At 37.8% G+C, this 144,179-nt stretch overlaps 2 protein-coding genes across 2 annotated transcripts in view; both read right to left on the reverse strand.

Annotated features, from left to right (window-relative positions):
* tmem184c.S (transmembrane protein 184C S homeolog) overlaps positions 1-9,447 on the reverse strand; it is a 15,551-nt gene extending 6,104 nt beyond the window's left edge. Inside the window, exons 1-6 of the mRNA XM_018243274.2 lie at positions 9,175-9,447; positions 4,922-5,052; positions 4,805-4,841; positions 3,472-3,677; positions 2,159-2,233; positions 64-157 (exon numbers count right to left, since the gene is read on the reverse strand). Of these exons, the coding sequence (XP_018098763.1) occupies positions 64-157; positions 2,159-2,233; positions 3,472-3,677; positions 4,805-4,841; positions 4,922-5,052; positions 9,175-9,291 (660 nt within the window). The 5' untranslated portion in view covers positions 9,292-9,447. The remainder of the gene's footprint in view (positions 1-63; positions 158-2,158; positions 2,234-3,471; positions 3,678-4,804; positions 4,842-4,921; positions 5,053-9,174) is intronic.
* A 33,968-nt stretch (positions 9,448-43,415) lies between these two features.
* ednra.S (endothelin receptor type A S homeolog) lies at positions 43,416-101,624 on the reverse strand. Its single transcript, NM_001097688.1, is given in 8 exon segments — positions 43,416-44,405; positions 48,699-48,807; positions 49,807-49,940; positions 50,591-50,743; positions 58,597-58,795; positions 63,379-63,506; positions 97,174-97,627; positions 101,481-101,624. Coding segments are annotated over 7 exon segments (1,248 nt in total). The 5' UTR covers positions 97,561-97,627; positions 101,481-101,624; the 3' UTR covers positions 43,416-44,267.
* Between the last annotated feature and the right edge of the window lie 42,555 nt (positions 101,625-144,179).

Consider the following 144,179-nt stretch of genomic DNA (forward strand, 5'->3'; position numbering starts at 1 on the left):
GTAACACTTCATAACACAGCTTACATAATGTTATAATTCAAAAGAAAGATGGGAAATCCCTACCAATTGTGATACGTTGTTTATTATAACCAAGTAAGTCCAGGCATTTTTTACACTGAAGTCACCTTCTCCGTATACTCCAGTCAGCTGACAAATTCTGAATAAAAATAAATAGACGAAAAAAGGAAATGTACATCTTGTTAACTGGGAAATGGGACTAAACACAGGGTCAGGCTACGTTCTAGATCAGAACCTGTTGGAGCACAGATGAAAACAATGTAAATAACATGAGCTTCTTTAGAATTCCTCCACTATACACAGTAAGGTTCCTATTTATAACACATTAGAATGGTTTAGGAATATACAAGCCTTTATCACCTAATTATAACAGGAATTGCATTAAAGTACATACATAAGTGTTTGTAAAGAGGTAATAAGGCAAAATAAGAGCTAAGACATGCATGGCCAGGGGGGAACATTTGTTGTTTAATAAATATAAAGTTCATGGGAACATTAGAAAACCTAAGAGGAATAAGGGGTTTGGCAATTTCATCAAACCCACCCCCTCCTACCCGAAGTGGTCAGTAGCTTTTAAAGGTATAAAAGCAGATATTTATCAGGCAGGTTTAAGAATTTCATTGGGGAATTGGGATATTGATGTAGTCCTTGAACTTCCCATCAATGTGATGCTCAACTCAATTTGGGAAGATCGGTGAAAGATCCTCTTATTTGGCGACCTTGTCAAATGAGGAGATCTTTAAGGGGCTGATTCACTAAGCTCGAGTGAAGGATTCGAATGAAAAATACTTCGAATTTCGAAGTATTTTTTGGGTACTTCGACCATCGAATTGGTTAAATTCGTTCGAAGTCGAACGAAATCGAACGAATCGAACGAAAAATCGTTCGACTATTCGACCATTCGATAGTCGAAGTACTTGCCCTTTAAAAAAAACTTCGACCCCCTACTTCGGCAGCTAAAAGCTACCGAAGTCAATGTTAGCCTATGGGGAAGGTCCCCATAGGCTTGCCTGTGATTTTTTGATCGAAGGATTTTCCTTCGATCGTTGGATTAAAATCCTTCGAATCGTTCGATTCGAAGGATTTAATCGTTCGATCGAACTGAAAATCCTTCGATCGATCGATCGCAGGATCAGCGCTAAATCCTTCGACTTCGATATTCGAAGTCGAAGGATTTCAATCCGAGGGTCGAATTTCGAAGTATTTTTAACTTCGAAATTCGACCCTTAGTGAATCGGCCTCTAAATGTATGGCTATCTTAAGGTACTGCAGCTAGTCCACCAAGCTTTTATCTTGCATTTAAAATAACTAATTTCACCTTTATCAGATGGGTTACTTATTAGCAGCAACCACAGATGAGTAATTTACAGGCTTAGGAGTAAAAGGACAACAATAAGTTATACATGAATGGAAAACTATATTATCTATTGATCTATTAAAAAACCTTACCAAATTGGTATATACATACTGTATCAATACATACTGCACTTTTACATATTATTTAACATGAGCGATCACCTGACAGGAAATAATGAAATAATTCAGGTGCCAGCTGTAACAAGTGTAGGAGTAAAACACTCCGCTATGTCCATTCACTGGCTGATGTAACCTAGCATGTAGGTATGCCCCTGGTTTGTGAGTGAACGCAGTGAATCCTATGTGCCAGGGGTTGGCCTTTTGTACTTTTCTATTTTAAATTATCTAATGGCACATGCTTCTAGAAAAGTACACATTTATATGAATGTTATATTTAGATTATACAGTGTTTTACATATTGGCTGTTTTATGGGATATATTTTTGTACAGGCTTGCTATGTTCCAAGGTATATTTTCCCTTTAACCAGGGATCTTCATGCACTGCCGCACCCCTTTCCTATCCGCTATGACACCATTGAAAGCAGTGCTCAAGCATACATATTTGAAGCCTATATAGCCCTTTGCCAACCAAGAGCCTGCATTTGTACAATCAGCAAAGTGCAGAGGACTAGAAGTCAGACCAGTCAGTCTTAGTGGCCAGCAACACTGCTGCCCAGCCCTGCATCTAGTATCCATCTAGTAAGTCACTTTACAGTTTAATAATCTGGAATGGAAAGCGATGCCTAGCCCTTTAAATACATTTATAAGGCAATTACATACTTACAAGGCAATTACAGTTGTGACAGGTCGAACTACAGTATACTGAAGCACACCCAGCTTGCATCTGAACAACAGCACACTACAAGAGAATCAGTTATATTATTAGCATATTTCAATTCACAAATGTTTGAAGCAGAAGAGATTTATTTCTAACATATGTATGTAATCATCTAGGTCAGAGCCGGGCCAATCTGGCCAGGCGCCCTAGGCAACCTGGCCGGCCACGGCGCCGGCTTAGTGTGTGCTGAATTGCACATGTGCTGGTGATCTATCTGAAAACAACTAGTTGTTTGAAGGTGAACAACCCCTTATGCTATCTTTTATATTTGGGTAAAGGTCAGAGTTTATTCACAGAAACTCCTCCATACCACAAATATGCTTTTCAAATGACATCACTCCAATTCAGTATTTCAAATTCTTTTAATTCTCATATTTCAGGGCAGCAAAATGGGCAACGTTTTAAGAGGCACAACTTTTTATCAAGCATTAGACTAGATTTAACACCATTGGAAATTATCTAGGTTTTTTTTTTTTAAATTAAACCCAATAGTAAATATTTTTTAAATGGCCATATCTATTTGTTTGAAAAAAATGTTCTAAAGGTGAACATCCCCTTTAACTGAATTAAGAAGCCAGATGGTCTGACTGACCAATCAAACCAGACACATGCCTCTGTGAAACCAAAATGATTTAAATATGATCTGCTTCAGACTTCCCTATCTGCCAGTGCCCAGTCCATTTTCAGAGAAGGGGCATCAGCAGAATTTTCAATTCAGACAAACTGACTGTGAACCAATAAGTTCGCAGAACAGTCTAGTTAAATAAACAGTAACATCAAAAATTAAAATGTTTCAAAGTAATAACAATATAATGTAGTGTTGCCCTCCACTGGTAAAACTGCTTTGTTTGCTTCAGAAAAAAATTGTGTTTATATAAATAAGCTGCTGTGTAGCAACGGGGCAATCATTCAGAGGAGGAGAAAAGGCTCAGGTTAAGCTCTGTAAAACATAATTGTTACCTGTTATCCATTATTTAACCTGTGCCATATAGCTTTTTTTCAATTTCCACCATTGCTACACAGCAGTTTTTTTATATGAACTATAGTAGTGTTTCTGAAGCAAACAGATCAGTTTTACCAGTGCAGGGCAACAGTACATGATATTTTCATTCCTTTAAACTGCTGTCCCTTCCCCCAGGGGTGGCCATACATACCCTCATGGACGTGCAGTAAGGTCAACATTGCCAAAAATCTCTAGGAAATCTATGCTTGTATAATAAGCACAGTTACTCCGGTCTTCTAGTCAGCATAATACTTACTCTCCCATTGCCCAGGGTGGACAGCAGCATAGAGGAGGAAGATGTCTTCGTTGGTCTTTGGCTTCAAGAACTAATGCCAGATTTGGGCAACGATTTGTTAGATAGTTCAAAAGGAAAATCATAAAGTTGTAGATGACATAAGCTTCATAGCATTCTCGGCATGTGTCAACATAAATAGCAATGTCAGGATATTTCAGAGCGATCCACTGTATTATTGATGGCAATCAAATAATAAAACAAAAAAAAAAAAAACACATTTAACATGAGAAAATATGCCACAGACAAAAAAAAAAAAAAAAGACAGTGCGAGACATTTAATAATATTCTTGACATATTTTAAAAATGTTTTATAGTATTTGCTAATCTGCCTTGGTTCTGTGTTTTATAGTATTTGCTACTTTGACATAGTTCTTTAGAGCTGGGTCTTAGTTACAAAACTGATTGCTTTCCTATTGTCACAGCTCATTTCCAGATCCTCCTTTAGCCAATTAACTTTCTTTGGGCACGGGGAGGGGCAATGGTAAGTTTGATGTAAAAGTTTTGAAATATGGAAAGAAAACATGTAGACACTGGATTTAAATGTATATTATAAAATGTATAAATTACAAACAGGAGTTACATCGATTTTCGTGTTCGACTGTGGTGCAAGATACACAGTCTCAGATCAGTAAGGTACCGGTTATTCTTGCGTCTCCACTGATACTTGTCTTAGGGCTCATGCACAGAGTCAAAATATTAGAAGTTCTAGGGTGAGACCAAACAATAATCCCAACAGCAGCAGCACCAATTGGAATTACAAGGGCTTTGAACAAGACGTTGCAATTATGTGTCTGTGTTTCTTCCTACCCTGCTACTGCTGAGTAATGAATCATATCACTGTCATATGATAATGTATATTATAATGATAATATTTGCAACACTAGACATTAAGCCCGTTAAATTAACGGGTGCTAGAACATGTCGCTAGAGACGGTCCGTGGGGCACATGCGCAGTAGCGCCATCCCACGGACACAGGGACTGGACGCAGAGACACTTCAACTTTATTATATAAGATACTACAGTATATGCTTTTTAAAATTATAGAGAAACAAATAGGGTTCCAAATAAATTGCATGATATGCTAGACTGTATTATAAGACTTGTCAAGTGTTTGTAGTCATGTTCACATTAATAAGCACTAACAAGTCTGACGCATTTAGTAATGTTAAATAATACGAGGATCAGAACGAATAATGATTTGTCATTATTTCTAAAAATGTCATCATCGTATATTTAGCTTTCATCAAGAATTTCAGAAGAATATAACAATGCTCCTGCAACAAAAATACTTACACTATCTACACTGTAAATTGGCACCATCCACAGTATCCTGTTAAAAGAAGAAACCATTTAGTAACATGTAGTTTACTTAAGAGCAAACAGTTAGGTGATAAGCAGAGACGGATTTACCTGATTATGGGCTTCTGCAACTCTGGTTGTGTATAATGAACCAAATGCTGCAATATCCCCCACAGAGATATTGGTATGGTCATAAGAACAAATATTCCAGCAATAAACCATGCCTTGGTGTGCACACCAACCTGAAAAAAGCTCAACAATTTTACTTTGTGTATCAGTCAAAAAAAAACCTGTTATTTTCATTTACTATAGGATTTAGCATGCCAAAGGGATCTACTTCCCCTTCATAGTTAAACCTCCAGTTTAAGGAACTCTTCATTATCTGTGATCCGAAGACACAAATAGCAGCAGAACTTACTTTCTGACTGCAGAAGTAGATGATGCAGTAAAAACAACAATCCATTAAAATCCTCAGAATGCTTTTCCACTAGCAATAATATAAATCATATCAATCGTGGCCCCATTTCCAAACCTAATCTTCATATATGGGTATGGGACCTTCGTCCAGGAAACTTGTTATCCAGAAAGCTCTGAATTACGGAAAAGTTGTCTCCCATAGACTCAATTTTATCCAAATAATCCAAAATTTAAAAAATGATTTCCTTTTTCTCTGTAATAATAAAACTGTACCTTGTACTTGATCCAAACTAAGATATAATTAATCCTTATTGGAAGCAAAACCAGCCTATTTGGTTTATTTAATGTTTACATGATTTTCTAGTAGACTTAAGGTATGAAGATCCAAATTAAAGAAAGATTCCCTATCTGTAAAACCCCAGATCCCAAGCATTCTGGATAACAGGTGCCATACCTGTATATACACTAGTGTTCAAACGTTATTGCTAATAGAAAGTGATACTTTTTTATTCACTATGGTAGACTTCAACCGATCAGACATTATAGTCAATATACGGACAATGCCATAAGATTTTTTCATGGGGGGGGGGGGAAGAGAGATTTATTCATTTCATTTTTGTAAAAAAACATTTGTTACATAGGCACACTAGGGCCATCCCAAAGCTGCCGCCCCAGGCATAGGCAATCTTGGGGGCCTGTATATAAATACAGCCCTGCTGTTCTACTTAACAGACAATTCATCAGTCTTCCATTTGCAGAAGTTCTATGCGTTCTTTAGCATCTCCCAGAGGTAAGATGCTAATCTCGCAAAAAGGTCTCCCTGATGCAGTCATATCTTCTATGCAATGTGATGTTAATGCCAACAGTTGCTTCCAAATGTCTAACAGAGTTAAAATTGCAAAACAAACAAAATTTGCAAGATTAAAGGGAAAGTAAACCTTCAGAATTTTTTTCTTTGCTCATCTTTTTCACAATTGCTCCACTGGATCACCAAATCAAGATAAAATTATAGCTCAGCGCTACAGGCTATGAAAAAAAAATATAAAACAGAAACTAGCACAATATTGTTAATATTCAGTGCAGTCACCAGTGTGTTATCACAAATTTGTGTGTGTCTGGAACCATAGACAGTCTATAGAGTAGGTATGATTCAGTCCCCAATTTCTTCGCTTTATTGCTGTAAGATTCAGTAGGTGTCTGTGTTACACCCCATGTGCATAATTCAAGGAAAATATTGAATCAATACAGCTCCAGACAGTAATTTTCAACTGCAATGTGTTTTATTCAGCAGTGTAGGCACACTACATGTTTGGAGCAGAGCCCTTTATCAAGTGTTGATAAAGGGCTCTGCCCGAAACATGTAGTGTGCCTACACTGCTGAATAAAACACATTGCAGTTGAAAATTACTGTCTGGAGCTGTATTGATTCAATATTTTCCTTGAACCATACACAGTCTATAAACAGATTGTTCTTGTTAAACAAAGTGCTTTTAGAGCTTTTTTCAAAAGGTAGAATAAATTAAAGGGGACCCGTCACCCAAAAAAAATATTCAAAATCCTATTTTATCAGATTAGTCAAGGAAAATGAACTTTAATTACGCTATATAAATTATTTGAATCTTGTTTCCTTCAGTCTGGGATTTCAAAATTATAGCAAGCAGGCAGCAGCCATTTTGTGGACACTGTTATTAAGACAAGCCTTGCATCATCTCAGAATTTTGTTTGTGCACCAGAATGGGGGACCTGATGTCCATCTCCATGCCCTGGCCACACAGTTATATGGTGAAGAGAACAGGGGGAATGTGTGGAGAGCAGTGACCTCTAGGAAGTGCTGAATTGAAAGTGAAAGTGATTGTCTACCCCGCCTCTATGCCATGGGCATAGAGGAGGGGCAGACAATATTTGATTGACAGCTGAGATTTTTAAATGAGCTTACAACAGCTATGAATGCTTAAATAGAAAATAGAAATTGGATTTCATGTTTAATTTGAAAAGGACTTTTATAATACAGATTTTTGTGTCTGGGTGACAGGTCCACTTTAAAGCAAGGTGCAATGGTGTTTTCTTCAAACAGTAAAACTTAGTATGTGGCTTCTCCACCCTCTGGTGGAGCAATTTACAAGATTCTTGATTTCAAAACAGCATATCACTCTCAATTCCTGGGTATTTCAAGTCACATTTCTAAGCGCATATCAAACAATCAATTTCTCCAGGATCATGGAGGTGAACCTTTGCAATACAAAGAGATGGATTCTGCTGGAGTCTCCCACTCCCATGTGTTCCACCTGTGAATCCACTCACTGCTGCAACCGGAAATTATGTCACACCTAACGCGTTTCGCTGAGGGCAGCTTCATCAGACCTCTGACCTCCATCACACACAGATTTGTGTTGTAACACACCGGTGACTGCGCTGAATAATTATATTGCGCTTGGTGCTGTTTTTTTCCCCCATTGCCTGTGGCTGGTCTATAATTTTATCTTGAGTTGTAAGATTCTTACTCCCAGGTTTTATATCCCTTAATTCCTGTTTGCATAATTGAGCACTTTAAACTGTAGTTTGCCAAAAACTTTTTAGGGTGAAGAATGAGGTCATTGCCCCTGCTAAGGTCCCTGTGCCATGGCGCAGTTGCATCCCCTGTAGTTTACTCACATCAGAAAAGCTTTTTCAGTGCTTTCTATAATAGTCAAATAACAGAAAAGTAAGCTTTTGCTTTTTACTGGAATATAACTTGATTTTGCATTGGAGGGCCCTCTTTGCCTCTTAAAGGAGAACTAAACGCTAGAAATAAATATTGCTAAAATGCCATATTGTATATGCTGAACTTATTGCACCAGCCTAAAGTTTCAACTTCTCAATAGCGACAATGATCCAGGACTTCAAACTTGTCACAGGGGGTCACCATCTTGGAAAGTGCCTATGACACTCACATGCTCAGTGGGCTCTGAGCAGCTGTTGAGAAGCTAAGATTAGGGGTTGTTGCAAATTTACAATCAGATAATGAGGTTGGCCTGTAATATATAAGCTGATACTGCAAGGCTGATTATGACATGCTGATGCTAGTTGCACTGGTTTCTGTGCTGCCATGTAGTCATTTTATCTATTGATGACTAATCAGCCTTGTATTGTGACGTTTCTATTCTATGTGTACTGTATATTGTGAGTCAGTCGCATCAGCACAGAGCATGTGCAGTGAATCAGCAGAAAAGAAGATGGGGAGCTACTGGGGCATCTTTTGGGACACAGATGTCCCAAAAAAAACGGTGGTTGCCTTAGGCTGGTACAGAAGCCCAAAACATAATGTACACCATTTCTAGCCTACATCTATAGTTAGGTTTTAATTCTACTTTAAATACATGGTAGTGATAATTATAATACAGGTATGGGGCCTGTTATCCAGAACGCTTGGGACCTGGGGTTTTCCAGATAATGGACCTTACTAGAATTTGGATCTTTATACCTTAAGTCTACTTAAGAATAATGTAAACATTAAATAAACCCAATATTCCAATAAGGATTAATTATATCTTAGTTGGGATCAAGTACCAGGTACCGTTTTATTATTACAGAGAAAAAGGATTCAGATTCGAACCGAATCCGGCCGAATCCAAATCCTAATCCTAATTTGCATACGCAAATTAGGGGCGGAGAGCGAAAATGTGTGACTTTTTGTCAGAAAACATATGCAAATTAGGGTTTGGAATCGGTTAGGTATTCGCCGAATCTTTTGTGAAGGATTCGGGGGTTCGGCCGAATCCAAAAAAGTGGATTCGGTGCATCCCTAATTTATTGTATAGCGCTGGCTGGTGCTTAATAGAAAAGGGATAATTGTAACACTAATGATAACCAGGCTAATAATAAAGAGGATTTTGATTGGACGTGAATGACTGCATGTGCACACATAGAAAGCCTATGGCAAACAGTACAGTACATAAACAAGTACACACCTCCATCTTCTGTAGCTTCCAGATGCATATTGGAACCCCTACAATCAACCCCACAATATACAGAAAGACCACCAATGGTCTGATCCACCTCCTCCAGTTCCGGCAGGTGCAAGGCATGCTGGGACACACTCAAGCTCTGATCATGGAGCGGATGTATGGCCACTCACAGCATTACGCCCAACAGACCCGCTTTTTAAAACACTATTTGCAGCAGCGTCAAGGTTCTAGGCTACTGCCGGGCGGCTCATCCTGACAGAATACACTAGCGTCACAAGTCTCATCTCGCGAGAATGTGACATCATTACAAGTACATAAGCTCAGTCACTCGCCAAGTAGACGCAAATTAACAACATAAAGTGATATTAAATCCTTGGAGTTCCTCTGGTTTTGCTGCCAGTACCGCAGCTCCTTAAATTTGACCAAAACGAAAGCCATTATTTTTTTTCTAGTTTATTTTCTGCTTGAGTTACGTGATAAAACGTGTTATTGTCTTGCAGGTTACCAGCAATAGTTCCGACGCAACACTGTGCTCCCCCTATACAACTGCCCATCTGGGTTGCCAGGTCTAATTTTCAAAACCAGACAAAATCAGCCACAAAACTATCCAAGAGTCACTTCAAAAGTAGCACAATATGTGCAGTGGGAAATAAATCTAAAAAAAATAAATAAATATATGTGCAAATATGTCTTTTTCAAATTTTCACTGATTTGCACATTTTTCCATGAAGTAAAATGGGACAGATTCGCCCATCACTAGGGGCGTAACTACAGAGGGGGGGCCCAGGAGGTATAGGGACCCCATGAGGCCCTAATTCATATACAGTTTCAATAAATATTGGTAAAACAGCTCAACCACTAGACATTTTGGTGGCCAGCAGATTTTTGGCCCAAAATTGTCTGAAATTGAGAAAAGTCATTAGAATACCAAGAATGCTTAAGAGGGACGGGAGACTGGGGTACAGAGCCAAAGAGAAATCAGATGGCACTCACCAAGCAAAATGTGCTGAATTTTTATGATTTATTCAGATCTCTGCACAACGTTTCAGGAGGTAGGATTCTATTGAAGTTTGATTTACAGAGCCTAAGATCTGGTAACTCCCGACTTCTACACAAGTCAGTCCCATTGCATGCTGGGTATTGTAGTCTTACATTAAACTAACATTAAATTTGGCAGTCTTATCATGAAGTAAAATGGTACAGATTCGCCCATCACTAGGGGCGTAACTACAGAGGGGAGCCCAGGAGGCAGGTCCGGACTGAGTATTAAAATAGGCCCTGGCATTTCAGGTACACAGAGGCCCAATCAGCCCACACAGAGGCCCAACCAGCCCTACTGACTTTCTGTGGCACCTTATAGCAGCCCCTCGGGCATTTACCAGAACCCACAGATTGCCAGTCCGGGCCTGCCAGGAGGTATAGGGACCCCATGAGGCCCTAATTCATAAACAATTTCAATAAATATTGGTAAAACAGCTCAACCTCTAGACATTTTGGTGTAGCACAATATGTGCAGTGGGAAATAAATCTAAAAAAAATAAATAAATATATGTGCAAATATGTCTTTTTCACTGATTTGCACATTTTTCCATGAAGTAAAATGGGACAGATTCGCCCATCACTAGGGGCGTAACTACAGAGGGGGGCCCAGGAGGTATAGGGACCCCATGAGGCCCTAATTCATAAATAATTTCAATAAATATTGGTAAAACAGCTCAACCTCTAGACATTTTGGTGGCCAGCAGATTTTTGCCCCAAAATTGTCTGAAATTGAGAAAAGTCATCAGAAAACCGAGAATGCTTAAGAGGGACGGGAGACTGGGGTACAGAGCCTAAGATCTGGTAACTCACGACTTCTACACAAGTCAGTCCCATTGCATGCTGGGTATTTTAGTCTTACATTAAACTTACATTAAACTTGGCAGTCTTATCATGAAGTAAAATGGTACAGATTCACCCATCACTAGGGGCGTAACTACAGAGGGGAGCCCAGGAGGCAGGTCCGGACTGAGAATTAAAATAGGCCCTGGTATTTCAGGTATACAGAGGCCCAATCAGCCCACACAGAGGCCCAAACAGCCCATTAAACTTACATTAAACTTGGCAGTCTTATCATGAAGTAAAATGGTACAGATTCGCCCATCACTAGGGGCGTAACTACAGAGGGGAGCCCAGGAGGCAGGTCTACACTGAGAATTAAAATAGGCCCTGGCATTTCAGGTATTTTCAGAGGCTCAATCAGCCCACATAGAGGCCCAAACAGCCCTACTGACTTTCTATGGCACCTTATAGCAGCCCCTCGGGCATTTGCCAGAACCCACAGATTGCCAGTCCGGGCCTGCCAGGAGGTATAGGGACCCCATGAGGCCCTAATTCATAAACAATTTCAATAAATATTGGTAAAACAGCTCACGCTCTAGACATTTTGGTGGCCAGCAGATTTTTGGCCCAAAATTGTCTGAAATTGAGAAAAGTCATCAGAAAACCGAGAATGCTTAAAGGAATTGTTCAGTGTAAAAATAAAAACTGGGTAAATAGATAGGCTGTGCAAAATAAAAAATGTTTCTAATATAGTTAGTTAGCCAAAAATGTAATGTATAAAGGCTGGAGTGATTTGATGTATAACAAGTCAGTCAGAGCTCTACTTCCTGCTTTTCAGCTCTCTTGGTTTACACTGACTGGTTACCCTGGCTACCAGGCAGTAACCAATCAGAGACTTGAGGGGGGGCCACATGGGTCATATCTGTTGCTTTTGAATCTGAGCTGAATGCTGAGGATCAATTACAAACTCACTGAACAGAAATGTACCATGTGGCCCCCCTTCAAGTCGCTGACTAGCTCAGAGTTATAGAGCTGAAAAGCAGGAAGTTGGATTCTGGCTGTTGTAGTAGACATCTGTTCACTCCAGCCTTTTTATATCACATTTTTGGCTAACTAACTATATTAGAAACATTTTTTATTTTGCACAGCCTATTTATTTACACAGTTTTTATTTTCACACTGAACTATTCCTTTAAGAGGGACGGGAGACTGGGGTACAGAGTACAAGATCTGGTAACTCCTAACTTCTACACAAGTCAGTCCCATTGCATGCTGGGTATTGTAGTCTTACATTAAACTGACATTAAACTTGGCAGTCCGCAAATTGTTAAACAAACACTACATTACCCAACATGCATTGGGAGATGCAGGCTTGGCACATTAGGGCAACAAAAAACTTAAGCTGGTTTGGACTTTCAAAATTCGCCTGGGCTTTAAATTAGAAACCTGGCAACCTGGCAACCCTGCTGCCCATCTAAACCAGTGGTTACAAAACAGGCAAGATACCCCAGTGAACATGAGGGGGGGGGTGTTGCACAAAATTATAGCTCAAAATGGTATGGATGCACTCTCATATAAGCATAAGGGAAAGCCTGCACTGACTGCAAAGTAGATTGCAGGATTTGCCCAACTTTTGTAGTCCACCTTTAAATAAACTTTTGGTATGATGCAGACAATGATATTTTGAGGCAACTGTCTGCATATTTTATGATTTTTAAGTTATTTAGCTTTTTCTTCAGCAGATCTCCAATTTGATATTTGGGCAGCTATCTGGTTGCTAGGGTCTTATTTACCCTGTTGACTTTGTTCTGCACACTACCAAAATGATTGAGTCTACTGGAGAAAGATGGCAGGTTCACCGGTTAATGGAAGGTTGCAGCATGAGGTACAGCGACTGACATGTGAAATAAAGAATTGGCATTAGTTTGCTCTTAAAAAAAACCTTGGTGATGTATTATAAAAGACCCTGAAAAGGAATTGACTATTTTTTATTTAAATAGATTAAATCATATCAGCCATTGACAAACAGAAATGAAGGCAATGGCAAATAAAGATTTTGGATGTTTTGTCTACCCATGTTTTTCTCGCCAACAACACAGGATCAATTTGTCCGAAATCCCCCATTGCCCCCCCCAATGAGAATCGTTTGACATTGATACCCTAGTCAATTGTGAAGCTAATCTTTCTGACTATCTTCATGTTTTCACGGCGGAATTATGTGACAATTACCTGCGCTTGCTATTCCACACATTTCTCGTAGGGGCAAGCTTGGTTTCCATGGGTATCTATGAGGATACGTAGGCAGTCTATGTAAAACTCTCCCTAACTGGTCTTCAGACTGGGCCACCCCAGCTATTCTTCCTGGGTCCTTAGAGAAGCTAGCTCAGTTTGGGGAACACTGCTCTGAAGGCTAAAGAGTAGAACGTGAAATTTAAAAAAGGGGGAAATTATCTTGTAAATGATCTGTAAATTGTCTTTTTGCCACTAGAGTACGCTATATGACTATAGTTACAATATTTAGCAATCACAAGCATGTGTTCAGCTTATTCAACAGACTAATGTATCACTTTTTATGAACATCATACCAGCATTGTTAACCCTTTATTTTTAGAGTGTGTACATATTGCACAACGCTTTACAGATAACATATACCATTCATAAAAGTTTTCTATGATTAATATCAGACTTTGGCTCAGTAGCTATTCAATGTGCCTGCAGCTGCATAGGGGAGTCTCCTGTGAAACTCTTTGGATTTTAGCTTTGGGCTGATAGCCAAAGGGATCCAACTTCCTTCCAGCTAAGTACTTTTTATAAGTCCACCACTAGCTGTTTATTGGGTCATGTCAGTGATCTGATGTGGACCCAGTGCTCTTGATCATTTAACTAATATCTAGGGGTGGGGGGAAGACTGAAATATGCAGAGTGTTGTCTTACTGGAGGCATTCCCTGCATATTCAATTAATCCTCAAGCTTTCACCACAAGTTTTTCTGATTGAATTGAATCTGGATTTTATATAAAAGTGGTTACTTACTTAAGGAATGTATGTTTGAGTTGAAACTCGGATAGTGTATAAGCATAGTTTATGCGACATTTGTTTTATCCTCACATACAGCACAGTGTGATAGCAAAACTTATTGTGTAAGTGTTTGAGTTTGTACATACAGTATGAAGGGGATGCCATACTTCTTTATGTGAGATAGAAATACCTAATTACACAAAAAATGAATAAGCCACCACCACATTTAACAAGCTTCCTAGTGATTTTGTCAGTCCATCCAGGTTATAGTTGGATAATTCTGGAATGGTGTGTGTATTTGAACAAGATAGAGCAGACGCACACCCACGGCAATCTCCTGAAGATAACGCCTGGTGCTCAGTAATAGAGGGTACGGCAACCTCCAAATATAGTCTGGAAACAAAGATAACGGCACACAAGGCTTGCTTGCAGGGAAACCCTTGCTTTAATTCAAAAGTGCGGAAGTGCAACATTTCGGGGACACGCCCCTTTCTGCAAGCAAGCCTTGTGTGCCGGTATCTTTGTTTCTATGGTGTGTGTATTTTCCCTTTATTAATAATTCTATAATGTTGCCTAGTTACCTTTTTTTTTTTTTGGATTGATGATATTCATTTTGCTGAGCTTTGTTACACGTGGCAAGGCTATAGGGCAAGGCTATAGGGCAAGTCTATAGGTTCAACATACATTCATTATGCTTGTAAAGAATAATCACAAACAGTCGGTTAATATTCTTTGAACTCTGTCATTCCACATTTTTAATGCAAGCATAAATGTTTCATCTTTAGACTGCCATATAGTAATTTACATTTTTTGTAATTTCTTATAACATTTAATAATGCATGCCCTTATTCTGAATTCAAGAATTTCAGTTTTACCTTTGGAGCTCCACTTAATTTCCAGAGATATCTGCTTTTGGAATTAGCCTTGGATTTCTGCATTTAATAATACATGGACTGAGACCTCTCACATAAGTATAATAACATCAATGAAGAGCTTCATGTGGAAATATGTATATTCCACTATGTGAATTGATGAACAAAATGAAATGATACCCTACTAAATAATAATAATATAATATTATTATAATAACTATAACGTATATAATACTACATTTTTTACACAAAAAGCTGATTTACTGTCAGAGGCCTATTGGCTCCTAGCGGAGAAGTCCAGACCAAGGACGAAGCTTAGGGATTAAAGTCCAAGTTTAGCCCCTAACTTAAAGTCCAAGTTTTGCGGTATCCAAAGTGCGGTATAGTCAAGGCAGGCAACAAGAATAAGAATCAGGGTCTAGCAGAGGGTCAGGAATCCTGGAAACAGCAGTTAGGAAACCCAGGAACACAATTCAGCAATTCCTATAATCTGGCATTGAACCCATGACCTGGAAGTCCTTTTATTTTTGCGCCGGATGCGTGACATCATCGCACTGGCGTCAGCCCGCATGGTTCATGGGTACCGCCATCTTGGATGGGACACCGGAGGTGGGAGCGCCATTGGGCACTCCTGACATTTACCCATAAATAAATTAAAGGACTATAAAGTTCAAAATTAGATAATTTATTACAGCCATTGGATCTCTAATGCAGAGACTATTAAACTATGGCAATGCTGTCCCCACACTGTCTGCAATTTTCTCTATTGCTGGAGAGGATTGAGATTACTTTAATGGTCACACAATACTATGTACAGTATTTTACAGATATCAAAGCTTTCATCAGAGATTGCCTCAAGATTGAAAATAAATCTGTGTAACCCATGTTCCAGCTTTGAATATCTTGCAATTCTGAGAACATTGCTGACACAAAAAGAGGCTACATATAGTTCATAAAATATATTTTATCTACAGGGCTAAAACATGACCCCCAAATTATAAAATGCAATGTAAAATAAAATGCAATGTAAAATACTAGGATACTGAATACAAGCTGCTCTTAAGCTGATGGATGCTTAAAGTGATACAGACACTAAATACTATATTTTAAAATATGAATGAACATTAAAAGTTACCTATAGTTCATGTTGATTTTTTTTGCTTAGAGGTTGTTTTTGTAAGTAATTGTTAGTCAAAGTTCCTAAACCATCACTGTTTTGCCAACCTGACTGTCCCTGTCAGTTAAAGTTTCTAATGCTAACGGACTCCTGCTTCCGAAGTCGCCCAAAGTTTCCTCGTGAGGTAACTTCGGGCGACTTTGGAAAACGAAGCGCAGTGAGTGCCATCCCGCTGGCAATTTTTCATTATAGCCAGCGGGATGGTAGGGGAAGGCAGTTCGGGGAGATTGTCACCCCGAAGAAGAGGCGATTTGTCGCAGGGGAGAGAAATCTCCCCGAATCTGCCCATGTGCCCTAACCCTTATAGTGGTTATGGATGGAAGTATATTAATTAATTGTGTCATTATGCACACTCCATTAGGTCCATAAATTACCACTTATCTATATTGTTTTTGTAGGTATTCACTAAATAGCCAGAGCACCTTTGTTACAGCAAGTGACAGCAACAGGCCAAGTAACTTTAAGCAGGTCTGTGTCAATTGTGGTACTGTGTCTGGGAGAACCCTGGAGGGAAGGTACATATCTCCCAGAATGCGCTATGAGACTCTCTGTAAAGAGAATTACAGATGCTTTGAACAATCTGCAAGTATGCAAAGTGTTGTCATCACCTGGGGAGGGGAGCTTTCTGCCAAGGAACAAGGAAGTGTAAGAGGCTATGGGTATCTGAGGGAAAAGAGCTTTAGATATATGCCTATGCCAAGTCTGTGGGAGCCTAAGGTATGAACTGAACTAAGTGGGACTTAAAAATGCTGTAAAAAAGGGGGCCCAGCTTCCCTTGTAACCAGTGAGTCGTGTTTGACCCCTGTTTCCCCCCACCTTATGCCCATTAGGGGTAGGGAAAGTTAAGGAATAAATTGAGTAATTTAGAAATGTTAGAAGTTCCTTAAAGGAGAAACAACCCCCTTATTAAATAAAACCCTACCCCCCACATAGACCCCCCTCCCTCCTCCTCCCCCCAGCTGAGCTTCTACCCCGGGCAAATGCCCCTAACTTTTTACTTACCCCTCGGTGCAGATTCAGGGATCGGAGTTCATGGCAGCCATCTTCCGGATCTTCGGTAATCTGAGAATGAGACTGGCGAAGTGACGCATGCGCAGTTGGAGTAATTTTCTGGTTCGTGTCAACTGCACATGCACCAAAATTTATGGAAATTGACGAAGTGCCAGTTCCCTGCCGATCCCTGAATCTGCACTGAGGGGTAAGTAAAAAGTTAGGGGCATTTGCCCGGGGTAGCAGCTAGGCTGGGGGGGAGCGAGGGGGGGGGTCTATGTGGGATAGGTTTTGTTTTAATAAGGTTTTTTTTTCTCAATTAAGCGTTTAAGTTCTATATCTGATGAAAATGAGACTGAAGTGAATTGGGCATTTTGCAGTGGTGTGTGTTTGTGTAAGAGAAAGTAGGTGAGTTGATTTAATTTGGCTACCAACCGTCATTTGGACCGTTTTTGTGGAAATTGCATAAATAACGTAAATCTTAGGGGCATATTTATCAAGGGTCGAATTTCGAGTTTAAAAAACTTTGAAATTCGAAAAAGACCAACCGAATTTAAGTCGAAGTTTTTTTTTTGGACGTATTCAGCCGAATTCGAATAGTACGAATCAAATTAATAGCGAATTCGCTTGAATTCAATTTAAAGTTTTTCCCAAAAAAACCTTTGAATTTTCAAAGTCCACCAACTGACTTCAAATGGGTTCTAGGAGGTCTCCCATAGGCTAAAACAGCAATTCAGCAGGTTTTAGATGGCGAATGGTCGAAGTCGAGCATGATAAATTTTGATATTCGAATTTTCGAATTTTCTTCAAATTTGGACTATTTCCTAGTCGAAGTACACAAAAAATAGCTTGAAATTTGATTTTTTTTCATTCGAAAATTCACCTCGACCTTTGATAAATCTGCCCCTTAATGTAACTTTATATGTAGTAGGGATGCCCCGAATCCACTTTTTTGGATTCGGCCGAACCGCCGAATCCTTCACGAAGGATTCGGCCGAATATCGAACCTAATCCGAACCCTAATTTGCATATGCAAATTAGGGGTGAGAAGGGGAAAACATTTTTTACTTCCTTGTTTTCTGACAAAAAGTCACGCAATTTCCCTCCCTGCCCATAATTTGCATATGCAAATTAGGTTTCGGATTCGGTTCGGCGGGCAGAAGGATTCGGCCAAATCCGAATCCTGCTGAAAAAGGCCCGAATCCTGGCCGAATCCCGAACCGAATCCTGGATTCGGTGCATCCCTAATATGTAGCCTACATAATTTACTTATGTAATTTAGGCAGCTGGCCCCCCTTCAGGATCAAGATGTCACCAGGCCCGGGACAATCATTCTATTTTTGTCCCTGTGATGGCAGCCCTGATCATGGTGTTATTGTTTTTCAACCTCTTGTTTCTACACCTACACACACTTGAAAAGTTATGCCACTGCTAACCTTTCTTCCAAGTAACAGATTACAAATCTTCATTTTGTTTACCCTGTGGCGATTCAGTAAGTGCACAGTTATATTTAGAGATTGATTTGTGCATAATTCATTGCATCATTTCATTCCTTTGACTCATTTTTCATTTTTAGATTTATGGGATTTTTTTCTCAATTAACCATTGCAGCAAACCACAGATACAGCCTAGCTTGGAAATGTGCTTGTTATTTACTGCTTGTAACAATAGAAATGCTGCATGTTTCACACCTTATTAAACTCCCCTTGTTACAAGTAAGAGAAACACTTTTGAAGAGTTGTATTTTGAAATTTAAAATGTTTAATAAAAAAAAATATATATATATATATATATATATATATATATATATATATATAAATATTTGTGGTATGATTTTTGTTGGAGAGACTGTTCAAAAAGTAAAATCTCGGATCTCACAACATAAATCAACAATCAAATTGGGAAATATGGGATTGACACTTTCCAAACATTTCAAGGAAAAGGGACACACAGCAGAGCAGTTACGATTCACAGTGCTAAGCTGGCCATAGATGTTGAGATTTTTAAAAGATCAGATCCTGATCGTGAGACCACGATCTTCTCAGAACGATCGTACGATCATACGAATCTACCATCAACTAAAAAGACCAATTTACCAGGAAAACAAAGGGGAGCTGCCTGCTTGGCCCTGCAAACATAGAGAGATTGCACTGGGACCGACAAAGATTTTTTGACCTGGCCGATCAATTTCCCGACAGATGTCGGCCGAAAAATCGTAAGATGTACGATCGTTCGAATACCACTAACCGCACGATAATTTCGAAGGATTGGTCGGGCTTCCCTAAAATCGGTCGTTCGGCAAGAAGAATCGTCGCGTCTATGGGGACCTCTAGAAATGGTACCCCCATTAGAGAGAGGGGGCGATCGGGAATTGAGACTAAAACAGAGGGAGGTATGGTGGATTAATAAATTGAATTCCTTACATCTGCATGGTCTAAACAAAGATTATAATTTATATCTGTTTCTATAAAGTATATGAGTACTAATTACAAACTCTGCTAGTTATATCTTGTTTGATACATATGTTAGGCATGGTTTGAACCCTGTAAAATGTATAAATGAATGCTAGATATGTCACTTCCTAGGATGGACTATAAAAAATCGGATTTTGTCCTAACCATTGTACACACGGCTTGAGAAAGAGCCCAATTTGTTACCGTTGCTATCATGTGCACATCATGGTAATGTCATTTTAATCTTTAATACAACCTTTTGATATAATAACGAGTGCTGTCCAGGACTGACAGTACATGGAGTGATTGATTAAAATAAATGGTATATACATGGCACAATTTATTTGTAGTCTGTAACAATTTGTGTGGTAATGATGTTTCTGTTCTAATTGAAACCAAAGTCCAGACTTCAAGTTTTGATATGTAAACATATTAGTATACAGTTTATTTGACAGTCATTATGATCTAATATATATAAATACAGTCAGCCTGTACATTAGCAATTTTGTCAACTGGTTTATTTTTTCTCATAAGTACAGTAAAGTGGCAGTAAACTTTATTTCTGAGAACGAACAGTCTGAACCAAAGCACATTTTGTGTATTTCTGTTTAGCATACAATGAAAAGTCTGCAATCAACTATGGTTTGGTTTGCATTTGGTGTACACAACGATATGCTTCTTCATTGCGCAGGAGGCTGCATATTTATGTAGATACCATTTGTTATAAGGTACATAGAGAACAGTGACAAAATATTGCATAAATTATTTTGAATAAAATATTTTTGGCTAAAATCACTTGAACAGCGAAACAGTGATCCATTTTATTCCTTTTCACTCAGATTATACAGAGTTTTTGCTCATGTTAAAGTCCATATTTTCTTCTTGTCAGAAGCAAAATGACAACATTCTATTAGGATGACATAGCCCTTACCTTAATGAACGTTCGCTGATTATTTGACAAGAAGGCCGAGGCATTTCTTTGATTGCAGCACCAGTAAAGACAGGCCTTTGAATAACTAAGCAAAACAAGAGGAAAAATGAATAGTGAGGCAATATAAAACAAGTTAGATCATACTGCCTCAGATAATGTAATATGAACTGGCACAGGTATTTAAATAAACAATGTTTAAGCCAGCTATGATTATAAAATGTGATACAATCCAGTAATAATTTCCTTTTAGATTCTTGTCCTCTGGGGTTTGGCCTTGTTCCTGAACCTAATGTTTCCTGAACCTAATGTCTTGAAGAACTACAAATGACATATGTGGGCACTGAGGTTTTAATACTCCAACAATTCAAAAACTTAAATTATAGCACTAATGTACAAAGAACAGTGTACAGATTTGGTGCAAACAGGGGTGATCCTGCCGCACTGAGGCAGCTTTTCTGCTGCTGCCCCTCCAAGCCGCTAGTCTAGAGAGCGATGTTGCAATCGGCTCTTAGGATTTTCTCAACTCGACTTATTGGAGCATTGCCTCTGTTTGCAAATTGTAAAAAACTAGAACAAATCTTTTTTAAAAAATGCACCTTGACCCCTCATCTTGTGCAGCTTTAAATACAGGGGTCTTTGTGATGTGCACTGTGCCTTGCACTAGATGTGCTGATAAAGTAACAACCAGTGCAAAGCTCAGAGTGCACTTTGTTCTGCCCATAGGCACAAATTCCAAGTAAGTGCAGCCCCAAGGATCACAGTCTTGCACTCCAAGCTTGCCAGCTCTTGCACCTATCCAGTAGTAAATGAGCCTTATAATATCAATTTTAGATGTAACTTTAATAGATGCTAAAAGCAGATACAGCATCATTTCTGATAGAATGGCTCACTCAGCGAGGATAAAACATTTGTTGTAGATTTCCTTGTGAAATATAACACTTGGGTATGGTTTCTAAACGTAATTACATGAATAAATACATGCCATGGGGATTTCAGTATTTCAAAACTGTACTTGTCAGGCATAAAAAAGAATGTATTTTGAAGACCAAATCCCCATCTCCTTAAGCCAACAAAAATATTAGTACAGTATTGCTTAATCTGGATCTTTAGTTTAAAGCTCTTTTTTTTTTGGATTCCACTATAATAGGTCAAAATGTACAACATCATATTAATGTCGTCCTTCATTAGAAATATTTTTCTTTTATAACAACTTTGCTTTATTTATTTTTTGTCTCCACTTTAATCACTCTATCCTGCACCAGAAACATAGCCTAGTAATGTAAACGTTGACTAAAAGCATATTGATACCAAAGGGTCTATTGTGGTAGTAAAGCATTGGGGAAATGTGCAGTAGTTTATAGTTGTATGTGGTAGTTTACATTGAATTGTCACTATATGCTACAATAACCTCTGCATGATCTAAAAATACATTTCTCATACACGCAAACTGCTCATTACCTGATGCTTAGCTGTGTTTTTGGTTGCACAGAGAAAAAAAATAAAGATTGAGCTTTACAACACAATGATAATATTATTATTTGGCCCCATAATGCTGTCCATAAAGGTCACTGAAGTCTAAATCTGCCTAAATCTACATGCATATGTATTCAGTCTATTAAGGGGCAACACTAAGGGGCCGATTCACTAACTTCGAGTGAAGGATTCGAAGGTAAAAAACGTTGAATTTCGAAGTTTTTTTTGGGCTACTTTGACCATCGAATGGGCTACTTCGACCTTCGACTACGACTTCGAATCGAAGGATTTGAAGTAAAAATCGTTCGACTATTCGACCATTCAATAGTCGAAGTACTGTCTCTTTAAAAAAAACTAGTTCGGCAGCTAAAAGCTACCAAAGTCAATGTTAGCCTATGGGGAAGGTCCCCATAGGCTTTCCTATATTTTTTCGATTCAAAGGATTTAATCGTTCGATCAAAGGAATAATCCTTCGATCGTACGATCGCAGTATTTGCGCTAAATCCTTCGACTTCGATATTCGAAGTCGAAGGATTTTAATTCCTAGTCGAATATCGATCGACCCTTAGTGAATCGGCCCCTAATATTTTGTACAGCCAACTTTTGCAGCAATAACTAGTGACAAGCGAAACTGTCCTGTTTTGGTTCACTGAAGAATTACTGGTAGGAAAATTTGCAAACCAGCGAAAAGTAGCAAAATACATTGTAATCAATGGGCATATGTTCACTGTAACTTATTTTCACCCAAAACACAGTGTAGTCAATTGTAGTTTTTTTGCTGCAGCTTTCCATTCAAAATACATTAACGTCAGTGGGCATTTTTCATGGTGATCTTAATTTTATATTATGAAAAGTCTTGCGGTAACGCAGATTTTTCCATGAGCGATCAATCTTATCATGTGCCATCACCCTAAGGGTCAACCATATCAAGAGATATTCATTACACTGGCCTATATGGGAGGGTAGTAAAAATAAGCTATTGATAAAGAGCTCTTGGCAAATTTGCACCTGGGCAGTAACCCATAGCAACCAATCTGTGATTAGCGTTTTTTAAACCAGCTGCAGGTTGAGCACTGAAAACAAGCATCTAATCAGTTGCCATGGGCAGGGCTGCTCCTGCCATGAGGAAAGGTGAGAACATTGCCTCACTCGGCAGTGAGCAGCCAATTACAAGGAGCGGCAAAAATCCCAGACATTTGGCTCCGCTAGTGCAGAGAGCAGTATTACGCTCATTGCACTAGCGTTGCGCCCCCTTCGACGCTAAAATTTTAAGTGCAGAATGTGAGGGGGTGCGGCATCGCCCTTGGCCATGGGTTACAGCCCAGGAGCAAATTTACCCACTGTGATTCAAGGTGGATTCTAAAAAAATATAGGTTTTTGAAAGAAGAAATTCTGAATATGAAAAAGCAAATATATACACAAAACTACAAAAGCAGAAGTCTTTGTTAAAATTAGTGACTTTTACAAAGTTTCCAAAAATCTACTCAAAGTCGGCACTTTCCCACATACAGAACTCTAGGGTAGAACCCACACATTCACATAATTAACACATATGTGGTATGTACAGTACATTCAAGGTTCAAAATTTACAATTATCTTAACGCATATTTGTAAATCCTTGACATCACTCTCACTTGCCAGTGGGCAGATATGCGCAGATAAACAGTAAAGATATTTCAGATCCACAGTATAAAGGCTGCTAATAATCAGTAAAGGTATGAGACCTGTTATCCAAAATGCTTGGTACCTGGGGTTTTCAGGATAACTGAACTTTCTGTAATTTAAATCTTCATACCTCAAGTCTACTAGAAAATCATGTAAATATTAAATAAACCAAGTAAGCAGCTTTTGCTTCCAATAATGATTAATTATATCTTAGTTTGGATCAGGCACAAGGTACTGTTTTTATTGTTACAGAGATAACGGAAATTATTATTTATAAATTTTGATTATTTGATTATAACGGAGTCTAATTTATTTTCCGTAATTCTGAACTTTCTGGATAACAGGTTTCCAAAAAATGAATCCCTGTGCAGCAAGTCTAAGTAGTGTATGTTGTCTAGATAGGACAGTATAACAATGCAATCTTACATGCTTCAAACGTTTTCATGATTTGGCTAAAATTGTCCTGCAATTAAATTAAAGTGTAAAACCAGTCCATTTTCATTAAAGAAAAAAGCCTCAAATATTTACAGTTTTCTTCACTTTCAATTAGGTGCAATCTGATACAGGGTGTAAGAAGATTAAGGGGCAGATTTATCAAGGGTCGAATTTAGAAGTAAAAAATACTTAAAAATTCGACCATCGAATTAAAATACTTTGAATTCAATATCGAAGTCGAAGTATTTTTCACCAAATTTGGCCATCGAACGATCAAAGTTATATCGTTTGATCGAACGATTAAATCGTTCGAATCGAACAATCCGAACGGTTTTAGCGTACGATCGAACGATTTTATTTTGATGTGTAAAGACTTAGAAAATGGTTGTAGAAGGTCCCCATAGGCTAACATAGCACTTCGGCAGGTTTAATTTGGCAAAGTATTGAAGTCGAAGTTTTTTTAAAGAGACAGTACTTTGCTTATCGAATGGTCGAATATTCAAACTATTTTACTTCGAATCGAATTCAAAGTAAATTCAAAGTCATGGTATCCTATTCGATGGTAGAAGTGTCCAAAAAATTACTTCGAATTTCGAATTTTTTTTACTTCGAAAATTCCCTTGAATTCACTTCTAACCCTTGATAAATCTGCCCCTAAAACTAGTCATGATTTGAACTTCTACAATATTACATATCCTTCTGGCATAGCAATCTTAATACTCTTTAAAGCTGGTGTGTTGCCAAAAGAAAAGCTTCTTTCCCACAAAATAAAATCTGAAATAATTATGTGTCAGAAAGAAAATATTAAACAAACTGAATACAGCCAGGCAGACCTGCAGCTCTTGGTTTTTAATACACTCATAGGAATACTCATGGCACAGTTGTGTTAAAAGTTCTATCCAAATGGCTTGTTGTTATTGAAATTAGGGATGCACCGAATCCAGGACCAGGATACTGAGAAGTATATTATTTTGCCTCAATGAGGCAACTTTGGGCGACTATTGAAAACGCGACTTTTCATTATAGCCTATGGGAAAACACGCTGAGGCAGTTCGGGGAGATAGTCGCTCAGAAGACTAGGCGATTAGTTGCCAGGCGACAAAATCTCCCCGAATCTCCTCGTGTGGACTAACCCTCATGTGTACTAAGACAGTACCTTAGTGCAGAAGCCGTGGGACTAGAATCTTTGAAAGCTACAATAAATTTCTTATCATCCTATTGCAGCATTCCCTGTGCTTCAGGCATAACAAACTACTTTTGTTACTGTGTTTTAAACAGATACTGATACAGAAAATAAACTTTTTTATCATACCATTGTGTTTGCATGCTATTTATAATTTTGCCATAAAAGTATTTGCCTGATGCTTTTATATTACCTTTCTTACCCCTGTGTTCCTCTATGAGGGGGCTGCCATATTTGTGCAGCAGGAGTCTGTTGGCATTAGAAACTCTAACTGACAAGTTGAGAAGGGACAGTCAGGTTGGCAAAACAGTCAGATTTAGGAACTTCAAGTAACAATTACTTACAAAAGCAGAACTATCAGCGAAAAAATGATCAGCATGACCTATAGGTAAATTTTAATGTAGATAATTTCTAGTGTCAGTATCACTTTAAGTATTGTGCACAGTTTTTTATGTTGTTCTGGCTTAACCTCGGCAGACCTTTATTTCCCTCTTGGTTTTCGAAATTGCTCCAGCAGCTATAAATAAATCTCCATAACTAAATACAACTGTAAGATGCAGAAATGCACGTATATATGAAATATAAACAATCTTACAACTTACTAAAGGTCCTAAATATGTTTGTGAATGTGGATGATAGAACTTTTCCCCATCTAAAAATATTTATTCCTTTTACTGAGAAAGGACATATGTTTACCACAATCAGAAGTTGTTTAGAAACAGTCCATCTTTAAAATGAGTGTCACCCAGAAGCAATTTTTTTTAATTGAAATTCTGGTCTAGTAACTTGTACATGTTTTCCATTGATGTGAAATGCTAAACCATTTCATGTACAACTTGGTTCTGAGTTTTTTTTTTAATTCTTTAAATTTTGTTATGCAGAACAGTATGAAATGTATTTGAACTATTAACCCTGGTATAGAATTTATTATGAAAAGGAAAGACTTACTACTATAAATGGCTACTTAAAAACCATAATTTGCACTATAGAGTAGTTACGTAAGACTGATATGATATATGATCTTGTTTTACAGCTACAGGTATGGGATCTGTTATTCGGAAACCGGTTATCCAGAAAGCTCCGAATTACGGAAATGCTGTCTTCCATAGCCTCCATTTTATTTAAAAATCCATTTTTTTTAAATGATTACCTTTTTCTCTGTAATAATAAAACAGTACCTTGAACTTGATCCAAGCTAAGATATAAGTAATCCTTATTGGAAGCAGAACCAGCCTATCGGGTTTATTTAATGTTTAAATGATCTTCTAGTACATTTAAGCTATGAAGATCCAAATTACAGAAAGATCCGTTATCTAGAAAGCCCCAGGTCCCGAGTATTCTGGATAACAGGTCCCATACCTGTATAAAGAGAAAAGTTGGTAATTACAATGTATTCTCTATGTTATAACAGTTATTGAAATCAGGTTCTGGCAGTGGAATACAAACACATTCTTGGACTTAGTCAAAATGTGCTTCTTTTCCAAATTATTTTGCATATTCCTGAATAACTTACCGAAATCTTTGCATATTTGCAATGAATTCAGTCCAGAGAAAAAATAAAATATTTCTCTTTTGCTGGAAATGGATTCTTTTATAAATACAAATAAGATCTTTGTTCAGGTGCAGGTAACTTCATGAGGAGCTTGAGGCTTGTTTGTTTGGAAATAATAGATGGAGAAAGAATGAAACATAAGGAAGGAATTACAAACAGGCATTTCTTTCTCCCAAAGTTTATTTGTATTTTAGTTTCTTATTACCAAAGCCTAGACTGTTTCAAAATCAAGCAAGTGCTGTCTTATAATGCAGACAGTTGCACAATTTAGTCATACAGTAAATGTCAAAATGGGGACAATATCTTTACCGTTGTAACTTTGCCAAAAGTTAAATAGCTCCAAATTTCTACAGGCCACCACTCTTTGCCTACTGTTTTAAAAAGTGTTAGAACTAGGCCTCGATAGGCTATTGCAATGCCTACTGAGACCTACTTTTAAAAATTTTCAGAGCAGGTTAGTTAACAGGCTAATTGCACCCTTTTATGAAATGTATATGACCCCTGTGGTGTACAATACCTTATAAGTTATACAGTTCTAACTAGCATGTATTTTGAAACTCTTAGCCAGAAGGAAGGAAACAAAACTCTTAAAATATAGATATATTATGATTATTTTGTGCGTTGTGTGCCAGTTGAAATGTACAAACTGCTAAAGGTTTATCATTGGCCTTGGGCTTCATTCTCTGTCCACACCCAACAGGTGCAAAAGCAAGTAGCTCAGACTTGGAGCTGTTTCCCATTGATTTATACAGGATGTGAATGATGAATATGTTTATATAAGTGAATAATTTAGAGCATAAAGCCTTATTGTTAGCTAGTGTAATATCCTTAGGCACTGACTTTTCACATAAAACAAGTATGCTTAAATGTGTGTATTTAATTCATATAGGTCAGCCTCCAATCCCCCAATTGTGAAATTACAAATTTCAGCATCTCACTGAAATGTCAAGAATGGTAGAGCCAAGTAAGGAAATAAACATGTTGGTGATGGGCTACACAAAGAGCACTTTATAGAGAATACAAGATGAAAAAAAAAGAAAAGGCTAGTCATTAGATTTCTTCTCAAAATTCCATAAAAGATTTTTTTACTGATCCCCTAGTGTGTTCTGTTTGGGTTCTCCCTGTCTTAGACTTTCAGTGCTGGTGGTGGGAAGAGGAGTTGATGGATTACAGCTCTAGGTCTTTTTGAAGGCATTAGAAACAGTAAGGAGCATATTTATCAAAGGTCGAAGTTAAAAAAAACTTCGAACTTCGAATTCAAAAAGAATGGTGGTCTTGAGGTCGAATGTGGGCCTACTTCGATTCGAAGTTTTTTTACTGTATCTCCCAAACTCCCCCAATTGGAGGAGGTCCCCCATAGGCTTAAACAGCACTTCGGCAGCTTTTAGGTGGTGAATAGGGATGTAGCGAACTGTTCTGCTGCGAACTAGTTCGCGCGAACTTCGACCGTTCGCGTCCGCCGAATGTTCGCGAACGTTTGGGAACGTTCGCATTTTGAGTTCGCGTTCGATTCGAATACAAGTCGTTCGACCATTCGACCATTCGAATTCCTTCGACCGCTAAAAATCGAACGATTTCCATTCGTTCGAACGATTGTAAGCATTCGATCGAATGAAAAGCATTCGATCGAATGAAAAGCATTCGAATGGCTTCGATCGTTCGATTCGAATGAAAATCCTTCGATCGAATGATTAAAATCCTTCGATCGTTCGAATCGAACGATTTTAGCGGGTGTTCGAAGTTCGCGAACTATCCGCAAACGTTCGCATTTTTTGCCGGTGTTCGCGAACGGCGTTCGCGAACACCAAATCGGCAGTTCGCTACATCCCTAGTGGTGAATGGTCGAAGTCGAAGTTTTAAAGAGACAGTACTTCAAAAAAATTCGACCTTCAAATTTTGAAGTTTTTTCAAATTCGAATCGAAGTTGGACTATTCTTTAGTCGAAGTACACAAAAAATAGATCGAGATTCAAAGTTTTTCACTTCGAAACTTCACCTCCACCTTTGATAAATCTGCCCCTGATTATACGACTTGTAGTTGGCCAGTCTGGTGGTGCAATGGTTAGTACTGCTGCCTTGCAGTGCTTAGGTCCTAGGGTTAAATTTAGTCGGGCAATTGTACAGTTGTGTTCTCCATGTGTTTGTAAAGGTTTGCTCTGGAGGCTCCTTCCACAAACATACAAGCAGATTATTACATTTCTGATAAAACTAACCATAATCCTTATACTGTAAGATAGAACTGGAATAGGAAATGATGTACAGAAAGGGGATTTATATAAAACCAGCACCAGGGGTCTTTACATGAAAATATGTATACTGTTACATAGTATACTGTTACATAGTAAAATGTCGGTTTTACTATGTAACCACATAACACTATTTTCATGTTAAGACCCCTGGTGCTTTTTTTTTTTTTTAATATTTTGTATACATTGGATCTCCGTGCATAGGGGCAACTTCAAGGTAGCTGAATGGAAGGTGGTGCTGTCCAAGAACATTTTATACAGCAGTGAAAATAAGTATTGGAAACTTCAATAAATATATTTCTAATGGGCTACTGATGTACAATTTACACCATGTGTCGATAAAAACCTAATTAATCCACACATACAAAGAAATCAAAACAAATAAATGCATAAATTAAGTTATGTGTAATAAAGGTAAATGACACAGGGAATAAGTATTGAACATATGAAAAAAGGAAGTGCAAAAAGGCATGGAAAGTCAAGAAATCTGCTGAAATCTGTCAGTATTTAGAAAGCAATCCTGACCGCCATCAGTGCAAATTAATAGCAGCTGGTTTAGTCCTAATTGATGGCCAATAAAATGGTTTATCATTGCCAAGGATTCTACAAGAAGCATCTCATGATGGGTAAAAGCAAAGAGCTCTCTCAAGACCTTCACAATCTTATTATTGCAAAACATACTGATGACATTGGTTACAGATGTTTTTATAAGCTTCTGAATGTTCCAGTGAAGAAATCAGGAGAGTTGTCCAACAGCAAAGGATCACTTGTGGAGAGCTTTGGAAAGACCTTGAATTAGCAGGTACAGTTGTTTCAAAGAAAACAATAAGTAATGCAGTCAACTGACATGACCTCTATGCACACTCACCACACAAGACTCCACTGCTGAACAAAAATAATGTTGAAGCTCGTTTAAAGATTCCTGCACAACATTTGGAGTAGCCAATGAAATTCTGGGATAACATAGTCAGATGATACCGAAATTGAACTCTTTGGATGTCATTGCACACACCATATTTGCAGGAGAAATGGCACTGCACAGCACTCCAAAAACACAATAACAGTGAAAATAGGAGGTGGGAACATCATGGTGTGGGGCTGTTTTTCAGCATATGATACTGGCAGACTTCATATAATTGAAGGAAGAATGAACAGAGAGCTGTACTGGACATTCTTGATAAGAATCTGTTGCCATCTACTTGAATGCTAAAGCTGAAAAAAGGGTGGACATTTCAGCAAGACAATGATCCCAAACACACAGCCAAGGAAACTCTCAATTGGTTTCAGAGCAAGATGGCCCACTCAATCACTGACTTGAATCCAATTGAAATTCTATGGAAAGAACTGAAGATCAGAGTTCTTAGAAGAGGTACTCAGAACCTTCAAGATTTGAAGACTGTTTGTGTGGAAGAATGGGCCAAAATCATACCTGATCAATGCATGCGACTAGTTTCTTCATATAGGAGGCTTCTTGAAGCTGTCACTACCAACAAAGGGGCAGATTCACTGAAGGGCGAATTGTTGCCAGCGAATTCTTTGCCACACTTCGCCAGGCGAAAATTTGTTACCACTATGCTAAATCACTAAAATGCAAAGTTGCGTCCTGGGTGTAAAACGATGGCGACTTTTCTCTAGTGTTACTTCAGCAGTCAGAGTGTTTCAAAATAAAATTACGCTATTGATTGCTTCTGCCTAGCGAAACGTTGTTAGTCCTCTTAAGCTTAGGTCAATATGAATAGGGGAGGTACATTAAAGTCATATGGACGTCTTTATTAGAGATGGTGCAAATGCTTGAAGTGGCCACTTTTTATTACAAATGTCCAAGGAACCTCAATAAAGACAAAAGAGATCTTCTAAACTAAAAAAAGTTTAATAGTTAGGACTTTTGCAGGCAATCCCGATTAAAAGTCGCCAGCGTTTTACAACTTTAATATAGGATATGATATACAGTAACTCACATAAGATTGAGGAAGATCTAGCTTCACTTTAGCAGTTCACCTTGTCTGAGGTGGCAGATGGTATTTCTAGCGTTAGCTACTTCGCCCATTAGTGAATCTGCCTCAAAGGCTTTTCTACCAATTATTAAATACATTTCAGAAAGCTTGTTCAATACTTATACCCTGTGTTGTTCCACTTTATTACACATAACTTAAATGATGGACTTGTTTTGAGTCCTTTTTATGTGTGGATTACATGGATTGTTACCAACATCTGGTGTAAATTTCATGTCACTAGCCCCTTTAGAAATATATTTATGAGAAAAACGTTGATATGTTCAATACTTATTTACCCTGCTGTGTGTGTGTGTGTGTGACCAATGATTATACAAGTGCTTGATTTTTTGGAGCAAAATAGCTGTAGCTATGAACAAGCTGCTATGGAAACCCTGGAATTACCATCAGGTCTAGGTTGCTGGTAATGTCAGGGCTTCCTAACATGCTAAATGGGTGCATCAGTGCTCAATGCAAATACCTAGGAGAATATATGGACTCAAGTACTATAACAGGTCTTCTGGACCCCAGCGCCGGATTTCATTGACGGCCACCCCTAGGACGCGCGCTCCGACCAGGCGGCCGCGCGGTCCTAGTGCCCACTTCACCTCCCCTTCCCAGCGCGCCGGCGGAAAAACGCCAGCGCAGTTGCTGTAATTGAATGGGGACACACGTCCCCATAATGCGGCTGGGCGGCATGCCGCCCCTATTTTTTTGCCGCCCTAGGCCCGGGCCTATGCGGCCTTGCCGCAAATCCGGGCCTGCTTGACCCATAAACCATAACATGATATATTTAATATGCAAGAAACTTTGAGGTCAGGGATATGATTTTTAGCAAATCTAATCTGCAATTAACACAAAGATATTGACACAATTTTAAGACATAAGCTCATAACAGTTACTGACACCAACTCGCAGGATTCACCTAGTGTGTCCCACAGTTCATGTGTAGACAAGCCACAGGTAGGCTGGCGTACTGCAGTCTTTGATGTTATTCTTACTTCAGGTTGCAGAGATCCAGTATGACTGACATTCAAACATTTAAATGTGAAATAAAACCAATAAGATGCTGCAGAGAAAATAATTTTAAAAATTGTTTGGTTGTAATGGACATTGTGGAAGATGGCCATCTTTCTGGATACTGGGTTTCTATATAAGAGCTCGAAACACTTGACTGATCAGCTTACCCCCTTTTTTGAGCCAGTGGAAAACCACAAAATCAGTGTTTTAGGGTGCAAACCCTCCCTTCATAGTCTGGGAGTGTTTGATCCTAAAAAATGGAGGGTGTACCCCCAAAAATGTTGATTTTGTGGTTTTCCATTGGTACAATAAATAAATTGGCCTTCTTTGTTTTCATGCAGTCAGTTGGGACACTGACGTATACCCATCGACCTGGAACCACTGCTATATTTTTCTTAGCTAAAGGATAATGTGACTAAAACTTTTGGATCTACAATGAATCTTTTATATGACTTTTTGTAGGGACTAATAATTTCAGTGTGTGGTTATTTGTAGTCTGGACTCAAAAAAATGCTGCAGCTATTAGCTATTTAACATGATACCCTGCTTTTAAAGTTGAAAGTCACATTTAGTTATATAAAGTCTTTATTGAATTTTCAGGAAAAATGTTTAAAACAATATACGGAGGATAGGTTTATACAGCAGGGGAGTGAGAGTGGCAAGGATAACCAGATGTAGGGGTAGGGGAAGTAAACAGTATATGTGTTGGATACATTAGCTCAAATAATACCCATAAAGCTGTTTATTTCTTTGTATAACCAATCTTATCTTTAAGGGTAGAGACACACTGGAAGTCACCTCGGGCCAACTTCGGGCTACTTCGGAAAACAAATCGATCCGAGTGCCATCCAGCCGGTGATTTACATTCTAACCGGCGGGGAGGCAGTTTGGGGAGATTAGTCGCCCAAAGAAGAAACGATTTGTCGCTGAGCGACTTATCTCCCCCAGTAGCTTTGTGTGCCCCTGCCCTTATGTTTACATTGTATTAGCAGATTAATATAAATTTCAATATTTTTTGTGGGTGTATAGCAAGCTACAGTTAGAGACTAATAATTTTCCTCGTGGACAAAATCCTTAACCACATAAGGCACAGTTTATACATCCAGATTCTGATGTTTTATACTGTAGTAAATCTTGTGACCATGACACTTGAATGAGGAATCTAGCCATAGTTGTAGACTTATTTTCAGTCATCTTTTTGGGTCAGTAGGTTAAGCAGCTAAATGTGTTTTACAATACTTGTTATATAGGCATAGACTTACAGATACAGTGTATTCACGTGCATTACTGTCCTCCAATACATGCAGGAGTGTATTGATAATAGGTAAGAGATCTGTAGCTCCAGACAGTTTTGGAGAAATTGGTTCAACACAAAGACCTGAACAGTTAACATAGGACTGTAACAAAATTATTAAATTATTAGTGTACCTGTACCAAGGTGTGCAAATCTGTATATGTGTTTCGGTTCTCTGTAGGTTTCAGCCCCCAGCCTGTGAGGTTAATTGAACATGGCCAACAGTCTCTCTAAATGATGGATTAGGAGTCGGAATGCAGGCAAATGTCAAACTGTATCTAACGTACATGTACAGGTATGGGACCTGTTATCCAGAATGCTCAGGACTTGGGACTTTACGGATAACGGATCTTTCCATAATTTGGATCTTCATACCTTAAGTCTACTAGAAAATCGTGTACACATTAACTAAGCACAATAGACTGGTTTTGCTTCATTATATCTTAGTTGGGATCAAGTACAATGTACTATTATATTATTACAGCAAAAAAAAAGGAAATCATTTTTTAAAATTTGCATAATTTGGATAAAATGGAGACTATGGGAGACCACCTTCCCGGTCTGGATAACGGGTTTTCATATAATGGATCCCATACCTGTACTAAAAATTACCTGCCTTTAATGCTGTCAGTGTTATTGCTATATGGTGTTATTTTATGAATCTCACAATATTAGTGTTAGGCCTATCACTGATGCAAGGATCCAGTGCCATTTTGCTTATAATGGGACAAATTCACTAAAGGGCGAAGTGGCCGTCGTTAGCCAAAATTCGCTAATCTGCAAGGACATTGTCAATTTACAGGCATAGAGGACAATTCGCTAGTGAAGAGTATATACACAAATATACTAAATTCTAATTTTCCATTACGTTACACCTTTCACCAGAGTTTTCTTTGCCAGGTTTTACCTGGTGAACTGATACGATAAAGCTACATCCTCCTCAATCTTATGTCAGTGACATCATATCCTGTATGCCGAAGAGTCATGAAAATAAAAAAATAAAAAAATAAAAAAAGCTGGCGTTTTTTCATATTTTATAGTGGGATTGTGTTTAAAAGTTGCAACTGTTTTTTATTTTATTTTTTTTAACCAATTGAGGGGCATGCCACATTTGTTTTAGGGTGGGCTCATGTCTAGGGTATTAGAGGATCTCTTTTGTCTTTATTTTGCTTCCTTGGACATTTGTAATAATAAGTGGCCACTTCAAGCATTTGCACCAACATCTCTAATAAAAATGTCTATACAACCTTAATGTATCAGCCCTATTCAATTTGACCTAAGCGTAAGTTTCACTAGGCAGAAATTAACATTAGTAAAAGTTTGCTACGAAATGCTAGCGATGACTAAATAAATAACGCTAGCGAAATTTCTATCGATCGGCTGCCGAGACGCAACTTTGCATTTTGATAAATTAGCATATGTACTGCGAATTAACGTCTGACAAAGTGGAGGGAAGTGTGGCAAAGCCTTCCCAGGTGAAAATTTGCCCCTTTAGTGAATTTGCCCCAATTAATAGAAAATAGACATATTTAGTAATTATCAAACAAGAATTAGATATCACCTTTATGTAGCTGTGTCCAATTCTCAATCACACATTGGTGGAGTTCGCCAGAGGAAGGACCCTAGATTGTCTGAAACATGTAGTGCTTATGCATCTTCAATAAAACACTACACTGAATTATGACCAGCTCTCCAGTGGAATTATTGGCTATACTCTGAATATTTAGTAATTATACATATATTGTAAAAAAAAAAATAAAGTTAATTCTTGGGCTTTGATTTTCTGAAAGTTCCATTTGGGGTAAGGTAAGGTGCCCCAAATATTATACCATCATAGTAAACCCGCATGCCTTATCTAATTATTTAACAAAATATACTATATTAAAGGCATTTTATTATCCACATGCTTGCTGTTCATTTACCACACAAGAACTTACATTAAAGGAGAAGGAAAGGTTAAAACTAAGTAAGCCTTATCAGAAAGGTCCATCTAAATATACCAGTAAACCCCCTAAGTGGTGATGCTCTGAGTCCCCTGTCAATAGAAACACAGCATTTCTTTCCTTCTATTGTGTACACATGGGCTTCTGTATCAGACTTCCTGCCTTCAGCTTAAACCTCATTGCCCTGGGCAAGAGCATGCTCAGTTTGCTCCTCTTCCCCCTCCCCCTCCCTTCTCTACTGTAATCTGAGCCCAGAGCAGGGAGAGACTCAGGCAGGAAGTGATGTCACACCATGTTAATACTGCAGCTCCTATCCTAAACAAACAGAGAGTTTCTAGAGCTTTTTACTCAGGTATGGTAAAACATTCTACAGAATAAATATAGCATTCTAGCTTGCACTATTGCAGCCTCTGTAGCTTTCCTTCTCCTTTAAAGTAAGAGTCAACCTATACAAATCAAGGAAATGCCACTGAACATTTTAGTACAATTAAAGATAAACATTTCTTCAAGTAAATTAAGCTTAATGGCTTTTCTGTTGATATTTTTTCTTTTACAGACAGTGCCCTATTAAATAGTGGCAAAGGTTAACTCTTCCTTTACACGTCATGTTAAGCTACCTAAAAGGAATCTAACCTAAACCAAATATTGTTTTCCTGTGCATAAACACTTAAGATTAAACAAATTAAAACCATCAAAATGTTACAGTGATACACCCACGGGGAGGGGAACATTGGGCATAGCTACTTGTAATGTTGGCATCTACTGCAATTAAAGACAAATGTCCTCTTTTAACAGTTCCTGTAGCCCGAATAATTATCTTTAATTACTTGGCTCATGTTCACTTAAAAGCAACTTCCCTGTATTATTGAGTGCTAACTGAAATCATCTGTAAACAGGAATAAATGTTTCCTGGCACTGAACACAGATGAGGCAACTTTTTGAATGCAAATATTGATAACTTTATTTTACTACCATGGATGAAACGTTCCTACAAAGAAGCTGACCATGCAGTATTGAACAGATTAAATATTGTACATGACATAACAATGATCTCACTATTTCTAAAAGCAGAGGAGGTTTTTCTATGCACTGCTATTAGACTTCCAGTATTACGAGGGATGCGGCACACATTAGCTTGGTCACTTCTAGGAGATTCTGCATAAGGCAGGAGGTAAGAAATACGATGCATATTGGCCTCTTATGCATCAAGAAACGTCAGATTTCTCTTGCAATCCAGTCATAATTTATTGGTAGGTAGTGTGCAGTCTAATTGGCAAAGAAGCCACATTATTTATAAAGTATTTATAAATCATACTGGAAGCAATTGGAGACCAGTATATTGTCATATTTAAGGTATTGTGACAAGGTGTTTAAAAAAAAAAAACACTTCTCTGGCCTAAAAATGTACAAGAAAGTGTGCATTAAATTTATATTTTATGGGGTGCAAAGTTTTGCCTAATGGAGATATTGTCAGCCAGGTAATTAAAAGAGAACTAAACCCTTCCAACTGCGCATGCTTCAGCAGGTTCCATGACGGCAAAAAAAAGACCATCATAAGTGACAGAGGATGGTGTCTGTGAACTCTGCCTCACTATTCAGGTCAGGTTTTAAATAGAAGCACTATTCTATGTAATAGACTGTGCTGTGAGGGAGAGGTGAGGGGAGGCCTATGGAGGGTATTTGAGGGTTATAGGGGTTTAGTTCTCCTTTAAAGGAGAACTGAACACCCAATAAGAAAAGCCCCATCCACTAACCCCCATAGACCCCTTTCTGCTTCTTCCCTGCATAATGCATAATTGCATAAAGTGTCTCCAAATGTCATTCACACTTCTCCATGCAAAGTAGCGCAGGGGAGCTCCAGTGCGCCATCTTCCGCATCTTGGGGTAGTTTGAGATGGCCTTTTTGTAATTCGAAACTTTCTGGATAATGACTTTACAGATAACGGATCCCATACCTGCAGTTTTTTTTGCCTGACTTATGGCATGGCTTCTACACATATAATTTCTAGTATACAGAGAAAGAATAGCCTATCCTCATGATAAGGTTTGCCTAGTAATTGATGTTGAAGCCAATTCCCAAACCTGGAATTAGCATAGAAATTATTTAATGACAGTTATTTTGCTTACAGTACCTGTAGACAATCAGGGGAGCAGTCAGGGGCATGCACAGTCTCTCTTGGGTTGCTGTCAGTTGAAATCACATAGCAGCCACTGTGAATCTCCACTGGTCCTTTTCTTTAAATGCAAATGGATGTGCCAAGCAGGCCCGAACTGGCAAACTGTGGGTTCTGGCAAATGCCAGAGGGGCTGCTAAGGTGCCATAGAAAGTCAGTATTTAGTTGGCTGGTGTGGGCTGTTTGGGCCTCTATGTGGGCTGATTGGGCCTCTGTGTACCTGAAATGTCAGGACCTATTTTAATTCTCAGTCCGGACCTGGTGCCAAGTAACTCCAAAACTAATGCAGTTTGAATCCACCCCTTGAGCTATACTGCAATAATACTTCATGTATCCCCTGTGCTATCTTGCAAAGCAAAAAATAACTAGATCATTTTAGAGGCTTTCATTTGAAAGGAGCTGGGCTCATATGGCAGGTACAATGGATTGTTGATGCAAAATGGCAAATGCCACTAATTAGTATATAAAAACAATCAATAAGCAGAACATCTTTCCACCATAAGAGCTTTCTGTTGGATTACGGCAAACTGAAATGAGGGAGTCACAATGAATATAATTCCACATCCAAACCTTATAAGGGCTTATAACTTAATCAGTGTATCTGTTAGCACGTGGACATTGTATTTGTTGAACTATGTTTTTAAAGCAGATGTTTTTCGGGTGATTACAATAAATCATGACTTCACTGTATCATAAACAAAACAATAAACTAAAGATCTAAATGTAATCTTTTCAGGGTTCTAACTTTCCATAACAACATTTGAGAGACCTGTTTCTCCACCCCCTAAGGGATTTTATTCTAATTCATTTTTTTTAAACAGGCACAGACTGAAAACAACGAGGGCATAAGGGTTATATATGAACACAACTGCAATTGTGGATGAGCTAAAGTGAATGCAAATGTTGTTGCTTTCTATTAGAAAGTTACTTGGGATATGGTTTTTTTGTTAACTTTATTTACTTCTCTCTTCCTACTACCTGAATGTGTTTTGTTCTTACCAGCTGGGATTGGCATAAACCAAACCAATCCCAAGTCTTTTAAAGAAAAATCTTTGTGCACTTGGGGGTGCAAAATGTTAGGCACCCCCAAGTGATTGTATTGACTTACCTGAAACCCCAGGCTGGTGCTCCTATCAGCAGAAACTGAACCAGCCCGGGGTTATACCAGTGAGCACCACGGATCGATCCTCTTCAGTCTTCCACTTTCTTTGCGAGGCTGCACATGTGCAGTAGAATGAAAAGCCGAACTTTAACTAAAAAGTTGTCTATTTCGTTCAACTGTGCATGCGTCTGCCCTGGGAAATTTGAAGAAAGAATAAGCCGGAAGAGGATGGCTCCGTGGTGCTCACTGGAATAACCCCGGGATGGTGCAGTTTCCTGTTGATAGGAGCACCGGCCCAGGGTTTCAGGTAAGTCAAGATAACTTTCCTTCTCCTTTAAACTTTGCCCTTGCAGCAATTGGTATGAGATGTCATTGGTGGCCAGATGAGTGACTGGTCATGCCACAGATCAAGAAGCAACCATCTAAGGTTTTTTTTACAGTTTGTAGTAAATAGCTGAAACTATGACAATGGAAAATGGAATTGCCCCATGCAAGCAAAGATTTAAAGGAAGCACTCTTAAGTAAGGTAATTCTGCATAGCTAAGTCAGAAAGTAGTTCCTGAATCTCTCGGCCAGACTGGAAGGACTAATTCGCTGCAGTAGGTGATCAACTCTGTGTTAAAAGTGCCATTCTGAAACGCTGCCTGTGATCTCCAGTGCAATTATTCCTCATGTGTGTAAGCCATTTTTGGGTACAGGCAAAAGTATAAGATCTCTACCCATCATGAAAACGAGCAGGTCATGTATTTTCACCAATAAAGTGGGACATTTCTTGATGGGAAGGTTCTTTAGGGTTGCTAGCACTATCTGACTGCAATGAAGCATAACTTAAACTTCAAATATTAGGATGCTACAACTCATGCTTTGCTCATGAACCTCTGGGCTGGTACAGTAAGTTCAGTATATAAAATACAACAATGAATTAATTGTGCCTTTTCTATTCAAACTGAAAGTTGATCAACGGGACTGATATTTAATGACTGTATTAATGGAAGGAAGTTTGAGCTGTATTTGGATGTTATCTAAGTATTTTTAATATACAAGGTAAAATATAAAAGATAAATATAAACATCCATGGCTCAATCTTTATTGAGAAGGAACCCCTTTACCTCCTGTTTTATGGTTGTATTTTTGTATGTAAACTACATGTTTGATGTAAATGCCCTTCTATCGTACAGCACTACAAAATTTGTTGGGAATAATACCACTACAACTACAGGTATGGGACCTGTTATCCAGCATGCTCGGGACCTGGGGCTTTCCGTATAATGGATCTTTCCATAATTTGGATCTTCATACCTTAAGTCTGCTAGAAAATCATGTAAACATTATATAAACCCAAACGGCTGGTTTTGCTTTCAATAAGGATTAATTATATCTTAGTTGGGATCAAGTACAAGGTACATTTTTATTGAATTTTTTATTGAATTTGAATTATATGGACAAAATGGAGTCTATGGGAGACCGCCATTCCTTAATTCGGAGCTGTCTGAATAAAGGGTTTCCAGATAACCGATCCCATACCTGTTCTAATAATAATCTCTGTGTGCTGGAAACCTCTGAGGAGACATAATTATGATCACATAGTGCAAGACGTAAAGCAACCTAAATCACAGAGTGTTTAATCCTGCCTCAAAATAAAGTAACAGTAAAAGGTTTAACAGTCTTTACTAAATCATTTTTTTAAAAACAGTTCTCGTCTTATTTGATGAATAGTCAGTTTGTTCTGGATCCTAGTGGGCTTCTGGACACTGATTATTCATATGGAGTTTTAGTGGTAAATATTTATCTGCACATTAAAGATGCTTCAAAATATCAATATAAAATGCCTATTTTTAGAGGAAGAGGAGAGTGCACAGATGAGGTTTCAAGCAATCACTAACTCTTTGTCAAGCTTCACAGGAACTGATGGTGTTTTAAGATGTTGTTTATAGAGATTATTGGAGTGATGTATATGGTGATTCGACTGACTACGGTCTAGTAGAAAGAGGACTTTTCTGAGTAGGTGGGATCTTAGATTGAAGGCTCTAATGAATACGGCCCTCTCTACCTCTTTTTAGGGATGCACCGAATCCAGGATTCAGTCAGGATTCTACCTTTTTCAGCAGTATTCAGATTCGGCACGGCCGAACCGAATCCTAATTTGCATAAGCAAATTAGGGACGGGGAGGGAAACTTTTGTCACAAAACTAGGAAGTAAAAAATGTTTTTGGATTCAGTTCAGTATTCGGCCGAATCTTTCGCGAAGGATTCAGAGGTTCATCAGAATCCGAAATAGTGGATTCGGTGCATCCCTACCTCTTTTATAGGTCCTTATTTATATTTAATCTGTATTTTCAATACATATATCCCTTAAAGTACATTGCAGCTCAATGCGTTGGAACTTTATATATGTGATTATTTTATATAGTAATAACTGCAATTTTTTCTATTTTTCTAATCATAGCACACAGCTGAAGATTGCTCTGGGGGAGAAGCTGGACTCAAGGAGCTCATTCTCCATCAAGATAAAGGGTTTGTTTAGTGCAAGGTTACCAGATCATATGAAAAACCAAGGACACTTCTAAAAATGCGGCACTGATTGCATTTAATTGAAGCTTGGATTTACCAGAAGTACTCTAGATTTTTCAAATAGCAATATAGTAACCCTAGCTTTTTGTTGCTATCATTGCAATCATTCCAGACCTTTTTTCTTAGCATGAAATAGAACAGTGAAGGCCAGAAGGGCTATTTTCCAATATGTGGCTTAGGTGGGACACATGGATTTAGTAAAATCTGATATGTTAAGGCGTTTTTTTAATAGAACCCAGGAATGCTGCTATATGTGGGAAAACTTATACATCAATTTGTATTTGATACCACCCACTCTGAACAAAATTCTCACCCAAGGAAGAATTTCTTGGAATTGCACACATTACATATTTAAGCAAATCAAACAGTTTCTAAATAACCACCAGACCTTGGCTGCAGTTTGCAGTCAGCCACATTGCTTAACATGTATTATGCTTAAAAAAATAACATACTGTATAGTGAATATTCATGTGTTTTTATTAGAGCCAAATATGCTCCAAAGGAACAAGTGCATGACAACATACACAGCCATATATGAAAACTGTTAATGTAAAAAAGGGACTCTCTCTATCTCTCTCTCTCTCTCTCTCTCTCTCTCTCTCTCTCTCTCTCTCTCTCTCTCTCTCTCTCTCTCTCTCTCTCTCTCTCTCTCTCTCTATATATATATGGATATGATTTTTATAACTTTTCATGCATTTACTGTAGCTAACATTCACTAAACAATTGCCTATGACAAAAAATTTTGCCTGTTTAATAAATTATAATTTTAAGTCATGTCAAAAAGTGTTACAGGTGAGTCACGGGTTGTTGTGCTGGAAGATGATATAGGTATGGGATCCGTTATCCAGAAACCCATTATCCAGAAGGCTCCAAATTACAGGAGGGCCATTTCCCATATACTCTATTTTAATCAAATACTTCAATTTTTTAAAAATGTCTATGTAATAATAAAATAGTACCTTGTTCTTGATCCTAACCAAGATAACATAAATCCTTATAATTTTAAGACTTTCAATAAGTCATGTCAATAAGTGTTATGGATGAGTCATGGGTTGTTAATCTGGAAGATGATATAAGTATGGGATCCGTTATGCAGAAACCCATTATCCAGAAGGCTCCAAATTACAGGAGGGCCATTTTCCCATATACTCTATTTTAATCAAATATTTCAAATTTTTAAAAATTTTCATGTAATAATAAAATAGTAACTTGTACTTGATCCTAACCAAGACAAAATAAATCCTTTTTGAAGGCAGCACAATTCCTGTACCATCATAATTTCATGTTGAAATAACATCACTTAGGAGAAAAAATTCTGTGAAAACTCTTTCTACTTGAACAAGAAGTTAATTAATTAGCAGAAGCATATCTACAGGACCATGGGCTTCCAATGAAGGATTTGTCCATCCTCTTCGTCACCCACAAAAATACATTCTCCTTAATCACCACTAGCTTATTATTTTTATCCATACCCCCGATACATGAATTTTGATATTGTGCACCAACCCTGTTTGATTCTTTATACCAATTTTGCTCCCTCCCCCAGGCCTCGAGTCCTGGTTGTAGTCACAACACTTCTACTCCCTGGAGCACCTGTGTGCTAGTTACTAGGAGTGGTATTCCATGATTGCACAAGCTATAGATTGCTGTACACTTTTTACCTGGGACAGTGTCTCGGAAATAATATAATAAATAGTTATTTGGGGCTTCTTCATATACATACCCATGATTTTAGAGAACTGTCTAAAAGATTACATCTAAGACTGTTATTAATACTTTAAAATATTGTATATACAGAATTTTGCACGTGTTTAAAATGCAGAGAGAGAGCGAGAGTAAATTACAAAATTATATTTTTATATTCTTTATACATCATTAAATAGTCTATTAATTGCTTTTGTACATAACAATAAGCAAGCCCAATATCTTTCTAGAGTAACATTTCCTATTAGAAAATTGTCTTTCAATTCACTACTGTGCCGACTGTGGTGGAATTTTCCAGCCGTTAAGTATTTCTTCATTTCAGATAGAAAAAGGAATGCACTTAAGATTATATTACACTATTGACGTTTTGACTTCTTGAAAGTGGTGGAAGTATGGAACAATCACACTGATTCTCTAATGAGCGTTTTGCATGGTTAAATGTACTAACATTGTAAACATACATCATTCACTGCTGAGCACAGATATTCTATACAAGTAGAGACTGAATAAAACATTTGTTTCCTCTTTGGAGTAAGCGATTGGTGAGCACTGTTTCATGTGACTCCAAAATCCTGATTAAAAAGCTACATACATTTTTCCATATACAAAGAATAGAAAACAATAGTTCATATGGCAGAAAATGCAAACCAGATTTAATAACAACCAAAAAAAAATCTGTAATTGAATTGAAAGTTGAAACTTTTTGTTTACCTGAACATTTTGGGATTTGTACTGTACTATCTCTTTGGTCAGTTAATATCTTGTTTTTTTCCCCCGACATGCGCTTTAAAAACCCACTATCTACATAAGTAAGGCTTCGAATAATGAAGTGCTATAAAACGCATATTTTGTATACAACATTTTACATTTTGGCCAAATGTTAGTCCAATGTTTTTCTTTATACCCAACATTTTACATTTTGGACAACATGTCAGCAAAACACATGCTTGAATGCTTCAACCCACATATATTCCACTATGCTCAAATAAAAATATATTTTCAGAGTGATATGGTATTAAATAGAAATGGCTCTATACAATGTAGTTATAGTATTATATATAATAACTCAATAGAAATACTGCAGTCCGCTTTAACTTTTTTAAACACTGTTGCTAGCATGGCCTGTAAAGCATTCCAATATATCGGGACACTTGTCTCAGTCATGAGAGAGAACTGGCAAATGGATTCCTTCATGTTTTATCATGTAGTTAAAATGTTTGCAGGCCTTTAAAAATGTCTCTTTCCCAAGGACAGGAAGATCCATGGAGACAGTCCGGCTGTGCGCATATGCTGGGTATGGAAGGTGAAGACTGTATTACAGTCAATAAGAGAACAGATGCGCAGAGCTCAAATACAAAGAACCGTCTGAAAGTGAATGAAAATGAAAACACCGCCAGCAGGTTTTTGACTTCGCTGACACTCTGCGGATTTGCTGTAAGAAACAGCCACCATCATTTGTTATCTTCGTTATTCAGGAGCGGGGCTAATTGATGCTGTCCTTGTGAATACTCCTGTCGGCTCCATAATAATTTTGCTCATGGTTTTTCCACTGGATACTTGTTACATTCATGGGAGCCGTATTAATATGTGTCTTAGACTGGCAACAACAGCAAAGGCATGACTGTTACAGAAAAACAAAAAGGAAAATTAAACATCAAATGTGTAGAGAAACTGGAAAATCTGTGCTACTGATACCTTTACTACAGTTTGAGGCATCCTTCCAGCACTCTTGTATATAACGTGTGCTAGATTCTGATTTCTCATCTGCTTTGTTTGTGCTGGGGTTGGGGATAGAGCTAAGACTTGATAGGCTAATGAAACAGTGTGTCCATCCTGTAAGATATTTTTATTAACCCTAGTCTGCTGAGGAGGATATACAGTATGAATATTTTTAATATTATAATGATACAGTCATATAACAAACTGGAGCATGCCTCAATCACTTTTTTTTGTAGGAACTTTTCTAATAAACTTCACAAATTATGTTGCTCAATATGTGTCAGTTGACTATTGCTTTGTTGCTTTGTTTGCTACTTTCTAGTACAGGTAAGTGATCAATTATCTGGGAACCTGTTATCCCGAAAGCTCAGAATTATGGGAAGGCCATCTTCCATAAACTACATTTTATTCAAATAATTCAAACTTTTAAAAATGAAATTCCTTTTTGTCTGTAATAATAAAGCAGTATATTGTACTTGATCCAAACTAAGATATAATTAAACCTTATTGAGACTATTTTATGTTTAAATGATGTTTTAGTAGACTCGGGGTATGAAAATCCTAATCCGTTACCCAGTAAACCCCAGGTCCCAAGCATTCTGGATAACAGGTCTCATACCTGTACCATTTGAAAGGGTCTAAATCTGTTAAATGAGCATTAGAATTGGGAAATCGTTTAGTTTTACTAATTAAAGCAACATGAGCGTTTGCGCTGATTCTTGATATCATGTTATCAAAGAATGTTCATGCAAAACGGGTATGTAAAATACACTTGGGTAGAAAGTAAGTAAAATAATATTAAAAATCAAATTTCAACACTGACATTTGCTGCGTTGTGCTGCGCTGTCATTTAAGGAAAATATTTAGGCATTAAATTAAATTAAATTAAATTAAAGCCCAAAGCTTATTTTCTGTTTTGATAAAGAAATTTTGGTCATTTCCAGACTCAGCATGTTAACTTTGGTCAGTCTGCTTTTGGATCCACTTCATATCTAGAGCTTCCATGCATATAAACATGGATTCAGTTGCAGTAAATCAACTGGTAATCCATTATAAATATCATTAAGTATGATATGGTAACATTATACATTCTACATTCCACTATATATTACATTTCTTATCCTTTGCCTGAGGGATAGAACATGGTGCTGGAGAGTTTACAGGTGCTGAGGAAGAAACTTGATCCAAACCATGTTGTGTATTCTGTAATAAAAAAAGACCGCTGGCTGACGATATGATTCTCCAGAGTGATACTAGCAATAATTTGTGAAGGTTGGTGGGTCTGGTGGTGCCTAACTCTGAGTGAGGAGCCAATCATACAAGAATAATGGAAAATATTATCACCTGCATTTTATTATATTATATACCGTTGCAGCCAATGAAACCGAAACAGTAACACAAACCCCGCTGAGCTTATTTCCCAGAGGCCCAAACAGCCCCACAGGCCCAAACAATAGTGACTGTCTAGGGCATTTTACAGCAGCACCTTGCACTTGGTAGATTCTACCGGCCAGGGTTGCCACCTGGCCAGTATTTCATCAGTCTAGCTAGTAATATACCAGCCAAGACCAGGACCATTTTTGCAAATTTGTCTTCTCATTAAAGGAGAAGGAAAGCTGCGGAGGCATTTTATTGCCAATAGATTAGCTGCAATAGTGCAAGCTAGAATGCTATATTTATTCTGTAGAATGTTTTACAATACCTGAGTAAAAAGCTCTATAAACTCTCTGTTTGTTTAGGATAGGAGCTGCAGCATTAACATGGTGTGACATCACTTCCTTTGAGTCTCTCCCTGCTCTGGGCTCCGATTACAGCAGAGAAGGGGGGGGGAAGAGGAGCAAACTGAGCATGCTCTTGCCCAGGGCAATGAGGTTTAAGCTGAAGACAGGAAGTCTGATACAGAAGCCCATGTGTACACAATAGAAAGAAAGAAATGCAGTGTTTCTTTTGACAGGGGACTCAGATCAGCATTACTTTGGGGGTTTACTGGTATATTTCGATGGACCTTTCTGATAAGGCTTACTTTGTTTTAACCTTTCCTTCTCCTTTAAATGTGACCTGCTTTGTCCATATATACAGTAGCTCAGCCCCTTCCTCTCAACATCCTGACTCCACCTCTATAATTGCACAATTCCACCTCATCTTGGTCCTGTCTCCGCCTTTTATGTCATTGGCCGCCTTTTATGTCAGTAGAAAAGTTGGCAGCCATATCTACAGATAGACCCTTCACCAGAAAGTGACAAAGAACCGAAGCACAGAAAGCTGCAGAGTAAAACTTTGATTGGGTAATGGGTGTTGTAACTTTACACATATGCAGCATCCCTTTGAATAAGCTCCCACAAATTAATTCTAATTATAGGCATTCCTTTTCCTCTAATAGCTTCACATAAACCAAGATTTCTATTGCATCATTCAGAAAATGGCTGTTGAACACAGTAAACGTCAGACTGATATACTGAGTTATATGAATGTTTAGAATATAACACGCATACCATTGTGGTGTGTAACCGTATAGGACGATTATATAATGACGTTTTAAACAAAGCCACCAAATATTATTCCATCTTCGCTAAGGATTTGATCTGTAGTCCAGTGTAGTACAATGTAGTAAATGTCAAGCACAGTAGTATACACATACTTTAGACATATTGATGACATATTGTGTGCCATGCTCATAATTTTTCAAGCATATATGGTAATGTACAGTGTTCAAGAAATATGTGTAATGTACAGTGTCCAAGAAGTGTGTAAAAAGGAGAATGGAGTCTTGTTTCGCAGTATAACTGTTTGATATATATAAACAATTTTGAAAAAGTCCATAAAATATTGTTATAGGTTTATATCACATTTACAACTATTGTTACTTTCTAACTTGTAATAAGAAAAAGACCCTGTCACTGCCTACAACACATTTGAATCAGTAATGCAAATGAGGCAGACAAATATCATAGAACCCATTAAAAAGAAGTCAGTTGCCCACAAAAAATCCATTGGTTGGATTAAAAGAATGTATAAAATCATATCCTTCTTTTTTTAAGCTTTTGCGTGTGGTTGTCTCCCCAGACTTCTCCTGCTGATTACATAGTAATGGCAGCAACGCACACTTAGAACAGATCATTCCCACTTGGGCCAAGACTGTGAAGGGACAGTATGATGTTAGAGAAGTTTTTGCTTTTGGGAGTGTTTTAAAGTTAAAATCAGTTAAAGTGAATATATATATATATATATATATTGATCCCCGACATTCTGTAGGTAATATTGACAGGCATTTGAAATATTTTGACTGTGATCCTGTGACAGTTGGACACAATTGAGGGATGTGACTATCCCAGATTTCTGATACTCGGTACAGTGGAATTATAGCCTGACACTTACGTGTACGGTGATAGAACCATATCTCTAAAAAGGTTAATGGACACTAGCAATCTGGCAGTGTTTTTTTTTTTTTTTTTTTTATATACAGTACTGGTTGCAATAGAAACCTCATTGGTATTTGGGTTGTTTTAAGTTTTAACGTTCTGGATAAATCCTTATTCCAGTTTGGGGTTATACCTTAAAGGCATCCATGACAATCCAGCTTATTAAAAAACTTATTTTTAAGCTAAGAGTCTTTTGTATAAACACTTGTATGCGGATAATGCCTTGATGGTCCAGTATGATACATTTCATTTTTTAAAAATGTGGTTAACACTTTTATACCCTTTTTTATACCTTGTTGCACACGTTTTTTATACCTTGTTGCACACGATTTTTATCATATATCTATATGTTACTATTGAGTATTGTATTGTAATTGTCGCTAAACACTATAATGATATGTCTGTTCACTGATATGAATATTTAATTGACACTCTATACTGATTGGTGGAATTTTGTATTTATACATCATGTGGTGACCATTGGGTGTATCCTGACGAAGGTTCAGAAAGAACCGAAACGCGTTGATGTGGGGCAGTTTGTAACACTCCAATAAAAGACATTCTTTTTTCATCAGAACCGTGAGTGCTCCTATTTATATCTATTTAATTCTTCTATGAAGAGCACCCGGGAATCGATTGATTGAGGGTGAGTGCCGGTGAAGCATCTGTTTATATATATATACATATGCACTTTGCCAATAAGGACCTGTTCACTTGTTTGAATTTAATCAGGAGCTAAACATATGTATTGTGCAAATAACGAACATTGTTCTTACCTGGAAACAGTTTTTAAATTTCTTGCTCACAAAATAGAGAGCTATGGGATTGATGCAGGAGTTGAGCGCTGCTAGATTAATACTGATGAAATCCATCACCAACAAAAAGCTAAAGAACAAAACAAAACATGCATTCATTATTATTTTCAGTATTGCCTCTGCAAACCAAATCCACTAGAAGAGCAAACACAGCCTTATACAGAATGGTTTAAATAGGATGGTCACTTTAACATTTTTGAATAATGAATTAATTATGTGTTATGTTATTACCAATACCTAAACACTTTAGTTATCTTTTAAAGGGGAACTATTGCGAAAATGAAAATTCTATGTAAGCTTCATTATAATGAAATAAGAAACGTCTTTCTCTTCATTCTGTCTTCATGCAGGAATTGGGTGTCAGATAATCATTGACAGTTAGATCCAATATATCTTAAAGAGGGGCTCCTTTTGCCTAGAAGATATATTAGAGCTCACTCTATTAAAATCACCAGACATCATGTCTCTCTACATGCAGCATTTGTGCAAAAGGCAGTTATTTTGTTAGATTCTGTTTGTACTGGAATCAGTTATTTGATTGAGCTCTAATTCATCTGCTAGGAAAGGGAACCCCACTATAAAGCTGGCCATAGATGCAAAGATCTGATCTTACAAATCTCTGTTTTGTACGATTTTCAGGCCGTGTGTGGAGTGTCCCGACATTTTTCGTGCAATGGCGATCGGTCATTCAGACGATCGGACAGGTTAGAAAATCTCTGTTGGCTACCAATAATATCTCTGCATGTATTGTTGATCTGACAATATCAGTGGGAGACTGTCACTAGCTTTTGTCGGACATTACTATCGTATGATTGCTGTCAGGGGCAGAACATCATCTATTATTTTACTACTTTATTTGATCTGAATGGTTAGTCGGGAGCACTAATGTGAAGGTAAATCTGCACGTCTAATGTTTTTAGTAGGTTTAATAAAAAGGCTCTTCTGTGACAAACCCCAGGTCAAGAACAATCTGCATAATAGATCCCATACTTGTATAAGAGTTCGTAGTCTTTCCCAACTGCATTCATCAACTCCATTTTGTTTATTTAATTACATGAAAAATACTTACCTGAGGAGTTCACAACGACTAGGATCCAACTCATTGTAAATCGTATTCTTAATAATTCGGCTGAGATGTAATGGGAACCAGCAAAGAGCAAATATTACTACCAGGCAGAAAACAGTCTTTGCAACTTCACGACGCTGTGAGAAACATTAAGCAGTAATTAATACCAGAGAGAATGTTTATAGTCCATGTTGTGTATAGAAAGCATACAAATGAATTCCAAATTACATTTTCTAAAAATCCCACAGAAACTGTAAATAATCTTGTATAATAGTGCTGCATGGTTGTTCCAGCAGTTTAATGCTGTTCACAGCTTGTGCTATCATGGAGATCCCAGGTAGTATGTACTCACTGTGCAACCAAAGTGAATGTGCTATTGTCAACTTATTGCCTAGCCCTTCCTCTATAATATGCACATATCTGTATATAGATTAATACTAGTCAATAAGGAAATAACAGTATTTTCAATGATATTTCGTAGCGCTGTTGTACAGTAGCCATAACCCTGCCAAGCAGGACTTTACCCATTCAAACAGTTATAAAAAAAATTGTATTCCAGCCAGTTGAAGTTCTAGAAATGCATGAAAGCTTTCAAGAACAAACAAGAAAAAAATGCTAAAAGCCATTAATCAATGTGTACATCTGGTGTTGTGCCTCGTCCCTTGCTGAAGCACAACAAAATTCCCAGCCAGCTTTTAATTTGTACTTATGAAAAGTTGCGTCCGAATACATACAAACGCAAGAGTTCATCAACGTCCTGCCGTTATAGAGTTACAGCATTATTTACCTGTTTGAGGTGCTCGCTAAGAGCAATTCTTAGGCTTCCTTTCCGCTGGTGTAGCATTTCACAGGTCATCATGGTATAAAACACTCCGGTACAAGCCAAAGGCACACAAAAGTATAAACCAAACAGCCACCAGTCTTTTGCATTTTTGTAGAACTGAAAAGAGAAATCAAGAATTAACCAAAACACTTCATATTCTCATGTCACCACTACTTCTCCGTCTCTCGGCTGCTCTTTGGCCATCTTCCACTCTTTTTTTTTGTGGTAATGAGGTGCACTACATGTTATTTTGAAATAGTCTGTGATCAAAAAAGAATCTAGGGCATGATGTTTGGCAATTTCAAGAGTCTTTAAAACTATACTACTATGTTTTCAGCCACCTTACCTACTTAAAAAGTTTTTATATAAAAATACTATTAAGCAGTTTAGTATTGCGTGATTTTGCCAGATCTGAAACTTGTATGGCATCAGTTATTTCCATGGTGCCTTAAAAAAGGCAGTCTCTCCTGTATTACATAACCCTCATTCAAGAATGGTCATACAACATTGGACTTGCACCCAGGTATAGCAAACTATCTTATTCTTTATTTGACCTGGCATTTTAGACTGCTTTTTGAAAGGAATGATGTAATTGCTCCGGAACAAAGGCGCAGATTCACTAGATGGCGAATTTTCGCCATAGTCAGCTTCACACCCATTCCACCACTTCACCAGATGCGAATTCACTAACATGTGAATTATCGTTCCGGGCATGGAACGTTGGCGACTTTCCGCTAGCGTTACTTTGGCTGTGCGAGCATTTCAAAACGAAGATGCTCGACCATTCATTTGTGCCTAGTGAAACTTCGCTAGTGATCTTGCGCTTAGGTAAATTTCCATAAGGCGGGGAATTTAAAGTTTTATGGACGTCTTTATTATAAATGTTGCTGCAAATGGTTTAAGTTACCGGTTTATATTACTCATGTCCAGGGAACCTTAATAAAGACAAACAAGTTAATATAATGCCCAACACATGAGCCCACTGTAAAATTAATGTTCCATATGGAGAAAGCCGGTTACCCAGAAAAGTAAGTTAGGACCTTTGCAGGCAATCTTGCTTAAAAAAAGGAAAAGTCGCAAAGCTTTTTTGGAACGTTAATGCATTTTTGGCACGGAGTATATGATGTAAGTGACAGAAGATTGAGGAAGATCTAGCTTCTTTTTAGCACTTCGTCTGGTCTGAGGTGGCGAAGTTAACTCTGGTGAAAGATGTAACGTTCAGTAAAATCCATGAATTTGCGGAGTAGCGATCGTTCGCCAGAGCGAAAAGTCGCCTGGAGATAGAGTGCGAATGAACGCTAACGGCGGTCCCGTTCGCTAGTGAATTGGCACCTGCGTCTGTTAGTAAATTGGCAATGTCCCTATGGAAAGCAACGCTGATGAAAAGTCGCTAACGTTAGCCACTTCGTCCTTAAGTGAATCTGCCCCAAATAGTTGCAGTTTGGCGCATGACGCTATAGTATTAAATGGGGGCATGTCAACTGTTATTGATACATTTGGAACATTTATTTCAGAATAGAATTGACTAATGTTTAGTTAGTTATTAATAAATAAAATTTACTTTCAAGTCTAGTTAATGGAAGGAAAGAATTGTAAAAAGGAGCTGAAAATCTGGGTAGTGAGTATGATGCTTGTTGTTGTCCCCTCCACATGTGGGGCTGCAAGTGGCTCTTGGAGTGACAGGGGTGAAAGGTCAGGATATGCTTCATTTAGACTAAGATGGTGTTTTCTGACCTTCTTAATATCCACTACATAAAGGACCCCTGGGAATTCTGGAATGTGAAAGCCTCTTAGAAATAACCTAGAGGCAGAGTACAACAGTCATTTCATTCAGATAATTGCTGCATTGTGGTGTCTTGCTGATTTTAAGAAGAGATAATACTTCTTAACAAGATCACTTTTCACAAGGCTTTTAAGCTTTAGCCTGTCTCTATTTAACACTCATTTATTTTACAACCAAAGACAATATGGGATAGCTGTAAAAAGATACCTTTATTTTCATATATTCATATGATATTACTGCAAAATATACCTACAGCATGCATAATAATACCCTGTAAATAATGTTTACCTACCATTTAGGGTAAGGACACACGAGGAGATTCGGGGAGATTTTGTCGCCTGGCGACTAATCGCCTCGTCTTCTGAGCGACAATCTCCCCGAACTGCCTCAGCGTGTTTTCTCATAGGCTACATTTCCATTTCCCTCATTTGGACTATCCCTTAACTACATGAAGGGCCTGTGTGAAAAACAGTAATAAATGGACTTTGCTGTCCATTTGTAGAGACTCCTCATCGGTTCAAGATAGAATGGCTCAATAATTCTCTGCCTCCTTCTTGTCATTAAGCACTGACAGCAATTTAAATTTGTCATACACAGCTATTAGTGTTCATGAATGCTTCTGATTATGTCAATATATATATTGTTATATCACACCCCTCCCCTCACACATGGATGTTACATATGTAACAATATCATATTCTTTATGTTACTTGTTTTTATCATTCATTTAAAAGTGAGTAAAAAAAGATTAAGTAAAAAAAACAAACTATAAAACCAATGAACAATTTAAAATAACCCATTGGTAAGTTGCTTAGCGTTACATATTCCAGTGTCGGACTGGCCCACCGGGATACCAGGAAAACTCCAGGTGGGCCCAGGGGTCAGTGGGCCTCTTGCTTCTAACCATTTGGCCTATTTCATGGTTATTCCCTATTTCTTTATGAGAACAAAGAGGCTTAATAATGGAAGGATAAAGTATAGTATGTAGAGTAAAGAGACTATGAGAATTAAGAGGTTGAGTGAGGAGAGGAGGTATACTAGTTTGGAAAGTGGGCTCTCAGCCTAAGGTTTTCTGGTGGGCCCCTGGCATCCCAGTCCGACACTGACATATTCTTTGCCTTCTCGCATGTACCCCTTTAAGTGGGTACTGCCATATCATTTAATTGATTCACATCATGTACAGTATTTATCATTTCTGAATTATGGTGTTCATCTGACAGAGGATGTTTACACAGATTCGAGCAATATGACATCACCATATTCCTTGCCTCTTCTAATAGATTCTGCATATATACAAAATAATACACAAAGTTGACTTATGTGAGTTCTAGAGTTTTTAATTATTATTATTTTAAATAGCACCAACATATTTCACAGTGCTTTCCAGAGATTATACATCATTCATGTCAATCCCTTACCCAATAGAGCTTCCAATCTAAGTAACATTCATGTCACATTCTCACAAACAAGGGCCAATATTATCAGGAGCCAGTAAACCAGACGTATTTTGGAGTGCGGGAGGAAAACTGAGTACCCAGATGAAAACTATGCAAACATGGGGGCAGATTTACTAACCGGCGAAAAATTCGCCATCGTCCACTTCGCACCCAGCGCAACACTTCGCCAGGCGAAAATTCGCTCAGACTACGCTAATTCACAAAAATGTGGAGTTTCATCGTGGGTGAAAAATGCTGGTGACTTTTTCGCTAGCGTTACTTCGGCAATGTGAGCATTTGATAGTGAAGATGCGGTGATGTTAATTTCTGCCTAGCAAAACTTCGCTAGGGATCTTGCACTCAGGTCAATTTGCATAGGGAGGAAAATTTTAAGTTGTATGGACGTCTTTATATTAAATGTTGGTGCATATACTTGCAAATGACATGTCCAGGGAACCTTAATAAAGACAATAGAGTTATTCTAATGCCATATGTGCCCACTGTAAAATTAATGTTCCATATGTTTGCAAATCTATGCGGAAAACTGGTTACCCAAATAAAGTTTAAGTTGGGTCTTTTGCAGGCAATCAGGCTGAAAAAAGGAAAAGACGTCAGAGCATTTTCGGCTCACAGAATATAATGTAAGTGATAGAAGATTGAGGAAGATCTAGCTACTTTAATGCACTTCGCCTGGTCTGAGGTGGCAAAGGCAACTCTGGCAAAGGAGGTAACGTTCAGTAAAATCCACACTTTACTGAATTTGCGGAGTAACAACCTTTCGCCAGAGCGAAACATTGCCTGCCAATAGAGTGCGAACAAACGCTAGCGATAGTCTTTTTTGCTAGCGAACTGGCACCTGTTAGTGAATTGCCGATGTCCCTATGGGTGGCAACGTTGGCGAATTGTCGCTAGCGTTAGCCACTTTGTCCTTTAGCAAATCTGCCCCATGTATTCAAGGAAAGCCTCTGCAGAACCACAATAAGTAAGGCAGTTGCCAGTAGCATGTATAAATACATATATGAAAAGACAAATGTGTAAAGGGTAAGCTAAACATAAATTAAACGTAAACCCTACTTAAACAGGGCATATTAATACATTAAACATGGTGATTTTTTAAATCCCTGATATTGTAAACCATGTCAGTTAAATATAAAATAAATGAACAGAATAGTCACATTAAATGCCAAACCATTAAAACATAGCCAAGTAGATGAAGAACTGTGCCCACATAGGTCCATTAAGTCAAGTCGAACAAGTGTTGTATGAAATGTGGCAATTTTGCAGTCTAATTCTGACCAACAAAATATGAGGACGCATAATTCTACAGTAAATGCAAATTGTCTGTGACATCAATAGATTTAGAAATAGGGGCTAACATAGATGGTGACCCTTGAGGGCTTCAGTGCTTAAACAAATAAAGCTGTGTGGAGAACCTGTGACTGATTAAATACGGGCAATGAACAGTGCACCCATCTCATCTTACACGAAGGCTCGACTGGAGAGAAATAGACGTCTTTTGTTATCCCTACAGGCCCAGCTGGAAACACTTTTCAACAGGAAATGTGCATTCAGAGGGACTTGCTTTATGCACCATGATATTCTTTAAGAGTCATTGGCTCTCGCACAAAGATTGTAATTTGTGTGCTATGATCCAGTTTCTCCCTTAGTGGTATGTGTAACCCTGAGGGTACATGTGGCAGAGCAGGGGGTACTGATGAATTTGTGCAGCTTAATTAAAAACATTATACCAACATTAGGTGGTATATAGAATATGTCTGGGGTGCATCTTAGCTATTTCCAACAGTTAAAAAGTATTTGGGAGGAAGAAGTTATGGCTATGAGGAACATGCAGGAAAATGGTAAACAACAGTGATTTATTAACAGTATACATCCCCTACAGTCCAAAGCATTCAGTGTTTTCTCTTCCGCACTGGTACACCACATCCTGCAAAATGGGCCAATTGTTACAACTTTTTTTTTTTTTAAATAACTACAGCATCTGGGACCAATATCCTAAGAAAAAAACATGACTTTAATGAAAGACTATGCTAAAAATCGAGACAAAATTTTCAACATTTTCTTTGGGCTACGTTTTAGAGTAAGTACTCTTATAGCTCACATAAGCATTTGTGATTCACATTCAGAAAGGGGTTGTTCACATTTCACTTAAAGGGATACTGTCATGGGAATAATGAATCAGTAATAGTGCTCCAGCAGAATTCTGCATTGAAAACCATTTCTCAAAAGAGCAAACAGATTTTTTTATATTCAATTTTGAAATCTGTCATGGGGCTAGACATATTGTCAATTTCCCAGCTGCCCCAAGTCATGGGTTTTTACTATTGAGTGTTTGGGTGCATTTCTGGCAGTTATGGCTCATGGTTCTAACAACATCAGTGTAAAATGTGCTTTTGAGCTTATAATATATATGATTTTTCAGTTTTGGTTCACATGACTTATCAAATCGTTGTAATGCCTAGTAATTTAGCTAATGAACCTGCTTAATTCGTTCTACATATGTTAAACTAGATCTTATGCTAAGAATAATATTTAATTGTGGGCAGTTACTTTCATTTCTTGTGAAAAATGCCTATTACATAGATTCTCTTTGGGGACCTTTGCAGTATATAAATATGGGAAAATTTTACAGAATGTGACCCTAACTAGCAACTGCAATACATCCACCATACATTGATATTTCATTCTTTCTTGTGTGATCAAAAGGCCTATTCAGCATGAAATGACACACAGAAAATCTTACTTTTCAAAGCTTTGTGCTGTACTTAGCTGACCCATCATTAAAGTTATAATCTAAGGGGGTTATTATCAAGGTCCGAATTTATCTCAATATCAGCTGCTACAAACTCCAATCTAACCCGCTTGGGTTTTTAATGCTCATTTGTTATTAAATTTTCCCGAAAATTTGCTTTGCAGGAAAAGCTCAAATTTATATGATTTTTTCGTGAATTTTCCCCGAAATCTCAGAATTTTTCGGAGTTTTCACCCGAAAGCTCAGAAAACATTGTGAAATTGCCTGAAACCCCTGACACAACCAAAAATCAATGGGACTGTTCCCATTGACTTGTATGCCGACAGGTTTGAGATGCCGGGGTTTTATATTGTGTTTCTTAATGTCTTTAGCCCTCCAGATAAGGCTGTTTATTTTACCCATCCCTACCTACTTCTTCAAAAACACTCCATTTCTATTATCTTTTTCTTTTCAGCTAAAATTGTTTCTACCTCTACCTGGGGCTTATTTATAATGGGCAAAACAATGAATTACAGTAGTGCTTAAAGGTGGCCATACACGGGCAGATTTAAAATGCCAATTTGGGTCCTTTAGACAGATTCTGCAGCTTATCTACCCATGTATTGAGCCTTTCTGATGGGCCTCCCTGACCAATATCTGACCAAACATAGACCAGATTTCAATCAGGCAGGTTAGAGTGCCCCGCCATTCCTGGAGGTCCTCCTCCCATCGGAGCCCATTCCCATCACTGGAATTTCTGCCCAAATCTTGAACACCTTGCAGTATTCCACGGGTACCCGTGGGTACCAGGCCCAATACAGGACTCTGCTACTGCTTTGGTGGGCATATTGGGAGAAAGATCCGCTCATATGGTGACCTCACCAAATGAGCAGATCTTATAGTGTATGGCCACCTTAAGCCTCCTGCCTGGTACTTGCCCTGAATTGGATGCTGTGGGTATGTGCAGAGTAGTTATAGAGCATGTGCAAGAGGGCAATGCCAGAAAAGGCCACTGGGCACTGAATTGTATAATGGATATTGACTCAGATAAGTTTTTCATAAATCAATAAGTATTTTCCAGTTACAAGCATAACTGTAAACTTCTCTTTTAATCCCACTATTAGTAAAGCTATAAATTGACTAGGTTGCCGATATTGGGTTCTTTAGTTCAAAGGTTCACAAACTGAGGGGCTGCACCCAGTGAATGACATATGCAGCACTCTATTCAAAGGGATAGCTGCAGGTCTCTGCGCTCCAAAATGGAACATTGTGTTCTACTGCCATTCTGCAACAGCATGTGGAAAGTGCAAAAAAATGTCCGACTGCTACCTTTTCTCAAATTTGAATGCAGTGTTTTGCAACATACAGTATATGATGCCTTTTTATGTTTTAGAGGCCCAAGCAAATATTGGACTGCTCTAGGTAACCCACAATCAACTGAGGGACTGAGGGATCGCAACTGAGAAACTGCATTATGGCATAAGGGCCCAGCACTCATTCTGGCAAGGTCAATCTTATTTTGTGCTTATGAGAAGACTCAGGTCAAGCCTCTATGAAACAACTGTGCCTTGAATCGCTTGTATTTTGTCTTCATTTAAGGGTAGACATTTAAACCAGCATTAAAAGTAATCCAGTGCCAGATGTAATGAACTTTATTATGTTTTATTAATGAAATGCTTGCATATTCTGCATCTCACAAAAAAATAGAAAGAGGGATTCAGATTAAATAATTGCACATTTCCATCAACTGGAATTTAAGTATTGCCTCTGAGAAATGGTTTTTGCACCTTATATTAGAACTCTGCAGATATAGAAGATACCCCAGCAAGATTATATTCCTATGATGTTTAAATCAATCAAAATGTTATTTGTAAGTTTGATCTCTTGAGAACTGGCCAAAATATGAACAACTAAGGCTAACCATTTTTTATTCATGCATTTACAGTATCTACATGTGTGTGTTGTTGTCTATGCCATTTTTAAATTAAAGTTATAAACCTACCATCATAAATGGGCTTGTTGCGTGGAACATGCATGTTCTGAATTGTTCTCCGCGATACTCAAAGGGCACCATGACAAAGCCAATAGCTTCAGGAATTGCCAGGACGAAGGACAGAACCCAAATAGAGATAATTTCAATGGCTGTGATAAGAGGAATTCCACTACCTTGAACTCGGCTCCAGGATGCCACTGCTCGGTACCTGGAAAGCAAAACCATGGATCAATGTAGGTTTCCATATAATACACACATATAAGAACACATAGGGCACACTGGTGAATCTCATTAACAGGTTGTAGTTGCAGCCAATGGATGGGATTACTTAAATGGAGCTAAGAGAAAGCCAAGGGGAAGAGACCATCGTTTTGGGGTCCCAGGGATCCACTAATAAAATATTAATAGCATTCCTTCTGTTGTCTCTCCTCTTGGCCTCATTTTCCATCCAATTCCTTTTTGATAACAGCAAACTGTGTCGGACTGGCCCACTGTAATACCAGGAAAACTCCCGGTGGGCCCAGGTGTCAGTGGGACTTCTTGCTTCTAACCATTTAGCTTATTTAATGATCATTCCCTATTTCTTTATGAGAAAAAATGCTTAATAATGGAAGAATATAGTAAGTAGATATAAAAGACTAGGAGACTAAAGAGGTTGAGTGAAGAGGAATAATAGTTTTTAAAGTGGGCCCACGGTCTAAGGTTTTCTGGAGGGCCTTGGCATCCCAGTCCGTCAGCAAATAGAACTTTCTAGGAGTTCTGGAATATCACCAATAGGGACTTGTTAGACCTTCTTGATTCTTGGGCCCCTATGAGGTCATGCTCCCAGCATCTGAATTGTTAACATTCCTACCACAAAGTTACTAGATCTATAGTTTCAATTCATTTCAATTCCTGTTAAAGCTTCTCTCCTTCAGAGTCATTACCCAGATAACAAATAAGACCAGAGATAGGCTCAGAAAAGGGGCCTTTCAGGTACAATAATGAAAAGACTGTGCATTTGTTATATCACTTCTGCAAGGACCTCATACCGTAAAGTAGCTTAATAAAAAGTATTGCGCGTGTAACCTTTCCCAATTTATTGTGTGATCAAGGCATTTGGAGGGCACTTTTGAAAATACCAAATTGTGGCTGGTTAAGAGAGAGACTGACTGGCTAATGGCGGTTATAGCAAGAGGTTGTTGGATTACCTTAAAGAACCAACAGCAATAAAAGAACATAATGAATTATATCAAATAAATGCCATTTGCAAATACTCTGTGGATATGATTCAGTTCTTTTTCCCGGTTGTCACTTTTCATAAGTTCAGTAAAGCTGAGCAGACAATTTGGTCACTAGATGAGTATTGTAATATGTCATAAAATGCACTGTAGTCCTGACAGCTGTGTTTCTGTCTTAAGTGCAATTTTATTGCATTTTTTAATAATACCCTCTATAATAGCTGGCCTTTAAACTAAGTGCTTAAGGCGGCAGTGCCTTGGAATTTTACTTTTGCAATTTTGTGTTTGCATGTTTGTACCGTGCAGTGTATTTGAAAAACTGAGATAAGTATGTGTTTCTCTCTGCAGATAGATATGCTTCAACTATGAAGGAACCTGTAGAAAGGGCTAGAGATCACACATGGGTTAATGGAGAAATGTTTTCAAACTTAGAATTTAAAACAAGAAACATCTAGAGTTGTAGTTGGTTTTGTTGTGCTACGTTTTGTCTACATCTGGTTTATTCAATAATACACATTATGCAAGCAGATGCTACATTGTTTTAATAAAGACAAAGAGAGAGATCAGAGTCCTCTCAGTAGATACATCTCTTGCTGTTCTTGATTATCATCTGAGAATTGTGGTTATCCTGATAAAATGTAGTCATATGTATCTCCAAAGTCAAGATCATGACTCTGACATTCAACATTTTCTGTGTATGTTGGATCAAAGAAAAAAGTGCTGTCTTAAGAGAGATTAAATTGTAACATCATTGCAGCACTTAATGAGCAACGTCTGTTCATGACAATAAAAATCTAATTAAAGTGAATCAAGAAATCTCAAGAAATTTTACAGAACAATATCATTGTAAAGCCTAACTAACAGCTCCTTAGTTAGTAGCACACAAAATAGGGCACAGATACTTGTTTTTACGTTGTCTTTTGTATCTTTCAAAAGAGTTGGAGATTTTGCTCTTGTGTTGCTTCTTTTGCCTTAATTTTTTAAGTCATGATAGAAGCACTTTCAGCGTCTTTAGTTGCAAGAATACAGGCCGCTGTGGGAACTCCCAATTTACTACCACCTTCCATGCTTCCCTTTGATTGATGGCAGTGATGTCGAAAGTAACTATATGGAAGTGCAAGGAGTGGCTTGGGATGCAGGCAACTTGTGCAACAGCTGCTCTAAAAGTTGCTCCACTTAGAGCAACTTAGAATCATGGTGCATACCTTCAGTATAAACAGTAGGGATGCACCCAGTACTGAATCCTTCACCAAAGATTGAGCTGAAACCAAATCCAAACCTTAACTTGCATATTCAGAATTGAGGAAAATTTGCATTAGTTGTGAACAAAAAAGGTGATTTGCTTTGCGATCTAAAGTAGAATTAAAAAGTGCATTCGAAAAAAATTATTTAGAATATCGAAATTTAAATGTCTTTAAAAATTCAACTTCGACCATTCGCCATCTAAAACCTGCGAATTTCCTTTTAGCCTATGGGCTACAACTTTGAAATCAAATTAGATCAAATGCGATATTGCTTTTATTCATACAATTCAAATTAGATCGAAAACGCACCTATTCGCCAAAAAAACCCCCAAAAAACTTCCATTCTTTGATAAATTTCGATTGGTATTTTTTAATTCAAATTGAAGTTATGGGAGTTCAAAAAAACTCCCATTACTTCGAAATTCGACCCTTGATAAAGCTGCCCCCAAGTGCTTGCAGTTTTCAGTGCATCTTGCCATACCCATTAGATCTCAGCTCTCAGTCATATAATACTTGCCCCTCCTCTATGGCTTAGGAATAAAAGCAGTGAAGACAATTTCTTTCACTTTCCATTCTGCACTTACTAAACATCCCTGCACTCTCACATTTCACCTCCTTCCTTATCATGTAATTGTATAGCCCAGGAGTGCCCATACTTTACTAATGCGAGGTCTGCTTTAAGTGATGTTGTCCCATTATAATCTACATCCATAAAAACATTGTTAGCATTCTGTTCTTTGCAAAATATTACTTAAATATTGATTTATAAGAAAGTGTATATTGCTCTATTTATAAAAACAACTATTTCTTTTGTAACCTTAACATAATAAATATCTGAATGAAAAACAGGAAATAGGAAGGTAGTGTCTTGAGATCTATTGATCACCATCTAAAGGTCTACTGGTAGATCCCGATTTACCTTTTGGGCACCCCTGGTGTTGCCGTTGCATGGGCATGGACATCATGTCCCACCATTCTGGCATCCAAACAAGATTTTGACATGATGCAAAGCTTGCCCTAATAACAGTATTCACAAAATGAGCTGCTTCTTGCTGTGATTGTGAATTCCAAGACTGAAGGGAACAAGATTTAAATAATTATTATTATTTCTTAGGGTGACAGGTCTCCTTTTAGGTTGCCACCATTAACCTAGAACACCTGGCTTTTCCCCTCGGTCTACTTAATGTGGTATGTGGGATGGAACTGGAACAAACAAGGGAAAAATAAGAAAGATATGGGATGACTATAAAGTAGTTGGCCAGCTTAAATATATTGCAATATATAGACAAACAATCCCTGTTTTGTTTAAAGGGTAAGGCATTTTTCAGTAGCAGTATGCACAAATGTCTCTGTCTTAAGTCTTAAATATATTGACAATGGGTTGAGTGCAGAGGACTCTTGTATGTGACTATATGTATTTTGTGGTCACAGCCTCATTGCACCCCCGCCTAATGGTTTTAAAAATTAGTGGTGAGCACAACTTTCCCTTGTTTATTATAGTTTATACAGGAGCAGTGACCAGCTCCATGTTGTAGCTCCAACCCTTCTCAGCTATAGTCAGGTGATCCCACTGGTGGCTAATAAAAGGGCACCCAAGTTTGGGAGTTTTACTTTGAAAGCAGCAAGTAAGTTGCAGGTAAAACAGAACTTGTTGGAAGTTGTAGTATTAGCAGATGGTTAGATGTGTTCTGATTATTCTCTAGTTCACTGAAAGTCATTATGAATCCTCTGCATGAGAAGTAATAAGGGATGTACAGCCTAAAGCTTACTCTGAGTGCTGTAACAAGAAAAAGTGGGGAGACACGTTACTAAACTACTTTAAAATCAAACAATCTGGGTAGCGGCTCCTCAATTCATCAAGTGTCCCCTGAACATCATCAATGTGTAAAATATGCTTGTGCAGTCGGGGATTATCCCCTTTTATTCAGCCACCAAACATCAACGTTTCGGGGGGGAACACCCACCCTTCACCCCGAAACGTTGATGTTTGGTGGCTGAATAAAAGGGGATAATCCCCGACTGCACTAATCGGTGTGTGTGCGGATCCGTTTCTTTTACACATTGGTTGCTAAGGGACCCGGCCGGGTCAACGGAAGGAACGCACCACCAGTTTGCAGGATTGGTGAACTACAGGTGTGCGGTAGGAGAATTACATTGTAATCAAGCCCTGAACATCATCAGCCATTAAAATAATCTATGTGCAGTAGGATCAAACTTCAGTGAGTAAGAAACATTTACTGGTCACCAGTATGAAAGCAAACATCTGATTGGTTGCAATGGGTTACTAGACCTAGTACAATCACTACATAATCCTTTACAGTCTTTACCTGTCAACACTCAGGGCACACAGATTGAGCACCGTGATTCCAACCGAAGCCTTTTGAATAAAGGGAACCAGCTTGCAGAGGAACGCTCCAACAGGAGACTGATCAAAGGGCCAACGCTGGGCAAGTAGCTGGAGAAAAAAGAAAACATTTTCAGAATGTATATTTTACATATTTATTGGCAATAGCAGTTTCTATGTATTACATACATCTTAATATATATTTTACCTGTAAGTATATGGGGAGTACAATTTTATCTAACCTGATTTAATTGTAACTAACCAATTACTTTGTATACAGTGAAGCCTCAGTTTACATATATGCATTTGCTTGATTTCTTTTTGCTTCAAACCTAGTATTTGGGCAAGCATTTGCGGTCCATCAGATCACAGTGCTGAGATTATTTGTAAATATCTGTGATGATGCACAACTGAATGAATCTATAGCCAGATCAGGTAGTCATATTAGCTAATGACATCAGGAAGTACTGTATCTCTGTAATGGAAATATACCCTGCACAAAATGCTCCTAATGCATCCTCAAGGTACTGCTGTCATTTATTATGCAAGAGTCAGCATGTTTCAATGGGCCCTTATATTTCTTGCTCGTTTGCACAGAGATGTAATGTAAGGTATAATTAGCTCTAAAATACTCATGCCAAACTTACAAACCCCCAGTTTCCTGCATTTACATAGCAATGGATACGGGGAGGTGAGGTTCCCAAATGTAGATGCTTCCTGTCTGGCCAGTATATCCTTCACAGAAAGTGAACAATTTATGAATTATATGTTCACTTTACAGAATGCCTTAACTCTTGTACAACCCAAACTCAACTCAAGGTGATATAAAACATAATTTTATTTATTAGATGTTGAAATATCATTTCTTGTTCTTTAATAAAGACACTCCTACATCAAAATGTAATTGGCATTGGCGCTTAGTTACTAACCATTTTCAGTTGTCACAGAACCATATATTTCTATAATAAATACTGCACTAACATCATTAGGAATTGCCCATTATCCCACATTGTTCTGCCACACCCATTTATTGGTTTGATCATAGTACAGCATATCATGAGATATTCAGCGGTATCTACCCAGGGGCCCAAAAAGTGGAAGCTGAGCATTGATTGCAGTGACTACATTTCACTGACTGATTGCAAATAAGAATTCATGAATAGTGTGCAGAGAACTTTCAACTTTATGTCTGTTGAGGAGATGAGAAAAACCCCTACATCGTGTTATAAAACATATAATTCTAAACCCTGTTATTTTCAATGGGTTGCACATCTGTTTGTTTTACATTGCTCGGCACACAGTATCCAAAGCGCCAGCATAGCAAACTGTACAGGGTAGTAAACTCAGGATTAGGCATAGGTCTCTTATACTGGAAAAAGTTTTATAACCATAACATAACCCAACTCTTAATGAAATAAGCCAGTTGTATGTATTGGAATGCCAGTTTTGCTTCCAAGTCTACAGTAGAAATGCAATGATTAGTTTATGTAATCACCATCAAGTTCCAGATATGGCTACATGCCAGGTTAAGAAGAAGCACACCTTGTAGTCTCCAATGAGACATCGCTCTTCATATTGCTCACGCAGACCCTGGGAAATGTACATATGTACTGAAGTTGCTGCTATCCTCCAGCCCAGCTATCTAACAAGGACCTAATGCCCTCGGTAAGTTACTATGGGGAAAAGTGTTATTTGAGAAAAGAGTGAGAAGAGTATCAGCATATGAGCCACATCATATCACTGACATGAACTGAATGCCACCTGCATATTTAATTAGCCTTCAGGCTTCTGGCTTAGCAGCCATCACAAAGAGCTGATTAGTCAGACCGTTAAAAAAGGAAACTTAAAGCAATTTGCAGAACTTCACCTTCATTTTCTACTTGGGTTCACCTTTAAGGTTTGCAGAAAAAACTCTAAACTCCCTTTTCTTTCTTCCTTTCTTTTCTGTTCCCTGTAATCCCTGCTGTGGTTTAGCAATAAAGGTTATTTTTTTGGATGGCTGCTAATTTAGTGACTACACCATTTTTGTGCACAACCTGATACATGATTTCTCGCTGCATTCTCTGTTAGATCACCCCGAACATCTGCTCTGCATATTATTTGTAGCATCTCATGGGCATGGCCAGCTCATACCTCCCAACTGTCCTGTTTTTAGAGGGACAGTCCCTCTTTTGACAGCTCAACCCCCGCAGTCCCTCATTTTTACTGGAAAGTCCCGATCTTCTCTGCACTGAACAGCCAGAAAAAGAATCAATGTTTCTAACTTAATTGGCTTTTGGCAGAGAGCCCAGAACAGCCACAGCTGCAAACAAGATACTTTTGTAACAATTTTGAGATAAACAAATAAGTAATTTTAACAATAGAAGATAACAGGTCTCTTGGGAGAAGTTAGACTCACAGCTTAAAGGGCAATTCACCTTCATTAGCAAAACTGTAATAACTGAAAAAAAACACAGAAATATAGTATGTTCAAACTTTCATTACCTGCAAATGTTGTAAAATGAACATGGTAATTAGGAGGTGTGGCCACAAAATGGGCGGGGTCAAAAAAATCACACTGTGTGCGGCAACTATTTTGTCCCTCTTTTTATTTCCAAAATGTTGGGAGGTATGCTGATATAAAAAGTTATATTATCAACTGCTGCATAAATGACTCCATCCTGACTAAATTCAGGTTATGGAACATCATAATAATGAGATGCGACGTGACCCCTTATTCTACTGTACCACAGACATTGTGAAATGAATTCCACATGGTTTAGTGTACAGTCCATTCTTCCTCTCAGTTTATTATGCCCAGACGGATCCCTGGTTATGTATGGAATGCAGCTTTTTGGAATATTGCACTAGCTAAAAGCCGCAGATATTTGGCAGTAAGATGTTTTACTCAGATTTGTTTGCTTATGTATCTTTGGCACAGAAAGTGAACTCATTTGAAAAGCCATTGGATTTTATTATATTACCCTTTCACTGATCCCTAGGTCCAGGCCTCTAAACCTTTCTTCTGGACAATCAACCATGCTCCTTTTTGACAATGTGAAATGTATGGATAATGCCCTAGCCCTTTATTATAGTAGAACTGGGAAGTTTCACTTTAAATACTACCCTAAACCCTTCAAATATGCCTATTCTAGGGAATTACACCATGTTCCCTTTACTAACCAGTAAACAGGGCATACTCAGTAGGAATGCCATTGTACCACATAGTAACCACGGGAAACCTCAAATGAAACTTCATTTTATATCATATTTTTTTTTATTTGGCTATAAAGATTAGCGCTGTTGTAGCTGAATTAGACCACTGTTGTATGTGTGCACATGCAGGCTTGTCGAAAAGACCCAAACATTATTACACAAAGCAGCAAATCTTGCACTGCTTAACGTCGCTTTCCTACTCTCGGCCCACGTGATTAGCTACACATATGGAGGACAGGCTTTTGTTTTAAATCGTATTCATGTATTCATTTGATTCATGATTCCACTAGGACTAATAAACATGAGAGTCTAGTGTAGCCAGAGGGGGTAGAAGAAAATGTTCTGCCATCAACCTTTTCACCTTTCGTAAACAAGGTCTTCACCAATGGCCTTAAGCATTCCCTTTATCAAAACATCCAACGTCCCTAGTAAATGACACAAGTCCTGCTGTGCAAATTCCACTGTAACGGATCTGTGTGTCCTAAATATTTATTCCACAAACCTATTCACACAGAAATAGTAATTCCAAGTATTTATGCAAATATTGCCCCATTAAGGAGTAAACAAAAGTATTTGGTTTGCATTGTCTTGTGCCCATATGGTTAAATGCTTCAGATTCAGATTAGAATCACCTCCTTGTTCATAATATCCTATGAAAGGATAGAAAGTAAAGGGCCGCATACCGGTATTTGTTTTCTAATACAATGCTTACTGGATATCAGCATAAACCTCACATGCCTCACCTATACTGAACAGTGTCAGCTGCTGAGGGTTAGCTTGATTTTATTTAGTTTTTATCCTATATGTATATAACGCTGGCATGTTTATGCAGAGTATTACACAGATAGTTCATCATTTACATCTGCCCCTGCCCCAGCAGAGCTTACAATTTCAGGTCCCAATCGCACAAACACTGGGATCAGTTTTATCAGGTGCCAGTTAAGCTGCCTGTATATGTTTGGAATTTAGGAGGAAACTGGAGTAAAGAGAAGACACCCACGCAAGCCTGGAAAGAACATACAAACTCCCTGAGAATAGTGCCTTGGTAAGAATTAAACATAGAACTCCAGCACCAAGGATATATTTTATGATTAAAATGTTTAATTAGATATACAAAGGCAGTTTTGCAAAATTGTGTTGGGAAAAAAGGAATTTTCTTATAATTATATTACATTTACTTTTATGTTGGACAAACATTAATGTGGCTATGTTGAATTCAAGCTCCTTTTAAACCACAAAATGTCATGAGTTTGTATAGAAATGGATATACAGTATATTGAATACTCTAATAATACTTGATTGTGTTCTACAAAAATATTCCTCACTTGTAGTGACAATTAGCAATATTTATGAATAATTATTAATGGGTATGGGATCTATTATGTAGAAACCCATTGTCTAGAAAGCTTAATTGGCAACACCTTTTTTTTACTGAAGTGTTGTTATATAGTTTTTAGTATTTTGTGCACATTTTTCTCCAGATTGCTGAAAGATTCTTTATAAAGTTTGTCTTTAAAACTTTGACATCTTCTGGTAAGTCACAATTTATTGTGTTAAACAATATTTACTTTTCCCTTTTTTTATTCTTTACCTTTTTTAAAGCTTTATATAGGTTTAAGCTTCATAATTTCAGCATCATATTTTAATATGAATTGGTTTCTGACCCTTTTCTGTATCACAGCAGCAGTTTAGTCAGGGTGCAGGCTCTCTAACAAACAGGACACATTAGTTGCAGGCATATCTCTGCTGGTAAATGTACAATTTAATACATTACTCAGCAGCAACTTACTTTAGTAAACCTTCAAGTGTGGGAGCATGCTTAGTACTGACTGAGGCTGCTTACTCAGCTGCAACTGGGAAACTAGTATTGAGACTCATTCACATATTGAATCATACATTTATGGCTAAAAAAGATACCTATTAGGTACAGATAAAACCATCTGTACAAGGCATAAATACAGAGTCTGCTTTGCTTCTGATTTACTTGCAGTTATAATGATGTCAGAGGTAGAGACCTGCATTGTGTATCCACTGAATACCAACAAAGTGGTCAAATTTCGGACAGAAAGTCCCTAATTCCATAACCGTGTGGGCAATCCAGGAGTAACCTGCCTGGACATGTGGCTAAAGTATGGGGACGGTTCCCCCCACCTTCTCCTGATGACTGATTTTCCCCTTACCTGGTTGATCCACCACCCAATTCCCGTTTTTTGGGCCCTTGGTTGGAGGGTAAGTGAACCTATTATGGTCATGTAATGGGTCTAGTTTAGGAGGAGTATAGTGGGCAGGTCCGGACTGAGAATTAAAATAGGCCCTGGCATTTCAGGTACACAGAGGCCCAATCAGCCCACACAGAGGTTCAAACAGCCACCACCAGCCCACTATGGGACCTTATAGCAGCCCCTCTGGCATTTGCCAGAACCCACAGATTGCCAGTCCGGGCCTGATAGTGGGTAGCAGTTGCAGGTGAGGTTGTGGATCAGCGGATCTGGGTTAGGCACCAGTCTGCCTGACTGGACCAGTGAAGAACTTTAGTCCTGCCGTTCTGTGGTTCATTATTTGCTCTGGAACAGCAACATCCATCATTATTCACTGGTAATTCTAGAAATACATTTCTAGAAAGAAATTTCAAAATATGGCTGTTTTGCTCAGCTACAGATTCCAAATTGCGATAGTACGGGTGGAATTCAGCAACAAAATTCCTTTGCATTTTCAAATACTGACTTCATTCAATGTATTCAGCAGGACTCTACTAGTTAACAAAATGTGGTTTCCATGCATCTCGCTACACATCAAGATTTGCCTCAAGCATTTAATTGGGACACCTCATTACTAAAAAATGCACATCCCTTACATGTAAGTACAGCAGTTTAAAGCAACTCAAGCCAAAATGTGTTGCAATTCCTAAAACAGACAGACCAATAAAGGGAGCTGATTTCACCAAAGACTCTTTTTTTTCAAACAGGATTATCATATTATACTATGCTTTGCATGCTCAGAAATGATCAGGCTGGGCTTCCTGCATTTGTTACTTAACTAAAAATAGATCTAGATGAAAAGCCTTTGAGTGAGGTGACTTCTTCTCACATGTGGATTCACTTCTCCAGCTCTACAGGCTCATACAAACTCATAAAATCATAAAATTGACACAAAACCAAGGGTGCATTAACGCTATTTAAAAATGTACTTGCACTTATAAATGCTCCTTCAGCATCTTCTGGTGGATTACTCCTCTATATTAGAGCAAAGCAACCATGGAATTCCCGTTCCCATAGTGGTTTGCATCAACAGCTACAACTGATAGTAAGGGGCTGATTTAAGAATGCTTGAGCCTTTTGGTACTCTTGTGCATTTTTTTGATTTTTATTAATCCCAAGAAAAAAATAAAGCTTGGCAGGTTTTAGGTGTCTACTAAAAAATCATTTAAACATTAAACAAACCCAATAGCCTTATTTTGCCTCCAATAAGGATACATATTTTAGTTGGGATCAAGTACATGGTACTGATTTATTATTATAAAAAGAATTTCAATTATGTGATAAAAATTAAGTCTATGGGAGAGGGCTTTTTGTAATTTGGAGGTTACTTGATAACAGGTTTCAGATAACAGATAGATGATACACATACTCATTCGCTTGTAAGCGCTGATCAAAGCATTCCTGGAGAATGGTCAATTTACTAGCTAGTTGGCTTTATTAAAGCACACATAATAATTATAATTCAGCAGTGGGTGTACACAACTAACGGGTTTTGTGCCTTTACACTCGGCACTTCCTTAGAGTTAGTCAGAGAGGTAACTCTGAGGAAGTGCCGAGTGTATAGGCACGAAACGCGTCAATCAGCGCTTACAAGCGAGTGAGTATGTTTAGCTGAAGTCAGAGAGAAGTAACTGGGTTCTTGAGAGAGCAGCAATCAAGAGGAGACATTTCCACATTGTTTTTCGGATCTAACAGATAGCCGATACCATATCTGTAGTTCAAAAGCAAAATTCAGTTGGTCAGGGTATGTTTTTATTTAAGGGAGGAAAACAACCCACTTGACCAGCACATTTTAGATGTGATGTAGATACATTTTTGAAAGCAAACCTCCCTTAAACTTTTTCAACATACAATAAAAGTTTGCTTTCTAAAGCATTTCAAAACTATTGTGGTCCAGGTAGTTGCTTCCTTCCCTTACATGACAACATACCCTGATGGATTGAACTTTTAAATAATTAGGATCCGCAGCTTTGTAAAATGCACCCTTAGTGCTACTAACATTTACTGTAGACCGCTTCCTTTGATAAGAAGTTATATAAAAACAGAGTGTATATATAAACAAGTACATTATGTATATTAATAGATTTATTAAATTAATAAATTATGAGTATATTATTAATAACATTTGTGAGGCTGTTTGAAATGCACTTTTACAAGATCTTACCCTCAAAACAGAATTTATAATAAAACTTTACAATTTTATTTCTGGGCATGGCTTCTAAGGAACGCCCATAGATTGGGATTGTACTAAAGGATTGACATCTTATCTATAAGATATTTGATGTATCAGAGATGCTTTGGTCTTTGGAGGCAAAATGGATCGATATAGTTCCTCATACTCTAAATAAATTTGTTTGGCAATAATTTGCCAAGATGAATTTATGAATTTTAAAATAAAAGATTCCAAATTTGAATTTCTTTGGGGGCACCACTTTTTGTCAAACCCATGCTTTTATAAACTATTTCCATAGCTATTTCCATTGTTTTAATAGTTATAAAAGATGTCAACTTCACCTGTATTCAAGAAAATCACCACCTTCTATAGCTGTACAGAATTTTCAGTAGTTGAAATGTTGTTTCTAGTCTTGGTGATTCTGAAATTATAATATTGTCTTACTAAGCTTCTCTGGGCCTTGTGCTTTTTATTCTAAATATTTCCATTGAGTTGAAAAGGCTTTGTGTTTCTTCTCACAACCTGACACCGTGGAGAATAGAGTTTTGTGAATATTATTAATGTCAGACTACCTTCCTGGCCAAGCTTTGCTGTTAATCAACATGACAAGCCTGAGTCTAAACTGTCGGAAGGTTCAGCAAGTCTGTTTTAGAGCTAAAATGGTTTTTAAAACCAAGGGACTAAAATGACTAGATCTGATGGCTAGATACATCCTTGATGCTTTTTCCTCCAGCACTATCCTGTAACTTCCCTGTGAGACATAAACATGTAGACAGACTTTATGAAAACCTTAAAAATGTCTCAGTACATTATGCTTATATACAATAAGCTCTTTATCAAAGCCCTTTAGCCTATGGCTTTCTATCTGATCCAAAACTAAAAATCTCAGTGTATGAAAACACAAGGCTCCTGCTGGAATGTTGAAAGGGAAAATAATGTACTATTATTCTTACTAATACCATGTATATTTTGAAGAACTAACATATCCCACAGCACTGTACAATATAAGGATATTAGTGATGTGCGGTACCCATGGGTTCAGAAAGGGTTCAGGCTGACACTTTGGGTTGTGGGCGGGCTAAGCTCTTCCTGTTGCCCTTGTCGCCTTTCCCTCCTACAACCTAACAGTGCCCCATTTCCATATCCGGCGGCATCTATTTCTACGCCATTGCTGCCCACCCCCTATGTGAAGTCAGAGACAGAGGCAGGTCGGGTGCTGGTATAAAAATAGATGTCAAACTGCAGGCCAGTTGGGGATAGTAGGTGCGGGTTGAGAATTTTTGCACATACCTTAAGGATATACGGTATACACATGAGCCAGTACATATTACATACAAATACTGGTTGTTACATGAGGTTGCCCTGCTTAATATTTGTAATTTTCAAATGTGCCCTTGAAATATGTTTAGCTTTGGGTTGGTTTATCCATTATAAAGTGCAGTTGGATACTAAGCAACAACTGAAGATTATTTTTTTGTTTCAGCCCAACCCCCTGTTTGTATACAATTCTACAAAGCCGATTCCAAAATTCACCCCAAAAACTCCATTTATATCTATAAAATACAGCATAAAGTTCTGCCCGTTCCTAGAGCCAACGCATAGTGGATCGTTTTTACATTTGAATTTTCTGCAGTGTTTTAAGATTTTATTGGCTTTTGGGATCTAAAACATGCTTTATACACAGGCCTTATAAACATTAGAGGGAAAAGCTGGAATGTCACTCGCACACAAAATATTTCTATCATATAGTAATAAGTAAGACTAAAACGAGTTCATAATATGTTACAAACTCAATCCCGTAGCAAACACAATTTACATGTTCTTTATAATTGTTTCCTCCAAGTGATGTATTTTCATTCTTAACAACGTTTATGTTTTATAGCATGGAGAATACGATAACAGCGGCTGGGATTCATCAAAGGACTATTCCAGCAAACTTGCTTGTTAGGAATTTATGACAATAACAACACTCCTCGGCATATAACAGTTAAATCTCAAGATTTCCCAAGCAATGCACTTAACTTTAATAGAGGCATCAATTTAGTTTTTATGCACACCAAGTGAATGGCCTTAATTAAGATTTATTGGCTTTATGCTTGCTTAAATAAAGTACAAAATATTTCCTTATTATAATGTAGATTCTTGTAAGAAAATAAGTGTTAGTGTGATTATTCTACAAAAAAGGTATTTACAGTTTTCCACCATTAAACATGATTTGTTTGCTTCATACAGAGGCAGGGCAAGCAATCAGCCATTTATATTATGGAAGTTGACGAACTAGAGAGTCACTGAATCCCGATCCATGGTATAAAATAAATAAGATTTTGCTGGGTGATGGGCAAATCTGACCTGTTTCTCTTCGCCAAAAATTCACTAAATGGTGGAAATTTGGCAAAATGTATTGAAGTCCATGGGCGGCAACATTTTTTCATTGCACAATGTGGCACAGCAAATTTTTTTGTTGTGCGATAATGTTTCACACCCAATGGAGTATATGGGTGTCATTTTTGCGGCAAAACTATTTTAAACAATTTAAATGTATGCTTGTAAACAGTGGTAAGGGATATCATCAGGTATGACCAGTGCTTAATAATATGTGATATTATATTGAAGGAAACATGTATTATAAGAAAGTATGCATTCTTGTATAACATTCATGTATATGTAAAATATACATGAATGTTTGAAGTAGCCTTTGATCTGTATGAATCCACCTGTATTTATATAGTCATGGTCAGGGGCGTAACTACAGGGGAAGCAGACCCTGCTGGGGGGCCCAGGGGGAATTGGGGGTCCCACGAGGCCCTAATTAATGAGTAATTTCAATATATTTTTGTAAAACAGGACAACCTATGGATATGTTGGGGGCCATAAAATTAATTTGTTGGGTGGCCCAGTAACATCTAGGGGCAGATTTATCAAGGGTCGAATCTCGAAGTTGAAGTTTTTTTCATCAAATTTGGCCCTTTGCCGGCGAAGTAAAACGATTCTAAGGATTTCAGCGATTTTTTTTCGACTTCAAAAAACTTGCTCTAGAAGGTCCCCATAGGCTAACATAGCACTTTGGCAGGTTTAATTTGGCAAAGTATTGAAGTCGAAGTTTTTTTAAAGAGACAGTACTTCGATTATCGAATAGTCGAATATTCGAACTATTTTATTCGAATCAAAGTCAAAGTCGTAGTATCCTATTTGATGGTCGAAGTATCCAAAAAATTACTTCAAATTTTTTTACTTCGAAAATTCCCTCGAATTCACTTTGACCCTTGATAAATCTGCCCCCTAGTTACGCCACTGGTCATGGTACTCTTTAATGACTGTTATTATTCTTTAATTTACAAAAAGAAGCACATTATTCACAAATATCAAGAAAATACACAGGAAATGTTATTGTACTAAAAAGCTGGTCACACAGTCACCCAAAATTTAGTATTTTTTAAAATATCTGATGGCTCTTGTTAGAGAAATCAATGGGATCAGCACTGTGGCCAGATTTACTCCCAATATTGGATCATATATGGTCAACTGTAGGCTGGATTGACAGAAGTCTCAACCTTTTTCAATATGGGAATGTGGCCTGATCTCCAAAGTGGAGATATTATTCCACTTCATCAGCAAGAAAAAGAAAACAAAAACAAATAAAAGAGAATCCTTTCCCAAAAGTAAACAGGACATAGGGATCAGCCAGATGTGTTTGTCGAGAAAAGGTAACAAATATACACGTTAAAAATCCCTTTCCTGGCATGATTTCTATCCTCTTTCATATATAAAAAAGAAGGAAGAGAGAAAGAGAGAAGACTGGATAAAGCTCACGTTTACTAAGGGATTAATCCAGAAGAATGATGCGAGAAAACATTTTTGCCCTAGCTTTAGTATTGCATCAATCAAAGTGTAAACCCTGGCGTACAAAATCTACAGCATCTGCATAATAGTACTTCTATGCCAAGGCAATAGATTCTATAGAATGTGTCACACAAACACAAAACTGTAATGAAAATGAATTTGGTGTTCTATCCAAAGCCCATTAATGAGCAATTATAAAGCCAGAGCAAGCATGGTATCAATGTATATGATTATGTAAACTATTAGTATTTGCTCCAGTTGTAAGTGGAATATGGCCTAAAAAGTCAATTCTAGAGGCTTGGTAAAAAAAAGAAAAGTTAGTTAGCATGGGGAGGAATAAAATAATGCACATTGTAGTGTATAAAAGATGTTCACAGGACAGTTTATTAAAGTGACTTAAATATACCCATAAGTGTGGCTTAGAAAGTGTTGAATGGACATTTACTTTTACTAAAGGGAAGATTTATAAAATCTAAAAACCCTTCACAAGATACACCTTAGAAATGTTACAGAGAGTTTCTTGCAGGTTTTTTTTAGTTCTGATTTTCTTGAGCATTAAAATGTTTCAAAAATTGTTTTCTTGCATTGCACAAAGTTCCCTTGGACTTTCTTCTAATTGTCAGGAGTTTAGAATTTTTGAGTTAGTCAACTACTAGAAAGGTTTCCATGCAGGGGTACCTTTTTTAGTGAAAAAAAATCTAAAAATCTAAAATGTAAAAATCTTGAGCTGGAGGAAAAGAGGGATTTTTACAGGTTTTTTTTTTTTTATCAATGTGCAGCATATTTATAAATAGACTTTAAAACTTTCTTTCAAAATAAAATATTAATAGGAGAGGACTAGTGATAGGCGAATTTGCGCCGTTTTGCTTCGCCGAAAAATGTGTGAATTTCCTGTGAAATTCGCGAAACAGCTAAAAATTTGTGAAACGGTGCTGGCGTCTCGTTTTTGACGCCGGCGTCTGTTTTTTTGACGCTGGCGGCCATTTTTGACACCGGCGTCCGTTGTTTTGGACGCAGCTACTTTTTTTTGACACCGGTGAATTTTTAGCATCGAATTTTCACGCCCGTTTTGCGAATTTATTCGCCGCGAATTTGCGCCTGGCGAATAAATTCGCCTATCGCTAGAGAGGACATTACTTCCCAGCATTTTTGGATATTTGTTTTGCTGGGTAAAGTAGCATACTTGTTTTCAAGTTCACTTAGAGGATCTTATTTCCTAATAATCACATCAGTTATTCTTCGTTGCCAACAGTATAGACTGCTTAGATTACTCAATAGATTACCAAAGGAACACACTAGTAATCTGCTGAGCATCTCTAAAAATCTAAGCATCTCTTAAAAAAAAAAGAAATATATATATATATAAATGTTTAGCCAATAAACGCAATCCTTCTTCCGGAGCTTCCGCAGGCAGGAGCAAGTAGGGACCGAAACGTTGAAATAAACTTTTTTTTGTTTTTCACTATGAGAAACACCTGTGAGTGCGGTTATTGGCTAAACATTATGTATATATTTTGAACCAGCACCTGGGCATATCAGTTTGATGATCGTTGTGCACCAGATTAGGGACTTTTTTATATATATATTAGGGATGCACCGAATCCAGGATTCGGGCAGGATTCAGCCTTTTTCAGCAGGATTCGGATTTGGCTGAATCCTTCTGCCCGGCCGAACCGAAACGGAATCCTAATTTGCATATGCATAGGGGCATGGAGGGAAATTGCATGACTTTTTGTCACAAAATAAGGAAGTAAAAATGTTTTCTCCTTCCCACCGAAGGATTTGGTTCAGTATTCGGCCGAAAATAGTGGATTTGGTATCTATATATATACCCTGCATATATATTCAAATTAGTAACCACTAGGTTAGTAACCTGTAACTAGACCCCACATTACTTTTTGAATTCATGAATATTTAGAAACCTCCACCTAACATGTTCAGTGCCCTTGCAATAACATATTACTAATGTGTGATGAAGCAGCTGCACAAGAAGCAGTATGCTTGATAAAGAGTGGAGAGCCACTAGAAGACGTTGCATCGTGTTGCTGTGCAAATAACTGCAAATTATTAAAGGCAGTTTTAAAGAATCTGGAGTGCTGTCAATGGATATTTATTTGCAAGAAGCAGTACAGGGCAGCAGCAACTCCGCTATACTGTTCTCCCTATATCTATCTCAGTTTTAAAATGACTACATACAAGCTATAAATTGAACAGAAGGAAATATGAGACCTCATACCCAGAAAGAAGTAGTGGATAACATGAACTGACATGATTGAGTTTCTGTTTCAAAAAGTCTTTATCTCAGTTTTTCATAAACATTTCCCCCTCTTCCTTTTTTTAAAAAGGTTTTTAATATAACTGGGAACAGCTAACAAGTGGAGTGAAACTAACATAATTAGTCCTAAGGTCTATGGTCTACAATCATGTTGTTGAAGTCACTGAGACAGGAAGCCCAAAGCCATAATATCCTGTGTCTCTGGGATGATTAAAGAATGGGAAGACGGATCTGATGGCATAAAGTACTGTGGTTCATTTATAGAAGAAGTCTCCGTGCAATGATCAAACACTGCCATACAGTACAGTAAACCAAGAGCATAGCTAAAAGTATCACATTCATAACAAATATATATATATATATCACATTTACACAACTGGAGGAATTGTTCTATTAAATGTTCTTTTCTTAATTAAAAAGCTTTATTAATTGTCTGTTGATTGGCTTGATGTTGTTGTTTATGTGCATATTACTCCTTTCAAAGTCAGCACACAAATTATAAAGCAAAACATCCTGTAACTATGTTGGCCACCTTCCCACTTGTATTATTGCCTTGTGGGAAAAATGTTGAGGCCTCCAAATGATGTTGTGTAAGTGTTCTCAATACATGTAGACAAAAGAAAATGACATTAAATTATATTTAATTTATCCTTAAATTACAGTATTCAGGAAGGAAAACATATTCTATAGTTTAGATAGTTGACAAATATTCCCAATGGAGACAAGAGCTTATTAGATGCCCAATAGTTATTTAATAGCTTATAAGCAGAGCATTGACTGCCTGAAAGGATAGCTAAAGCTTAACCAAAGAAGTAGCTAGAAATGTTGTACATTATGTTGTGTGCTTCTGTACCAGCCCAAGGTAACTAAAGTCCTTTAGCAGTAAAGATCTGTGTCTTCAAAGATGCCCCCATAGCTCCTCATCTTCTTTTCTGCTGATTCACTGCACATGTTCTGTGCTGCTGTCACTTACCTAAGCACAGATGCACAAGATTCTGCACATATATTTAATATAAATGTCACAATATAAGGCTGAGGCGGGTAGGTAGATTATTATTGGTACGTGACAGCTCAACCAGCACAATTAGCATCAGAATTTAATAATCAGCCCTGTAGCATCATCTTATATGACAGAAGATTTGTGTAAGCTGAGCTACAGCTCAAAGACAACAGCTGCTCAAAGACACTGAGCATGTGCGTGTCACAGACATTCCTAACAAAATTCAAGATGAGAAACTCCTGTGACAACTTTGAAGGCTGGAATTATTACTATTATAGAGATGCTAAACCCTTAGGCTGGTTGAACAAGTTCAGTATAAAAAAATATTGCATTTCTAGTCAAGTTTATTTTGAGTGTCTAGTTCTCCTTTAATTAGATCATCTCAAGCTGGGAACAGAGGGTAGCCATCTTGTCTGGATATGAGGGGTTATAACCCCAGACACTAAGGGACACAGAATTGTACCTCTTAGTTATTATTAGCTCACTGGAGTAGGGAAGCTGTGTCATGACAATGCTGAATAGTTAAAGGGATACTGCCATGGGAAAACATGTTTTTTTCAAAATGCATCAGTTAATACTGCTGCTCCAGCAGAATTCTGCACTGAAATCCAATTTTTCAAAAAAGCATTTGGGAATTTGACTATTCAAGGAATCCAATAACAGGGAGCATTCAAATTCTTTAAAGGGATCCTGTCATCGGAAAACATGTTTTTTTGAAAACACATCAGTTAATAGTGCTACTCCAGCAGAATTCTGCACTGAAATTCATTTCTCAAAAGAGCAAACAGATTTTTTTATATTCAGTTTTGAAATCTGACATGGGGCTAGACATATTGTCAGTTTCCCAGCTGCCCCCAGTCATGTGACTTGTGCTCTGATAAACTTCAGTCACTCTTTACTGCTGTACTGCAAGTTGGGGTGATATCACCCCCTCCCTTTCCCCCGCAGAAGCCTAACAAAAGAACAATGGGAAGGTAAGCAGATAGCTGCCCCCTAACATAAGATAACAGCTCTCTGGTAGACCTAAAAACAACACTCAATAGTAAAAGCCAAGTCCCACTAAGACTGATTCAGTTACATTAAAGGGATACTGTCATCAGAAAACATTTTTTTTCAAAACGCATCAGTTAATGGTGCTACTTCAGCAGACTTCTGCACTGAAATCCATTTCTCAAAAGAGCAAACAGATTTTTTTTATATTAAATTTTGAAATCTGACATGGTGCTAGACATTTTGTCAATTTCCCAGCTGCCCCTGGTCATGTGACTTGTGCCTGCACTTTAGGAGAGAAATGCTTTCTGGCTGGCTGCTGTTTTTCCCTTCTCAATGTAACTGAATGTGTCTCAGTGGGACATGGGTTTTTACTATTGAGTGTTGTTCTTAGATCTACCAGGCAGCTGTTATCTTGTGTTAGGGAGCTGCTATCTGGTTACCTTCCCATTGTTCTTTTGTTTGGCTGCTGGGGGGGATAGGGAGGGGGGTGATATCACTCCAACTTGCAGTACAGCAGTAAAGAGTGATTGAAGTTTATCAGAGCACAAGTCACATGACTTGGGGCAGCTGGGAAATTGACAATATGTCTAGCCCCATGTCAGATTTCAAAATTTAATATAAAAAAATCTGTTTGCTCTTTTGAGAAATGGATTTCAGTGCAGAATTCTGCTGGAGCAGCACTATTAACTGATGAGTTTTGAAAAAAAAAATTTTCCCATGACATTATCCCTTTAAGTAGGAGAAATAACAGCCTGCCAGAAAGTAGTTCCATCCTAAAGTGCAGGCACAAGTCACATGACCTGAGCTGCTGGGAAACTGACAACATGGCTAGCCCCATGTCAGATTTCAAAATTGAATATAAAAAAATCTGCTTTTGAGAATTGGATTGCATAAGTCTGCTGGAGTAGCACTATTAACTGATGCGTTTTGAAAAAAACGTGTTCTCCCATGACAGTATCCCTGTAAGCATGAAATACAGCAGAGGAACAAGGGAAAGGGGAACAGGAATGGAACAGGAATGGAACACAGAAGGGAGTACAGGTATGGGACCTATTATCCAGAATGCTCGGAACTTAGGGCGTTCCAGGTAACAGGTCTTTCCGTAATTTGGATCTTCATACCTACTAGAAAATCATGTAAACATTAAATAAACCCAATAGGCTGATTTTGGTTCCAATAAGGATTAATTATAACTTAGTTGGGATCAATTACAAGCTACTGTTTTATTACTATAGAGAAAAAGAATTTTGTTTTTAAAAATTTGATTTTTATTATATTGGAGTCTATGGAGGAATGGAGTCTATGGGAGACGGCCGTTCTGTAATTCAGAACTTTCTGGATAATGGGTTTCCGGACTAAGATCAAAAGAAAATAAATGACTGACGTGAATATAGATCTTGTGACTGTATCCCTTCAAATGTTGCTCAGGCATTTCATTGATTCCAAGACCAACATTGTATGGTTACCTGTAATTACCCTTTTTCAGTGTCATAGTACAGGAGGAACATGCCTATGGATTTAAGTAGAATTATAAGAAATAGAAACATTGAGACTGACAGAACATGTAGTCGCGGGGCTCTTCCGTGAAAGCAAAATTGTACATTCCTTCTAACTATGATTCCACTCTTGCCTAGAATTGGAAGGCATTTCAACCATGCATATTTCATTTGCTCATCCGGTTGTTTCAACTTAGTACAGGCTAATGTAATTCTATTTCCTTTATCTGGAAATGAGAACCCCCATAGAAATGACTCTTTCTCTTCATCCTGGCCCCTGAGAGCTGTTATGGAGTCAACAAACAACTGCCTGCAGAAGTCTTGCATAATGCAATTTTAAATGAAACCATGTGTATCCCCTTGTGATTCTTTAAAACAGTCTTATCATATTGCAGGCTTAACTATACAGATCATATGCTTATTTTATCGAATGAAAGAAAATAAAGGAGAACTAGAAACAAAGATATGTTATGAAGATGGGACTGGGGGAAACTATTTCTTAAAATTGGTGCAACTGAGGCTTTTCTGAAATAAAAGTATTAAAAAGTCTTGTTTGATATGTTGGGGCAGATTCACTAAAGGACGAAGTGGCTAACGCTAGCGACTTTTCGCCAGCATTGACACCCGCAGGGACATTGTCAATTCGCTATCAAACAGGGCCGTCGCTAGCATTCACTCTCACTCTATCGCCAGGCGACTTTTCGCTCTGGCGAATGATTGTCACTCCGCAAATTCACTAAAGTGCGAATTTTACTGAATGTTACTTACATCGTATCCTGGGTGCCGAAAATGCATCATTTTTTAAGCGGGATTGGCTGCCAAAGTCCTAACTTAGACTTTTTTTTGGGTAAGCCGTTTCCTCCACACATTTTATAACATATGGAACATTAATTTTACAGTGGGCTCATGTGTAGGGCATTATATTAACTCTCTTGTCTTTATTAAGGTTCCCTGGACACGTGTAATAAAAAGTGGTAACTTCAAGCATTTGCACCAACATGTATAATAAAGAAGTCCATACAACTTTAATTTTCTCGCCGTATGCAAATTGACCTAAGTGCAAGATCACTAGTGAGTTTTCGCTAGGCAAAAACAAACGCTAGCGCATCTTTGCTAAGAAATGCTCACACTGCCAGAATAACGATATCGATAAGTCTACAGCAATCGGCACCCAGGACGCAACTTCGCATATTAGTGAATTAGCATAGTGGTAGCGGATTTGCACCTGGTGAAGTGGTGCGATGTGTGTGAAGTGGTCAATGCCAACGATTGGCCCTATGAGGCAAGAAGGCACGAGATGATACTATACTTGTGTACAATGTATGCCTGCTAGCCAGGTCATTTCAAGCTGAGGCCATCTCAAGGTCATTTACTTTAGCTAGTCAACTTGTGTAGTCTATTTTGGTCCTGGGTTTATTATTGCAGTAGTCCCATGTTTATACCAAACACCTTAATGCAGAAGAACCCACACTGTGTGATTACCTCATTCACATATAACATAATGGGTCTGAGCACTTTAATTAAGACCAGAAGCCATTGGTGCTGGAGTTCTTAGAAATGGCACACACAACTGTAGTTATTTCAACCATATCTTTTATAAATCAGTTGCAGGGAGCTAATCCAGCTTTGAATATAATCATACTTTGTAATGTAGCTATTATACCTCCACCGGCCATATTAGATAATGAGCTTCTGTCCATTAGATTCTTCTTTCTTGCCAAACTAAACTGCTCTTCATATACAGTATATTGTCCCCCCCCCCAAATATTATCTATCATTCTCCTCTCTACTAGAAACTCTATAGTTAGTAGGATAATGATTATGCATTTTATAGTTTGTGATCAGTGTGCAGAGTATGTAATAAAACTTCTTAATGATAAAGTTGTTACATTTACTCCAAATTTTATATACCTACAAGCAGGTGTTAAAGGTTCGAATTGCGCAAATAATATTTTCAATAAAAAGTCTAATGAAGAATATTACATCGCAACATGCACGTTTTTATTCAGCTTTAAAAAACATTGTGTTGTTCATTTGTACAGGTATGGGATCTGTTATCCAGAATGCTTGGGACCTAGGATTTTCTGTAATTTGGATCTCCCAATCTTAAATCTGCTAAAAAATTATTTAATCATTAAATAAACCCAATAGGATTGTTCTGCCTCCAATAAGTATTAATTCTATCTTAGTTAAGATTAAGTACAGGGTACTGATTTATTACTACAGAGAAAAAGGAAATCTTTAAAAAAATCTGAATTATTTGATTAATATAAAGTTTACTGGAGAGGGCCTTCCTATAATTATGGATAATGGGTTTCCTGATAATGGAAGGTAAACATTGCTGTTTTGTTCTAGGCACTGGGGCTGTCTAAACATAAATGTTTCTGCTTTGTTTTGAAGGTTACAAGTTAGGCAGAAAATTAGTCATGAAAATTTAGTTGCTGATGTATTATATGCTCATACGCCACAGGGCTTGCAAGGGCATTGATGTCACCACCACTGATTCCAGTAAAATGATGACACACATAGGGGCACATTTATCAAAGGTAGAATTTTGAATTCATGTGAGTTTTTAAAAACTCCTATAAACTCCCATGAACTCGAAATTCGACCAATCGAAATTTATAAAAATAATCAAATAGAATTTGATTTGAGTTTTAAAAACTCGATTCGAGTTTTTTCTCTGAAAAAAACTCGAATGTCAGGAAGGCTGCAAACAACTCTAAATTGATCCCAGGACATGTCCCATTGACTTAAACAGCATTTCGGCAGGTGTTAAGTTGTGAATAGTCAAATTCGAGTTCTTAAAGGGCCAGAGTTTGATAAATCTCGAAAATCGAATTCTAATTTTTTTAAACAAAATCTAAATGAATTTGAACAATTCCCTAGTCGAATTTGACAGTATTAGCCATAAAAAAACTCAAAAATTAGAATTTCGGTTAGAATTTTCAATTTGACTTTTGATAAATCTGCCCCTTTATGTCGAGTAGGTGACTCAAGTAGCATTCCCACACACTGTGTTTTATGAGGACAAGGAAAGTGAAACAAAAAAAGGGCAAACTTGCCAAATGATAGATTAATCTTACCTATCAGTTACCATCAGGGAAGACATTTACCCATAGTGCTTACCAACATATTCTTAAGGTAAATAAATTAGTTAAGCAATTATATACTTGCTACTGTTTATTTTCCAGAGTACTGTATAACAAGATTGGGGCCTGTGACAAAATAGTCCAGTGTAATATTAGCCTGTGATGTTGCTGAGCCATAATCAGATTATTCACATAAACTTTCTTTTGAAAGATCACTGCATTGGTTCCCAAACTGGGAGGGGGGGCTTCAAGCTGTGGCTCAACCTGAAGGCCAATTAGGGTGAGAATTTGAGAGAAACAGCATTTGCTCCCCTAGATTCCCCTTTTAACCCTTGAATTTTATGGGAGTGCGATTTTGGATAAATATGTATTTGCTGTCCAATACTGTGTATTCTAAAAACTATGACTGAATGACTGTTACACCTCTATTTTCCTATAACTGCAAGGCTGTATTTCTATACAGGTGCCGGAAGGCTTGTGCCTATATGAAAAATAAACCGAAATACACCTCTGTATATCAGCACTCATTTCATGAGCTAAAGGGGGCTTTGGCCTAAGGTAGAAGTAAGGCTTGACTTCCTAGTTTAAATAATTCCATCTTTATCTGCTGTGTCCTCTATATTCTGCTTCATCATGGCTGTCATGTTCCTTCCTGTGACATCACTAAGATGGCCGTGCTGAACGTTCTAGGCATGCACCAAAACTGGTTATTGAAGGGAGGGCTTTGCAGGAGTCAGTACTTGAGAGCACTCCTTCTCCTGGAGTACAAGTTGCGCTTAATATTATTAATTATGCACATGTGATTCTACATTCTGCTCATGCTCGGTTGTCTTGGTCTTGGAAAAGGAGATGTGATTCATGGGAATTGTTTTTCACTTAATTTAGCGGTTTTTACTACAATGTAGCAATTGAACTGTAAAAGGGCTTGACATAGAGGAGAATGAATAAGACAGGTAGCAGCACTGGAGGTAAGTTTTTCAGTGGAGGTTAATTATTTTCAAGCCTTTCCTTGTCATTTGGAGGGGCTAAAGGTTGGTAGATTCTAACTCAAGGAGAACTCAGTTCCAGATAGTGAGGTTGATCAAGTAACTCAAGAAAAAGATGTTTTGCAAGTTCTGTTCAGAATAGACACTCAGGGGCAGATTTATCAAGGGTCAAAGTGAAAATTCGAAGTAAATAAATTCGAATTTCAAGCTATTTTTGTGTACTTCGAAGTAAAAAAAATTCAAATTTCGAGCTATTTTTGTGTACTTCGACTATCAAATAGGCCAAAATTCGATTTGAGTTTGAAAAAAATTCCACTATTCGAATATCGAAATTTATCATGTACTGTCTCTTTAAAACTTCAACATCTAAAACCTGCTGAATTGCCATTTTAGCCTATGGGGGACCTCCTAGAACCCATTTGGAATCATTTGGTGGACTTTGAAAAATCAAAGTTTTTTAGGGCAAATCCTTCGATTCGAATTAGATGAAATTCGAATACAGCCTATTCACCCAAAGTTAAAAACTTAGAATTTTTAAATTAATTTCGATTGGTCTTTTGTTATTCGACTTTCAGAGTTATTGGAGTTCAACAAAAACTCCAGTTACTTCGAAATTCGACACTTGATAAATCTGCCCCTCACTGTGTAACACGAAAAAGAAGTTAGGAGTGGCCGAAAGTTCCGGGGGCTGTGGCCATCATGTCACAACATTAAGGGGGTTATTTACTAAACTCTGAATGCAAAAAAAAAATGGACCTTTAAAAAAATGACAAATTTTTCGGAATTTATTAAACCTGGAGGATGGAAAAGTCCGAATCTGAAAATCCGGCATCTCAGACCTTTCGAGATTGCATATAAGTCAATGGGAGAAATCCCAATGATTTTTTGATGTGCGCTGGGTTTTTGTGCAATACCCCGAAGTTTTTGGGTGAAAATTTTCAAAAAAATTTGAAAATCAGATGGAAAAATCCAAAACCGGATTTTTTCCCACTAAGCCGATTTTCGGTAAAATGTAATTATAAAAATGCGTAAAAAACCTGAGTGGGTTTGATCAGAGTTTGTAGCAGAAAATATTGAGATAAATTCAGACTTTGATAAATAACCCCCTAAATTCAGTATCCCTTCAAAATGCTCCTATACAATGCTGCTCTGTTGATGCTATACAGTCAACCCTTTTTACTAAGCTGGAGTGCATCATTAATGCTATCCTATTTATGCTACTGAAGAAGAAAAAAGGGCAATTTTCTTGCAACACTATAGTTAATAATTGCTAGTGTGTTCATGGACCCAGAATCCTACAACAGATCAAACACAGCGTTAGATCAGAAAGATAAACTGGAGCTGAATACAGCTTTTCAGAACTGCATGCATGAAATATATTGTTGTCTTTAACTATTTTTATTGTCATAAGAGACGTTTAATGTGGTTGCTCTGATTATGGCTTTGACTGGTGGTAAAATCTGCTGGCGACTTCCTACTAAAAGAAAAAAAGAATAAAAGAAACTAGTTACATTAATGTTCAACTTGCAGCCTTCCAGCTGTTATTCAATTACATTTCCCAGCATATTCTGTCAATTGTATCTCATTATTACCTGTAATATATTAATAAAAAAACATTCATTTATTGATATTTGATCTCAGTTTTTTTCATACTCATTACTGAAGCCTCAACATGAAATCATGCACTGAGTAATGTAAAAGTTAAAACTGTGATTGGGAAATCATTGTCAGCCTCATATGGAAGCCATTTCAGATTTTAGCATTTTTTTGTTCTTTAACTTGGTTGTTTAACCCTTTATCAGCTATTCATTTATACACACAAAGACAAAAAATGTAGCTTGTTATACTCATCATATGAGTATAACCCCCCCCCCCCGGTACAATGTAGGTCTCTATAAAAAGATATTGCATAAAACAGCTTATATGTAAAACCCTGCTTTGTGTAAATAAACTATTTCCATAGTAATATGCTAACGACACTTACTTTGCCTAGGAGCAGTAATCCATAGCAATCAAGCAAGTAAAATATACTGGTCAATTGTTTAAAAGCAAATAACTTATTGGTTGCTATGGGTTACTGCTCCTGGGCAAACTTTGTGATTTTTTTAAGTACATAGGGGGTTTGTGTTCTGACATTTTTATTGCTTTGCACCAATTGGTTCCCATATAGCTTACAAAGCCATACCACATCATTTACATCCAAAGCACCATGGATAAAATATAAACTCCGAAACTACTCCGTTACCAAAGATCCACACTTTTTGTTTTAAAATATCCAGTACAGACATTTTTATCGTTTAGAGAAACATACAGACGTGTCAGTACTTTGTACCTTTTGTATGTGCTGCTGCTAAGGACCATAATGCAGTGGCCCCCAACCAGCGGCTCATGAACAACATGTTGCTCACCGATCCCTTGGCTGATCCTCCCAGTGGCCTCAAAGCAGGTGCTTTATTGAATTCAAGTCTTGGAGGCAAGTTTTTGATGCATAAAACCAGATATACTGCCAAACAAAGCCTCCTGTATGCTGTCAATGTACATAGGGGCTACCAATAGCCAATCACAGCCCTTATTTGGCACCCTCCTCTCTTTTTCTGTAGGCTGGAGGTGCAGCTTTCTGTAGCCTGGATTCAGAATATGAATATGAAAGTATTATGTTTTTGTTGGGTGAAAAGTTTGGTCCAGGAAAGACTTTTCTGGAATGCTCATTTGGGTTGGTGGTGGGGGAAGGAAGACCATATGGACAATCCAAGACTTTTCAAACTGGCCTTTGATTTGGTGTGTTTGATGGAAAAGTTGCCAATGGACAGAGGGATGGACTCTGCGGGCTGGAGGGTGTATGGGTGGGTTTGTGGGATTTTTGGTTATTTTTGTTTTATTGTATGATTTGTGAACTGTTTATGAATTGATTGAATTGAATTGATTAATGTAAAGTGATCTTTTAAATAAAAAAATTCTTATTTGGCACCCTATGAACTTTTTTCATGGTTGCGTTGTTCCCCAACTCTTTTTACAATTGAATGTGGCTCACGGGTAGAAACAGTTGAGGACCCCTGGTATGTGCAACTAAGAAGGATCTTTAAAGGAAATATTAAGGTCAGCTTTTTCCAGTTGGGGTAAAGGGGTCAAAAGAACCTGGAAGGTCATAGCTATATTTTTTGTAGGAAGCTTACAAATCTCTTGTGTATCAGACATAATTATTGGTATTCAATGTAGTATGTGTTCTTGACTCACTTGCCTTCAGATTTTAGTAACATTATTCCCTTCAATGTACCAGGACAATGAATGACAGCTCAACTTGGCCACCCTTTTTATTGCACCCCTTGCTTTTGATAAACTCCCTATGAGTGCATTCTTTGTTCCTCTAGTCAGGAATTCACATATATGTATTTAGTTCTTATGAATAGCAGGCAGACATTTGTGTTCTGCATTAAAGAAAATATTTGCCTACCTCAACTATGGCCCCTTTCTTCCAGGGGGTTCATACTTATTACCTGGTTTGTTTACTTGTTGTATGGTAAACATACATTTTGTTTAAGAATATGTCAGTTCCTGCTTTGAGGTTATGACTAAAGTCTGTAAAATTGAATCATATGGGGCTGGAAATGTTTGGGACATTTCTAGATATCATTCACTTAGGTCCTCTGGAAATCAGCAACGATTAAAACTAAAGTATACAGAATACAAGGAAAAAGATAAACATAACACAGTTCTTTATGGGTTTGAACGATAGAATATTTACACTTTCAATCCACACTTAATATCTGTACATGGAAATTATTTTGTTTGTTAATGCAGTGAAACAGTAAGCATTTCCATATGATACAGAATGTAAGACTGACAAATGCAAGTGCAATGTGCAATGTGCATTATGGAAACAAATGTGTTTTTTTTTTACCCAAAATGCAGCTTTTCCCCCCACCAGAATTTCAGTGTAATAGAGGGCACAATATCATCAGGAATAAGTCATATGTTTTAGGAGTGGGAGAGGAAATCCAAGGAGACATGGTTAGAACATATACATACAGCCTTCCCTATCAAAATCTGGAAATTCGCAGCCAATGTGCCACAATGTTTGTGCTGTGGGGATCCTTTCATTGTTTATACCAGTTTACCAGGAAAGAGCTTTTGTGAATCCAAATGAATAAAAAAATGTGCCACGATAGCCAGAAGAGAGTAGAGTGAACTATAATTATCAAGTGTATATACTGTAGTATGTCTTCCAATTTTATGTCTCCCACTTTACCCCTAAAAGGGTGGTTACCTTTAAGTCAACTTGTTTTAGAATGGCTGATTCTAAGCAACTTTTCAAATGGCCTTTATTTTTATTTTTTATTTTTTTATAGTTTTGGAATTTGCCTTCTCCTGACTCTTTCCACCTTTAAATTTGGGGTCACTGACCCCATCTAGGAAACTAATGCTCTGTAAGGCTACACATTTATTGTTATTGCTACTCTTTGTTACTCATCTTTTTATTCAGGTCATCTCATATTCATATTCAAGTATTATATTCAAATCAAGGTATAGTTGCTCGGGTCATTTTGATCCTAGCAACCAGATAGCTGAACTTGCAAACAGAAAAATAACTCAAAAAACACATATAATAAAAAATTAAACCCAACTGTCAATTGTCTCAGAATACCATCCAATATATCGTACTAAAAGTTATTCTAAAGGTGAACAACCCCTTTAATGTTCCAATACCCTATTTAATATTTTCCTTTTGTTGTGCACTCTTGTATGTCTGCCACATGCAGGACAGCCTTAGCACTTGGGCAAAAGCTTTATTTAAAGGAAAACTATACTCCCAAAATGAATACTTAAGCAACAGATAGTTTATATGACTTTAAGTGGCATATTAAAGAATCTCACCAAACTAAAATATACATTTAAGTAAATATTGCCCTTTTACATCTCTTGCCTTGAACCTCCATTTGTGATGGTCTGTGTGCTGCCTCAGTGATCACCTGACCAGAAATATTGCAGCTGTAGTGACGGGCGAATTTCTCCAGTTTCACTTCGCAATGATATTTTCGAATTTCCCGCGAAACTCGTGAAACGGGCGGAAAATTAGTGAAACACTAATTTTGACCCCAGTGGCAATTTCACGCCACCGACATTGGACACCCTTTAAAATGAACCGTCGGAAACCGTCAACGGCGTCAAACATTTTTTTACGCCAGCAAATTGTTGCGCCAAATAAATTCACCCATCACTGTGCAGCTTTTACTGTAACAGGAAGAAGTGTGGAAGCAAAAGACAGAACCCTGTCTATTAATTGGCTCATGTGACCTAACATGTATTGTTTGTGTGTATCTAGGATCCCACGGGACGGCCCTAATTTTTTAAAATGGCAATTTTATTAATGATTAATGATTACCCAATGGCACATACTACTTAAAAAGTATATTATTTTGACAATGGTTTATTTACATGAAGCAGCATTTTACATATGAGCTGTTTTATGCAATATATTTTTACAGAGACCTACATTATTTAGGGGGTATAGTTTTCCTTTAATCACATCAGTAAATCAATAGGAGACCCACATGCCTTGCTTGGACAGAACCCCAAACATCATGCATTTTATTTAATCCTCTTTTTCAAGATCAGATTTGCTTTAACTGAAAACAATGTTGCATTTTAGCCAAGGGGGAAAAATGTCATACAGTATTTTCATTTACTTTTTACTGTTAAACTAAAAAACAGAAAACTTTTACACTGCTGAATTATACGCCAGCTGCAGTACAGTGTGTAGGGAAGAGGGAAAACACCCTGTATTTTTGCCATATCACGAATATATATGGACACTCCTGCTGTAAATATTCTATTAGCAGGAACACTATAAACACTGTACAACAGCTTAGCAGGCAATAAATAACGGAGGCTATCCCAGTGGAGTTTTCATCCTCCTCTGCATATACCACAACTGAAACAGAGATTATAAAAGTGGATGGACAACTGGAAACCTTTATCATAAATGTCAACACAAGTACAGGTATGGGACCTGTTATCCAGAATGCTCCGGACCAGGGCTATTCTGGATAATGGATCTTTCCATAATTTGGATCTTCATACCTTAAGTCTACTAGAAAATCATGTAGACATTAAATAAACCCAATAGGCTGGTTTTGCTTCCAATAAGGATTAATTATGGCTTAGCTGGGATCAAGTACAAGCTACTGTTTTATTATTACAGAGAAAAAGGAAATCATTTTTAAAAATTTGGATTATTTGGATAAAATGGAGTCCATGGGAGATGGCCATTCCATAATTCAGAGCATTCTGGATAACAGGTTTCTGGATAACACATCCCATACCTGTATATGAAATCTGCCCCATGAATGAGCAGCAACAAAGAAATAACATGCTAGCAGCAAACTATAGAAAGAGTGATATATATATAGTGTTCTGCTGGAAATGAGAGTCAACATCTTTTCCTAATATCAGCAATGCATTGATTGGAGAAAGGCAGAAAGTTTGACATTAGAACCCACAGCTGGTAGAAATGTTCTCCATATGTAAAAGAGGTGAGGCTTAACTTTGCACAGATGTGACCTTTGTGACTGGGACATGGAGAAAGAGTCTATGGCACAGCTGGGGAATATATATATATATTTATTGCTACATTCCTTTACAAGTAGAGCCCTTCTGATGGACTTTTTTGGGTTGCAATCTTAGATTTAAAATGCAGTTTTCCACTACATTGCATAAAATATGGTTTTGCCAAGAGGCTTATCTGCAAACTATATTTGTGTTACTGGTTCAACTACATATGGGGGACGCAGAAAATTAATTTGACTTTTACTGATTTTAAGAGACTTTAAGGCCAACCAGTTAAATGGAGCATTAAGTAGGGAAACTGGGGACCTCATAAGTTCTGCAGCTCAGGCTGGGCTCAAAAAATATCCCTGCACTGGGACTTTAATGATCTTCCACAAATGTACTTGCTAACAACTGTATGTAGAAACCACATAGAAAAATAGCCTATGACAGCAGATGGAAACCATTTGGCAGAATTACAATGTTTACTTTTTCCATTATAGCCACATTTTTTCACTAACGATATACAAAAGAGCACATCCCCTCTATTCACATTGTATGGATCTCCTGGGCATATTCATTCCGTGTAGTTTGTACAGCATTGCCAACACGTGCTATTTTATAAATACATGGAAGTAATAATAACTCGGAAAAGGGTGGTGGGCGTTAATTTGTGTCTATGTACCCCGAAGCATTAGCTCTGCTTGGATGACTGTAAGTTGCGTCATTCTGATTTTTGGGATCACTTAAGACATCGTGTAACTTTTCTATATTTAATTTTATTTTCTTTTACTGGAAAGCTGGGCAATGATTGCAAGTCATGTGTGTATTTGTAGCCTACAGTGGCCTGAAAAAAAGAAATGGAATAAAATGGCAGATTTGGAATAATTTTGTTGTCCAGACGTTCTGTATTATTCACTTCCTGCTCACACACACAATAAAAAGGAACATCAGTGAATTTCTCCCAAGTGCCACATTATATCACAGTTTTATATGGACGTTCAAATGTCCTGCCTTTGTGAATGAATTTATTAGAAATATCTGGCATTAATGTATTTTATTTTCAGGAGTTGTTTTTGAAGTTGTTTTTATAGAACCTTTTAATGTTCTACTATAGGTGCAAAGGTGCACAGGGGCTGTATACCATAGCAACCAACCAGTATTTAGTTTAGGTGCAATAAAAGCAAAGGTTTGATTTGTTAGTATGGGCTATTCACCTGGCTGCAATTATATTTAGTAAACAAAAGACAGGAAAGTATGCTTTTTCATACTTTTGTAATAGCCAATGTTCTTAACTGCAATTCAATAATTTCTATTTTAATGATCTTTTCCTCTGCCTTTTTTCCATGGGTGATAGTGAGCAGTATTTCCATTGCACCCTGTTTGTGGGAAAGTTAAAATTAAGTATTCAAGGAAGTAGGTTCAAATCAAAATCTCAGTAATCAGCATCCTTGCCTGCAAATATTGCTGCAGATACTATATTCTGCCTTTTAAATAAAGAATTAGATTTTTAGGAATGTGCACCACTTCCATGCTGCTGCTGTGTATAAAGACATTTATGATATGAATACAGGCTGATAATGGAAGGTAATTGGGTTATGTTAACCAGGGACTTAGCCCTAGACCCATAGTCATCAGTGCAAGTTTAGGACGTAGCTTCTATTTTTCATTCTTGTGGGCCTTACAGCACACCCTGCTATCTTAAATGTATTATTACCTTAAAGGGGACCCGTCGCCCAAACCAAATTATCCAAATCCTATTTTATCATGTTAGTCAAGCAAAATGAACTTTAATTACACTGTATACATTATTTGAATATTGTTTCCATCAGTCTGGGAACTCATAATTATAGCAACCAGGAAGGAGCCATTTTGTGGACATTGTTATTAAGACAAGCCTTGTATCATCTCAGAATCTTGTTTGTGCACCAGGGGACAGGGACCCAATGTCCATCCCCATGCCCTGGTACACAATTAAATCGTTAAGAGAGCTGGGGGAATTCAGGGAGAGCAGTGACATGTAGGAAGTGCTGATTGGAAAGTGAAAGTAATTGTCTGCCCCGCCTCTATGCCACTGGCATAGAGGAGGGGCAGACAATATTTGATTGACAGCTGATATTTTTAAATGAGTTTACAACAGCTATGAATGCTTTAATAAAAAAAAGAAATTCGATTTCATATTTAATTTAAAAAGGACTTTTATTATACAGATTTTTATGTCTGGGTGACGGGTCCACTTTAAAGGAACAGTTCAGCGAGAAAATAAAAACTGAGATAATAGATAGGCTGTGCAAAATAAAACATGTTTCTAATATAGTTAGTTAGGCAAAAATGTAACGTATAAAGGCTGGAGTGACTGGATGTCTAACATAATAGCCAGAACACTACTTCCTGCTTTTCAGCTCTCTTGGTTTACACTGACTGGTTACCCGGCAGTAACCAATGAGTGAGTTAAGGGGGGCCACATGGATCATATCCCCTCCGTGACTACTTTTTCTATGTAGCACCTGCCACTAGTGATGGGCGAATCTGTCCCATTTCACTTTGCCGAATGATTTGCAAAGCACGAAAAATTGTGGAACGCATTGAAGTCAATAGGTGTCAAAATCATTTTGATGCGCAACAATTTTTGACGCGAGCGACAATTTTTATAAGCGCATTTATTTTGTCCAAATGCATTAAAGTCAATGGGCCTCTGAAAAATGTTTGAAAGTTTATGCACCCGCTAATTTTGACCTAATTTCACTTTGTAGGGGACTCTGATACTGACAGTTATGGAGCTAAATATAAAAATAAAAAAAATAATCGGGCATGCCAAAACCTAGGAACCTAGCCCTCTCACAGCCCCAGACCCAATCACAGCTGCAAATCCAACTCTACACCACTGATATTAAAGGAAGGCTACGGAACTCCAGACTCAACACTCATGATCATTGCACCAAAAACATTTCTTGATAACATTCTCAATCAACTGGCAAAGAGGAGCTATCTTTTAAGATATATCAAAAAGCCTGATTTATTAAAGTATTATCAATAAGGTAAATATCTAATAAACTGTCTGTCAGATAACATTCCATTCTAGGGAAGTACCCAAGCAAGAATGTATTTTAAGTTAACAGTATTTTTACCTTCAAAAATGTATTTTATTTTTGGTGTACCCTGTTTTCCAAGGACTGTTCTATAAGCTAGAATGATAAAATTCCTTACAGCCTGGGTGACATGGGAATGAAGCACCAAGAGTAGAGTGTCTGCAAATGACAGTAGGTTATTTATGGACAGACTAAATCCAGAACAGTGCAAGAAGATTTCTGCAAAGGTGACCACTTTAATGGGGGTAAAGTTGAATAGGACAGGGATAGGGGATTATTTATCTGAATATTTTCTGCTACAAACTCCGATCAAATCCGCTCATGCTTTTTATGCTTATTTGATATTGAATTTTCCCGAAAATTAGCTTTGTGGGAAAAAAACAGATTTTCAAGATTTTTGAGGATTTTATATGCGATTTTCACAATGTTTCCAGATTTTTTCACCCCGAAAACTCTGGCATTGCACGAATGCAGTGCACATCAAAAAATCATCGGGACTTCTCTCATTGACTTATATGCAACCTCAACAGGTCTGAGATGCCAGATTTTCAGATTTTTTAAAAGTCAGATTTTATAAAAAAAATTCACGAATTTTTCTTGATTTTTTTCATTCGGAATTTAGTATATAACCCCCTCGGTGTTTGCCTGCTTAAATTATTGATGATAACACCTGCCAACCTGTTGTTATTTTCATACAGGGAGTTGTACTGAAGGTCCTGGAAGGCAGGAATTAGGTCTATACACTAAAATATTTCTTACGGATTATATGACAATTGACAATTTTTAGACCACTCTGACACTAGGAAGCAAACATAAATGCCCTACCCTACAGGTAAACATGATTAATAAATGCAAAACAACAGAAATTTTAATTTGAAATTTGCAAATAGCAGTATATTTGCTTGTTTTTGGCAAAAATAAAAAACATGCTCTTTAATGCTTATGGAACAGACCAGGGTGAAATAAAAAGCCCATTGCTCTAATTCTGGGAAGCAACATGTGATAATTGCTGGATAATTGCACATGTTTGCACTTTTTTGACAGTTTTGCCATTTTTCATAAATTTTACTTTATTGGGCAAGTTCATCATCATTTGAATTTGATTTTTTACTGAAATTTGAGTTGGCAGCAACATTTGCCGATTTGAGTTTCGACAACTCAAATATAAAATAAAATTTGGCATCTAAAAGCTGTCACGTTCACATAGAAGTCAAAGATGTTGCATTAGCAAAATTCAAGCTATTAATTCAAAATTGGGCAGACACATTGAAAATAATGGGTAGTATTGGATTGCATTGCTCTCAGTTACTTTTTTATGTTTTTACTTAATTGAATTTATGGAATTCAAGTTTTTAAGTAAATTAGCACAAATACTTATATACTGTATACTATCCTTATACTGTGTTCCTTTATGCCAAGGCATCCTGGAGACATTTGCACATGATGCAAACCATCCTGTAATTTGGATATTATGTACCAAATACAAAGGGAAGATGAAGAGGTAGAATAAAACAAAAGCCCTATTCAAAGTATTTCAGAGCTGACCAACCTGTGCTCTCCACAGCCTGAACAGTTTATTTGCCCTGGGCCGCTGCACAGCCATTTCCTCCTAGTAAGAATCATTCATTAAAAAACAGTCATAATGTAGATCTTTTGTCAGGAACAGTAAATGCATCAACTTTATGGGCAGAAGTTTATCAATTCAAAGGTGACACTGTCGTTTTTAGATGTGTTGTTTAGGTGCCCTTTAATAATGGACGTACTCTCATTAATAAGAGTTGCTTTAAATTTTTTTCATCCCTTTTAAAAGATCCTTTTTTTAAAGCTGCTTCCTGTTTAGCTCCATGAATGCAATGCTCCTATTGCTTAAAGGAGAAGGAAAGGCATCATACACTAGGGGGTGCCAAATGTTAGGCACCCCCAAGTGATTTTATTGACTTATCTGAAACCCCGGCCTAGTGCTCCAATCAGCAGAAAACTGCATCGGACCGGGGTTATACCGGGGTTATACCAGTGAGCACCACAGAGGCACAAATATCACGTGGCAGACGCATGCTCAGTTGAACAAAATAGCTGACTTTTTGGTTAAAGTTCGGTTATTAGTTCTACTGCGCATGCACAGCCACGCGAAGAAAAGAGGAAGACGGAGGAAAATTGTCCGTGGTACTCACTGGTATAACCCTGGGCCGGTGCAGTTTTCTGCTGATAGGAACACCAGCCCGGGGTTTTAAGTAAGTCAATACAATTACTTGGGGGTGCCTAACATTTGGCAGCACCAAGTGTACGATGCCTTTCTTTAAAAACGCATTTGATTCTACAGCCTCTTTGTTGATGCAGTTTCTTGTAATATTGGATTATAAATAGTAATTACAATCTCTGTCTTTAATATCTCTGTTCCCACATGCAAGCATTTACATCTTGTGGCTTTTTTTTTCTATGTGTAGAACTACAACATCCCAAATAACCAGAGCCAAGAGTGCCATATGTACTGTATGCAGTCATTCACACACTTTATTAACTATTATTCCAATGTTGCAGTAATGTGGCTAATAATAGCAACTTGTACTTGTAACATGAAACAGTATAGTGACAGGTGGAAGTACATTTTATAATGCAGATATATTCTGATTTATATTCCATTTATATTACTCTACATACACAATAATAAACAGACATAGCCAAAGTGCTAACTCAAGCTATCCATAATAGTTAATGGAAATTCCTTTTGGGATAACACTGGCTGCATCTTTGTGACTTCATACAGTAGCTTACTGTTTTGCTCAGGATGAGATTAGCATACAATGCCCACAGGCATGAATAGCAAAGACAGTGTCTTACCTTAAACACGATGATAGGGATGTCAATAACAATGTAAATGAGGTCTCCTAGGGCCAGGCTTGCTATCAGGGCATTTGGGCCATTCCTCATACATTTGTTCTGGTAAATGATCCTAAGCAGCGTTGCATTGCCAACCATTCCGATAATGAAAATAGTACATGATAGGATTGTGTTTATATATTTAAAGACGTGGTTAATCTTCGTTTTTTCTGGGCACAAATCAGCCGATCTATTTCCTTTTCTCACCGGTGAAGTGTGACTCCGATTTAGCATCGTGAAATCTGTACTGGCATCAGTCCGATTTTGGTAGTACTCCCCAAAACTGCTGCTGACCGCAATTCCAGCCAACACCAGCAGCACGGTGAATCTCAAGATGTTTCCTCCCATCTTGATTTTTCTTTTCTCGATTAAGCAAAATGAAGTATTTTCTTATATCAGTATTCTGGTCGTTGCCCTGAAAAGTAATATACTGTTTTAGCACACAAACCAATATGTACAATTCAGTTGCATTTTTCACAAGATAGATTACATTTTTTATTAGAGTTGTAATTAGGCATTGTATTCATGGGAAAAATGTATGTAGACACCATGATTAGTTTCTTATTTCTTTTGTCTTTTAGATAACTATTATGCGCACTATTAAAAATAAATAATCCCCCTTGGAACTGTAAATTCAAAGCCCAATTAAAAACATGTTTTGAATTAAGTGATGTCCTAATATTAATCATTGTATGAGTCACATGGTTTGCTTAGGAACATCCATTTGGCTTACTGCCTTACTGGGAAAAAGGAGGTCTCAGATGGTTTCCCAACAAAGGAGCACTCTATTCCTTCAAAGGCAGGCAGAAGGAAGGGGCATTAATGTCAAAAAAAAGCTAAACCTCCATTGGATCCTGACCTGCATTCCCCAAATTTACCCTTCAAGTAAAAGTAATACTGGTGCCTTCCATTATATTATATAGCACCAGTTAGTAACATCGGTCTTAAAACATAAATTGAACAAAGAAATGAACCATTAGGAATAGATAGATTTTTCTAACCCCAGCAGCCACAACCTTTTAGCTGGGCCTATTTTGTTGCATAATGATGTCATTTGCCCTGAAGCACTTACAGCCTAACAACAAGACTGCATGGACATTGGGAAGGTGTAGGAATTCTGCCACTACTGGATCAGCCAATTACTTTCAAAAATTCTTCTGCTTTGAGTAACCATTTCCAATCAGATTCTGGTCATGCAGAACTGTTGTTTAGTTATGCGACAAATTGGAAATGGGTGGTTTTCACCAAATATGGTAAGTGACAACACTGGCCAATTATCTCACAATGTGAAGCCAGCTTTAACCTTGGCTCACTTTGTGCTGATCTTACAAGGATTAGAACCATGTCCTCGACAGAAGAACATAGTCATGTTTCCATCCCAAATGGAGTTATTTTGGAGGCACAATTGAAGCTGTAAGTGCAGACTGTCCCCTACAAACGTCATTAAGGGTATTATTTATCAAAGTCCGAATTTATCTCAATATTTTCTGCTACAAACTCTGATCAAATCCACTCGGTTTTTTACGCTTATTTATTATTACATTTTCCAGAAAATTTGCTTTGTGGAAAAAAAAATTCGATTTTTGTGATCTTTTCGGATTTTTCCTCCAATTTTCACATTTGTTCGGATTTTTCACCAGAAAACTCAGATTTTTTATGCTTTTTGTCCTGAAAACTCAGCAAATTTCGGGGTATTGCATGAAACCCATCAACAAAAATCATTGGGACTTCTCCCATTGACTTATATGCAACCTCGACAGGTTTGAGATGCCGGATTTTCAGATTCCATCCTCGGGGTTTAATAATAAAGTCAGATTTTATAAAAACAGATCAAGATTTTTTCATGCTTCTTTTTGTAGTAGACCAGTAAGTTTAGCTGATCAGCAATATTGCCAGTATCCAGTAAAGCTGTATTTATTCTAGATAACTTTTTGCTAATGGGAGAACTTTGTACTTTGCCTCCAGAGCATCAAACTATAACATTTAGAAACTCAGATTGGTTGCTATAAGATCTACTTTTGTGCCCCAGTATTGTGAGCCCCCACAATTAAAACCCTTTCAAGAAAAAAAAATTGAAAGTAAGGGAAGACTGCAATGGGAAAATAACTTGCATGAAGTTATTAATACACTGAGGGATGCATCTGAAGAAGAGTTGGCAGAAACCTTGCCCTAGAAAGCTGAAAACCTCAAAACAATTTTAGCTCTCACTTCTATTTATTATACTGGTTTAGAGATAGAAGCCTTAGTACATAGATAACAATGAAAGGCACTGTCAGCGCTTCTAGCTGTGGTGTGATTAAATAAGCTTGCTATTCAAACATACTATCTCAGATATTTCATACAGGCTTATCCTGGAAGTGCTGGTTCAAAGGCAAACTATAAACTGTGGAGCACTGGCTAGTGTTTTTGTAAACCTGAGGAAGGGAGAGGCAGCCCACTGAAACATCATGAACTCCATTCACTTTCTTCACTATGTAGGAAAATAAACTAGGGTATTCGCCAGTCCATGTTGCAGAGCTTTCCTATTACTTTGCACTGGCTAGTCTGGCTCAGCACCGTTTGTAGACACATGAATTATTATCGTGTTACCAAAGTCACTTGGTACTTCCCTGGCTGACTAGTACAATATGTCATAAAACATTAGAGCTTGAATACAGTACGGAAACATGCCTTAGTTAAATTCTGTGTATTATACAAATAATTGTAGCTGAGACTTAATATGAATTATTTTTATCCTGTTTTATGTGACTATAAGGGAGACTTTTTATGCCTTTCCCCTCTTTCTTTTTTGCCCTTTCCTAAAGGCTGCATTGAACTGCTCAAGCTAAATATTTTTCACTCTGGGAAACATGTTCGCTATAGGCTACAGAATATCCGCATTGCTATTAATAAGCATGAAAGCAGAAAGCTCCAGCAGGACAAGCAATCAAAGGCATTCAGTCACATATCATGCAGCTTTAGGCTATTCCCTAAGGTAGCTGTAGCCATTCTGTAGCCTGCGGACTCCCAGCATCTCCCAACAGCCTGTCCTGTTTGTTTTACTTTAGCAAATGTATGGGCAATTGGCAGATATCCTCCCAAGGAGGAGCTCACTTAACCATCCAAAAGTTGTGCAACTTATTCCTTAACATAAACTCCTGCCAATAAATAATTAAGGCTCTCTGACAAGGTTAAGAAACAGTTCTAAAAGAGCAAAATGTTCTGCAAAATACATCATCCTTCTCAGAATATACTAGGGAGGGGGGCAGGCGTTGTGTTTTGTGTAAATCTATGTAGATGTAAAAGGGCTGCAATGGTCATTGGAATTATTTGGGAATGGAATATCCAGTCCCTTTGGGAGTTGAAGTTAAAGATTTCTCTCTCCTGTTTTCTCGTGCTGTTCTGCAGTGTCCATTTGCAAAAAGCACGGAAGTTGGTTGCATTTTTACTGTGGGTTAATGTTATATTTGCCATATTTTCTCTCACAAGAACTCATGCATTACCTGTCTGTAGAGTTATTAGAAGGGACTTTTATATATTTCTATTCAATCTTAGAGTTTACAATATCCTGTCTGTCTCTGTGTCTGTCTGTCTGTCTATATATTTGTCTGTCTTTCTAACTCTCCATCATCTAACTATGATCTATCTATCTATCTATCTATCTATCTATCTATCTGTCTATCTATCTATTGCTGTCTGTCTGTCCGTCTGTTTGTCTAAAACAATATACATTAACAAAGCAAAAACAATGCAAAAAACATAGGCAACAACCACGGCAGAAAACAGCATCCCTGCTACCCAAAGGAATAAGTGCCACTCTCTTTCACTGCAGAAAGTTTTCAAGTCCCTTAAAATTACTGTTTGTTCAATACGAAAGAGAATTCTTACTTCAGTCTGTGATAAAACCCAGAAACAGGCAAAAAAAAAAAAACAACCTAACTAAGCTTCAAAACAGCAAATTTCATTCTGAAAATACCCTTAACCTTAAAAAACCTAAAGCTAGAAATATTCCCTGGCAATTGCAGTTATTTTGAGATTACATTTATTTAACCTAATAGGGCTACGAAGTTAATAAAGGCAAATCATTTGGGGATTAATATTAATTTTCGCAGTTTGCACCCAAAAAAAAAGCCATAAACCCTGCTGGGTATGGTTAGAATCTAGCAAACATGTTGCTTTCTCTCTTAACTGCCAGTGATGGATAAACCAACACTGTAATGAGTTTTCAAGATGCCCAGGTTTAATGTAGCAAACACCCAGTGATAGAAGTACAAAGAATTTAACATTACCATGTAATGAAGCCGGGTGTCCAATACAGTCCTTTTATCCCAGATTGCTATGATGTCAATGCAAGTGAATATGACTGAGCACACACATAGGGACTGCAAGCGGACAACTTCTATCCAGCAGGCTCTCCTCTCCCACCTCAATCCACTGCAATACTAAGACTGCACTCCTAGCTCCATCTGATCTATCCTGTCACAGAACTCCGGCTGGGTGGGATGTATAATCTCCACCTCCTGTGCAAGACAAAGAGGGAGAGGGGAAATAAAATGCAGCACACGCTGATCCCCTGCCAACCTCAAACACATACAAAAAAAAGTCTCTGCCTTCAAGGCAAAGAAGGAGTTGAGTTCCTTAACCATTTCCTCGCTGTGCGTTGCATAACCCTGATTGATAGTAAAATCTCAGTATGCCATTTAGTATAGGAGCTTATGGCTGGAGACTTTGTGGAGTAGGCTGTAAGATAAGAGTGCAGAATGAACCAGACAGAAATGTGTTAACATTGTTTAAACTGATTTCTTAAAATATTTAACTTTAGAATAACTAGTACACGTACATGGGTTCCAGATGCGTTTGTAAATTCAATTACAAGAAAAATATTAGAGTTCCCGTCCTTATTGAATGGGGATAAGATAAAAAAGAAAAAAAAAATATATATATTCAGTATAACTCCAACTGAAAAAGCATCGCATAGATGTGCACAACATTTCTCTGTAGCCAACTCCTGCCGAACTGGCCCTTCTGGTAAAATAAAAACATTTCATTCCTTATAAAATACACAGCAAAGTACATGTGCCTCAATAATATTTCATTATGTTTAATCCCCAACATGTATGTCTAATGTATCATATGATCATGTGCATTTAATATGTATAATATTTCTCTTATTATTGTTATGTTGCACACATTCTTAAAGTAGTACACCTTAGAATTAACTTACTTAGTTGAATGTGATATGCAAATGCAATTTTCAGTTTGTCTTCATCTACCTTTTCATTCAGCTCTATGTAATTGCATGCTGAGATTATATTTCACTCACATCCATCCCTATCCCAGTGGAACTTAAGGCCCCCATACACAGGCCAATAAAAGCTGCCGACAGACTGAGTCGGCAGCTTATTGGCCCGTGTGTGGGGTCATCAATATCCCCTATCAATATCTGGCCGAAAGTCGTTAAAAGTGGTTAAAAATCCTGTCGGATCGCGGCCACGTCTGTGCATTTATGAGGTCCTACGATCCGACAACCTGTATTGGATGCATTATGATCCAATCATTGGGCCCTAGGGCCCACAATCGGATCAGCCCGATATCGCTCACTTCAATGTGGGCATATCGTGGAGAGATCCGCTTGTTTGGTGACATCTCCAAACGAGCGGATCTCTACGTCTATAGCCACATTTACAGGCTAAGGTCCCTTTTACAATCACATACAGGCACTGCGGTTCCTTTTATCAGAAACCAATGCCTGCCTCCATGCTGACCTCTGGCTGCACAGTGTAGATAAAACATTTTTTTTACTTGAATCAGTCTTTATCTCATATTCAAGTACTATAAATAATTTGTTTCCACTTATATCCCCCCCCCAATATACTCTTATATGTCCACAGAGTGTTATTTTGTCCCATGGAAACCTCTCCATGCCTACCACTATATACCACAATATGACTGGGCTTCCATGTTAACAGCATTCAGGTTACACTTAACAGCTCCAGGTTCAGTTGCCAAAGGCATTTGATGGGGAGCACCCCCTCTCCCAGTGCCAATGAGCATTTTATGAGGCTGTTTATTACTCTCCCATTCCTGTTGACATGCTTTATATCATTACTACAGCGAGCATAGCTAAACTATTACTGTAAAAAACATGAACTATATGCCACAAACCTATTGTATATGACTCACCTGCTTGGTGATGTTTAGCTACAGTGGCAACAATGAAAGCATGCTCAATCAAGTCAATCAGACAGTCTCCTGTTAGTAACTATAGTAACTAAGGATTATTATATATATACATATAAAATATATATATATATATCTATATATATATATATACACACAAATTATGCACACATAGATCATAGGCAATTCAGACCCTGTCTTTACAGGATCTGTTTCCTACCCCTCCACTTTCCTGCTGCTATACCAGCATGTTAAGCTAGACGAATACCATTTACAAACAGCTTGCAAACGTACCTGATGTTTTAACATTCTGTACATTCCTCTACTCTTTTGTACTTGTGTCCCAGCATGCTTAAAGGAACAGTAACAAAAAAAATGAAAGTGTTTTAAAGTAATAAAAATATAATGCAGTGTTGCCCTGCACTGGTAAAAGTGCAGTGTTTGCTTCTACTATTTGCTGTGTAGCAATGGGGCAGCCATTCAAAGGAGAAAAGGCTCAGGTTACACAGCAGATAAGTTTTGTAGAAAATAAATGGTGTTATCTGTTATCCACTATTAACCTGTGCCATATAGCCTTTTTTCAATTTCCGCCATTGCTACACAGCAGCTTGTTTATATGAACTATAGTAGTGTTTTTGAAACAAACAGATCAGTTTTGCCAGTGCAGGGCAACAGTATACTGTATGATATTTTCATTACTTTAAAACACTTTCATTTTTTTTGGTGTTACTGTTTATTAGAAGGATAACAATTAAAAACTTATACAACATAAATAAGCATAAGCACATAGGTAAGTTATTCCTGAACAGAACATTGGCAATTTAGGAAACACTTTCATAACAGATTATAAATCCCCGCTTCTCCTTAACTTCCCTGTATGTTTATTTAGAAAGAACACATAAAAGACAAACCATAAGATTTCATAATAACTGGATGTAATTTTTCAATCGAGATACAAAGTTTAATTCTATGAATCCCTTTGCTTGTCTTAATTTAAACATGTAATGCCTATAATTGAGTGCCCCCAAGGCAAGAAATGCGCAAGGTTTCCCTAGTGGAAATAAATCATTTTTATTCTGCACTAATTTCTACAAGTGGAAACTATTTCGTGCCAGTCTCCTGTTTGCAAATTGGTTGCATTACCACATCCTTAAGTTGAGAGTTACCGCCATGCAACTGCCATAAATATTCCATAAATATTCCCTTAATGCCCAAGACATTTAGACTGTAAACTCTACGGGGCAGGGACCTCCATCCTTTTGTCTCTTTGACAATAAGCACTTAAAAGAGAAGGAAAGCTACGGAGGCATTTTATTGCCAATGGATTAACCACAATTGTGCAAGCTATAACACTATATTTATTTTGTAGAATGTTTTACCATACCTGAGTAAAAAGCTCTAGAAGTTCTCTGTTTGTTTAGGATAGCAGCTGCAGTATTAGCTCACTTATAGCTCTGGGCTCAGATTACAGCAGAGAAGGGGCAGAGGAACAAACTGAGCATGCTGACGCCCTAGCCCTGGGGGTTTAAGCTGAAGGCAGGAAGTCTGATACAGAAGCCCATGTGTACACAATAGAAGGAAAGAAATGCAGTGTTTCTTTTGAGAGAGGACTCAGAGCAGCATTACTTTGAGGGTTTACTGGTATATTTAGGTGGACCTTTCTGATAAGGCTTATTTAGTTTTAACCTTTCCTTCTCCTTTAATATGTAATGTAACTATACTTTATATACGTGTATACTTTATATGTGTATTGTATATGTGTATTGTATTTTTGTTGTTATTTACTGTCTGCCGTACAGTGCTTTGCCTTTAAAGAGCGCTATGGAAATAACAATTATACATACATACAACAAACACTTAATTTCCTTTGACTTTCTTTGAGATAGATTGCAAGCCCAACCTTCATTGGAATAAATAAACTACACAGTCTGAGCAAACTCATTTTATAATTCTCAAGCCAAAACGCTGTCTATCATCCTGTCTGGATGCATATTTACACATACTGCAGTCCCTTTTGTTCCTTTTGTTGCATCATTATGTGCCCTAAAACTGGCGAGCCCTTTCACTCTCAAGCCTTTCATTTCTTTTGTTTACTATGCAGCAATAGGACCTGAGTATTCCACTAGCAAATACAAAAAAATCCTTTAGAACCGGATTTTCTTGGACAATAAATTACATTTTATTTGCAACACATTTTCATTTAATCCTATTAGCATGTTTTTGATATCTTGTTGAATGCAACATTTTGCATTGGGAGCTGGGTGCTAGCATTGCTCACAGACTGCCATGTAGCTTAGTTTTACCAAACAGTAAACCTTACAAAAATAGCAGAACATTACACACTACTTAGGAGTCAACATATTCTCGTCTAAACCTTGAATTTCACTTGCCATGTCCAAACCTGCCCAGGTGCCCCAGCCTAAACAATGCATCTTGTGTGGACTGTGTTGCTCTTTGCACTGTATAATGTAGTGTATGCAAAATGCAAATGGGAGAAATTGGGGACAAAAATCTCTATGGCCTTGGTGTCTGCTAGGTTACCAACTGAAGTTTTTCGTCTAAAGTGAACAATTTTTGTATTCATTTTATGAATATATATTTATATACAGTGTCAGACTGGGGGGCGGACTGACGGACTGCTATCCAGGGCCCCCCTTCCGGCCCCCACTGCTCCCCTATTGTGATGCGCCGATTCTCTTGACTCGCATGTACAGCCGGCACCACGCACATGCGCAAACGGCGCCACTTGGCTTTATTTGTAAGGCGCTGTTATGGAGCCGCAGCACTGTACAATGCATAAAAAGACCATATAAATAAAAGTGCAATATATAAAAATACCCACAGGGAGGACAAGTCACAATAAATACAATAAATTTACACAGAGCTCATATACGGGCACTGATCTTAAGGAAGCAGGAAAGGCAGTTAATGGTGGTGGGTGAATCTGTCTCGTTCCGCTTCTCCAAAAACGGCTATAAAGATAAGCGTGACGGGCGGCAGGGGGGTGGCATTGCGAACGCCGCCTCAGGCGGCATTACTTACCGAAACGCCCGTCTACTGTGCATGCATCTGCCCTGGGGAATCTGAAAACCAAAGAAGCAGTTAGAGGATTGCTCTGTGGTGCTCGCTGGGTGTCATATAAGTAAATATAATCACTTGGGAGTGCCAAACTTTTGGCACCTCTGAGTGTAAATTGCCTTTCCTTCTCCTTTAAGTGCTATGTGGTAAGAGACACAGTGGGTGGGTGGTTAACATACAGGCACAAATTGGAGGGGGAAAAGTGCAAAAGGTGAAGACATTGTCCAGGTACCAGGATTAGACTAATGTTCTAGTTCTCCAAAAGGTAGAAAAGGAGGTGACAGTGGATGTGGATGGTGTGAAAAGAAGATGGCTCTTAGAGGAGAGGAGAACCTGGCCAGGAACATAGTGAGACAAGTGAAGGAATGTAGTGAGGAGCAGAGATGTGAAGGGCTTTGAATGTTAGCAGAAGGATTTTTTCATGCTTTATCCTTTGCTTAACAGGCAGCCATGCTAAGGATTTTAGTTGGGGTTGAACAGGTTCCCTCTTAGGAGAAAGCAGGAGGATCCTGGTAGCAGAGTTAAATTGGAGGGGTGAGAGGTGGGAGTCAAGAAGAACAGTTAGTAGGAGATTGCAATAGTCTAAATAGGTTAGGATAAGAGCATGATTAGTGCTTTTAGTGGATTAGAGTTTGTTAAAGAAAGAGGCGTATCTTGGCTATTGTAATAAAAGCCGTACCTGGTGGTCTAGTGGGGGGGGACGGCAGGGACGCCTGCCACCCCCTCGGCGGGGACGCCCGCCACGCCGCTCCGCGCAATGACGAGAATTTTGAACAATATTTAAGGCTCATTAGGGCTGTGGGACTTGCCCGTCATAGGAGTTTGTTCTTGGTGCTGTTGCATTGTGCTATTCTGTGAATCCGATCTGTATCCTGTTTTGACCCCTGCCTGGCTTTTTCGACTATTCTGAATTCTGTAACCTGACCCATGCCTGAATACCTAATACTACCTCTTCTGCTAAATCCCTTCTGATTGATCTCCCGGTTTGACCCTTGCCTGCCTGACTATGCTTATTATCTGCCTGCCTCGACCCGGCCTGATCTGACGATTCTGTCTTACGCCTTGTACCACGACCTTCTGCCCAAAGACTTTGCTTACAGTTGTGCCCCTTTGCTTGTTTAGAACCTTTCGCCTCTCGTTTTAAGACCTGGTGGCATCTTAGTAGCTGAAGGCTCCTCCCTAGGCCAATGGCGGCTGCTACAGGCAGAAGCACGAGCCGAGACCAGGGTGCTTGGCATTTGTTCTAGATTCAGGGTGCCAACCATTACAGCTATATTGTGAAGGAAGAAGCAAAACGTATTGGCAGTAGTATTAATATGATTAAAAAAAAGTGAGGGACCCCCAAGAGCATACTGAATTAACATGGTTAATGCCCATACCATTAATAGTAGTAGTGAAGAAGGGATGGGCTAGGGTTGATTGTGTTACTCTGCTAAAAACACTTTATAATGTGTTGATGCCACCATGAACTGGTCATAAACTGGTCATAAAAACATCTACTGATATTCACTTACAGTCTATATGCTATAGGTATGCACCAGGATTCGGTTCAGGATTCAGCTTTTTTCAGCAGGATTCGGATTCTGATGAATTCTTCTGCCCGGCCAAACTGAATCTGAATCCTAATTTGCATATGGCCAAATCTCTTGCAAAGGATTCGGGGGTTCGGCCGAATCCAAAATAGTGGATTCGGTACATCCCTAAATATGCTATATGCTTAAATATACAGAAGAAGCTTACTTAGCGTAGACTGTATCTGTATCTGTTTGTTTGCTCTAAAATATAGCGTTTTTGGGGTGGCTGATTTTTTTATTGCCATTTAATTTCTGTTTATTTTAACTGAATTTGATTTATCTTGCAGGCATCTAAACTTGATGGAAATACCCAAGGAGATGGTAAACAAATGTATCATGTGCCCCAATTATTGATATATGCATGTAAACTTTGTGACATGGTAAAAAGCAGCAGGAGGTCAGACTATAAAATGTACTATTGTTTCTACTTTTTGGTGCTTGGTTTGAATTAGCATATGAAATCTTCACATAATTATATTTGAAAGCTGAACTTAATTAATTGTTCTGTCTGTTGGGACTGCATGCACCAATGAAGTTTAGAATGAGGTCAAGGCATTGTGTGGGTGTGTGTATAAACAAATACAAGAAGTCCTCTGCACTCAACCCATTAACAATATATTTAGAACATTGAGACATTTTGTGCCTTTAGCTACCAAAAACGCCTTACGCTTTAAACAAAACAGGGATTGTTTGTCCATATATTGCTGTGAGACTTCCTCCTCTGTAGTGACTCCCAGAGTAAGGGCAGTATGTTTATAGTAGAGGCCTTAACTCACTGCTCAGAGGACAACCAGCCTTCACCTCAACAAAGGGTCCTTCCCGTATCAGGGTCAAATTGGCAGTCCCACTTTACTCCACTGTAGTGTACTAACCTTACTCACTCTTACTAGTAAAGTCGCTACTCACTCATTGGCGCCACACAACCCCCTAATATTGTTCTAGCTCCATAGACTCCATTTTAATGAAATAATTAAAGAAAATAAAATGTATTTCCTTTTCTCTGCAATAATAAAACAGTACATTGTACTTGATACAATTAAGATATTGTTTCCTTACTGGAGGAAAAACAATCCTATTGGGTTTGATTCATGTTTAAACTATTTTTTTTTAGTAGACTTAATTTATGGAAATCCAAATTACAGAAAGACCAAAGCTGAAGTGTCCTTATTCACAAACATGTGTATGTGTGGTTAGAACAGCATTATTATTATTAACATGTATTTATATAGCGCCAACATATTGCGTAGCACTGTAAAGTAAATGTGATTATACAACTATATCACATGAATTATATACATAGACCATATGGAGTTACATATATCACAATCAATACCGGTACAAAAGGTGAGGAAGGCCCTATGCAGAAAGTGCTTACACTCTAAAGGGAAGGGAGTAATACACAAGGTGTGGGCAAGAATTAAGTGGGTGAGAAATGTGGTATTGTATGTGGTGTTGCATTTGGTAGTTAAGCAGAGTGAGGGTAGGCTTCTCGAAAGCAGTGCGTTTTCAGAGATTTCTTGAAAGCAGAAAGGTTGGGAGAAAGTCGGACAGACCGTGGGAGAGAGTTCCAGAGGAGGGGTGCAGCCTTGCAAAGTCTTGAATGCGAGCATGTGAGGAGGTAATGAGAGAGGAGTTGAGTAGCAGGTCAGTAGAGGAGCGTAGTAAGCGGTTGGGTGAGTATATAGAGATGAGTTCAGAGATGTAGGGTGGGGCAGAGCTTTGAATGTCAGGGTCATTAATTTGAATTTGATTATGAAAGGTAACGGAAGCCAGTGCAGGGATTGACAGAATGGCGAGGCAGAGGAGGAGCGGTTGCTGAGGTGTATGAGCCTTGCAACAGTGTTCATTATGGACTGGAGAGGTGACAGTCTCTGGAGGGGAAGGCCAATTAAAAGAGAGTTACAATAGTCTAGACGTGATATGACGAGAGAGTGAATAAGAATTTTGGCAGCTTCTTGGGTGATGAATGATCGTATATGTTCCTTAGGTGGACATAGCTTTATGCCATTCTGACAAGGCTGCTGTTCATGTGGTACTAGCCCCACTGCAAGGGAAATGAACAGCAGGTTTATGTTGAATCTGGAACATGGTAGAAAACCTGAAGGAAGGTCATTCTGCTTTCCAACAATTGTTTTCTTTCTAATACGTAGCAAACTGCCTAAAATTAGCAAGCTACATCTGCAAAAATGGTGTGCCCCATATATAAATAATATTTTCATATAAATCTAAAAACCAGGACAATAAAGTTCATTTAGCAACACTGATAAACTTTGGCACCTGGGCAAAGTGGGCAGTAACACTAGGGTTGTCACCTGTCTGGGTTTCACTCGGTATTTGGAAGGGCTGTCCGGGTGAAACCTTCCTGTCTGGATTTCCAAATTATGAAATCTGGGCAGGACATTGAAAATAATGACATGGCGATCAACCAATCACTGATCGCTATGTCATCAGTCTTGCCCCCAATGCCACTGCCCCCACCCCAACGTCACCAGCCCTGCCCCCGCCTCTGATGTCATCTGCCAACCAATCAGAAATTAGCCGGAACAGATAAATGGGGTATATGAACCTCAGTGGGTCATAAAAAATAACCACTCTCACAATTTTCAAGAACCTTAAGCACAAGAATATGTTTCTTCCTGACTGAGATAAGGTGTGTGTTTTAGCACAGTTATTGTGATATTTCATGCTCAACGTGCTGCATTCTGAAACAGGGAATGCAGCCTGAACTCACAAACAAGGCATATAAAAGCAGTATATGGTTTGTAACACCTTTAGAAGGATCCCTTCAAACACCCTTTTGTTAAAAGATCTAAAAGATGTGCTTCAGTTCTTCAAAGAAGCAATAATATCCCCATCTCTATAGGAGCAGAACAAGAAGACAAAGACAAACTAAAAGAGCTCACAATGATTTTCAAAATGTCCAAATACTGCAGTATACTGTTGCAGGAGACATAATAATTCTGGCAAGATGTTTATTAAAACAGTTGAAATACAGTAAGTTATTCACATTGCGCTGTGTATTAAAAAATGACAACTCTAGTTAAAACCATTAGTGCAGTGTACATTATCAGCTGTCTAGCTCCCAAATATCCCTTCATTTGCTGCAAGGTGACATATCATTGTTTTTATCATTGTGTCACCTAGTGTTTTCTTGGGGAAGCCCCCCATTCTGTGTAGTTTAGGTCCACCAGCTTGTAGTGATGTGCGGGCCGACCCGATTCCAGCGGGACCCGCGGGTCGACCTCGCACTGCTCCTCGCCACCTTCAAATGCCGGCATCCAACTTCCGGGTTCCGGTTTTATAGTCTCCCGTCTGCTCGCCCTGCCCCTTTTGTGACATCACCGGAGGGGCGGTGCGGTGCATGTCTATAAAAGGACCCCGGAGGCGCGGGTGCGAGCGGGCGGCAGCAGGGCAGGTTAGGTTTTCCTGACCCGCACACCACTACTAGCTTGTATGTTTCTGCACCGTCCAATCGATGCATAGAATACTCAGGCAGGGGTATGCTAAAAATGGTAACTCCGCCCTGTATGACCTTATGAACGTTGCCAATCATTGATGTCATTTTTGAGAAGTTGATTATGTCATTAAAATATAAATCTTAAAGGAGAACTAAAAATGAATACAGCTAAAAATTTCAATTTTTATATACTGAACTTATTGCACCAACTTAAAGTTTCATCTTCTGAATAGCAGCAATGATCCAGGACTTCAAACTTGTCACAGGGGGTCACCATCTTGGAAAGTGTCTGTGACACTCACATGCTCAGTGGGCTCTGAGCAGCTTCGGGGTTGTCGCAAATTATCAAGCAGAAAATGAAGTTGGCCTGTAATATAAACTGATCCTACAGGGCTGATTATTACATTTTGATGCTAATTGCACTGGTATATGTGCTGCCATGTAGTAATTATCTGTATTAGTTATCAGCCTTATATTGTGACATTTATAAACTATGGGGCAGATTTATCAAGGTTCGAATTGAAAATTCGAATTTTTAAATTTGAAATTCGAGTTTATTTTAGTGTAATGAGACTAGGGAATAGTCCAAATTCGATTTGAGTTTAAAAAAAAAAATGAGAAATTAGAAATGTTATCATGTACTGTCCCTTTAAGAATTTGACTATTCACCTCCTAAAACCTTCCAAATTGGTGTTTTAGCCCATGGGGGACCTCCTACAATCAAATTGGAGTTGTTTGGTGGACTTTTGAAAATGTGATTTAATTTAAAAAAAACAAATGTAAAAATCTTTTTTATTTTTTTGGGGGGAAAAAACTTCAATCGAATTCAATTAGAGTTTGATTTGCGTTTGCAGATCGATCCTATTCACCTGAATTCTTTTTTCGAATTTAGAGTTTATGGGAGATTTTAGAAACTCAGATAAACTCGAAATTCAACCCTTGATAAATCTGCCCCTATGTGTACTTTTTAGTCAGTCCCTAAGCTCAGTAAGTACAGAGCATGTGCAGTGAATCAGCAGAAATGAAGATGGGGAGCTAATGGGGCATCTTTGGAGACACAGATTTTTACTACTAAAGGGCTGTGGTTGCCTTGGGCTGGTACCGAAAACAAAATATACAACATTTCTAGCCTACTTGTTTAGTTAAGCTTTAGTTCTCCTAATATCTGCAGGCATGTAAAACAAAATGTAACATTTTAAAAACAACTTTCTAATATTACAACATAAATAAATGCATTCCAGTCTAAAGCAAACATTATAATACCTTGTTTTTACTGGAAATAATTTAAGCATGTTCCTTTCAACGGGGCCCCCTAGAAGGGGCATTGATTTTGAATTAAATGTTTACTCAACCTCAAGTCTAGTCAATTATGCTTGGAGAAACATATAGGGGCATATTTATTATGTTGTGTAAAAAACAGCGGGATACTACACTACACTACGCTGTGTAAAAAGAGTACATTTTTTACGCGGTTTTTCTTAGAGTGACTTCCGGTGTAAGCAATGTAAATAAACGGCGGAATAACATTACACACACATTGATAAATTCTCCATTTATTTTACACAACTTTTTACACCGTATCTTAAGCAGATTTCATTTTAAGCAGCATAATAAATATACCCCTTAGCATTTCCACTTCTTTGGTACATTTACTTATCACATTTACTTAGCTTGAGTGAAGGAATAGAATAAAAAATACTTCAAATTTCAAGTTGTTTTTTTTGGCTACTTCAACCATCGAATTGGCTACTTCGACCATCGAATTGGCTACTTCAACCTTCGACTACTACTTTGAATTGAACTAAAAATCGTTTGACTATTCGACCATTCGATAGTCGTAGTACTGTCTCTTTAAAAAAAACTTTGACCCCCAACTTCGCCACCTAAAACCTACCGAGCATCAATGTTAGCCTATGGGGAAGGTCCCCATAGGCTTTCCAAGGTTTTTTTGATCGAAGGAATTTCGTTCGATTGATGGATTAAAATCCTTCGAATCGTTCGATTCGAAAGACTTAATCGGTCGATCGAACAATTATTCTTTCGATCATTCGATCGAATGAATATCGGTAAATCCTTCGACTTCGATATTGGAAGTCGAAGGATTTAACTTCGATAGTCGAATATCGAGGGTTAATTAACCCTCGATATTGGACCCTTAGTAAATGTGCCCCATAATAAGGTCCGAATCCAATCTCAGGGTGAAACCTTTGTTTCCTTAATGTAACATCGGTTAGGGGGTTATGTATCAAGGTCCGAATTTATCTCAGTATTTCTAATTTCAAACTTTGAGCAACTCAGAATTCCCGAATGGACCTTATTTATGAAGAAAAAAGACCGAAAAATTGGGTTGGGCAAACTTCGGAGCTTTCCACGAAAACTCTGAATTGTTTTCCACAAAAACTAAGAGTTTTTTGTGCTGAAACCGCCAAATCATAGGATATCGGTATGGACATCAACGTAGACACTGGAACTTTCCCCATTGACCTATACAGGACCTCAACAGCTTTTAGATGCCGGGGTTTCAGATTCGGACCATCAGACTTTAATAAATCTAGAAAGATTTGTCTTTTTTTTTTTTTTGCTCCGAAAACGACGAATTATTGGTGGTTTGCATATTCAGAGCTTGATGAATAACCCCCTTAGTGTACCAAATGTTTAACATTTAGTTCTATACCTTTATAAAGCATGAAACCAAACAACAAAATGAAATGGACTATGCTAAGCTTTCATCACTTGGACTGGAACAAGGATGAAGCAGAGCACACTCCTCAATTTTGTATAAGAAGCCCCGGTGCACAGCGTAGAGGGTGCGGCAAGGGGTGCGGCAATCCCCAGACAAATACTTCAGGTAAGGATACACTGGCACACGAGGTATAATGCAATGCAGGGTGACCCCTTGCTTATTTATTTGTGCGGACGTGCACGTCCGCACAAATAAATAAGCAAGGGGTCACCCTGCATTGCATTATACCTCGTGTGCCAGTGTATCCTTACCTGAAGCTTTCATCACTTCACACTGTGCTTTCAGTTATCACCAGTCAAGTCAAAATTTGAACTGCTGCCAAAATTGCCATTTTGATTCTTTCCACCAGACCTTTACTTGTAGCTCAGAACAAATGCAAAGCTTATCTTGCTTCACTAGCCTAAAAAAGGGGTTTCTGGATAATTAGGCTGGAATACTTTAATCTGAAGTGTTCTGTACATGTGTTAATATCTTGACGTGCGGGTCTGTCTCACGCTCTCAGGCTTATTTTCAGATAGCATATTCAAATGCATCATAAAGTACATTTTAATTCTAGTGTCTGAATCTGAAATAAAATAAAGATTAAATATTTACTTTTGCATTCAGCTAATGAAAGAATCGAGAGATTAATGTCATGTATTTTTCTTGGTGGGCTTCCCTAGCTTAGAAAATGTTACAATATATAGATTCTATTTCATCTCGTCTTTCTTTGCACGCCCCTCCTTATCACCTCCCAAAATCAATTCTCAGTCTGATAATGATTTTACAAGAAACCAACAGAGAGTGTGGTTAAGTAACCAAGAGAGATTCAAGCACCTTTCCCTGTGTGCTCTGCCAAGCAGTAATGAATTTGAGGAGCTTCACCTTAATAGAGTTCTTCCAGTGTTATTTAAACATTAAAGCTCCGTGCGGCACAACAAAAACACTGAGCTCTTCCAGCACCTGAACAAATGCCAGTTTCACTCACTGGCTTAACTCAGAGTTAACATATTGCCTTCAAAAACATGTTGTGACTGTTTTAACCTGAATATGAAACGTTGGCTCTTATGTTTGGGTTTGTCCAAACATAGCCCATTATCTCAGAGATACAGTAGGATCCCTTGCATAGGGTTTAATCATAAAAGCTGTAAACGACTTTGTTGTTAACTGTTGTAAACTACTTTGCTAAGCTACTAAAATATTCTCAGTTTTTTAGTGATTGTACCGATTTGTTTATTTTGCATTTTATGTTCTTGCCTTTTGTAATACATTTAGGGGACCTGTTATCCAGAATGTTTGGGGCTTGATGGGGCCATAACAAATTGTCTCTGGGGATTAATAAAGAAATAAACTCAATAACTGACAGTACCACAGAGCATGAGCAGTGAATCAGCAGATGAGAAGATGGGTAGAAGCCCAAATAATATATAATGTAATATACCTGCCCTCTGTATCTTTCATTCTAGATGCTAGTCTACAATGTGTGTGTTATAGTACCAGGGCACCCAAGCTGCTAAACGCACAATATACAATATAAGGCTGATTAGTAAATAATTTGGATTATTGATACATGGCAGCTCAGAAATCAGCACAATTAGCATAATCATTTAATAATCAACCCTGTGAAATCTGCTTGATACAACAAATAAATCCAATTTTCTGTTTGATGATTTGTGACTAAATGTGGCATTTCTAGCCATATTCATTTTCAGGGTTTTGTTCTCCTTTAAGTACTAAAGCCTGCCCTCTGGCACGTATGAGAGTCTGTGTGTGTGACCAAAGGCTTGTGCTAGTCTAATGGGCAGAGCTTTGTCTTTTGCTCTCACACTTCTTCCTGGTACAGTTAGCGCTGCATTATTTTTGGAAGGGCTGTCCGGGTCAAAAGTGCCTGTCTGGATTTTAAATTAGGAAATCCGGACAGGACTTTGAAGTTAATGGCATGGCAATCAGCCGATTGTCGATTGGCACGTCATCAGCACCACCCCTATGTCATCTGCCCCGCCCCACTGACGTCACTTGCCCCCGATGTTTCTAGCCCGACCCCCGATGTAACTGACCTTGCCCAACCCGATCCGCCCCACTACCAGCCCATTTTCCCCCAATTGAAAAGGTGGCAACCCTACCTATTATCCAGAAACATACCTTTCCGGGTAATGGATCATTCTGTAATTTCGATCTTCATACCTTAAGTATACTACCAGTAGGTTGGTTCTGTTTCCAATAAGGATTAATTGTATCTTTGTTTGGATCAAGTAGAATGTACAGTTGTCTTATGACAGAGAAAAAATGTAGATTATTTGGATAAAATCGAATCTATTAATCCATTTCCGTAATTTGTAGCTTTCTAGATAATGGGGTTTCTGCATAACGGATCCCATACCTGTACTTGATCCAAACTAAGATATATTATATATAAAATCCAGGATTCAGTCTGGGATTCGGCCAGGATTCAGCCTTTTTTTTGTCTTTGGCTTCTGATGAAGTGTCCAATTCAGTCACGAAACACATCGAGCCATTCACTCCATTATCCAATTAACTACTTTTGAAGAGCTATGCACTTTTTTAACCATATTGAATAAGCGTTGTTTTTTAAACTACACATCCTTGGGACAATTACCCAGCGACTATATCGGCCATTCTCAAGTGCGCTCACAACTTCCTTTCAGCCTTTTTCAGCAGGATTTGGATTTGGCATATGCAAATTAGGGGCCGGGAGGGAAATTGCATGACTTTTTGTCACAGATCAAGGAAGTAAAAATGTTTTCCTCTTCCCACCCCTAATTTGCATATGCAAATTAGGATTCGGTTCAGTATTCAGCTGAATCTTTCACAAAGAATTCGGGGGTTCAGCCGAATCCAAAATAGTGGATTCAGTGCATCCCTAATGAAATATACATAAGATATAATTAATCCTTAATGGAAGCAAAACAAGCCTATTGGGTTTATTTAATGTTTACATGATTTTCTAACATATGAAGAACCGAATTACAGAAAGATCCGTTATTTGGAAAACCCCAGGTTCTGAGCATTCTGGATAACAGGTCCCATACCTGTGTTACATATGCATCCTAGCAAAGTTCCACCTTTAAATATTCTCTTTGTATGTAAACATTACTAAAAAATGATCTGACCAGTAAATTTTAAACTAGTTTTGTATAATAATGATATTATTACGTACAGATACTGTGTCTATGAGAGCATAACAAATTCATAACAAATCATTGCCTGACTCAGCTTCCCATAATATTTCACAAGTCATTGATTTCATGCACGCCAAACATGTAAGCGTTGTGTTGCCTATAAATACATTAAACATTGACAGTAATGTAGTTGAGATATACTGGCACGAAAAGAGATTTAACAATGCGTAACCTGTAGGAATAGATGCAAATGATTGCCTTTATCTGTAGAAAGAGATACAATTATTCAAAAGTGTATTTTTTTTTTAAAATGTCCTTAAAGGGGTAGTTTGACTTTAAATGAACTTGTAGTGTGGTATACATTAATATTTCAAGAAAACTTACAAAGAGACTTCATTTTTTTTGTGAATTTTAGTTATATACATTTTTGTTCAGCAGTTTTCCAGTTTGGCATATCAGCAGCTATCTAGTTGCTATGTTCTTATTTTACCTAGCAACTGGGCAGTGGTTTGAATAAGAGACCAGAATATGAATAAGTATTTATAAGCAATAAAAAGTAGCAAAACCAATAAAATTGTAGCCTTACAGAACAATAGTTTTTGGAATGCCAGGGTCAGCGACCCTTGTTTGAAAGCTGAAAAAAGGCTGAAGAAGAAGACAAATAGTAAAAAAAAAAACTATAAAATAAATAATGAAGACCAATTGCAAAATTCCTAGGCTTAGGTCATTCTATAACACACTAAAAGTTAACTTAAAGAGGACCACCCTTGTGATGCGTAGGCTGGCTCCTGCATAAAATCTTCGGGTGGGTCCGGGTTGAGCTCTCCTCCTGCTCTCACTGCTCGCCCCTTTTGTGATGTCACTGTGAGGCGGTGTCTATAATTAAATGGGGCTGGGTGCGGGTTGGGAGGGGGCAGGGGGCACACCACTAGACCACTCCTTTAAATAAGGTCCTTGTCCTAAAAATGCTACACATGATTACTTTACAAATATCAGAAGTCACTTATTTATGTGCAAAAGAATGCAAATTTCTACCCATTTGTGCACTTCTCATTCACTATGTACAGGTATGGGACCTATTATCCAGAATGCTCAGCGCCTGGGGCTTTCGGGATAATGGATCTTTCTGTGATTTGGAACTTCATACCTTTAGTCTACTAGAAAATCATGTAACATTAAATAAACCCAATAGGCCGGTTTTGCTTCCAGTAATGAATAATTATATTTTAGTTTGGACCATGTACAAGATACTTATTTATTATTATAGAGAAAAGAGAAATCATCTTTCAAAATATGCATTATTTGTATAAAATGGACTCTATGGGAGACAGCCTTTCCGTAATTCAGAACTTTCTGTTTTTCAAATAATGGATCCCATACCTGTACTTCCATCTGTGACATTGTTGCACTCTGCACCTAGTGGCAGCTTAGTGCTGACAGATGGGCACAAGGCAGCACTGTCTTTACCATGTGCCATGTAGTTGAATGAGTTGTTTAGGGAGGAGGTATGTCTGTGTGTGACTGGGCATAGCCAGGGTAGATTAGAAGCATAAGCTTAAAGGGATCCTGTCATGGGAAAACATGTTTTTTTTCAAAACGTTTTTTTCTCAAAAGTGCAAACAGATTTTTTTATATTCAATTTTGAAATCTGACATGGGGCTGGACATTTTGTCAATTTCCCAGCTGCCCCTGGTCATGTGACACTATGGTTGAGAAATGGATTTCAGTGCAGAATTCTGCTGGAGCAGCACTATTAATTGATTCATTTTGAAAAAATGTTTTTTCCCATGACAGTATCCCTTTAAATCCATACTTTACATTTTTGAATATTGTATGTAAGAGAATGCGGCTTTAACAGTTGCTCATTGAGGGGTATTTGCATGTTCTTCCTTTGTAATTTATAAAGTAACCTGCACTGCGCATGATTCTTATTCTTCTTTGACCTCTGTGACAAACATGGGGGAAAGTTGTAAGAGACCACTGCGGACATCAAAACACTAAATGGCACATTTACAAATGCAAGCCTAAGTGCAAACTGGATACTTTCAACTGCTTCTTACAAAGGTACTTGCATCCATAAAGGATAGGCCTTATTTACTTAGTTGCCATAAGCACCTAGTAAATGAGTGATTAAAGGAGAACTAAAGCTTAACTAAAGAAGTAGGCTAGAAATGTTAAACATTATGTTTTGGGCTTCTGTACCAACCTAAGGTAACTACAGCCCTTTAGCAGTAAAGATCATTGTCTTCAAAGATGCCCCAGTAGCTCCCCATCTTCTTTTCTGCTGATTCACTGCACATGCTCTGTACTGCTGTCACTTACTGAGCTTAGGGACCCACTCACAATATAAAGTACACATAGAATAGAAATGTTACAACATTTTCCAAGATGGTGACCACCTGTGAAAAGTTCGAGTCCTTGATCATTGCTGCTATTGAGAAGCTAAAACTTTAGACAGGTGCAAGAAGTTCATTATATAACATAATACAGTTTTAGCCATATTCATTTTTACAGTTTAGTTCTCCTTTAAAAATGCACAGATAGCCATATGATTTGTTCAAAGGCCTGAGCTTTTCCCATGAATACTATGCTGCCGTTGTTCAGTAGCACTTTATTCATGACGCTAAGATGTATAATGGAATACTCTTTGTTCAGAAGCACATGCTATGTTGCCCATGACGTGGTTAGATAGTAATTCTGAGAATGAATTCTGGATAAAACATGTAAACATTGTGAATGAGCTTTAGATGTGCCATAGCCCCTTTTTTTTATTATTCTATTTATTACTTGCTTGTTAGCATCATACTAAGAGGCAGTAGGAAGGCATAACACAGAAAATGTTGAATACTGAAAGCAGCAAAGCAACTATATTAGAGTGTTAATTTAGCTTTGCCTCCAAATGCTTTGCCTTGTTATTTCACGTTATACCCCAGTGTAATGTTAGTTTCAGGGATGCAATGAACTAATTGTAGAAAAAAAGCCCTGAGATATAATCTCTACTGGTTTTAACTCTCATTTTGTGATTCTAAGGGAATCAGATTTCTTTTCCCTCCTGTTTCCAAGCTTATTGAAAATATGGATATGATTTGAGAATTATCTGGGGATGATACTAGACATAATAAAGGCCAGCTGAGTGATGATTTTGGCTCATTGTTAAGATATAAATCAACTCATGAAAGGGGAAATAAAGTTCAACAAAGAACTAGGAGTTTCTGCATAAACCCAGTTTTGCCACATGCTTCCAGCAGTCAGCTTCTACGAAAAACCTGCAACTGTTATAGTGGTGGTGATTTTTGGTGGCAGCCCAGAGCACACTGAGTATGTGCAGTGCCACTGACACTCCAAAAACATCCAAAGTAGTCCTATGGACCATGGACTGTTATAGGGCTGCTAAACCTTTGGGCTGGTCCAGTAAACTCAGTGTATATTTTAATTAACTATTGTCTCAATGAATAAACTAACAGATGGCCTAAATGCAAATTAAATAATATAATTTTACTTGCATGCAAATGTTCTCTGACCCTTTTCTTACAATTAATGCAAATGTAAATACCAGTGGAAAATTCAGAGAATTATTGCAGATGTTGCAAAATTGTCTTGGTTCACAGTAAGACATAGGCATTGTTTTCCGTGGCAGCTTTTGTCCTGGTCATGTACAGGTATGGGATCTGTTATCCAGAAAGCTCTGAATTACGGAAATGGCTGTGTCCCATAGACTCCATTTATTCATATTTTTAAACAATTTCCTTTTCTCTGTAATAATTAAACATTATCCCAACTAAGATATAATTAATCCTCATTGGAAGCAAAATTAGCCTATTGGGTTTATTTAATGTTTACACAATTTTCTAGACATAAGTTATGAAGATCCAAATGACAGTAATATCCGTTATCCTGAAAACCCTAGGTCCCAAGCATTCTGAATAACAAGTCCCATACCTGTATTTGCTAGATGACTATTTATGTACCTTGTCCTCAATACACTTCTTTTTGCCATGGTTCAATGTTTCAGCTCCTACAAGTCTCCTTCTGATCCTGTCCTGTATAATGATGTACTGGTTATTAGCTCAGGCCTAATTCTTGACTGCTGAAACTGTTCGACCTTAAATTGCATCCATGATTTTTTCCTTCCCTAATATTTGGTTCTTTTATTCTTCTTGACACAGTCTTGTCTTTTCTCTACCATCCTTCTTTTAGTGAACAGTTGGCATATTAGTTTTTATATCCAAGGGTCACACTAGAGGTGAATGTTACAGACTGCAGATCACACCTGTCTGTTAGCTCTCTCTTTAGTTGTAGACATTATATAAAGTATAAGTAGGACATTGGCAAAAAAACTTGGCCAGGCTGTAACACTGTCTCCTTCATTTACATTATCTAACATTTCTGTTGAGCTGCAACAATTTTGTGGTATTTTTGGTGCACAATCTTTATTTGATACCAATGAATGGTATCAAGCTAAATGGTGGCACCATCATCTTCAATCATCTCAATCTGTTATCTTGAAGCTCCTCTACGGCACTTTTTATAAACTTTAAAATGTAGCAGAATTAAAGATGTAGGTAAAAATACCAACTACAACAAAATCAGTGCTTGATCAGTTAAGGTAGAATATGATGTGTGAGTGCAGATAAATCATAGAAGCCCTCTATTTTAGACTAAGCACTCAGTGACGAGTGCTTATAATAGCCTTATTAGCTCTGGGTATCAGGGGATGTCCCTGCCAGGAGAATTTATGACCTTAAGTGAAATGAAAATTAGCAGAATCACAAAGTGTAGATATAATTGGATAATGGCATACTTTATCTGTTACCCTCAACTGAACAGGCCTAAGAGCAGTTTAAAAACAAAAGATAACATATGACAGATAGATGGCTGAAAGGAATGAAACAGCAAGCTGAATAAATGGGAGTAAATAACAATGGTCTTTATAGAATGATTCAAAGCATTGCTCTGCATTTCAGGGAACTTTTAAAGAGTAGTTTGTGTTTCCACCAATACCTCTTTGTCTTAAATGAGTTGTTTACTTTTAAAGAGAAGAAAAGTGAAATTACACTTGGGGCTGCCAAAAGTCAGACAAGTGATTGTAAATAAAAGAATTCACGCTGCAGCACTCTGAAATGGTGAAAATCTGAATTTATTAGTGCCAAAGACTAGGCTCGCAACTGATTGTATTTACTTACCTGACACTCAGGGCCAATGCTTCTAGGTTCTTCCAGCGGACATCACAGAGCATCTTTCAGAATGCTTACAGTAGAGCGAAAAGCCACACTTTAACTAAAAAGCCGACTATTTCATTCTACTGTACATGCGTCTGCCCCAGGAAATTTAAGAAGCGAAAGAGATGATCCATCATTGGTGCTCACTGGCAGAACTCTTGGCCGGTGAAGTTTTCTGCTGAAAGTAGTGTCAAGTAAGTAAATACGACCACTTGGCGGTGCCTAACTTTGGCACCCCCAAGTATAAATGACTTTCCTTTTTCTTTGAAATGAAATATTAGCATGATGTAGAGATTGATATTCTGAGATCATTAGCAATGAGTATTCATTTTTTATTATTTGTGGATTGTGAGTTGTTTAGCTTTTTATTCAGCAGCTCTCCAGTTCTGCAATTTTAGCAGTCTGCTTGCTAGGGCCCAAATTACCCTAGCAACCATGCACTGATTTGCTGAGTTGAAAGAGGAGTAATAAAAAGAAATGTGTAGCTTTAAAGATCAATTGTTTTTTATATGGGGTCACTGACCCCCCAATTGGAAGCTGAAAAGAATCAAAAGAAGGCAAATAATTCAAAAATATAAAAAAGAAAAAAATGAATGCCACTTGACAAGATGCATAGAACAAGCACTTTCATTGCACTCTAAAAGTTAACTTAAAGGTGAACCACCCCTTTAATATGCTTATAAAGGAGAAATGTAAGCATCAAAAATGACAAGACTTGAGTATAATACTTCTATTTTAGTAGCATATTAAAGTGAAAGTTTGCATTGATCTTGAGCTGTCAGATTTGCAGTGTCAACTGAAAAGTGAAATGGATTGTGATGTGATTTTATTTCCAAATGGAATGCAACCTCAACTAAGGCAGATGGCAGCTAAATTAGATTCTAGATAAATCCTAGGCATTTCTATATTTGTCTATATTGGTTTCTATGGTCATGTTATACAAGTAACTTTCAGTTTCCGCACCAGTACACTCTTCAATCAATGACATTTCAAAGCTTCCCCTAAATATTGTCCTTTGCACAATGGCTACTTAGTACATTGCTCCTCACACAGGTAAATTGCTCAGAGCAACAGTATGTAGCCCAGTTTCTAGGCTGGTGACTACTTGCCACATGATTAGAGAAGGTAGAGAAATAAGGCCATAAAGAAACCTGAAAGCTTCTAGTTGCCATGGAGTGCTGACAGATATCACAAAAGGGTCACTGAGGCATTGCTTTCTCAGATTGCTTCACTAAGCATCAAACTTCTATGATCTATCAAGTGCTAATCTGGAATTGTTAAAGAGGGGAAGCCAAGCAGTGACTCAAGACCACGCAAAGGCCAACAGTTTCCCATGGAAATACTCTGGATAGAAATGGGAGAAGATATAGGATATAGATAGGAGAAAAAGAAAGAACAATGTTTCATGTTTAAACTTAAGTAGGTTAAACAGTACCTTTTACACCCTATTATGTGAAAATAAATATTGTGATATCTCCTTGCCACACTGTGTCCCCATTATAACTCTATTTAGCTAAGTGTATTGTTATATTGCATATAATATTATGGGGCAAATTCACTAAAGCGCGAATTTTCGGCTGAGAAGGCTTCACAACATTCTGTGCCACTTCGTCAGGTGCAAATTCACTATGACTACGCCAATTCACTAAAATGTGAAGTTACGTCTCTGCAGCTGAACGCTGGTGAAGTTTCGCTAATGCTAATTCGTCAGAGCGAGCATTTCATAGCGAATTTTTGCTAACGTTCGTTTCTGCCTAGTGAAACTTTATTAGTTCATTTACGCTTAGGCCAATTTGTGTACGGCGGGTACATATACGTCATAAATATGACTTTATTAGAGATGTTGGTGCAAATGCATTAAGTGGCCACTTATTATTAAAAATGTTCAAAGAAGCAAAATAAAGACAAAAGAGAACCTCTTATGCCCTGGACATGAGCCCAACCCTAAACAAATGTGGCATGCCCCTCAAATGGTAAAAAAAGGTAAAATTTGCAGTATAGTGGATTTGCAGAGTAACGATCGTTCGTCTTAACTCGAAACTCCACTAGCGACAGTCTCTTTTGATAGCGAATCTATGCCTGCTAGTAAATTGGCGGTGTCCCCCCGGATGGGATTTCAGGCGCATTTTCGCTACCAACGACCACTTCACCCTTTAGTAAATCTGCCCCTATGTTTCTTCTTATGGAACACCCTGTAATCTTATCTGATTTTTTTTTTTTTGATAGATGCATTCTATTTTTTTTAAATGTCTTTATTTATGAGACTTTTCATACAATTAAATAGTTGCAAACATGTATAGAGAATTTTCGGAGTACATATCACAGGAGAGGTATAGTACAACTTTGAGATCCTTATAATCAACATTGGCAGCAAAACAAGCAAAGCTGGGAGTTTACCCAGTGTTACAATTAACAGTTCCATACAATGAAAATGCTTTACAGTCAGTATTATTACCTGAGTTAACCCCTATCCATTCATGTTAAGTACTACTTCTCACTAGGAGAAAGTGGGGACAACATCTTGGTACCTATGTGAGAAGATTATAAGTGTGAGGCTTGCTCAGCCTTATATGAGTAGTCTCCAAAAAGGAAATGCAACCAAACAAATCAGCTTAGTCAATATAAACAGAATCACAGTAAACACAAAATAGAAATTAAAAATAACCTGGGGGACAGGATAAGGTCAAACAGACATGGAATTCTGATAGTGGGTATTATATCTGGTTTAGAGAAATGACTCAAGATGGTGAGAGGTAAGGGCGGGGAGGCAGAGATATTATGCTAACATAAGGTTAGGTCTATTTTATTTTTAAACTGGGAAAAGTTGATTGTGGGAGATTTCCAAGCTTTGGCAATCCATTGCCTGGCAGCCAAAAGCATGTGTTTAGCAGTTTCAGCTTAAGCTTCGGGTTCCCATTAGGAGGTACCCCTAACAAGGCTTCTTGAGGGGCCTTGGTTAGATTCAGGTGTAGCACCGAGAAAATAAGATTATAGACCCTTACCCAAAAATTCTATTTTTTTCATAATATAAGTTTGTTGTGCAAAGCAAGTAAAGAGAAGGTGGTGTCCTACAGAGCAAATTCCTTTAAAGTGTGTAAAAGAATAAACAGGTAATCGGAAGTTCAAGGGCACTAAGGGACACAGCAGCTTGCCCCTTACTACTCATGCACAAATCACTTCTTCTTGGGGGAAAGTCAATGCAACATCAGGGGCTGCAGGGCTTGTGCCTTATGCCACTCCTTGGGGACGTGTAGGGGTTGGCTGAATGTACTCCTATATGCCTACCCCTCCCAGCCTTTATGAATATAGTGCCATTAGGGCACATAAAGATATCTGGGCTCTGATATAGTCTAATAACCCAATTCAATTATTATTTCTATTTTCTTTTAATGTTATGACAGGTTTTCCAAAGATTAAGGGCTAGACTATACGGCCGATTCCGCCACGATCTGCCGCTCTGGTACTTAAGGTAAGTAATGCCAGTGTCGGATCGTGTCGCATTGTTGATGCGATGCGACACGACTGTCGGATGCAGACGCAGCGTTCAGTTTTTCTTTACAAACAATAAAAATAGCTTTTGGCAGAAGTCTCAATAATATCAAAAAAACAGCAGAGTTACAGACCTTCCTTGCGGGTGACTGTGTGTTCAGGCACATAGGATCCTTAGTGTCAAGATCGCAGACTCTCAGTGTCAGCTAGTGCTAATGAGAGACTGACCAGCCTGGGTTTTAAGGAGTACAGATTAGCCACCTGAGGCTAATCAAACCCAGCTGGACAGTCTTTAGTGCCTCACTCTGCTACAAATAAATAAATAATATAAATGTAACTTTTTTATTTGTGCTGCTGGGTCCAGTTAGGCATGCCAGCTGGGAGAAGAAGGTAGGTAAAGCTTGTGCATGCATGCGCCGGATGCGTGCAGATCTAGTGATGTCACTGGGACGTGCCAAACCTGATCCGGTGTAGAGAACTTGGGTGCCTGGATCAGTATGCATTCACACCCAGCACTAGCATAGAAGGGGGACCTGTGAATGTAGCCTAGGGGCCCCACATTTCATTAATCTATCTCTGACTGAGACCTCTGGCAAAAGGCAGCGTGCAAAGTGCATTCGGCCAATTTTTGTTTTTTGCACACTGCCCAATAGGTCCTTAATACCTCTTAGGTATTTGTCGTATGGATGGCTGGGGTATTGGTGTGCACTATTTAGGGTTGAGAATAGAATTACTGCCCCTTTACAATACATCTAACTCACCTAACTTCTTACTAATGTTGTAAACCTGGATTTGTTGCGTTAGCTATGTCACATTACCACCAGTCCTTGGGGCAGATTTACTAAAGGATGAAGTGACTAACAATGGCGATGCCAGCGTTACCGCTTTCAGTCACTTTGCGGATTTACTAACGGGTGTAGGCGTAACTTCGCTAGTGAAAGAGGCAGACGATAGCGCTCATTCGCACTCTATAACCAGGAGAATTTTCACTCTGGCGAATGGACTTTACTCCGCAAATTCACTGAACGTTACCTCTTTTGCCAGATTTGCCTTCGCCAGCTCAGACCAGGCAAAGTACATTAGAGTACATAGATTTTGCTCAATTTTAGTGGAAAAAGTTTCTAAGTCCCAAAAAACAATGGCGTCATTTCCTTTTTTCAGAGTGATAGCCTGCAAAAGTCCTTACATTTTTTTGGGTAACCGGGTTTCCCCCATACATTTTCTAACATATGGAACATAAACTATACACTGGGCTCATGTGTAGGGCATTATAACAACTCTATTTTCTTTATTAAAGTTCCCTGGTGTAATGTAATGTATTTGCTGCATCATATACGTCTATTCAACTTTATAATTTCCCGCCGTATGCAAATTAGCCGGAGTGAAGACCTCTAACGAATTTGCACTAGGCAGAATTGAACGCTAGCGCATAATCACTTTAATTTATGAAGTAACGCTAGCGAATTCACCAGTGTTCAGGGCCCTGGGCGCAACTTCGCATTTTAGTAAATTAGCGTTGTCTGAGCGAATTTTCGCCTGATGAAGTGTTGCGATGGCTGCGAAGCCGTTGCTGGCGAATTTTCACCGATTAGTAAATTTACCCCCAGATCTCTTTGTTGAAATGTTACTGAACACTCCTACACCTCTATACTGAGACACAATTGTAGACTACTGGGCCTCATAGCAAAAAAATTGTGTTTACATTCAAAACAAATACACATGAATGGTATTTCTTACTTTTCCACTTTGAAGTGCTAACACGTGTATGTTACATGTCTAATGTATAAAGGTTTAATTTATGTGAAATGAAAAGCCATCTATTTAATGACCTAGCCAGTTGTGTTGAATTAGCAGAATTGTACAAGAGAAAAACATGAAATGCCTTTGCAATAAAAGCTCAGTGTATTCCAAAACAGCACGAGACTGCATGCAATTTCATGAGTGACGCACAGGAACCATTGTTTATCATAACTTTGTAGAGAAAGGACAGATCGCTTTGAATTTTATTGGTGAGCTGATATAGTTACTCTGATTAATGAGGTATTTTGTCTAAATGCAGAAAATGGTAATCCTTCCAGGGCTTAAATACAAAATGCTTTTCTAAATAGTAAAACTATAACAAATGCTTATGGTGGGGCACATTTGTATCATATTTACTGTATATTTTTCTCCCTTTATCTTAAAGGAAAATTATACCCCTCAAACAATGTAGGAGTCTATAAAAAGATATTGTATAAAACAGCTCATATGTAAAACCCTGCTTCATGTAAATGAACCATTTTCATAATAATATAGTTTTTTAGCAGTATGTGCCATTGGGTAATCATAAATAGAAAACTGCCATTTTAAAAAATAAGGGCCGCCCCCTGGGTTCATAGGATTCACGGTGCATACAAACACACAAACAAACCATACATGTTAGGTCACATGAGCCAATTAACAGACAGAGTCTTTTGCTTCCACACTTCTTCCTGTTACAGTTAGAGTTGTAGTATTTCTGGTCAGGTGATCTCTGAGAAAGCACACAGACCATCATGAAATGGTGGCTCAAGGCAAGAGATGTAAAGGGCAATATTTACTTAAATATATATTCCAGTTTGATAAAATTCTTTAATATGCCACTTAATTTGATATAAATCTGTAGCTTAAATATTCATTTTGGGGGGTAAAGTTTTCCTTTAAGGGGTTTATGAACTATTAATGCACTCATGGGTAATTTTGATGTTTATTTTTTATATTTCAACCTTTCTTCCAAATGATAATACAAAATAAATGTTTCATTTTATTTTTTGGGGTTTAGTTAGTCAGTGGAGTAACTATGGAAAAAGCAGATCCTGCAGTTGCAGGGAGGCCTGGGGAAAAGGGAGCCCCGGAGCTAAGAGGGGCCCTCATCAAAGGTTGGGCCTCCAAGGGGCGCTTCTACTGAACCCGTGGCTCGTTTAGTACTCTCCTAGAATTACAGACAAGCTCCTCCACACAGCTCTACTGTTATTTATCCACAAGTAATGTTGTACCGTATGAGTCAATTTACTATACACATGGTACAACTTACAGGATAGTATTTTGTTTATTCTGTTTATTGATATTTTAAAAACTTGCAGTACTAAATGTAATGCATTCCTGGAACTAAAAGAAACGGGCAGAGGTGGGCGGGTCTTGCTGTCTTTTTCAATAATCTGTTAATAATCAGTATTCTTCCTGGCTATGAAGCACTAGTGGGGAAACATGCCGTATGCTGAAATGTACAAGAAATCTGCAAATAATTATGAGAACATCACGTGTGAATAGTAGATTTGTTATTTGCTGACCCCAGTGTTTACAGTGTCCTTTGTTGACAGAAGTACATATGGTTTATACAAATATACCTTAAAAACGTTTGCTTTTTTTCTGTAATTAATGAACTCTTCCATCTGCCTTAGAGAGACATGTAAGAAAGGATTATTCAGATACAATATGCTCCACATTAGCTTTTATTCTTATATGGCTTTGCCTTGTTTTATAACCAGAGAGCACATTGTATAGTCTGCATTTTTATTCCAGGACTTTCAAGGAATCTCCTTTTAGAGACAAGGGGGGTTATGTGATATCAGGAGCAAAACTTGCATTTTTGTGTTATTATAATCTATATATTACATTTCTCCGGTGAATGTATACTTACAAATAAAAAGCTGATCTATTTATTCAAACTCCATTGGAAATATATTAATCAGTATCTTATTCCCTTAAAGGGATACTGTCATGGGAAATTTTTTTTTTTAAAAAGGAATCAGTTAATAGTGCTGCTACAGCAGAATTCTGCACTGAAATCCATTTCTCAAAAGAGCTGTTTTTCCTTGTAACTGAATGTGTCTCAGTGGGACATGGGTTTTTACTATTGAGTGCTGTTCTTAGATCTACCAGGCAGCTGTTATCTTGTGTTAGGGAACTGCTATCTGGTTACCTTTCCATTGTTCTTTTGTTTGGCTGCTGGGGGGGGGGTGATATCACTCCAACTTGCAGTACAGCAGTAAAGAGTGAATGAAGTTTATCAGAGAACAAGTCACATGACCAGGGGCAGCTGGGAAACTGACAATATGTCTAGCCCCATGTCAGATTTCAAAATTGAATATAAAAAAAAAATCTGTTTGCTCTTTTGAGAAATGGATTTCAGTGCAGAATTCTGGTGGAGTAGCACTATTAACTGGTGTGTTTTCAAAAAAACATGTTTTCCGATGACAGGATCCCTTTTAAGAATTTGAATGCTCCCTGTTCTTGGATTCCTTGAATAGTCAAATTCCCAAATGCTTTAGGATTATTACCTTTCAATGTGGCACTTCTATCAGTACACAGACATCAAGTACAGCATTACAGAATCATAGTAACATAGTAAGTCAGTCTGAAAAAAGACATGTCCATCAAGTTCAACCTTTTAAGTCTATATATAACCTGCCTAACTGCTTGTTGATCCAGAGGAAGGCAACAAAAAAAACCCATTTGAAGCCTCTCCATTTTGCCTCAGAGTGGGAAAAAATTCCTTCCTGATTCCGAAATGGACTAGTCCCAGAATCAACTTGTACTATGAGCTATCTTCCATAACCCTGTATTCCCTTCCTTGCCCTTGTATTGCCCTTCTCTGTACCCTCTCTAATACAATAATGTCCTGTTTGAGCGCTGGAGACCAAAACTGTAGGGCATAAATCAAAATCATAAAGCATTCTGGCCTCGTCCACATGACACTGGAACAAATACAAGATATGCACATTGCCTCAGGATTGAAAGACCAAAAACGGACCTAAAAATGGTTCTTTTGGCTGCCAATACGCAGCGTGTATATGTGTATGTGTATTGCATAGCACATAACAACAGTTATAATCAACCTCATTGACTCTATGTCACACAGTAACACATTCATACCTTAACAACCCCCAAAGCAAATTAAAATCTTACCTCTCCCGAACCCCAAAACACAAATCTTATACATTTCTGTGAAACTCCAAACAAGAAATCATTTAATTTGCACTAACATACAGTAGAAATGTACTCTTTATAAATTTATGAAATGTCACTTTGAAAAAAAGAAACCTAAATTCCTTTCTTTACATGGTTCTCCAATACAATTTAAAATTGCAGTGTAATGTTTTCTCTAATTAACACAAGAACTACATTTAGGAGCAGATTTACTAAGCTCGAGTGATGGTTAGAATTTCAAAAAGTTCGAATTTCGAAGTAAATTTTTGGCTACTTCGACCATCGAATAGGCTATATTCGACCATTCGACTTTGATTCGTACGATTCGAAGTAAAAATCGTTTGACTATTCGACCGTTCGATAATCGAAGTACTGTCTCTTTAAAAAAAACCTCGACTTCATATTTCGCCAAATTAAAGCTACCAAAGTGCATTTTTCTACGTTTTTTTTTGGTCAAATAGAAATCCTTCGATCGATCGATCGCTGAAAAAAACCCAATTTTTATTGGACCACAGGATTGGCAAATTTGTTAAAAAAACTTCGAATTCGATATTCGGATTCAAAGTTTTTTAATTCGATTGGTTGAATTTCAATGTTTTTTGTCCTTCGAAATTCGACCCTTAGTAAATCTGCCCCAGGGGCATATTTATCAAAATCCGAGTATTTTAATTAAAAAAGTCAGACCAAACTAGAATCCATGACTGGAGCTTATTTTTTTTATTAAAAAAAGCACAATTTAATTGGATTTGGGACAAACCTGAAGAAATCGTGTGAAAATTTTTTTTCCTGAATCTTTTGATTTCTTTGGGCTTTTTCCCCGAAAAGCCCACATTTTTAGAATTTTTGGCCAAAAATTTTCGGGGCTAACTCCAGTGTAGTCCACCGAAACTAAATCAAATAGTATAGGGACCTCTCCCATTGACTTATATACAACTACTGCAGATCTGAGATTCCTGATTTTCGGATTCTGACTTTTCTTAAGCTCGTGGTATAATAAATTTAGAAAAATTTGAGTTTTTTTCTACTAGAAATTTATATTTCATAGTAAAAAAAAACCTCATATTTTTCGACTAATAAATAACCCCCATCATGTTTGTTTGCAGAAATTGAATAATACTGTTAGGCCACAGCATGCAGTAAAATGTTCACTGTACACCTGACCCTTATGTTGTAGACATTGCTAAAATGTACTTCTAGGGTGATCATACTCTTTATAAGCATGGCTCACATGAAGGACACACAAGACCCTGCTGTACACTACATTTTATATATCCTGCTGTTTGTCTTGTTAGAGTCACTGTACATTAATGTCACATCAATGCAGCCTATGATCATTATTACTACCTGGAAATATTTATTCAGGAAGGGATTTATTTCATCATATCAAAGGCACTTTATAAATACTCCCAATGATACTGAACAGGGTAATGAAATAACAGGTGGGTGCCAGCTGTGTCCCTGCCTCTGAGGGCAACATGAAGCATATTTTGCATTGCATAAGACCAGGAGATGCCCTTTAGATGAATACGTTAAACACATCTGTTGTGCTGAATGAATCTGATACACATCTTTTGAAGAGTTTCCTTTAAAGGCTTCCTTTCCAGAAAGTTGGAACAGAAGGTTAGTTGAGTGCTGTAGGCACATGCCTCATATTCTGTGTAACTGGAGACATTTATGTAAATCATGATTACTTTAAAGCTTTCTGCCTCCACATGTTTCCCACTCGAATCTGGTTAGAAAATGGCTGTTTAAAAAATGTTGGTTTATATCTCCCTTTTTTCTACTTTTGACAAAAGGATTTTTAGAAAATCGGGCACACGGAAATAAAAAGGTGCATGGATTCTACCAAAGTGATAAAAAGTCTAGAAGCACATACCTGTAATAGCTGTGAAATTCAACCAGTAGGGCTATAACTTTCATTCAAATTATGTATCTGAATAAAATGATGTTATATCAATCACATTTCTTGAAAAAATGCAGACTAATGAAACTGCCACCCTTCTCTTTATAAAGCAACCACTTTCATGTACATGACTAGGTTAAGCCAGTTGTGTGTAATCAAAGCCAAGTAATCAAGGCTGCACATGGATACAATTATGAGCAATATGCATGTTATTATATTGATGGTATAAGAAAATCGTATTCAGTTATATAACAACGTGTACTTATACTGTGAAATGCATTCTATAGCTGGTCTACATTAGAATGAATACTGGATGATACACATGTTTTTCATGCATATGTCATCATATCAAAATGTCATGACCAGGATAACTGCACAAAAAGCGGAATGCTATCATTATAGTTATTAGAATCTAGCCAAATTGTCACAATCATAATACAGTTGAGTCTGCGCAGATAATGACATCTAAACGGAGAAAGATGTAACCTAAGAAAGGGACTTGACCTGTGAATATACGTTTATAGAGAATATTACAAACTGTCCTCAAATATCTGTACTTGGTACTGCTTTTTCGTAGAAGTCTATGATTTCGTGATTATATGTTCATTGATTTTTTCTTGTGTTTCTGATATCTTGGAGAAATGTTAATATTTTACATTCCCATTGCAGTTATGCTCCATATCAGGTGAGGCTCCTCTGAAGTCTCCCATACAGTCCTCCCTTGTTTCCTATGTTTCATAAACATAGGAAACATCTGATAATTTTAAACATCTGAATTATTGATCAAAATAGAGCCTATGAGAGATGGCCTTCCCCTAATTCTGAGCTTTTTGGATAATAGGTTTTCAGATAACAGATCTGTAATACTTGTAATATAAGAGCACATAAAAAAGCTGCAGATAATTACATTTATTTGCAAATGTGTCTCTAGCAGTATAAAGTAGGGAATTCTGAATCCAGGATTTGGTTCGGGATTCGGGCAGGATTTGGCTTCTTTCAGCAGGATTCGGATTCATGCGAATCCTTCTACCCGGCGGTATCCTAATTTGCATATGCAAATTAGGGGCTGGGAGGGAAATCACGTGACTTTTTGTCACAAAACAAGGAAGTAAAAAATGTTTTCCCCTTACCATCCCTAATTTGCATATGTAAATTAGGATTTGGATTCGTAAAGGATTCGGGGGTTCGGCCGAATCCAAAATAGTGGATTCTGTGCATCCCTAATTTAAAGTCACAGTAATAACCACATGCAGCCTTTCCATGCCTTCTATTTTTAATGAAAGTGACACCTAAACTTAAAGCTTGATTAAAAAGAGTGTTTTTTTTGTTCTTGCTTTAGACTTTCCTAGTCTGAAGTAGATCTATCCTATCTCCTGTTTTAAACACATTCATGGTTGATTCTGACCTTTGGAGGTCTATATACAGTAGGTAATCCATTCAAGTAGCTTGTTGTCTATCTAGAAGAAAGTGATAAAAATGCTGATAAGCAAGATTTGCAGCCCTCCAGCTATGTAATTTCCCAAGAATACAAGCAGAGACTTTTCACCCTTATTAGTGTTCATTCCGTGTTCAAGTACACAAAAAAGCCAAATTGCACCAATCCAATTACCAACAGGAGCCAATCACAACGTATTTTAAACAGTCAAGTTATAAAGCATAAACAAATATGGTTATTGTGGGTTACAGGCTTGGTAGCTCCTATAATAATATGTTAGCCTTAAAGTGGAGCTGTGGAATGTGCAACATATTTTAACACCTTCTAATATATTCATATTTTTCAGTGCTGAGTGCAGAGTATCTTAAATTCATTTGCTTTCACCTAATAAATAGAGAATTTGCTGAGCGGAATCCTTGTTCGCATGGATTAAGAAAGCCTTTCTACATATACAAGTGCTGAAATGCTGAATCAGTAGTGTAATAATGCTTCTACACGAATAATACATAATAAACTTCCCTTGAAAACACTTCAGTAATAATGCCTTTTGGTTCTTTCCTAATGTGTACAGTGCATTATATATCTCAAGCATTCTCTTGTTTTCCCTTTCAAAGCACAAAGGGATGACCCATTAAAGAGTGTTTATCATAGGAGAGCACTATAACTGGTCATGGCATACATCACTTGTCAGAATGCTGTCAGCTGTGACTGATGTACCTGACCTTAGCAACGGTGAAGTTTGTTTTGTGGCAGATCAGAATGCAGAAAGGGCAGGCAAAGGGACAACAGGAACATCAACATAGCACAGAACACTTCAGATATTTAAGCTCAGAGGGGACAATAAGCTCTATTTATAAGTACCTTGACTTATATTCTATCTATTTTCCCTTAAATAGACAGTAAAACATGAGAAAATACCCTACACTGTGCATAGGACCTTCCTTCTTTTGCATACTAGAATTTCTAACTAAAACTGTTTTACTGTTCTCCTTTGCTAAGACATTGTTAACAGACCTCAGGATAAGAGAACCATTTAGCAGTCATGATTACATTTTATTGTTTACTCTATGAATAATGACCCAGCTGGAACATGCCCTATGGCAGACCCCACTCATGTGCATCAATGTCAGTGTATAATAAATGGATGATATATGTTCATTGTTCATACATAAGTTATTCTCATATTAAATTCATAAGTTATAACTTTTCCTGTATATTTCAATCTGTGGCACATTGGGTTTAGGCAATTGTATTTTCTGCCTTCTGTTTGCCCAACCACAACCCTCAAAGGATCATAGATATGCCCCTAGGTATATTTTTCTTTAATGATCTTGCAAGTGCTTCTAAGCTCTTTTCTATTAACAACTACTTGTGGAAACTAAAACATCTACTGGCAATTCATCCATTGTAGAAGATATCTTTATCTCAAAATGTACAGTACATTAAGTTGGATTAAATGCCATGCTCTTCGGTTAACCAAGACTCTGTGTTTTAAAGTTCCTTTTCCCTAGACTGCAGTGGAGAAAGTTAAATGAGACCAATTATAAAGAAAGTTGGTGGCACTCTGCTTAAGCAATGAGATCAAGCTGAGTTTCAGGCAAAGGCAGTTGCTAAATTCAGCATGCAACCTCATGTCCCCCAAGCATTCCAATCAGAAACCAGTGGAAAATGTGGAAAACACAAGGACAGATGAGATTGCTTAATTTGCGCATGTGCTCACTTTTAGATGAGCATCACATATACATATGTAGGGGTTGTTAAAGGAACAGTAATATCAAAAGATGAAAATGTATCAAATAAATTAAAATTTGTATGTAGTGTAGGGACCCATAGGGTACTAATGTCCCTATGCCTTTAAATCCTTATACTTCCTGGTTCACTTAGTTGCTGGGTAGATGCCCACGTATTTCAGTTTTGGCCAAGAGACTGTATGACCACTTCCTGTCCCACTGTAATATAGTGCTTGGAAAGGGGTGGATCTTCCTCTTTGGCTCCTAGTGTCTGACCCATCCAGATGCCTCCATTGAGCCTGGGTACACCAAAGTCCAGTAAAGCTAGTTTGCCCTTGAGGGACCTGAACCTCTAGTGTTTAAGTCAGGGAGAAGGGACCCTATGAATAAGGCTAGTGAGTGGCAGGAATATTATTGTTATAGACTCTGTAGGAGAATAAGACAGTGAGGGAAGATAGAAAAAGCAGCTTTGTGCTCCATAAAGGAGGTGTAGCAGGGAGTAGCTTCCCAGGCTATAAGATTTGCCTACAGTGAAGGGACAACAATGGATAGGGTGTCAGGATTTAGGTTCTCCTCCCTGACCTCTCCACTGGGTGAGATCCAGACCATGTGTGAGGTATTTCTGCCCAGAGGTGTACTGTACTGCCTTGACTACATCCTCAGGGAATGCACCTGCATCTACCTTTTGATATTCTGTCTGAGCTGTGTGCCTATATATTCTGTAAATGTCTCTTTACTGATGTAAGTACCCTGTGGATCATTTGTCTTTGACAAATAAACTATTTGTTCTGTTTGACTGCAAGAACCTCCTGGTGCCCATTTCTTTATTGGTTAAAGCACAGTAGCCTGTGGGAGTTGTAGTTGCACCACACTGCCCTGTCATTTCTTCCACTTTGCGAAGGTCCTGCCTTAAATGTTAGAGTCCGGTGTAGCCCATGCTCTAGTATATTAGCTGGTTATTAACCCCGTTGGGCTTGTATAGTCCAAATACATGTAACAGTAGTGTTGCCCTGCATTGTTAAAAGTTATGTACTATAGTTTTTCATAAACAAAGTGGCACAGGTTAAATAGCAGATAAGCAGATGAGCTCCGTAAAACACCATTGTATTCTACAGAGCTTATCTGTTATCTGCTACACAGCAGCTTATTTATATAAACTATAATAGTGTTTTTGAAGCAAATACAGTGCAAGCCAACAGTACTTTATATTTTAATTACTTCCAAACACTTTTATTTTTTGGTGTTACTCTTACTTTAATGAGTATGGGAGATTTCCTTAGAGCATTAGTTGCATTAATTGCTACTTTTTAGACAACATTCTAACTGTATAAAAGGCATCCATATTTCATTGTGCATACACATGCAGATCAACTTAAGTTAGGGTGCCTTTGTCTGACCAAGTGATCATTTCCCCAGGAGGGCCCCAGGAGGAATTATGGTGTCCCAGAAGACCCAGTTGTAAAGCACTGCCTCAGTGGTCCAATCATATACTTGGGCTTTTCAAGCATCCATGCAGTAAATAGAAACATCTAACATGAATTCACTAAATAGCATTTAAGCAGATATTCTCTAATGGACAAGTTGAACACAGAACAATGAAAGGATTTTCTGCTCTGAGCTTTTATTTCAAACATTTCACTAGTTACTACTTTCACTTGATGATGACCATAAAAAGGCGGTTACTAATGGAGCATAACCACTATACCTAGTCTTGACATGGTAGTTTATCATGCATTGAGCATAGAGAGTGCAAGATGGGAAAAGTGATTTAGTGTTTCAGAGCACAACAATGTTAATTCAATGGGCACCCAATAACGACTTGTCAAAATGTGTATCTTGAAATGATTAATCTGTGTTTTGATTTCGGTAAACTGGCTTCATTCTATCTATACTGTATATGGCATTTAAAGCTGTAGTTGTTAACTTTCTATTTCTTTACAAATGAGTGCTTTTTCTTTTGCCTCACTATATCTTTATTCAAATAAACTCTGTTTAAACAAAAAACTTTATTGATTACATATGTCGAACCTTTTGGGAGACCAATTAAGGGTTCAATCATTTCTAACAAAGTCCCAGCAGGCAAAACAAAGTAAATGTACATCTTGATAAAAAAAATTAAACAAACAAAAGAGACTCAGAAATTTATGTTTAGTTGTTTTTTACTCTTCTTGCTTGACATGCATAAATAAGAATGTTTAAACATACATATGGTTATGTTTAGGATGCCCTCCTAATTACTGTCAGATGGAATCGCAAGCAAATTAATATTGAAACTGAGGACACTGCTCCCGCAAAGGGCTCTGCTACCAAAATAAATATTTCTCATTTGTGTCTGAACACTGTGTTTAATGTTAAATTAAGTAGAGTAATGGAGGGTTGAATTGTTTATAAAAAGGAGTTACCTAATAGCCTTAATTCTAATTAAAATACCGCTCCTGGCTAAAATACTGTACATAATGTATCCACAAGCTAGTTTTATAAACAGTCTGACTATAGTCACTCTATTTTTTATTTCTTATGGATAATATCAGTTTGCTTTTAACGGTTTGGTATGGGATTAATAAATTCCTCCAGGCTCTATATAGCAGAGATAGAATTGTGGCTTTAGCTTATAAAAGTGTTCTTTAAGAAACACAAGGCTTGTCTATGATACCCTGATAACTGAAAGGTGAACTCATTAAAGATCGGGATGAAGCAACGAATGATCCCTGTTGAAACTAGTATTACTATGGGCAAATTTAGGATTGCTACCCCATTTCAACTTACTAGGAAAGTGTTTCACTGACCTCAACCCTCATTTTAAGCAATTGTCACTTACTGGGCCAAAAAGATTCAAATTTGTCCTAGTTGGCATATCTTTAGTGAATATCAACCTAGAGATATCTTGGTGCTGGTCCTGTGTGCCTTTAACTAGATATTGTACACTCACCCCTAAAGCAAGGTAGTGAAAAATCGAATGGCTGTGAACAACAGACAGTTCCGATAGCTACATTCTCAAATAGCAATATTTATTTGGTCCTTGCAAGGCAGCTTTTTCGATTTCCAGTGCAGGATAATCCTCCTCCATAATGGAGTCCTGGTAACAAAACACATCCTAACATGGGAGAAGGGTTGGGGCGTATACTGGTAATCTAAATATCTACCTTGCAAGGGCCAAACATGGAGTAACTTCAGTTTCCCTAAAGCCATGTTCATTGTACTTATGTTGAACAGTGGAAGTATAGTGTCCCTTTAAATGGCAGGCTAAAGAATTGCAGAACTGAAAGACAGGAATGGAAAAATATCAATAACAAATGGAATATGTTGGCACTATATTAATAGATAATAACAGACCAACATCAATATTATGTAGATCACTATTATCCACAAAACACTAAAGTTCCAGTTACAGGTAGTCCTGCATTTTAAACCTTTTAGTGCACCAAGATATGTATATATTCAGTACACAGATTCCATCCAAGTCTATGTGTGCCTCATATATGGATCCCAGGAGTGCTGTTCTCAGAAACATAAAGCATACCGAATAAAACTGTTGATGGGAACATCCAAAACATATAAAACTCTAATGACATTTCTGGAAGGTTATATCATTTGCCAAATTTAAAAATAACATTCTTCAAAATGTCTTTATTGTGTGTATTTCTTCTTATCCAAATAAAATGCATTCATGATTTTTATTTTTAATTTGCTATCAGCAGCCAAATGTCTGTTTGCATATTTCTAAGGGAAACAAGGCATAACACCCTGTTCCTAAAGAACAGTTTCCATCTTGGCATTGATGATCTTTTAAGCAGCTTACCAGTAAAAACGGTAAGACTGTCTATAAAAAGTAACCTTTCAAGGTGGGCAGACGCAACAAAAATCAATTCAAAGAAAACTGTCTTTACCACCAATACATAATGCAAAATGTTTCTGCAATTTATTAGCATGACTGGAATTTTACACCTTTAATTTGTAATATTTAGTAGACAATTAAACAAAGAGGCATTTCAGCATAATAAAGTAAATGAAATGAATGAATATATAATTAGTATTGCAAGGAAAAACATCAGTTCACTGAATGCCAGAACAAGAGCTTAGATGCTAAAACACTTTATCCAGCCATAAAACATCTTTTTGCTCTGGGGCACTGTACAAAGGAAATATTTGCAGACCCCTATAACATAGAGAACAGCATGGAATATTGTTGTTCAGGACCCCAATAGTGGCCTTAAGGTGGCCATACATGGTGAGATCCAATCGTTTGGCGATGTCGCCAAATGATCGGATCTCTCTCCGATATGCCCACCTTGAGGTGGGCAATATCGGGCTGATCCGATCGTGGGCCCTAGGCCCCAACAATCGGATCCTAACGCATGGGAAACGGGGGTTGGATCGCGGGACTGCATCAACGAACAGATGCGGCCGCGATCCAACGGGATTTTTTGTACCATCCGATCGAGATCTGCCCGACTTTCGGCCAGATCTCGATCGGGGAAACCCGTCGGGGGCCACATACACGGGCCAATAAGCTGCCAACTTGGTCTGCAGCTTTTATTGGCCCGTGTATGGCCACCTTTATGCAGTTGTACTACCAATGCTCATCTGATGGTACCCCTGTCCAGCAGAGGAAAACTCAGGGCTCTGTATTGGATCCACTTTTATTTAACTTGTTCATTAATGAATTAGGGGAGGGTGTTGTAAGTAATGTATCAGTGTTTGCAGATGACACAAAACTATCCAGCCCAATAAATTCCATCCAGGATGTGGCATCCTTGCAACATGATCTTGACAAACTGGCAATCTGGGCAGCTAAGTGGCAAATGAGATTCAATGTTGATAAATGTAAAGTCATGCCCCTAGAATATAGAAGCGTGCAACTCACTTATACCCGTAAAGGAATTGTTCAGTATAAAATAAATACTGGGTAAATAGATAGGCTGTGCAAAAAAAAAAAAAATATTCAAGATAGTTAGTCAAATGTAATCTATAAAGGAGTGACCTGATGTCTAACATAACATAACAGAACACTACTTCATGCTTTGCAGCTTGGATTCCACTAACTGTATTAGAAACATTCTTATTTTGTACATGCTATATATTAACCCAGTTTTTATTTTTATACTGATCTGTTCCTTTAATGGGACTGCACTAGGCAATTCCATAATGGAAAATGACCTTGCAGTCCTTGAAGATAATAAACTTGACTGTAGCAAGCAATGCCAGTCTGCAGCTACAGGGCCTTGAGCTGTATTACAAGGGACATAGATTAGTGGGAGGACGGGGTCATTCTTCCACTGTATAGAGCACTGGCAAGGCCCCATCTAGAATATGCCGTACAGTTTTAGTCTCCATGGCTCAAAAGGGATATTATTGAATTAGAGAGGGTACAAAGAAGGGCAACTAAGCTGGTAAAAGGTATGGAAAATCTTAGCTATGAGGAAAGACTGGCCTAGTTAGTGTTGTTCACGCTGGAGAAGAGGCGCATAAGGGGTGATCTGATTACTATGTATAAATATATAAGGGGATCATATAATAATCTCTCTGATGCTTTATTTACCAGTAGGCCTTCCAGATAACATGTGGGTGCCCATTCCAATTAGAAGAAAGGAATTTATGGCTAAAAGTTCTAAAGGGTTTTTTTCACATTGAGAGCTGTGAAGAATTTTCTCCCTGAATCAGTCGTGCTGCTTGATAAATTAGTTAGTTTTAAAGGGATACTGTCACCGGAAAACATGCTTTTTCCAAAAAGCATCAGTTAATAGTGGGGTTCCATTAGACTTCTGCACTGAAATCTGTTTTTCAAAATGGCAAACTGATTTCTTTACATTTAATTGTGAATCTGACATGTAGCTAAACATTTTGGCAGAAAATCAATATACTCAAGTCAATAGTGGTGCCACACTTACACTATATCGCCTTTTGAAGCGTTGGGTGCGCAGCTGTGGTCCTCTCTGCCAAGAAATATATCCACAGTATGAAAATAAATCCTGCAGCACTCTGATATGTAAGTCAATTGTTTATTCGTGCCATCAGCAAAGCGTCGTTTCAGGCTGCTGGATTTATTTTCATACTGTAAACATGTTGGCAGTTTCCCAGGTGCCCTCAGTCATGTGACTTGTGCTCTGATAAACTTCAGTCACTATTTACTGCTGCACTGCAAGTTGAAGTGATGTCATTCCCCTCTCTTCCCCCCCCCCCTCCAAGAAGCCTAACAACAGAACAGTGGGAAGGTTACAAGACAACATCTCCCTGACATAGGATAAAAGCTCCTGGGTAGATATCAGAATAGCACTCAATATTAAAAATTCAAATCCCACTGCAACTCCATCAGTTACATTGAGTAGAAGAAACAAGAGCCTGACTGAAACCAGTTCCATCATGAAGTGCTGGCTCTTTCTGAATGCACATGGCAAAATGACCTGAGATGGCTGCCTACACAACAATATTACAACTAAAAAATACAATTATTGGTTCAGGAATGAAATTGTATATGGTAGTGTAAACAGTGTAATTTAGAAATAAAAAATACACCATAAACATCATGACAGAATCCCTTTAAGAAAAGGTTGATCGGCTTTTTAGCATTTTTACATGCTGGCAGCCATTCGTCAGGCGATAGTTGCTTGGAAATTCAACAGGATTCAATGGAGCTGTGGGAGGCAATCAGGGCAAATCCACCATAAGAAACTTCTCCAGGAGAGTTAAGGAAAGTGGTTGTGCCATTTCAGTCTTTTTTTCCTCCAGCCATTGAGCAAAAGGATGAAACCAGAATAATAAATTACATTTTCCTATTTTTCTGCATCGTCTAACATGCCAACTTCTGAAAATTAGGTGTTGACGATTGTCATTCATTTACAGTTTTCTTCAAAATTTGTATAAAATGTTCAGTGGGACAAAGTTTGACTGGCAAATAACTTGCCATACTCTCAAATACAATGCTACTCTTTAAAGAAGGTTTTTTTTCACTCTGACACTCCTTATTCATAACATGAACATACAGGAGAGTTATTTAAGGGGCTTAGAGCAGAAGAAATAAATATTGGTCTCCAAAAGACAAATGTTGCCTTTATGAAAACCAGATCGCTTCTAATGTATATATTTGGACCATTATTCCTTCTTGCAAAGTATACAGTTTCTAAAACATGTTCTCCGCTCCAACAAATAGAATATACATGCAAATGTCTAAAAATGCAGCTGTCATCATTAGAATTTAAGCTTTTATTTGTTTTTTATTTGTTAGAAAATCTTTAATACAGCATCTTTTTTTTATATTTTTTGAAGTATTTTATTGAACCTTTTTTTGAATGTTCCAGGAATGTATTTTGTTAAAAAACATTACAGTTTGCATATTGCTGTTGCCATATGCTGAATACATGTATATGTGTGGGAGATTGTGAAATGAGACAATTGAAACAAAATGGTAACAGGACATGACCAACAGAAGCTGCTATAAAACACCTTCTGTCTGTGTTTATAAATGTGTTATAATGGGGCTCATTTATCAACACTGGGCAAATTTGCCCATGGGCAGTTACCCATAGCAACCAATCAGTGAATAGCTTTTTAAAGCCAGTTGCAAGTAGAACAATGAATGCAGCAATTTGATTTGTTGCCATGGGTTACTGCCCATGGGCAAATTTGCCCAGTGTTGATAAATGACCCCCAATGTGTTTTAAGTCCAGGTTACTCTTTGCAAAGACCTGCCCCCAAATGTAGTAAAAGATAGTAATTATACCAATAAGATATTTGCTTTTTAACAGGTAAACTCTACCTGCTAATTGGTTGCTATGAAACCTTGTGTTATCCACTAACCCAATTCCCCATGCCTTCAAAGATCAGTGCATCAGTTTCCTCTCACAACTACATTAACGTAGACTAATTGATTGCTATGAGTTACTGCTCCTGGATAAACTTAGTGCATTTTAATACATAACACCCATTATTGCCTCCAGAGACTAAAAATTATTAGATATAGATAGAGCATAATTGCACACAAACAGATGCTGAATTTTTTGGAGGTGTTAAGCAAGGGTAAGATCTATGGTGCAAATGTTTTATATTATACATATAATTATGCAGTTGAATAGTTCAAGAAATAGGCCCCTCTTTAAAAGCATAACTGGCACACTAAC

This window comes from Xenopus laevis, chromosome 1S, assembly GCF_017654675.1.
Source record: "Xenopus laevis strain J_2021 chromosome 1S, Xenopus_laevis_v10.1, whole genome shotgun sequence".
NCBI classification, from domain to species: Eukaryota; Metazoa; Chordata; class Amphibia; order Anura; family Pipidae; genus Xenopus; species Xenopus laevis.